Genomic DNA, 144179 nt, shown 5'->3' with positions numbered 1-144179 from the left:
AGAATATCTTTAGAAAGGGAATGTGTTGTGTTGGAATGTAGGAGAGCTGTTAATTATCCCTAGAATATCTTTAGAAAGGGAATGTGTTCTGTGGGAATGTAAGAGAGCTGTTAAATAGCCCTAGAATATGTTTGGAAAGGGAATGTGTTGTGTGGGAATTTAAGAGAGTTGTTAATTTTCCCAAGAATATCTTTAGAAAGGGAATGTGTTGTGTGGGAGTTTAAGAGAGTTGTTAATTGTCCCTAGAATATCTTTAGAATGGGAATGTGTCTTGTTGAAATTTAAGAGAGCTGTTGATTACCCCTAGAATGTCTTTAGAAAGGGAATGGGTTGTGTTGGAATTTAAGAGAGCTGTTGATTATCCCTGGAATATCGTTAAAGGGAATGTATTGTGTGGGAATTTAAGAGAGCTGTAAATTATCCCAAGAATATCTTTAGAAAGGGAATGTGTTGTGTTGGAATTTAAGAGAGCTGTTAATTATCCCTAGAATGTCTTTAAATGTGGGATGTGTTGTGTGGGAATTTTAGAGAGCTGTTAATTATCCTTAGATTATCTTAAGAAAAGCAATGGGTTGTGTTGGAATTTAAGAGAGCTCTTAATTATCCATGGAATATCTTTCGAAAGGGAATGTGTTGTGTTGGAATTTAAGAGAGCTGTTAATTATCCCTGGAATATCTTTAGAACGGGAATGTGTTGTGTTGGAATGTAGGAGAGCTGTTAATTATCCCTGCAATATCTTTAGAAAGGGAATGTGTTGTGTGGGAATGTAGGAGACCTGTTAATTACCCCTAGAATATCTTTAGAAAGGGAATGTGTTGTGTGGGAATGTAAGAGAGCTGTTAATTATCCTTAGAATATCTTTAGAAAAGCAATGTGTTGTGTTGGAATTTAAGAGAGCTGTTAATTATCCCTACAATATCTTTAGAAAGGGAATGGGTTGTGTTGGAATTTAAGAGAGCTGTTAATTACCCTAGAATATCTTTCGAAAGGGAATGTGTTGTGTTGGAATGTAGGAGAGCAGTTAATTATCCCTAGAATATCTTTAGAAAGGGAATGTGTTGTGTGGGAATGTAAGAGAGCTGTTAAATAGCCCTAGAATATCTTTAGAATGGGAATGTGTCGTGTTGGAATTTAAGAGAGCTGTTAATTATCCCTAGAATATCTTTAGAAAGGGAATGTGTTGTGTGGGAATTTAAGAGAGCTGTTAATTATCCTTAGAATATCTTTAGAAAGGGAATGTGTTGTGTTGGAATGTAGGAGAGCTGTTAATTATCCCTAGAATATCTTTAGAAATGGAATGTGTTGTGTGGGAATGTAAGAGAGCTGTTAAATAGCCCTAGAATATCTTTAGAATGGGAATGTGTCGTGTTGGAATTTAAGAGAGCTGTTAATTATCCCTAGAATATGTTTGGAAAGGGAATGTGTTGTGTGGGAATTTAAGAGAGTTGTTAATTTTCCCAAGAATATCTTTAGAAAGGGAATGTGTTGTGTGGGAATGTAAGAGAGCTGTTAAATAGCCCTAGAATATCTTTAGAATGGGAATGTGTCGTGTTGGAATTTAAGAGAGCTGTTAATTATCCCTAGAATATCTTTAGAAAGGGAATGTGTTGTGTGGGAATTTAAGAGAGCTGTTAATTATCCTTAGAATATCTTTAGAAAGGGAATGTGTTGTGTTGGAATGTAGGAGAGCTGTTAATTATCCCTAGAATATCTTTAGAAAGGGAATGTGTTGTGTGGGAATGTAAGAGAGCTGTTAAATAGCCCTAGAATATCTTTAGAATGGGAATGTGTCGTGTTGGAATTTAAGAGAGCTGTTAATTATCCCTAGAATATGTTTGGAAAGGGAATGTGTTGTGTGGGAATTTAAGAGAGTTGTTAATTTTCCCAAGAATATCTTTAGAAAGGGAATGTGTTGTGTGGGAGTTTAAGAGAGTTGTTAATTGTCCCTAGAATATCTTTAGAATGGGAATGTGTCTTGTTGGAATTTAAGAGAGCTGTTGATTACCCCTAGAATGTCTTTAGAAAGGGAATGGGTTGTGTTGGAATTTAAGAGAGCTGTTGATTATCCCTGGAATATCGTTAAAGGGAATGTATTGTGTGGGAATTTAAGAGAGCTGTAAATTATTCCAAGAATATCTTTAGAAAGGGAATGTGTTGTTTTGGAATTTAAGAGAGCTGTTAATTATCCCTAGAATATCTTTAAATGTGGGATGTGTTGTGTGGGAATTTTAGAGAGCTGTTAATTATCCTTAGAATATCTTAAGAAAAGCAATGGGTTGTGTTGGAATTTAAGAGAGCTCTTAATTATCCATGGAATATCTTTCGAAAGGGAATGTGTTGTGTTGGAATTTAAGAGAGCTGTTAATTATCCCTGGAATATCTTTAGAACGGGAATGTGTTGTGTTGGAATGTAGGAGAGCTGTTAATTATCCCTGCAATATCTTTAGAAAGGGAATGTGTTGTGTGGGAATGTAGGAGACCTGTTAATTACCCCTAGAATATCTTTAGAAAGGGAATGTGTTGTGTGGGAATGTAAGAGAGCTGTTAATTATCCTTAGAATATCTTTAGAAAAGCAATGTGTTGTGTTGGAATTTAAGAGAGCTGTTAATTATCCCTACAATATCTTTAGAAAGGGAATGTGTCGTGTTGGAATTTAAGAGAGCTGTTAATTATCCCTAGAATATCTTTAGAAAGGGAATGTGTTGTGTTGGAATTTAAGAGAGCTGTTAATTACCCTAGAATATCTTTCGAAAGGGAATGTGTTGTGTGGGAATTTAAGAGAGCTGTTAATTATCCTTAGAATATCTTTAGAAAGGGAATGTATTGTGTTGGAATGTACTAGAGCTGTTAATTATCCCTAGAATATCTTTAGAAAGGGAATGTGTTGTGTGGGAATGTAAGAGAGCTGTTAAATAGCCCTAGAATATCTTTACAATGGGAATGTGTCGTGTTGGAATTTAAGAGAGCTGTTAATTATCCCTAGAATATCTTTAGAAAGGGAATGGTGTTGTGTGGGAATTTAAGAGAGCTGTTAATTATCCTTAGAATATCTTTAGAAAGGGAATGTGTTGTGTTGGAATGTAGGAGAGCTGTTAATTATCCCTAGAATATCTTTAGAAAGGGAATGTGTTGTGTGGGAATGTAAGAGAGCTGTTAAATAGCCCTAGAATATCTTTATAATGGGAATGTGTCGTGTTGGAATTTAAGAGAGCTGTTAATTATCCCAAGAATATCTTTAGAAAGGGAATGTGTTGTGTTGGAATTTAAGAGAGCTGTTAATTATCCCTAGAATATCTTTAAATGTGGGATGTGTTGTGTGGGAATTTTAGAGAGCTGTTAATTATCCTTAGAATATCTTAAGAAAAGCAATGGGTTGTGTTGGAATTTAAGAGAGCTCTTAATTATCCATGGAATATCTTTCGAAAGGGAATGTGTTGTGTTGGAATTTAAGAGAGCTGTTAATTATCCCTGGAATATCTTTAGAACGGGAAGGTGTTGTGTTGGAATGTAGGAGAGCTGTTAATTATCCCTGCAATATCTTTAGAAAGGGAATGTGTTGTGTGGGAATGTAGGAGACCTGTTAATTACCCCTAGAATATCTTTAGAAAGGGAATGTGTTGTGTGGGAATGTAAGAGAGCTGTTAATTATCCTTAGAATATCTTTAGAAAAGCAATGTGTTGTGTTGGAATTTAAGAGAGCTGTTAATTATCCCTACAATATCTTTAGAAAGGGAATGTGTCGTGTTGGAATTTAAGAGAGCTGTTAATTATCCCTAGAATATCTTTAGAAAGGGAATGTGTTGTGTTGGAATTTAAGAGAGCTGTTAATTACCCTAGAATATCTTTCGAAAGGGAATGTGTTGTGTGGGAATTTAAGAGAGCTGTTAATTATCCTTAGAATATCTTTAGAAAGGGAATGTATTGTGTTGGAATGTACTAGAGCTGTTAATTATCCCTAGAATATCTTTAGAAAGGGAATGTGTTGTGTGGGAATGTAAGAGAGCTGTTAAATAGCCCTAGAATATCTTTACAATGGGAATGTGTCGTGTTGGAATTTAAGAGAGCTGTTAATTATCCCTAGAATATCTTTAGAAAGGGAATGGTGTTGTGTGGGAATTTAAGAGAGCTGTTAATTATCCTTAGAATATCTTTAGAAAGGGAATGTGTTGTGTTGGAATGTAGGAGAGCTGTTAATTATCCCTAGAATATCTTTAGAAAGGGAATGTGTTGTGTGGGAATGTAAGAGAGCTGTTAAATAGCCCTAGAATATCTTTATAATGGGAATGTGTCGTGTTGGAATTTAAGAGAGCTGTTAATTATCCCAAGAATATCTTTAGAAAGGGAATGTGTTGTGTTGGAATTTAAGAGAGCTGTTAATTATCCCTAGAATATCTTTAAATGTGGGATGTGTTGTGTGGGAATTTTAGAGAGATGTTAATTATCCTTAGAATATCTTAAGAAAAGCAATGGGATGTGTTGGAATTTAAGAGAGCTCTTAATTATCCATGGAATATCTTTCGAAAGGGAATGTGTTGTGTTGGAATTTAAGAGAGCTGTTAATTATCCCTGGAATATCTTTAGAACGGGAATGTGTTGTGTTGGAATGTAGGAGAGCTGTTAATTATCCCTGCAATATCTTTAGAAAGGGAATGTGTTGTGTGGGAATGTAGGAGACCTGTTAATTACCCCTAGAATATCTTTAGAAAGGGAATGTGTTGTGTGGGAATGTAAGAGAGCTGTTAATTATCCTTAGAATATCTTTAGAAAAGCAATGTGTTGTGTTGGAATTTAAGAGAGCTGTTAATTATCCCTACAATATCTTTAGAAAGGGAATGTGTTGTGTTGGAATTTAAGAGAGCTGTTAATTACCCTAGAATATCTTTCGAAAGGGAATGTGTTGTGTGGGAATTTAAGAGAGCTGTTAATTATCCTTAGAATATCTTTAGAAAGGGAATGTATTGTGTTGGAATGTACTAGAGCTGTTAATTATCCCTAGAATATCTTTAGAAAGGGAATGTGTTGTGTGGGAATGTAAGAGAGCTGTTAAATAGCCCTAGAATATCTTTACAATGGGAATGTGTCGTGTTGGAATTTAAGAGAGCTGTTAATTATCCCTAGAATATCTTTAGAAAGGGAATGTGTTGTGTGGGAATTTAAGAGAGCTGTTAATTATCCTTAGAATATCTTTAGAAAGGGAATGTGTTGTGTTGGAATGTAGGAGAGCTGTTAATTATCCCTAGAATATCTTTAGAAAGGGAATGTGTTGTGTGGGAATGTAAGAGAGCTGTTAAATAGCCCTAGAATATCTTTATAATGGGAATGTGTCGTGTTGGAATTTAAGAGAGCTGTTAATTATCCCAAGAATATCTTTAGAAAGGGAATGTGTTGTGTTGGAATTTAAGAGAGCTGTTAATTATCCCTAGAATATCTTTAAATGTGGGATGTGTTGTGTGGGAATTTTAGAGAGCTGTTAATTATCCTTAGAATATCTTAAGAAAAGCAATGGGTTGTGTTGGAATTTAAGAGAGCTCTTAATTATCCATGGAATATCTTTCGAAAGGGAATGTGTTGTGTTGGAATTTAAGAGAGCTGTTAATTATCCTTAGAATATCTTTAGAAAAGCAATGTGTTGTGTTGGAATTTAAGAGAGCTGTTAATTATCCCTACAATATCTTTAGAAAGGGAATGTGTCGTGTTGGAATTTAAGAGAGCTGTTAATTATCCCTAGAATATCTTTAGAAAGGGAATGTGTTGTGTTGGAATTTAAGAGAGCTGTTAATTACCCTAGAATATCTTTCGAAAGGGAATGTGTTGTGTGGGAATTTAAGAGAGCTGTTAATTATCCTTAGAATATCTTTAGAAAGGGAATGTATTGTGTTGGAATGTACTAGAGCTGTTAATTATCCCTAGAATATCTTTAGAAAGGGAATGTGTTGTGTGGGAATGTAAGAGAGCTGTTAAATAGCCCTAGAATATCTTTACAATGGGAATGTGTCGTGTTGGAATTTAAGAGAGCTGTTAATTATCCCTAGAATATCTTTAGAAAGGGAATGGTGTTGTGTGGGAATTTAAGAGAGCTGTTAATTATCCTTAGAATATCTTTAGAAAGGGAATGTGTTGTGTTGGAATGTAGGAGAGCTGTTAATTATCCCTAGAATATCTTTAGAAAGGGAATGTGTTGTGTGGGAATGTAAGAGAGCTGTTAAATAGCCCTAGAATATCTTTATAATGGGAATGTGTCGTGTTGGAATTTAAGAGAGCTGTTAATTATCCCAAGAATATCTTTAGAAAGGGAATGTGTTGTGTTGGAATTTAAGAGAGCTGTTAATTATCCCTAGAATATCTTTAAATGTGGGATGTGTTGTGTGGGAATTTTAGAGAGCTGTTAATTATCCTTAGAATATCTTAAGAAAAGCAATGGGATGTGTTGGAATTTAAGAGAGCTCTTAATTATCCATGGAATATCTTTCGAAAGGGAATGTGTTGTGTTGGAATTTAAGAGAGCTGTTAATTATCCCTGGAATATCTTTAGAACGGGAATGTGTTGTGTTGGAATGTAGGAGAGCTGTTAATTATCCCTGCAATATCTTTAGAAAGGGAATGTGTTGTGTGGGAATGTAGGAGACCTGTTAATTACCCCTAGAATATCTTTAGAAAGGGAATGTGTTGTGTGGGAATGTAAGAGAGCTGTTAATTATCCTTAGAATATCTTTAGAAAAGCAATGTGTTGTGTTGGAATTTAAGAGAGCTGTTAATTATCCCTACAATATCTTTAGAAAGGGAATGTGTTGTGTTGGAATTTAAGAGAGCTGTTAATTACCCTAGAATATCTTTCGAAAGGGAATGTGTTGTGTGGGAATTTAAGAGAGCTGTTAATTATCCTTAGAATATCTTTAGAAAGGGAATGTATTGTGTTGGAATGTACTAGAGCTGTTAATTATCCCTAGAATATCTTTAGAAAGGGAATGTGTTGTGTGGGAATGTAAGAGAGCTGTTAAATAGCCCTAGAATATCTTTACAATGGGAATGTGTCGTGTTGGAATTTAAGAGAGCTGTTAATTATCCCTAGAATATCTTTAGAAAGGGAATGTGTTGTGTGGGAATTTAAGAGAGCTGTTAATTATCCTTAGAATATCTTTAGAAAGGGAATGTGTTGTGTTGGAATGTAGGAGAGCTGTTAATTATCCCTAGAATATCTTTAGAAAGGGAATGTGTTGTGTGGGAATGTAAGAGAGCTGTTAAATAGCCCTAGAATATCTTTATAATGGGAATGTGTCGTGTTGGAATTTAAGAGAGCTGTTAATTATCCCAAGAATATCTTTAGAAAGGGAATGTGTTGTGTTGGAATTTAAGAGAGCTGTTAATTATCCCTAGAATATCTTTAAATGTGGGATGTGTTGTGTGGGAATTTTAGAGAGCTGTTAATTATCCTTAGAATATCTTAAGAAAAGCAATGGGTTGTGTTGGAATTTAAGAGAGCTCTTAATTATCCATGGAATATCTTTCGAAAGGGAATGTGTTGTGTTGGAATTTAAGAGAGCTGTTAATTATCCTTAGAATATCTTTAGAAAAGCAATGTGTCGTGTTGGAATTTAAGAGAGCTCTTAATTATCCCTAGCATATTTTTAGAAAGGGAATGTGTTGTGATGGAATTTAAGAGAGCTGTTAATTATCCCTACAATATCTTTAGAAAGGGAATTTGTTGTGTTGGAATTTAAAAGAGCTGTTAATTATCCCTAGAATATCTTTCGAAAGGGAATGTGTTGTGTTGGAATTTAAGAGAGATGTTGATTATCCCTGGAATATCGTTCGAAAGGGAATGTATTGTGTGGAAATTTAAGAGAGCTGTTAATTATCCCAAGAATATCTTTAAATGTGGGATGTGTTGTGTGGGAGTTTAAGAGAGCTGTTAATTATCCCTAGAATATTTTTAGAATGGGAATGTGTTGTGTGGGAATTTAAGACAGCTGTTAATTATCCCTGGAATATCTTTAGAAAGGGAATGTGTTGTGTGGGAATGTAGGAGACCTGTTAATTACCCCTAGAATATCTTTAGAAAGGGAATGTGTTGTGTGGGAATGTAAGAGAACTGTTAATTATCCCTTGAATATCTTTAGAAAATGATTGTGTTGTGTTGGAATTTAAGATTGCTGTTGATTATCCCTGGAATATCGTTAGAAAGGGAATGTGTTATGTGGGAATTTAAGAGAGCTGTTAATTATCCCAAGAATATCTTTAGAAAGGGAATGTGTTGTTTTGGAATTTAAGAGAGCTGTTAATTATCCCTACAATATCTTTAGAAAGGGAATGTGTTGTGTTGGAATTTAAGAGAGCTGGTAATTAACCTAGAATATCTTTCGAAAGGGAATGTGTTGTGTGGGAATTTAAGAGAGTTGTTAATTTTCCCAAGAATATCTTTAGAAAGGGAACGTGTTGTGTGGGAATTTAAGAGAGCTGTTAATTATCCCTTGAATATCTTTAGAAAATGATTGTGTTGTGTTGGAATTTAAGATAGCTGTTAATTACCCTAGAATATCTTTCGAAAGGGAATGTGTTGTGTTGGAATTTAAGAGAGCTGTTGATTATCCCTGGAATATCTTTAGAAAGGGAATGTGGTGTGTGGGAATTTAAGAGAGCTGTTAATTATCCCTAGAATATCTTTAGAAAGGGAATGTGATGTGTTGGAATTTAAGAGAGCTGTTAATTATCCCTGGAATATCTTTAGAAAGGGAATGTGTTTTGTTGAAATGTAGGAGAGCTGTTAATTATCCCTAGAATATCTTTAGAAAGGGAATGTGTTGTGTGGGAATGTAAGAGAGCTGTTAAATAGCCCTAGAATATCTTTAGAAAGGGAATGTGTTGTGTGGGAATTTAAGAGAGCTGTTAATTATCCCTACAATATCTTTAGAAGGGGAATGTGTTGTGTGGGATTATAAGAGAGCTGTTAATTATCCCTTGAATATCTTTAGAAAATGATTGTGTTGGAATTTAAGATAGCTGTTAATTACCCTAGAATATCTTTCGAAAGGGAATGTGTTGTGTTGGAATTTAAGAGAGCTGTTGATTATCCCTGGAATATCTTTAGAAAGGGAATGTGGTGTGTGGGAATTTAAGAGAGCTGTTAAATAGCCCTAGAATATCTTTAGAATGGGAATGTGTCGTGTTGGTATTTAAGAGAGCTGTTAATTATCCCTACAATATCTTTAGAAGGGGAATTTGTTGTGTGGGATTATAAGAGAGCTGTTAATTATCCCTTGAATATCTTTAGAAAAGGATTGTGTTGTGTTGGAATTTAAGATAGCTGTTAATTACCCTAGAATATCTTTCGAAAGGGAATGTGTTGTGTTGGAATTTAAGAGAGCTGTTGATTATCCCTGGAATATCGTTCGAAAGGGAATGTATTTTGTGGGAATTTAAGAGAGCTGTTAATTATCCCTAGAGTATCTTTAAATGTGGGATGTGTTGTGTGGGAGTTTAAGAGAGCTGTTAATTATCCCTAGAATATTTTTAGAATGGGAATGTGTTGTGTTGGAATTTAAGACAGCTGTTAATTATCCCTGGAATATCTTTAGAAAGGGAATGTGTTGTGTGGGAATGTAGGAGACCTGTTAATTACCCCTAGAATATCTTTAGAAAGGGAATGTGTTGTGTGGGAATGTAAGAGAGCTGTTAATTATCCTTAGAATATCTTTAGAAAAGCAATGTGTTGTGTTGGAATTTAAGAGAGCTGTTAATTATCCCTACAATATCTTTAGAAAGGGAATGTGTTGTGTTGGAATTTAAGAGAGCTGTTAATTACCCTAGAATATCTTTCGAAAGGGAATGTGTTGTGTGGGAATTTAAGAGAGCTGTTAATTATCCTTAGAATATCTTTAGAAAGGGAATGTATTGTGTTGGAATGTACTAGAGCTGTTAATTATCCCTAGAATATCTTTAGAAAGGGAATGTGTTGTGTGGGAATGTAAGAGAGCTGTTAAATAGCCCTAGAATATCTTTACAATGGGAATGTGTCGTGTTGGTATTTAAGAGAGCTGTTAATTATCCCTAGAATATCTTTAGAAAGGGAATGTGTTGTGTGGGAATTTAAGAGAGCTGTTAATTATCCTTAGAATATCTTTAGAAAGGGAATGTGTTGTGTTGGAATGTAGGAGAGCTGTTAATTATCCCTAGAATATCTTTAGAAAGGGAATGTGTTGTGTGGGAATGTAAGAGAGCTGTTAAATAGCCCTAGAATATCTTTATAATGGGAATGTGTCGTGTTGGAATTTAAGAGAGCTGTTAATTATCCCTAGAATATCTTTAGAAAGGGAATGTGTTGTGTGGGAATGTAAGAGAGCTGTTAAATAGCCCTAGAATATCTTTACAATGGGAATGTGTCGTGTTGGAATTTAAGAGAGCTGTTAATTATCCCTAGAATATCTTTAGAAAGGGAATGTGTTGTGTTGGAATGTAGGAGAGCTGTTAATTATCCCTAGAATATCTTTAGAAAGGGAATGTGTTGTGTGGGAATGTAAGAGAGCTGTTAAATAGCCCTAGAATATCTTTATAATGGGAATGTGTCGTGTTGGAATTTAAGAGAGCTGTTAATTATCCCAAGAATATCTTTAGAAAGGGAATGTGTTGTGTTGGAATTTAAGAGAGCTGTTAATTATCCCTAGAATATCTTTAAATGTGGGATGTGTTGTGTGGGAATTTTAGAGAGCTGTTAATTATCCTTAGAATATCTTAAGAAAAGCAATGGGTTGTGTTGGAATTTAAGAGAGCTCTTAATTATCCATGGAATATCTTTCGAAAGGGAATGTGTTGTGTTGGAATTTAAGAGAGCTGTTAATTGTCCCTAGAATATCTTTATAATGGGAATGTGTCTTGTTGGAATTTAAGAGAGCTGTTGATTACCCCTAGAATGTCTTTAGAAAGGGAATGGGTTGTGTTGGAATTTAAGAGAGCTGTTGATTATCCCTGGAATATCGTTAGAAAGGGAATGTATTGTGTGGGAATTTAAGAGAGCTGTAAATTATCCCAAGAATATCTTTAGAAAGGGAATGTGTTGTGTTGGAATTTAAGAGAGCTGTTAATTATCCCTAGAATATCTTTAAATGTGGGATGTTTTGTGTGGGAATTTTAGAGAGCTGTTAATTATCCTTAGAATATCTTTAGAAAAGCAATGTGTTGTGTTGGAATTTAAGAGAGCTCTTAATTATCCCTAGCATATTTTTAGAAAGGGAATGTGTTGTGTTGGAATTTAAGAGAGCTGTTAATTATCCCTACAATATCTTTCGAAATGGAATGTGTTGTGTTGGAATTTAAGAGAGCTGTTGATTATCCCTGGAATATCGTTCGAAAGGGAATGTATTGTGTGGGAATGTAGGAGACCTGTTAATTACTCCTAGAATATCTTTAGAAAGGGAATATGTTGTGTGGGAATGTAAGAGAGCTGTTAATTATCCCTTGAATATCTTTAGAAAATGATTGTGTTGTGTTGGAATTTAAGATAGCTGTTAATTACCCTAGAATATCTTTCGAAAGGGAATGTGTTGTGCTGGAATTTAAGATTGCTGTTGATTATCCCTGGAATATCGTTAGAAAGGGAATGTGTTATGTGGGAATTTAAGAGAGCTGTTAATTTTCCCAAGAATATCTTTAGAAAGGGAATGTGTTGTGTTGGAATTTAAGAGAGCTGTTAATTATCCCTACAATATCTTTAGAAAGGGAATGTGTTGTGTTGGAATTTAAGAGAGCTGGTAATTACCCTAGAATATCTTTCGAAAGGGAATGTGTTGTGTTGGAATTTAAGAGAGTTGTTGATTATCCCTGGAATATCTTTAGAAAGGGAATGTGGTGTGTGGGAATTTAAGAGAGCTGTTAATTATCCCTAGAATATCTTTAGAAAGGGAATGTGATGTGTTGGAATTTAAGAGAGCTGTTAATTATCCCTGGAATATCTTTAGAAAGGGAATGTGTTTTGTTGAAATGTAGGAGAGCTGTTAATTATCCCTAGAATATATTTAGAAAGGGAATGTGTTGTGTGGGAATTTAAGATAGCTCTTAATTATCCCTGGAATATCTTTAGAACGGGAATGTGTTGTGTTGGAATGTAGGAGAGCTGTTAATTATCCCTGGAAAATCTTTAGAAAGGGAATGTGTTGTGTGGGAATGTAGGAGACCTGTTAATTACCCCTAGAATATCTTTAGAAAGGGAATGTGTTGTGTGGGAATGTAAGAGAGCTGTTAATTATCCTTAGAATATCTTTGGAAAAGCAATGTGTTGTGTTGGAATTTAAGAGAGCTGTTAATTATCCCTACAATATCTTTAGAAAGGGAATGTGTTGTGTTGGAATTTAAGAGAGCTGTTAATTACCCTAGAATATCTTTCGAAAGGGAATGTGTTGTGTGGGAATTTAAGAGAGCTGTTAATTATCCTTAGAATATCTTTAGAAAGGGAATGTGTTGTGTTGGAATGTAGGAGAGCTGTTAATTATCCCTAGAATATCTTTAGAAAGGGAATGTGTTGTGTGGGAATGTAAGAGAGCTGTTAAATAGCCCTAGAATATCTTTAGAATGGGAATGTGTCTTGTTGGAATTTAAGAGAGCTGTTAATTATCCCTAGAATATCTTTAGAAAGGGAATGTGTTGTGTGGGAATTTAAGAGAGCTGTTAAATAGCCCTAGAATATCTTTAGAATGGGAATGTGTCTTGTTGGAATTTAAGAGAGCTGTTGATTACCCCTAGAATGTCTTTAGAAAGGGAATGGGTTGTGTTGGAATTTAAGAGAGCTGTTGATTATCCCTGGAATATCGTTAGAAAGGGAATGTATTGTGTGGGAATTTAAGAGAGCTGTAAATTATCCCAAGAATATCTTTAGAAAGGGAATGTGTTGTGTTGGAATTTAAGAGAGCTGTTAATTATCCCTAGAATATCTTTAAATGTGGGATGTGTTGTGTGGGAATTTTAGAGAGCTGTTAATTATCCTTAGAATATCTTACAAAAAGCAATGGGTTGTGTTGGAATTTAAGAGAGCCCTTAATTATCCCTAGCATATTTTTAGAAAGGGAATGTGTTGTGTTGGAATTTAAGAGAGCTGTTAATTATCCCTAGAATATCTTTAGAAAGGAAATGTGTTGTGTTGGAATTTAAGAGAGCTGTTAATTATCCCTAGAATATCTTTCGAAAGGGAATGTGTTGTGTTGGAATTTAAGAGAGCTGTTGATTATCCCTGGAATATCGTTCGAAAGGGAATGTATTGTGTGGGAATTTAAGAGAGCTGTTAATTATCCCAAGAATATCTTTAGAAAGGGAATGTGTTGTGTTGGAATTTAAGAGAGCTGTTAGTTATCCCTAGAATATCTTTAAATGTGGGATGTGTTGTGTGGGAATTTAAGAGAGCTGTTAATTATCCCTAGAATATCTTTAGAAAGGGAATGTGGTGTGTTGGAATTTAAGACAGCTGTTAATTATCCCTGGAATATCTTTAGAAAATGATTGTGTTGTGTTGGAATTTAAGAGAGCTGTTAATTATCCCTGGAATATCTTTAGAAAGCGAATGTGTTTTGTTGAAATGTAGGAGAGCTGTTAATTATCCCTAGAATATATTTAGAAAGGGAATGTGTTGTGTGGGAATTTAAGATAGCTCTTAATTATACCTGGAATATCTTTAGAACGGGAATGTGTTGTGTTGGAATGTAGGAGAGCTGTTAATTATCCCTGGAATATCTTTAGAAAGGGAATGTGTTGTGTGGGAATGTAGGAGACCTGTTAATTACCCCTAGAATATCTTTAGAAAGGGAATGTGTTGTGTGGGAATGTAAGAGAGCTGGTAATTTCCTTAGAATATCTTTAGAAAAGCAATGTGTTGTGTTGGAATTTAAGAGAGCTGTTAATTATCCCTACAATATCTTTAGAAAGGGAATGTGTTGTGTTGGAATTTAAGAGAGCTGTTAATTACCCTAGAATGTCTTTCGAAAGGGAATGTGTTGTGTGGGAATTTAAGAGAGCTGTTAAATAGCCCTAGAATATCTTTAGAATAGGAATGTGTCGTGTTGGAATTTAAGAGAGCTGTTAATTATCCCTAGAATATGTTTGGAAAGGGAATGTGTTGTGTGGGAATTTAAGAGAGTTGTTAATTTTCCCAAGAATATCTTTAGAAAGGGAATATGTTGTGTGGGAGTTTAAGAGAGTTGTTAATTGTCCCTAGAATATCTTTAGAATGGGAATGTGTCTTGTTGGAATTTAAGAGAGCTGTTGATTACCCCTAGAATGTCTTTAGAAAGGGACTGGGTTGTGTTGGAATTTAAGAGAGCTGTTGATTATCCCTGGAATATCGTTAGAAAGGGAATGTATTGTGTGGGAATTTAAGAGAGCTGTAAATTATCCCAAGAATATCTTTAGAAAGGGAATGTGTTGTTTTGGAATTTAAGAGAGCTGTTAATTATCCCTAGAATATCTTTAAATGTGGGATGTGTTGTGTGGGAATTTTAGAGAGCTGTTAATTATCCTTAGAATATCTTAAGAAAAGCAATGGGTTGTGTTGGAATTTAAGAGAGCTCTTAATTATCCATGGAATATCTTTCGAAAGGGAATGTGTTGTGTTGGAATTTAAGAGAGCTGTTAATTATCCTTAGAATATCTTTAGAAAAGCAATGTGTTGTGTTGGAATTTAAGAGAGCTCTTAATTATCCCTAGCATATTTTTAGAAAGGGAATGTGTTGTGTTGGAATTTAAGAGAGCTGTTAATTATCCCTACAATATCTTTAGAAAGGAAATGTGTTGTGTTGGAATTTAAGAGAGCTGTTGATTATCCCTGGAATATCGTTCGAAAGGGAATGTATTGTGTGGGAATTTAAGAGAGCTGTTAATTATCCCAAGAATATCTTTAGAAAGGGAATGTGTTGTGTTGGAATTTAAGAGAGCTGTTAGTTATCCCTAGAATATCTTTAAGTGTGGGAGTTTAAGAGAGCTGTTAATTATCCCTAGAATATTTTTAGAATGGGAATGTGTTGTGTGGGAATTTAAGAGAGCTGTTAATTATCCCTAGAATATCTTTAGAAAGGGAATGTGGTGTGTTGGAATTTAAGACAGCTGTTAATTATCCCTGGAATATCTTTAAAAAGGGAATGTGTTGTGTGGGAATGTAGGAGACCTGTTAATTACCCCTAGAATATCTTTAGAAAGGGAATGTGTTGTGTGGGAATGTAAGAGAGCTGTTAATTATCCTTTGAATATCTTTAGAAAATGATTGTGTTGTGTTGGAATTTAAGATAGCTGTTAATTACCCTAGAATATCTTTCGAAAGGGAATGTGTTGTGCTGGAATTTAAGATTGCTGTTGATTATCCCTGGAATATCGTTAGAAAGGGAATGTGTTATGTGGGAATTTAAGAGAGCTGTTAATTATCCCTACAATATCTTTAGAAAGGGAATGTGTTGTGTTGGAATTTAAGAGAGCTGGTAATAACCCTAGAATATCTTTCGAAAGGGAATGTGTTGTGTGGGAATTTAAGAGAGTTGTTAATTTTCCCAAGAATATCTTTAGAAAGGGAATGTGTTGTGTGGGAATTTAAGAGAGCTGTTAATTATCCCTTGAATATCTTTAGAAAATGATTGTGTTGTGTTGGAATTTAAGATAGCTGTTAATTACCCTAGAATATCTTTCGAAAGGGAATGTTTTGTGTTGGAATTCAAGAGAGCTGTTGATTATCCCTGGAATATCTTTAGAAAGGGAATGTGTTTTGTTGAAATGTAGGAGAGCTGTTAATTATCCCTAGAATATATTTAGAAAGGGAATGTGTTGTGTGGGAATTTAAGATAGCTGTTAATTATCCCTGGAATATCTTTAGAAAGGGAATGTGATGTGTTGGAATTTAAGAGAGCTGTTAATTATCCCTGGAATATCTTTAGAAAGGGAATGTGTTTTGTTGAAATGTAGGAGAGCTGTTAATTATCCCTAGAATATATTTAGAAAGGGAATTTGTTGTGTGGGAATTTAAGATAGCTGTTAATTATCCCTGGAATATCTTTAGAACGGGAATGTGTTGTGTTGGAATGTAGGAGAGCTGTTAATTATCCCTAGAATATCTTTAGAAAGGGAATGTGTTGTGTGGGAATGTAAGAGAGCTGTTAAATAGCCCTAGAATATCTTTAGAAAGGGAATGTGTTGTGTAGGATTATAAGAGAGCTGTTAATTATCCCTTGAATATCTTTAGAAAATGATTGTGTTGTGTTGGAATTTAAGATAGCTGTTAATTACCCTAGAATATCTTTCGAAAGGGAATGTGTTGTGTGGGAGTTTAAGAGAGCTGTTAATTATCCCTAGAATATCTTTAGAAAGGGAATGGGTTGTGTGGGAATTTAAGAGAGTTGTTAATTGTCCCTAGAATATCTTTAGAATGGGAATGTGTCTTGTTGGAATTTAAGAGAGCTGTTAATTACCCCTAGAATATCTTTAGAAAGGGAATGGGTTGTGTTGGAATTTAATACAGCTGTTGATTATCCCTCTAATATCGTTAGAAAGGGAATGTATTGTGTGGGAATTTAAGAGAGCTGTTAATTATCCCAAGAATATCTTTAGAAAAGGAATGTGTTGTGTTGGAATTTAAGAGAGCTGTTAATTATCCCTAGAATATCTTTAAATGTGGGATGTGTTGTGTGGGAGTTTAAGAGAGCTGTTAATTATCCCTAGAATATTTTTAGATTGGGAATGTGTTGTGTGGGAATTTTAGAGAGCTGTTAATTATCCTTAGAATATCTTTAGAAAAGCAATGTGTTGTGTTGGAATTTAAGACAGCTGTTAATTATCCCTGGAATATCTTTAGAAAGGGAATGTGTTGTGTGGGAATGTAGGAGACCTGTTAATTACCCCTAGAATATCTTTAGAAAGGGAATGTGTTGTGTGGGAATGTAAGAGAGCTGTTAATTATCCTTAGAATATCTTTAGAAAAGCAATGTGTTGTGTTGGAATTTAAGAGAGCTCTTAATTATCCCTGGAATATCTTTCGAAAGGGAATGTATTGTCTTGGAATTTAAGAGAGCTGTTATTTATCCCAAGAATATCTTTAGAAAGGGAATGTGTTGTGTTGGAATTTAAGAGAGCTGTTATTTATCCCAAGAATATCTTTAGAAAAGGAATGTGTTGTGTTGGAATTTAAGAGAGCTGTTAGTTATCCCTAGAATATCTTTAAATGTGGAATGTGTTGTGTGGGAATGTAGGAGACCTGTTAATTACCCCTAGAATATCTTTAGAAAGGGAATGTGTTGTGTGGGAATGTAAGAGAGCTGTTAATTATCCCTTGAATATCTTTAGAAAATGATTGTGTTGTGTTGGAATTTAAGAGAGCTCTTAATTATTCCTGGAATATCTTTCGAAAGGGAATGTATTGTGTGGGAATTTAAGAGAGCTGTTATTTATCCCAAGAATATCTTTAGAAAAGCAATGTGTTGTGTTGGAATTTAAGAGAGCTCTTAATTATCCCTGGAATATCTTTCGAAAGGGAATGTATTGTGTGGGAATTTAAGAGAGCTGTTATTTATCCCAAGAATATCTTTAGAAAGGGAATGTGTTGTGTTGGAATTTAAGAGAGCTGTTATTTATCCCAAGAATATCTTTAGAAAGGGAATGTGTTGTGTGGGAATTTAAGAGAGCTGTTAATTATCCCTTGAATATCTTTAGAAAATGATTGTGTTGTGTTGGAATTTAAGATAGCTGTTAATTACCCTAGAATATCTTTCGAAAGGGAATGTGTTGTGTTGTAATTTAAGAGAGCTGTTGATTATCCCTGGAATATCGTTAGAAAGGGAATGTGTTATGTGGGAATTTAAGAGAGCTGTTAATTATCCCAAGAATATCTTTAGAAAGTGAATGTGTTGTGTTGGAATTTAAGAGAGCTCTTAATTATCCATAGCATATTTTTAGAAAGGGAATGTGTTGTGTTGGAATTTAAGAGAGCTGTTAATTATCCCTACAATATCTTTAGAAAGGGAATGTGTTGTGTTGGAATTTAAGAGAGCTGGTAATTACCCTAGAATATATTTCGAAAGGGAATGTGTTGTGTGGGAATTTAAGAGAGCTGTTAATTATCCCTTGAAAATCTTTAGAAAGGGAATGTGTTGTGTTGGAATTTAAGAGAGCTGTTGATTATCCCTGGAATATCGTTAGAAAGGGAATGTGTTATGTGGGAATTTAAGAGAGCTGTTAATTATCCCAAGAATATCTTTAGAAAGGGAATGTGTTGTGTTGGAATTTAAGAGAGCTGTTAATTATCCCTATAATATCTTTAGAAAGGGATTGTGTTGTGTGGGAATTTAAGGGAGCTGTTAATTATCCCAAGAATATCTTTCGAAAGGGAATGTGTTGTGTTGGAATTTAAGAGAGCTGTTAATTATCCCTAGAATATTTTTAGAATGGGAATGTGTTGTGTGGGAATTTAAGAGAGCTGTTAATTATCCTTAGAATATCTTTAGAAAAGCAATGTGTTGTGTTGGAATTTAAGAGAGCTCTTAATTATCCCTAGCATATTTTTAGAAAGGGAATGTGTTGTGTTGGAATTTAAGAGAGTTGTTAATTATCCCTACAATATCTTTAGAAAGGGAATGTGTTGTGTTGGAATTTAAGAGAGCTGGTAATTACCCTAGAATATCTTTCGAAAGGGAATGTGTTGTGTGGGAATTTAAGAGAGTTGTTAATTTTCCCTAGAATATCTTTAGAAAGGGAATGTGTTGTGTTGGAATTTAAGAGAGCTGTTAATTATCCCAAGAATATCTTTAGAAAGGGAATGTGTTGTGTTGGAATTTAAGAGAGCTGTTAATTATCCCTAGAATATTTTTAGAACGGGAATGTGTTGTGTGGGAATTTAAGAGAGCTGTTAATAATGCTTAGAATATCTTTAGAAAAGCAATGTGTTGTGTTGGAATTTAAGAGAGCTCTTAATTATCCCTACTATATCTTTAGAAAGTGAATGTGTTGTGTTGGAATTTAAGAGAGCTGGTAATTACCCTAGAATATCTTTCGAAAGGGAATGTGTTGTGTGGGAATTTAAGAGAGTTGTTAATTTTCCCTAGAATATCTTTAGAGAGGGAATGTGTTGTGTTGGAATTTAAGAGAGCTGTTAATTATCCCAAGAATATCTTTCGAAAGGGAATGTGTTGTGTGGGAATTTAAGAGAGTTGTTAATTTTCCCAAGAATATCTTTAGAAAGGGAATGTGTTGTGTGGGAATTTAAGAGAGCTGTTAATTATCCCTTGAATATCTTTAGAATGGGAATGTGTCGTCTTGGAATTTAAGAGAGCTGTTAATTATCCCTGGAATATCTTTAGAAAGGGAATGTGTTTTGTTGAAATGTAGGAGAGCTGTTAATTATCCCTAGAATATATTTAGAAAGGGAATGTGTTGTGTGGGAATTTAAGATAGCTGTTAATTATCCTTAGAATATCTTTAGAAAGGGAATGTGTTGTGTTGGAATGTAAGAGAGCTGTTAATTATCCCTAGAATATCTTTAGAAAGGGAATGTGTTGTGTGGGAATGTAAGAGAGCTGTTAAATAGCCCTAGAATATCTTTAGAATGGGAATGTGTCGTCTTGGAATTTAAGAGAGCTGTTAATTATCCCTAGAATATGTTTGGATAGGGAATGTGTTGTGTGGGAATTTAAGAGAGTTGTTAATTTTCCCAAGAATATCTTTAGAAAGGGAATGTGTTGTGTTGGAATTTAAGAGAGCTGTTAGTTATCCCTAGAATATCTTTAAATGTGGAATGTGTTGTGTGGGAATGTAGGAGACCTGTTAATTACCCCTAGAATATCTTTAGAAAGGGAATGTGTTGTGTGGGTATGTAAGAGAGCTGTTAATTATCCCTTGAATATCTTTAGAAAATGATTGTGTTGTGTTGGAATTTAAGATAGCTGTTAATTACCCTAGAATATCTTTCGAAAGGGAATGTGATGTGCTGGAATTTAAGATTGCTGTTGATTATCCCTGGAATATCGTTAGAAAGGGAATGTGTTATGTGGGAATTTAAGAGAGCTGTTAATTATCCCAAGAATATCTTTAGAAAGGGAATGTGTTGTGTTGGAATTTAAGAGAGCTGTTGATTACCCCTAGAATGTCTTTAGAAAGGGAATGGGTTGTGTTGGAATTTAAGAGAGCTGTTGATTATCCCTGGAATATCGTTCGAAAGGGAATGTATTGTGTGGGAATTTAAGAGAGCTGTAAATTATCCCAAGAATATCTTTAGAAAGGGAATGTGTTGTGTTGGAATTTAAGAGAGCTGTTAATTATCATTAGAATATCTTTAGAAAAGCAATGTGTTGTGTTGGAATTTAAGAGAGCTCTTAATTATCCCTAGCATATTTTTAGAAAGGGAATGTGTTGTGTTGGAATTTAAGAGAGCTGTTAATTATCCCTAGAATATCTTTCGAAAGGGAATGTGTTGTGTTGGAATTTAAGAGAGCTGTTAGTTATCCCAAGAATATCTTTAGAAAGGGAATGTGTTGTGTTGGAATTTAAGAGAGCTGTTAATTATCCTTAGAATATCTTTAGAAAGGGAATGTGTTGTATGGGAATTTAAGAGAGCTGTTAGTTATCCCTAGAATATCTTTAAATGTGGGATGTGTTGTGTGGGAGTTTAAGAGAGCTGTTAATTATCCCTAGAATATTTTTAGAATGGGAATGTGTTGTGTGGGAATTTAAGAGAGCTGTTAATTATCCCTAGCATATTTTTAGAAAGGGAATGTGTTTTGTTGGAATTTAAGATAGCTGTTAATTACCCTAGAATATCTTTCGAAAGGGAATGTGTTGTGTTGGAATTTAAGAGAGCTGTTGATTATCCCTAGAATATCTTTAGAAAGGGAATGTGTTGTGTTGGAATTTAAGAGAGCTGTTAATTATCCTTAGAATATCTTTAGAAAGGGAATGTGTTGTATGGGAATTTAAGAGAGCTGTTAGTTATCCCAAGAATATCTTTAGAAAGGGAATGTGTTGTGTTGGAATTTAAGAGAGCTGTTAGTTATCCCTAGAATATCTTTAAATGTGGGATGTGTTGTGTGGGAGTTTAAGAGAGCTGTTAATTATCCCTAGAATATTTTTAGAATGGGAATGTGTTGTGTGGGAATTTAAGAGAGCTGTTAATTATCATTAGAATATCTTTAGAAAAGCAATGTGTTGTGTTGGAATTTAAGAGAGCTCTTAATTATCCCTAGCATATTTTTAGAAAGGGAATGTGTTTTGTTGGAATTTAAGATAGCTGTTAATTACCCTAGAATATCTTTCGAAAGGGAATGTGTTGTGTTGGAATTTAAGAGAGCTGTTGATTATCCCTAGAATATCTTTAGAAAGGGAATGTGTTGTGTTGGAATTTAAGAGAGCTCTTAATTATCCCTACTATATCTTTAGAAAGTGAATGTGTTGTGTTGGAATTTAAGAGAGCTGGTAATTACCCTAGAATATCTTTCGAAAGGGAATGTGTTGTGTGGGAATTTAAGAGAGTTGTTAATTTTCCCTAGAATATCTTTAGAGAGGGAATGTGTTGTGTTGGAATTTAAGAGAGCTGTTAATTATCCCAAGAATATCTTTCGAAAGGGAATGTGTTGTGTGGGAATTTAAGAGAGCTGTTAATTATCCCTTGAATATCTTTAGAAAGGGAATGTGTTTTGTTGAAATGTAGGAGAGCTGTTAATAATCCCTAGAATATATTTAGAAAGGGAATGTGTTGTGTGGGAATTTAAGATAGCTGTTAATTATCCTTAGAATATCTTTAGAAAGGGAATGTGTTGTGTTGGAATGTAAGAGAGCTGTTAATTATCCCTAGAATATCTTTAGAAAGGGAATGTGTTGTGTGGGAATGTAAGAGAGCTGTTAAATAGCCCTAGAATATCTTTAGAATGGGAATGTGTCGTCTTGGAATTTAAGAGAGCTGTTAATTATCCCTAGAATATGTTTGGAAAGGGAATGTGTTGTGTGGGAATTTAAGAGAGTTGTTAATTTTCCCAAGAATATCTTTAGAAAGGGAATGTGTTGTGTTGGAGTTTAAGAGAGCTGTTAATTATCCCTAGAATATCTTTAGAAAGGGAATGTGTTGTGTTGGAATTTAAGAGAGCTGTTATTTATCCCAAGAATATCTTTAGAAAGGGAATGTGTTGTGTTGGAATTTAAGAGAGCTGTTAGTTATCCCTAGAATATCTTTAAATGTGGAATGTGTTGTGTGGGAATGTAGGAGACCTGTTAATTACCCCTAGAATATCTTTAGAAAGGGAATGTGTTGTGTGGGAATGTAAGAGAGCTGTTAATTATCCCTTGAATATCTTTAGAAAATGATTGTGTTGTGTTGGAATTTAAGATAGCTGTTAATTACCCTAGAATATCTTTCGAAAGGGAATGTGATGTGCTGGAATTTAAGATTGCTGTTGATTATCCCTGGAATATCGTTAGAAAGGGAATGTGTTATGTGGGAATTTAAGAGAGCTGTTAATTATCCCAAGAATATCTTTAGAAAGGGAATGTGTTGTGTTGGAATTTAAGAGAGCTGTTGATTACCCCTAGAATGTCTTTAGAAAGGGAATGGGTTGTGTTGGAATTTAAGAGAGCTGTTGATTATCCCTGGAATATCGTTCGAAAGGGAATGTATTGTGTGGGAATTTAAGAGAGCTGTAAATTATCCCAAGAATATCTTTAGAAAGGGAATGTGTTGTGTTGGAATTTAAGAGAGCTGTTAATTATCATTAGAATATCTTTAGAAAAGCAATGTGTTGTGTTGGAATTTAAGAGAGCTCTTAATTATCCCTAGCATATTTTTAGAAAGGGAATGTGTTGTGTTGGAATTTAAGAGAGCTGTTAATTATCCCTAGAATATCTTTCGAAAGGGAATGTGTTGTGTTGGAATTTAAGAGAGCTGTTAGTTATCCCAAGAATATCTTTAGAAAGGGAATGTGTTGTGTTGGAATTTAAGAGAGCTGTTAGTTATCCCTAGAATATCTTTAAATGTGGGATGTGTTGTGTGGGAGTTTAAGAGAGCTGTTAATTATCCCTAGAATATTTTTAGAATGGGAATGTGTTGTGTGGGAATTTAAGAGAGCTGTTAATTATCATTAGAATATATTTAGAAAAGCAATGTGTTGTGTTGGAATTTAAGAGAGCTCTTAATTATCCCTAGCATATTTTTAGAAAGGGAATGTGTTTTGTTGGAATTTAAGATAGCTGTTAATTACCCTAGAATATCTTTCGAAAGGGAATGTGTTGTGTTGGAATTTAAGAGAGCTGTTGATTATCCCTAGAATATCTTTAGAAAGGGAATGTGTTGTGTTGGAATTTAAGAGAGCTGTTAATTATCCTTAGAATATCTTTAGAAAGGGAATGTGTTGTGTGGGAATTTAAGAGAGCTGTTAGTTATCCCAAGAATATCTTTAGAAAGGGAATGTGTTGTGTTGGAATTTAAGAGAGCTGTTAGTTATCCCTAGAATATCTTTAAATGTGGGATGTGTTGTGTGGGAGTTTAAGAGAGCTGTTAATTATCCCTAGAATATTTTTAGAATGGGAATGTGTTGTGTGGGAATTTAAGAGAGCTGTTAATTATCATTAGAATATCTTTAGAAAAGCAATGTGTTGTGTTGGAATTTAAGAGAGCTCTTAATTATCCCTAGCATATTTTTAGAAAGGGAATGTGTTTTGTTGGAATTTAAGATAGCTGTTAATTACCCTAGAATATCTTTCGAAAAGGAATGTGTTGTGTTGGAATTTAAGAGAGCTGTTGATTATCCCTAGAATATCTTTAGAAAGGGAATGTGTTGTGTTGGAATTTAAGAGAGCTGTTAATTATCCTTAGAATATCTTTAGAAAGTGAATGTGTTGTGTTGGAATTTAAGAGAGCTGGTAATTACCCTAGAATATCTTTCGAAAGGGAATGTGTTGTGTGGGAATTTAAGAGAGTTGTTAATTTTCCCTAGAATATCTTTAGAGAGGGAATGTGTTGTGTTGGAATTTAAGAGAGCTGTTAATTATCCCAAGAATATCTTTCGAAAGGGAATGTGTTGTGTGGGAATTTAAGAGAGTTGTTAATTTTCCCAAGAATATCTTTAGAAAGGGAATGTGTTGTGTGGGAATTTAAGAGAGCTGTTAATTATCCCTTGAATATCTTTAGAATGGGAATGTGTCGTCTTGGAATTTAAGAGAGCTGTTAATTATCCCTGGAATATCTTTAGAAAGGGAATGGGTTGTGTTGGAATTTAAGAGAGCTCTTAATTATCCCTAGCATATTTTTAGAAAGGGAATGTGTTTTGTTGGAATTTAAGATAGCTGTTAATTACCCTAGAATATCTTTCGAAAGGGAATGTGTTGTGTTGGAATTTAAGAGAGCTGTTGATTATCCCTAGAATATCTTTAGAAAGGGAATGTGTTGTGTTGGAATTTAAGAGAGCTGTTAATTATCCTTAGAATATCTTTAGAAAGTGAATGTGTTGTGTTGGAATTTAAGAGAGCTGGTAATTACCCTAGAATATCTTTCGAAAGGGAATGTGTTGTGTGGGAATTTAAGAGAGTTGTTAATTTTCCCTAGAATATCTTTAGAGAGGGAATGTGTTGTGTTGGAATTTAAGAGAGCTGTTAATTATCCCAAGAATATCTTTCGAAAGGGAATGTGTTGTGTGGGAATTTAAGAGAGTTGTTAATTTTCCCAAGAATATCTTTAGAAAGGGAATGTGTTGTGTGGGAATTTAAGAGAGCTGTTAATTATCCCTTGAATATCTTTAGAATGGGAATGTGTCGTCTTGGAATTTAAGAGAGCTGTTAATTATCCCTGGAATATCTTTAGAAAGGGAATGTGTTTTGTTGAAATGTAGGAGAGCTGTTAATTATCCCTAGAATATATTTAGAAAGGGAATGTGTTGTGTGGGAATTTAAGATAGCTGTTAATTATCCTTAGAATATCTTTAGAAAGGGAATGTGTTGTGTTGGAATGTAAGAGAGCTGTTAATTATCCCTAGAATATCTTTAGAAAGGGAATGTGTTGTGTGGGAATGTAAGAGAGCTGTTAAATAGCCCTAGAATATCTTTAGAATGGGAATGTGTCGTCTTGGAATTTAAGAGAGCTGTTAATTATCCCTAGAATATGTTTGGAAAGGGAATGTGTTGTGTGGGAATTTAAGAGAGTTGTTAATTTTCCCAAGAATATCTTTAGAAAGGGAATGTGTTGTCTTGGAGTTTAAGAGAGCTGTTAATTATCCCTAGAATATCTTTAGAAAGGGAATGTGTTGTGTTGGAATTTAAGAGAGCTGTTATTTATCCCAAGAATATCTTTAGAAAGGGAATGTGTTGTGTTGGAATTTAAGAGAGCTGTTAGTTATCCCTAGAATATCTTTAAATGTGGAATGTGTTGTGTGGGAATGTAGGAGACCTGTTAATTACCCCTAGAATATCTTTAGAAAGGGAATGTGTTGTGTGGGAATGTAAGAGAGCTGTTAATTATCCCTTGAATATCTTTAGAAAATGATTGTGTTGTGTTGGAATTTAAGATAGCTGTTAATTACCCTAGAATATCTTTCGAAAGGGAATGTGATGTGCTGGAATTTAAGATTGCTGTTGATTATCCCTGGAATATCGTTAGAAAGGGAATGTGTTATGTGGGAATTTAAGAGAGCTGTTAATTATCATTAGAATATCTTTAGAAAAGCAATGTGTTGTGTTGGAATTTAAGAGAGCTCTTAATTATCCCTAGCATATTTTTAGAAAGGGAATGTGTTTTGTTGGAATTTAAGATAGCTGTTAATTACCCTAGAATATCTTTCGAAAGGGAATGTGTTGTGTTGGAATTTAAGAGAGCTGTTAGTTATCCCTAGAATATCTTTAAATGTGGGATGTGTTGTATGGGAGTTTAAGAGAGCTGTTAATTATCCCTAGAATATTTTTAGAATGGGAATGTGTTGTGTGGGAATTTAAGAGAGCTGTTAATTATCATTAGAATATCTTTAGAAAAGCAATGTGTTGTGTTGGAATTTAAGAGAGCTCTTAATTATCCCTAGCATATTTTTAGAAAGGGAATGTGTTTTGTTGGAATTTAAGATAGCTGTTAATTACCCTAGAATATCTTTCGAAAGGGAATGTGTTGTGTTGGAATTTAAGAGAGCTGTTGATTATCCCTAGAATATCTTTAGAAAGGGAATGTGTTGTGTTGGAATTTAAGAGAGCTGTTTATTATCCTTAGAATATCTTTAGAAAGGGAATGTGTTGTGTGGGAATGTAGGAGAGCTGTTAATTATCCCTAGAATATCTTTAGAAAGGGAATGTGTTGTGTGGGAATGTAAGAGAGCTGTTAAATAGCCCTAGAATATCTTTAGAATTGGAATGTGTCGTGTTGGAATTTAAGAGAGCTGTTAATTATCCCTAGAATATCTTTCGAAAGGGAATGTGTTGTGTTGGAATTTAAGAGAGCTGTTAGTTATCCCAAGAATATCTTTAGAAAGGGAATGTGTTGTGTTGGAATTTAAGAGAGCTGTTAGTTATCCCTAGAATATCTTTAAATGTGGGATGTGTTGTGTGGGAGTTTAAGAGAGCTGTTAATTATCCCTAGAATATTTTTAGAAAGGGAATGTGTTGTGTGGGAATTTAAGAGAGTTGTTAATTTTCCCATGAATATCTTTAGAAAGGGAATGTGTTGTGTGGGAATTTAAGAGAGCTGTTAATTATCCCTTGAATATCTTTAGAAAATGATTGAGTTGTGTTGGAATTTAAGATAGCTGTTAATTACCCTAGAATATCTTTCGAAAGGGAATGTGTTGTGTTGTAATTTAAGAGAGCTGTTGATTATCCCTGGAATATCGTTAGAAAGGGAATGTGTTGTGTTGGAATTTAAGAGAGCTGTTGATTATCCCTGGAATATCGTTAGAAAGGGAATGTGTTATGTGGGAATTTAAGAGAGCTGTTAATTATCCCAAGAATATCTTTAGAAAGGGAATGTGTTGTGTTGGAATTTAAGAGAGCTGTTAATTATCCCTATAATATCTTTAGAAAGGAATTGTGTTGTGTGGGAATTTAAGGGAGCTGTTAATTATCCCAAGAATATCTTTCGAAAGGGAATGTGTTGTGTTGGAATTTAAGAGAGCTGTTAATTATCCCTAGATATTTTTAGAATGGGAATGTGTTGTGTGGGAATTTAAGAGAGCTGTTAATTATCCTTAGAATATCTTTAGAAAAGCAATGTGTTGTGTTGGAATTTAAGAGAGCTCTTAATTATCCCTAGCATATTTTTAGAAAGGGAATGTGTTGTGTTGGAATTTAAGAGAGTTGTTAATTATCCCTACAATATCTTTAGAAACGGAATGTGTTGTGTTGGAATTTAAGAGAGCTGGTAATTACCCTAGAATATCTTTCGAAAGGGAATGTGTTGTGTGGGAATTTAAGAGAGTTGTTAATTTTCCCTAGAATATCTTTAGAAAGGGAATGTGTTGTGTTGGAATTTAAGAGAGCTGTTAATTATCCCAAGAATATCTTTAGAAAGGGAATGTGTTGTGTTGGAATTTAAGAGAGCTGTTAATTATCCCTAGAATATTTTTAGAATGGGAATGTGTTGTGTGGGAATTTAAGAGAGCTGTTAATACTGCTTAGAATATCTTTAGAAAAGCAATGTGTTGTGTTGGAATTTAAGAGAGCTCTTAATTATCCCTAGCATATTTTTAGAAAGGGAATGTGTTGTGTTGGAATTTAAGAGAGCTGTTAATTATCCCTACTATATCTTTAGAAAGTGAATGTGTTGTGTGGGAATTTAAGAGAGCTCTTGATTATCCCTGGAATATCGTTAGAAAGGGAATGTGTTATGTGGGAATTTAAGAGAGCTGTTAATTATCATTAGAATATCTTTAGAAAAGCAATGTGTTGTGTTGGAATTTAAGAGAGCTCTTAATTATCCCTAGCATATTTTTAGAAAGGGAATGTGTTTTGTTGGAATTTAAGATAGCTGTTAATTACCCTAGAATATCTTTCGAAAGGGAATGTGTTGTGTTGGAATTTAAGAGAGCTGTTGATTATCCCTAGAATATCTTTAGAAAGGGAATGTGTTGTGTTGGAATTTAAGAGAGCTGTTAATTATCCTTAGAATATCTTTAGAAAGGGAATGTGTTGTGTGGGAATTTAAGAGAGCTGTTAGTTATCCCAAGAATATCTTTAGAAAGGGAATGTGTTGTGTTGGAATTTAAGAGAGCTGTTAGTTATCCCTAGAATATCTTTAAATGTGGGATGTGTTGTGTGGGAGTTTAAGAGAGCTGTTAATTATCCCTAGAATATTTTTAGAATGGGAATGTGTTGTGTGGGAATTTAAGAGAGCTGTTAATTATCATTAGAATATATTTAGAAAAGCAATGTGTTGTGTTGGAATTTAAGAGAGCTCTTAATTATCCCTAGCATATTTTTAGAAAGGGAATGTGTTTTGTTGGAATTTAAGATAGCTGTTAATTACCCTAGAATATCTTTCGAAAGGGAATGTGTTGTGTTGGAATTTAAGAGAGCTGTTGATTATCCCTAGAATATCTTTAGAAAGGGAATGTGTTGTGTTGGAATTTAAGAGAGCTGTTAATTATCCTTAGAATATCTTTAGAAAGGGAATGTGTTGTGTGGGAATTTAAGAGAGCTGTTAGTTATCCCAAGAATATCTTTAGAAAGGGAATGTGTTGTGTTGGAATTTAAGAGAGCTGTTAGTTATCCCTAGAATATCTTTAAATGTGGGATGTGTTGTGTGGGAGTTTAAGAGAGCTGTTAATTATCCCTAGAATATTTTTAGAATGGGAATGTGTTGTGTGGGAATTTAAGAGAGCTGTTAATTATCATTAGAATATCTTTAGAAAAGCAATGTGTTGTGTTGGAATTTAAGAGAGCTCTTAATTATCCCTAGCATATTTTTAGAAAGGGAATGTGTTTTGTTGGAATTTAAGATAGCTGTTAATTACCCTAGAATATCTTTCGAAAGGGAATGTGTTGTGTTGGAATTTAAGAGAGCTGTTGATTATCCCTAGAATATCTTTAGAAAGGGAATGTGTTGTGTTGGAATTTAAGAGAGCTGTTAATTATCCTTAGAATATCTTTAGAAAGTGAATGTGTTGTGTTGGAATTTAAGAGAGCTGGTAATTACCCTAGAATATCTTTCGAAAGGGAATGTGTTGTGTGGGAATTTAAGAGAGTTGTTAATTTTCCCTAGAATATCTTTAGAGAGGGAATGTGTTGTGTTGGAATTTAAGAGAGCTGTTAATTATCCCAAGAATATCTTTCGAAAGGGAATGTGTTGTGTGGGAATTTAAGAGAGTTGTTAATTTTCCCAAGAATATCTTTAGAAAGGGAATGTGTTGTGTGGGAATTTAAGAGAGCTGTTAATTATCCCTTGAATATCTTTAGAATGGGAATGTGTCGTCTTGGAATTTAAGAGAGCTGTTAATTATCCCTGGAATATCTTTAGAAAGGGAATGTGTTTTGTTGAAATGTAGGAGAGCTGTTAATTATCCCTAGAATATATTTAGAAAGGGAATGTGTTGTGTGGGAATTTAAGATAGCTGTTAATTATCCTTAGAATATCTTTAGAAAGGGAATGTGTTGTGTTGGAATGTAAGAGAGCTGTTAATTATCCCTAGAATATCTTTAGAAAGGGAATGTGTTGTGTGGGAATGTAAGAGAGCTGTTAAATAGCCCTAGAATATCTTTAGAATGGGAATGTGTCGTCTTGGAATTTAAGAGAGCTGTTAATTATCCCTAGAATATGTTTGGAAAGGGAATGTGTTGTGTGGGAATTTAAGAGAGTTGTTAATTTTCCCAAGAATATCTTTAGAAAGGGAATGTGTTGTCTTGGAGTTTAAGAGAGCTGTTAATTATCCCTAGAATATCTTTAGAAAGGGAATGTGTTGTGTTGGAATTTAAGAGAGCTGTTATTTATCCCAAGAATATCTTTAGAAAGGGAATGTGTTGTGTTGGAATTTAAGAGAGCTGTTAGTTATCCCTAGAATATCTTTAAATGTGGAATGTGTTGTGTGGGAATGTAGGAGACCTGTTAATTACCCCTAGAATATCTTTAGAAAGGGAATGTGTTGTGTGGGAATGTAAGAGAGCTGTTAATTATCCCTTGAATATCTTTAGAAAATGATTGTGTTGTGTTGGAATTTAAGATAGCTGTTAATTACCCTAGAATATCTTTCGAAAGGGAATGTGATGTGCTGGAATTTAAGATTGCTGTTGATTATCCCTGGAATATCGTTAGAAAGGGAATGTGTTATGTGGGAATTTAAGAGAGCTGTTAATTATCATTAGAATATCTTTAGAAAAGCAATGTGTTGTGTTGGAATTTAAGAGAGCTCTTAATTATCCCTAGCATATTTTTAGAAAGGGAATGTGTTTTGTTGGAATTTAAGATAGCTGTTAATTACCCTAGAATATCTTTCGAAAGGGAATGTGTTGTGTTGGAATTTAAGAGAGCTGTTGATTATCCCTAGAATATCTTTAGAAAGGGAATGTGTTGTGTTGGAATTTAAGAGAGCTGTTAATTATCCTTAGAATATCTTTAGAAAGGGAATGTGTTGTGTGGGAATTTAAGAGAGCTGTTAGTTATCCCAAGAATATCTTTAGAAAGGGAATGTGTTGTGTTGGAATTTAAGAGAGCTGTTAGTTATCCCTAGAATATCTTTAAATGTGGGATGTGTTGTATGGGAGTTTAAGAGAGCTGTTAATTATCCCTAGAATATTTTTAGAATGGGAATGTGTTGTGTGGGAATTTAAGAGAGCTGTTAATTATCATTAGAATATCTTTAGAAAAGCAATGTGTTGTGTTGGAATTTAAGAGAGCTCTTAATTATCCCTAGCATATTTTTAGAAAGGGAATGTGTTTTGTTGGAATTTAAGATAGCTGTTAATTACCCTAGAATATCTTTCGAAAGGGAATGTGTTGTGTTGGAATTTAAGAGAGCTGTTGATTATCCCTAGAATATCTTTAGAAAGGGAATGTGTTGTGTTGGAATTTAAGAGAGCTGTTTATTATCCTTAGAATATCTTTAGAAAGGGAATGTGTTGTGTGGGAATGTAGGAGAGCTGTTAATTATCCCTAGAATATCTTTAGAAAGCGAATGTGTTGTGTGGGAATGTAAGAGAGCTGTTAAATAGCCCTAGAATATCTTTAGAATTGGAATGTGTCGTGTTGGAATTTAAGAGAGCTGTTAATTATCCCTAGAATATCTTTCGAAAGGGAATGTGTTGTGTTGGAATTTAAGAGAGCTGTTAGTTATCCCAAGAATATCTTTAGAAAGGGAATGTGTTGTGTTGGAATTTAAGAGAGCTGTTGGTTATCCCTAGAATATCTTTAAATGTGGGATGTGTTGTGTGGGAGTTTAAGAGAGCTGTTAATTATCCCTAGAATATTTTTAGAAAGGGAATGTGTTGTGTGGGAATTTAAGAGAGTTGTTAATTTTCCCATGAATATCTTTAGAAAGGGAATGTGTTGTGTGGGAATTTAAGAGAGCTGTTAATTATCCCTTGAATATCTTTAGAAAATGATTGAGTTGTGTTGGAATTTAAGATAGCTGTTAATTACCCTAGAATATCTTTCGAAAGGGAATGTGTTGTGTTGTAATTTAAGAGAGCTGTTGATTATCCCTGGAATATCGTTAGAAAGGGAATGTGTTGTGTTGGAATTTAAGAGAGCTGTTGATTATCCCTGGAATATCGTTAGAAAGGGAATGTGTTATGTGGGAATTTAAGAGAGCTGTTAATTATCCCAAGAATATCTTTAGAAAGGGAATGTGTTGTGTTGGAATTTAAGAGAGCTGTTAATTATCCCTATAATATCTTTAGAAAGGAATTGTGTTGTGTGGGAATTTAAGGGAGCTGTTAATCATCCCAAGAATATCTTTCGAAAGGGAATGTGTTGTGTTGGAATTTAAGAGAGCTGTTAATTATCCCTAGATATTTTTAGAATGGGAATGTGTTGTGTGGGAATTTAAGAGAGCTGTTAATTATCCTTAGAATATCTTTAGAAAAGCAATGTGTTGTGTTGGAATTTAAGAGAGCTCTTAATTATCCCTAGCATATTTTTAGAAAGGGAATGTGTTGTGTTGGAATTTAAGAGAGTTGTTAATTATCCCTACAATATCTTTAGAAAGGGAATGTGTTGTGTTGGAATTTAAGAGAGCTGGTAATTACCCTAGAATATCTTTCGAAAGGGAATGTGTTGTGTGGGAATTTAAGAGAGTTGTTAATTTTCCCTAGAATATCTTTAGAAAGGGAATGTGTTGTGTTGGAATTTAAGAGAGCTGTTAATTATCCCAAGAATATCTTTAGAAAGGGAATGTGTTGTGTTGGAATTTAAGAGAGCTGTTAATTATCCCTAGAATATTTTTAGAATGGGAATGTGTTGTGTGGGAATTTAAGAGAGCTGTTAATACTGCTTAGAATATCTTTAGAAAAGCAATGTGTTGTGTTGGAATTTAAGAGAGCTCTTAATTATCCCTAGCATATTTTTAGAAAGGGAATGTGTTGTGTTGGAATTTAAGAGAGCTGTTAATTATCCCTACTATATCTTTAGAAAGTGAATGTGTTGTGTGGGAATTTAAGAGAGCTCTTGATTATCCCTGGAATATCGTTAGAAAGGGAATGTGTTATGTGGGAATTTAAGAGAGCTGGTAATTACCCTAGAATATCTTTCGAAAGGGAATGTGTTGTGTGGGAATTTAAGAGAGTTGTTAATTTTCCCTAGAATATCTTTAGAGAGGGAATGTGTTGTGTTGGAATTTAAGAGAGCTGTTAATTATCCCAATAATATCTTTCGAAAGGGAATGTGTTGTGTGGGAATTTAAGAGAGTTGTTAATTTTCCCAAGAATATCTTTAGAAAGGGAATGTGTTGTGTGGGAATTTAAGAGAGCTGTTAATTATCCCTTGAATATCTTTAGAATGGGAATGTGTCGTCTTGGAATTTAAGAGAGCTGTTAATTATCCCTGGAATATCTTTAGAAAGGGAATGTGTTTTGTTGAAATGTAGGAGAGCTGTTAATTATCCCTAGAATATATTTAGAAAGGGAATGTGTTGTGTGGGAATTTAAGATAGCTGTTAATTATCCTTAGAATATCTTTAGAAAGGGAATGTGTTGTGTTGGAATGTAGGAGAGCTGTTAATTATCCCTAGAATATCTTTAGAAAGGGAATGTGTTGTGTGGGAATGTAAAGAGGGCTGTTAAATAGCCCTAGAATATCTTTAGAATGGGAATGTGTCGTCTTGGAATTTAAGAGAGCTGTTAATTATCCCTAGAATATGTTTGGAAAGGGAATGTGTTGTGTGGGAATTTAAGAGAGCTGTTAATTATCCTTAGAATATCTTAAGAAAAGCAATGTGTTGTGTTGGAATTTAAGAGAGCTCTTAATTATCCATAGCATATTTTTAGAAAGGGAATGTGTTGTGTTGGAATTTAAGAGAGCTGTTAATTATTCCTACAATATCTTTAGAAAGGGAATGTGCTGTGTTGGAATTTAAGAGAGCTGTTAATTATCCCTATAATATCTTTAGAAAGGGAATGTGTTGTGTTGGAATTTAAGAGAGCTCTTGATTATCCCTGGAATATCGTTAGAAAGGGAATGTGTTATGTGGGAATTTAAGAGAGCTGTTAATTATCCCAAGAATATCTTTAGAAAGGGAATGTGTTGTGTTGGAATTTAAGAGAGCTGTTAATTATCCCTATAATATCTTTAGAAAGGGAATGTGTTGTGTGGGAATGTAAGAGAGCTGTTAAATAGCCCTAGAATATCTTTAGAATGGGAATGTGTCGTGTTGGAATTTAAGAGAGCTGTTAATTATCCCAAGAATATCTTTAGAAAGGGAATGTGTTGTGTTGGAATTTAAGAGAGCTGTTAATTATCCCTATAATATCTTTAGAAAGGGAATGTGTTGTGTGGGAATGTAAGAGAGCTGTTAAATAGCCCTAGAATATCTTTAGAATGGGAATGTGTCGTGTTGGAATTTAAGGGAGCTGTTAATTATCCCAAGAATATCTTTAGAAAGGGAATGTGTTGTGATGGAATTTAAGAGAGCTGTTAATTATCCCTAGAATATTTTTAGAATGGGAATGTGTTGTGTGGGAATTTAAGAGAGCTGTTAATTATCCTTAGAATATCTTTTGAAAAGCAATGTGTTGTGTTGGAATTTAAGAGAGCTCTTAATTATACATAGCATATTTTTAGAAAGGGAATTTGTTGTGTTGGAATTTAAGAGAGCTGTTAATTATCCCTACAATATCTTTAGAAAGGGAATGTGTTGTGTTGGAATTTAAGAGAGCTGGTAATTACCCTAGAATATATTTCGAAAGGGAATGTGTTGTGTGGGAATTTAAGAGAGCTGTTAATTATCCCTTGAATATCTTTAGAAAAGGAATGTGTTGTTTGGGAATTTAAGAGAGCTGTTGATTATCGCTGGAATATCGTTAGAAAGGGAATGTGTTGTGTTGGAATTTAAGAGAGCTGTTAATTATCCCTATAATATCTTTAGAAAGGGATTGTGTTGTGTGGGAATTTAAGGGAGCTGTTAATTATCCCAAGAATATCTTTAGAAAGGGAATGTGTTGTGTTGGAATTTAAGAGAGCTGTTAATTATCCCTAGAATATTTTTAGAATGGGAATGTGTTGTGTGGGAATTTAAGAGAGCTGTTAATTATCCTTAGAATATCTTTAGAAAAGCAATGTGTTGTGTTGGAATTTAAGAGGGCTCTTAATTATCCCTAGCATATTTTTAGAAAGGGAATGTGTTGTGTTGGAATTTAAGAGAGTTGTTAATTATCCCTACAATATCTTTAGAAAGGGAATGTGTTGTGTTGGAATTTAAGAGAGCTGGTAATTACCCTAGAATATCTTTCGAAAGGGAATGTGTTGTGTGGGAATTTAAGAGAGTTGTTAATTTTCCCTAGAATATCTTTAGAAAGGGAATGTGTTGTGTTGGAATTTAAGAGAGCTGTTAATTATCCCTAGAAAATCTTTAGAAAGGGAATGTGTTGTGTTGAAATGTAGGAGAGCTGTTAATTATCCCTAGAATATATTTAGAAAGGGAATGTGTTGTGTGGGAATTTAAGAGAGTTGTTAATTATCCCTAGAATATATTTAGAAAGGGAATGTGTTGTGTTGGAATTTAAGAGAGCTGTTAATTATCCTTAGAATATCTTAAGAAAAGCAATGTGTTGTGTTGGAATTTAAGAGAGCTCTTAATTATCCATAGCATATTTTTAGAAAGGGAATGTGTTGTGTTGGAATTTAAGAGAGCTGTTAATTATCCCTACAATATCTTTAGAAAGGGAATGTGCTGTGTTGGAATTTAAGAGAGCTGTTAATTATCCCTATAATATCTTTAGAAAGGGAATGTGTTGTGTTGGAATTTAAGAGAGCTCTTGATTATCCCTGGAATATCGTTAGAAAGGGAATGTGTTATGTGGGAATTTAAGAGAGCTGTTAATTATCCCAAGAATATCTTTAGAAAGGGAATGTGTTGTGTTGGAATTTAAGAGAGCTGTTAATTATCCCTATAATATCTTTAGAAAGGGAATGTGTTGTGTGGGAATGTAAGAGAGCTGTTAAATAGCCCTAGAATATCTTTAGAATGGGAATGTGTCGTGTTGGAATTTAAGAGAGCTGTTAATTATCCCTAGAATATGTTTGGAAAGGGAATGTGTTGTGTGGGAATTTAAGAGAGTTGTTAATTTTCCCAAGAATATCTTTAGAAAGGGAATGTGTTGTGTGGGAATTTAAGAGAGCTGTTAATTATCCCTTGAATATCTTTAGAAAAAGATTGTGTTGTGTTGGAATTTAAGATAGCTGTTAATTACCCTAGAATATCTTTCGAAAGGGAATGTGTTGTGTTGTAATTTAAGAGAGCTGTTGATTATCCCTGGAATATCGTTAGAAAGGGAATGTGTTATGTGGGAATTTAAGAGAGCTGTTAATTATCCCAAGAATATCTTTAGAAAGGGAATGTGTTGTGATGGAATTTAAGAGAGCTGTTAATTATCCCTAGAATATTTTTAGAATGGGAATGTGTTGTGTGGGAATTTAAGAGAGCTGTTAATTATCCTTAGAATATCTTTTGAAAAGCAATGTGTTGTGTTGGAATTTAAGAGAGCTCTTAATTATACATAGCATATTTTTAGAAAGGGAATTTGTTGTGTTGGAATTTAAGAGAGCTGTTAATTATCCCTACAATATCTTTAGAAAGGGAATGAGTTGTGTTGGAATTTAAGAGAGCTGTTAATTATCCCAAGAATATCTTTAGAAAGGGAATGTGTTGTGATGGAATTTAAGAGAGCTGTTAATTATCCCTAGAATATTTTTAGAATGGGAATGTGTTGTGTGGGAATTTAAGAGAGCTGTTAATTATCCTTAGAATATCTTTTGAAAAGCAATGTGTTGTGTTGGAATTTAAGAGAGCTCTTAATTATACATAGCATATTTTTAGAAAGGGAATTTGTTGTGTTGGAATTTAAGAGAGCTGTTAATTATCCCTACAATATCTTTAGAAAGGGAATGAGTTGTGTTGGAATTTAAGAGAGCTGGTAATTACCCTAGAATATATTTCGAAAGGGAATGTGTTGTGTGGGAATTTAAGAGAGCTGTTAATTATCCCTTGAATATCTTTAGAAAGGGAATGTGTTGTTTGGGAATTTAAGAGAGTTGTTAATTATCCCTAGAATATCTTTAGAAAGGGAATGTGTTGTGTTGGAATTTAAGAGAGCTGTTGATTATCGCTGGAATATCGTTAGAAAGGGAATGTGTTATGTGGGAATTTAAGAGAGCTGTTAATTATCCCAAGAATATCTTTAGAAAGGGAATGTGTTGTGTGGGAATTTAAGGGAGCTGTTAATTATCCCTACAATATCTTTAGAAAGGGAATGTGTTGTGTTGGAATTTAAGAGAGCTGTTAATTATCCCTAGAATATTTTTAGAATGGGAATGTGTTGTGTGGGAATTTAAGAGAGCTGTTAATTATCCTTAGAATATCTTTAGAAAAGCAATGTGTTGTGTTGGAATTTAAGAGGGCTCTTAATTATCCCTAGCATATTTTTAGAAAGGGAATGTGTTGTGTTGGAATTTAAGAGAGTTGTTAATTATCCCTACAATATCTTTAGAAAGGGAATGTGTTGTGTTGGAATTTAAGAGAGCTGGTAATTACCCTAGAATATCTTTCGAAAGGGAATGTGTTGTGTGGGAATTTAAGAGAGTTGTTAATTATCCCTAGAAAATCTTTAGAAAGGGAATGTGTTGTGTTGAAATGTAGGAGAGCTGTTAATTATCCCTAGAATATATTTAGAAAGGGAATGTGTTGTGTGGGAATTTAAGAGAGTTGTTAATTATCCCTAGAATATATTTAGAAAGGGAATGTGTTGTGTTGGAATTTAAGAGAGCTGTTAATTATCCCTAGAAAATCTTTAGAAAGGGAATGTGTTGTGTTGAAATTTAGGAGAGCTGTAAATTATCCCTAGAATATATTTAGAAAGGGAATGTGTTGTGTGGGAATTTAAGAGAGTTGTTAATTACCCCTAGAAAATCTTTAGAAAGGGAATGTGTTGTGTTGGAATTTAAGAGCGCTGTTAATTATCCCTAGAATATCTTTAGAAAGGGAATGTGATGTGTTGGAATTTAAGAGAGCTGTTAATTATCCCTGGAATATCTTTAGAAAGGGAATGTGTTGTGTTGAAATGTAGGAGAGCTGTTAATTATCCCTGGAATATGTTTAGAACGGGAATGTGTTGTGTAGGAATGTAGGAGAGCTGTTACTTATCCCTAGAATATCTTTAGAAAGGGAATGTGATGTGTTGGAATTTAAGAGAGCTGTTAATTATCCCTGGAGTATCTTTAGAAAGGGAATGTGTTGTGTTGAAATGTAGGAGAGCTGTTAATTATCCCTAGAATATATTTAGAAAGGGAATGTGTTGTGTGGGAATGTAAGAGAGCTGTTAAATAGCCCTAGAATATCTTTAGAATGGGAATGTGTCGTCTTGGAATTTAAGAGAGCTGTTAATTATCCCTAGAATATGTTTGGAAAGGGAATGTGTTGTGTGGGAATTTAAGAGAGTTGTTGATTATCCCTTGAATATCTTTAGAAAGGGAATGTGTTGTGTTGGAATTTAAGAGAGCTGTTAATTATCCCTATAATATCTTTAGAAAGGGATTGTGTTGTGTGGGAATTTAAGGGAGCTGTTAATTATCCCAAGAATATCTTTAGAAAGGGAATGTGTTGTGTTGGAATTTAAGAGAGCTGTTAATTATCCCTAGAATATTTTTAGAATGGGAATGTGTTGTGTGGGAATTTAAGAGAGCTGTTAATTATCCTTAGAATATCTTTAGAAAAGCAATGTGTTGTGTTGGAATTTAAGAGGGCTCTTAATTATCCCTAGCATATTTTTAGAAAGGGAATGTGTTGTGTTGGAATTTAAGAGAGTTGTTAATTATCCCTACAATATCTTTAGAAAGGGAATGTGTTGTGTTGGAATTTAAGAGAGCTGGTAATTACCCTAGAATATCTTTCGAAAGGGAATGTGTTGTGTGGGAATTTAAGAGAGTTGTTAATTTTCCCTAGAATATCTTTAGAAAGGGAATGTGTTGTGTTGGAATTTAAGAGAGCTGTTAATTATCCCTAGAAAATCTTTAGAAAGGGAATGTGTTGTGTTGAAATGTATGAGAGCTGTTAATTATCCCTAGAATATATTTAGAAAGGGAATGTGTTGTGTGGGAATTTAAGAGAGTTGTTAATTATCCCTAGAATATATTTAGAAAGGGAATGTGTTGTGTTGGAATTTAAGAGAGCTGTTAATTATCCTTAGAATATCTTAAGAAAAGCAATGTGTTGTGTTGGAATTTAAGAGAGCTCTTAATTATCCATAGCATATTTTTAGAAAGGGAATGTGTTGTGTTGGAATTTAAGAGAGCTGTTAATTATCCCTACAATATCTTTAGAAAGGGAATGTGCTGTGTTGGAATTTAAGAGAGCTGTTAATTATCCCTATAATATCTTTAGAAAGGGAATGTGTTGTGTTGGAATTTAAGAGAGCTCTTGATTATCCCTGGAATATCGTTAGAAAGGGAATGTGTTATGTGGGAATTTAAGAGAGCTGTTAATTATCCCAAGAATATCTTTAGAAAGGGAATGTGTTGTGTTGGAATTTAAGAGAGCTGTTAATTATCCCTATAATATCTTTAGAAAGGGAATGTGTTGTGTGGGAATGTAAGAGAGCTGTTAAATAGCCCTAGAATATCTTTAGAATGGGAATGTGTCGTGTTGGAATTTAAGAGAGCTGTTAATTATCCCTAGAATATGTTTGGAAAGGGAATGTGTTGTGTGGGAATTTAAGAGAGTTGTTAATTTTCCCAAGAATATCTTTAGAAAGGGAATGTGTTGTGTGGGAATTTAAGAGAGCTGTTAATTATCCCTTGAATATCTTTAGAAAAAGATTGTGTTGTGTTGGAATTTAAGATAGCTGTTAATTACCCTAGAATATCTTTCGAAAGGGAATGTGTTGTGTTGTAATTTAAGAGAGCTGTTGATTATCCCTGGAATATCGTTAGAAAGGGAATGTGTTATGTGGGAATTTAAGAGAGCTGTTAATTATCCCAAGAATATCTTTAGAAAGGGAATGTGTTGTGTTGGAATTTAAGAGAGCTGTTAATTATCCCTATAATATCTTTAGAAAGGGATTGTGTTGTGTGGGAATTTAAGGGAGCTGTTAATTATCCCAAGAATATCTTTAGAAAGGGAATGTGTTGTGATGGAATTTAAGAGAGCTGTTAATTATCCCTAGAATATTTTTAGAATGGGAATGTGTTGTGTGGGAATTTAAGAGAGCTGTTAATTATCCTTAGAATATCTTTTGAAAAGCAATGTGTTGTGTTGGAATTTAAGAGAGCTCTTAATTATACATAGCATATTTTTAGAAAGGGAATTTGTTGTGTTGGAATTTAAGAGAGCTGTTAATTATCCCTACAATATCTTTAGAAAGGGAATGTGTTGTGTTGGAATTTAAGAGAGCTGGTAATTACCCTAGAATATATTTCGAAAGGGAATGTGTTGTGTGGGAATTTAAGAGAGCTGTTAATTATCCCTTGAATATCTTTAGAAAGGGAATGTGTTGTTTGGGAATTTAAGAGAGTTGTTAATTATCCCTAGAATATCTTTAGAAAGGGAATGTGTTGTGTTGGAATTTAAGAGAGCTGTTGATTATCGCTGGAATATCGTTAGAAAGGGAATGTGTTATGTGGGAATTTAAGAGAGCTGTTAATTATCCCAAGAATATCTTTAGAAAGGGAATGTGTTGTGTTGGAGTTTAAGAGAGCTGTTAATTATCCCTATAATATCTTTAGAAAGGGATTGTGTTGTGTGGGAATTTAAGGGAGCTGTTAATTATCCCAAGAATATCTTTAGAAAGGGAATGTGTTGTGTTGGAATTTAAGAGAGCTGTTAATTATCCCTAGAATATTTTTAGAATGGGAATGTGTTGTGTGGGAATTTAAGAGAGCTGTTAATTATCCTTAGAATATCTTTAGAAAAGCAATGTGTTGTGTTGGAATTTAAGAGGGCTCTTAATTATCCCTAGAAAATCTTTAGAAAGGGAATGTGTTGTGTTGAAATTTAGGAGAGCTGTAAATTATCCCTAGAATATATTTAGAAAGGGAATGTGTTGTGTGGGAATTTAAGAGAGTTGTTAATTACCCCTAGAAAATCTTTAGAAAGGGAATGTGTTGTGTTGGAATTTTAAGAGAGCTGTTAATTATCCCTAGAATATCTTTAGAAAGGGAATGTGTTGTGTTGGAATTTAAGAGAGCTGTTAGTTATCCCTAGAATATCTTTACAAAGGGAATGTGTTGTGTTGGAATTTAAGAGCGCTGTTAATTATCCCTAGAATATCTTTAGAAAGGGAATGTGATGTGTTGGAATTTAAGAGAGCTGTTAATTATCCCTGGAATATCTTTAGAAAGGGAATGTGTTGTGTTGAAATGTAGGAGAGCTGTTAATTATCCCTGGAATATGTTTAGAACGGGAATGTGTTGTGTAGGAATGTAGGAGAGCTGTTAATTATCCCTAGAATATCTTTAGAAAGGGAATGTGATGTGTTGGAATTTAAGAGAGCTGTTAATTATCCCTGGAATATCTTTAGAAAGGGAATGTGTTGTGTTGAAATGTAGGAGAGCTGTTAATTATCCCTAGAATATATTTAGAAAGGGAATGTGTTGTGTGGGAATGTAAGAGAGCTGTTAAATAGCCCTAGAATATCTTTAGAATGGGAATGTGTCGTCTTGGAATTTAAGAGAGCTGTTAATTATCCCTAGAATATGTTTGGAAAGGGAATGTGTTGTGTGGGAATTTAAGAGAGTTGTTGATTATCCCTGGAATATCGTTAGAAAGGGAATGTATTGTGTGGGAATTTAAGAGAGCTGTTAATTATCCATGGAATATCTTTAGAAAGGGAATGTGTTGTGTGGGAGTTTAAGAGAGCTGTTAATTATCCCTAGAGTATCTTTCGAAAGGGAATGTGTTGTGTGGGAATTTAAGAGAGCTGTTAATTATCCCTAGTATATCTTTAGAAAAGCAATGTGTTGTGTTGGAATTTAAGAGAGCTGTTAATTATCCCTAGAATATCTTTAAATGTGGGATGTGTTGTGTGGGAGTTTAAGCGAGCTGTTAATTATCCCTAGAATATTTTTAGAAAGGGAATGTGTTGTGTTGGAATTTAAGAGAGCTGTTAATTATCCCTACAATATCTTTAGAAAGGGAATGTGTTGTGTTGGAATTTAAGAGAGCTGTTAATTACTCTAGAGTATCTTTCGAAAGGGAATGTGTTGTGTGGGAATTTAAGAGAGCTGTTAATTATCCTTAGAATATCTTTAGAAAGGGAATGTGTTGTGTTGGAATGTAGGAGAGCTGTTAATTATCCCTAGAATATCTTTAGAAAGGGAATGTGTTGTGTGGGAATGTAAGAGAGCTGTTAAATAGCCCTAGAATATCTTTAGAATGGGAATGTGTCGTGTTGGAATTTAAGAGAGCTCTTAATTATCCATAGCATATTTTTAGAAAGGGAATGTGTTGTGTTGGAATTTAAGAGAGCTGTTAATTATCCCTAAAATATCTTTAGAAAGGGAATGTGTTGTGTTGGAATTTAAGAGAGCTGTTAATTATCCCTATAATATCTTTAGAAAGGGATTGTGTTGTGTGGGAATTTAAGGGAGCTGTTAATTATCCCTACAATATCTTTAGAAAGGGAATGTGCTGTGTTGGAATTTAAGAGAGCTGTTAATTATCCCTATAATATCTTTAGAAAGGGAATGTGTTGTGTTGGAATTTAAGAGAGCTCTTGATTATCCCTGGAATATCGTTAGAAAGGGAATGTGTTATGTGGGAATTTAAGAGAGCTGTTAATTATCCCAAGAATATCTTTAGAAAGGGAATGTGTTGTGTTGGAATTTAAGAGAGCTGTTAATTATCCCTATAATATCTTTAGAAAGGGAATGTGTTGTGTGGGAATGTAAGAGAGCTGTTAAATAGCCCTAGAATATCTTTAGAATGGGAATGTGTCGTGTTGGAATTTAAGAGAGCTGTTAATTAACCCTAGAATATGTTTGGAAAGGGAATGTGTTGTGTGGGAATTTAAGAGAGTTGTTAATTTTCCCAAGAATATCTTTAGAAAGGGAATGTGTTGTGTGGGAATTTAAGAGAGCTGTTAATTATCCCTTGAATATCTTTAGAAAAAGATTGTGTTGTGTTGGAATTTAAGATAGCTGTTAATTACCCTAGAATATCTTTCGAAAGGGAATGTGTTGTGTTGTAATTTAAGAGAGCTGTTGATTATCCCTGGAATATCGTTAGAAAGGGAATGTGTTATGTGGGAATTTAAGAGAGCTGTTAATTATCCCAAGAATATCTTTAGAAAGGGAATGTGTTGTGTTGGAATTTAAGAGAGCTGTTAATTATCCCTATAATATCTTTAGAAAGGGATTGTGTTGTGTGGGAATTTAAGGGAGCTGTTAATTATCCCAAGAATATCTTTAGAAAGGGAATGTGTTGTGATGGAATTTAAGAGAGCTGTTAATTATCCCTAGAATATTTTTAGAATGGGAATGTGTTGTGTGGGAATTTAAGAGAGTTGTTAATTATCCTTAGAATATCTTTTGAAAAGCAATGTGTTGTGTTGGAATTTAAGAGAGCTCTTAATTATACATAGCATATTTTTAGAAAGGGAATTTGTTGTGTTGGAATTTAAGAGAGCTGTTAATTATCCCTACAATATCTTTAGAAAGGGAATGTGTTGTGTTGGAATTTAAGAGAGCTGGTAATTACCCTAGAATATATTTCGAAAGGGAATGTGTTGTGTGGGAATTTAAGAGAGCTGTTAATTATCCCTTGAATATCTTTAGAAAGGGAATGTGTTGTTTGGGAATTTAAGAGAGTTGTTAATTATCCCTAGAATATCTTTAGAAAGGGAATGTGTTGTGTTGGGATTTAAGAGAGCTGTTGATTATCGCTGGAATATCGTTAGAAAGGGAATGTGTTATGTGGGAATTTAAGAGAGCTGTTAATTATCCCAAGAATATATTTAGAAAGGGAATGTGTTGTGTTGGAGTTTAAGAGAGCTGTTAATTATCCCTATAATATCTTTAGAAAGGGATTGTGTTGTGTGGGAATTTAAGGGAGCTGTTAATTATCCCAAGAATATCTTTAGAAAGGGAATGTGTTGTGTTGGAATTTAAGAGAGCTGTTAATTATCCCTAGAATATTTTTAGAATGGGAATGTGTTGTGTGGGAATTTAAGAGAGCTGTTAATTATCCTTAGAATATCTTTAGAAAAGCAATGTGTTGTGTTGGATTTTTAGAGGGCTCTTAATTATCCCTAGCATATTTTTAGAAAGGGAATGTGTTGTGTTGGAATTTAAGAGAGTTGTTAATTATCCCTACAATATCTTTAGAAAGGGAATGTGTTGTGTTGGAATTTAAGAGAGCTGGTAATTACCCTAGAATATCTTTCGAAAGGGAATGTGTTGTGTGGGAATTTAAGAGAGTTGTTAATTATCCCTAGAAAATCTTTAGAAAGGGAATGTGTTGTGTTGAAATGTAGGAGAGCTGTTAATTATCCCTAGAATATATTTAGAAAGGGAATGTGTTGTGTGGGAATTTAAGAGAGTTGTTAATTATCCCTAGAATATATTTAGAAAGGGAATGTGTTGTGTTGGAATTTAAGAGAGCTGTTAATTATCCCTAGAAAATCTTTAGAAAGGGAATGTGTTGTGTTGAAATTTAGGAGAGCTGTAAATTATCCCTAGAATATATTTAGAAAGGGAATGTGTTGTGTGGGAATTTAAGAGAGTTGTTAATTACCCCTAGAAAATCTTTAGAAAGGGAATGTGTTGTGTTGGAATTTTAAGAGAGCTGTTAATTATCCCTAGAATATCTTTAGAAAGGGAATGTGTTGTGTTGGAATTTAAGAGAGCTGTTAGTTATCCCTAGAATATCTTTAGAAAGGGAATGTGATGTGTTGGAATTTAAGAGAGCTGTTAATTATCCCTGGAATATCTTTAGAAAGGGAATGTGTTGTGTTGAAATGTAGGAGAGCTGTTAATTATCCCTGGAATATGTTTAGAACGGGAATGTGTTGTGTAGGAATGTAGGAGAGCTGTTAATTATCCCTAGAATATCTTTAGAAAGGGAATGTGATGTGTTGGAATTTAAGAGAGCTGTTAATTATCCCTGGAATATCTTTAGAAAGGGAATGTGTTGTGTTGAAATGTAGGAGAGCTGTTAATTATCCCTAGAATATATTTAGAAAGGGAATGTGTTGTGTGGGAATGTAAGAGAGCTGTTAAATAGCCCTAGAATATCTTTAGAATGGGAATGTGTCGTCTTGGAATTTAAGAGAGCTGTTAATTATCCCTAGAATATGTTTGGAAAGGGAATGTGTTGTGTGGGAATTTAAGAGAGTTGTTGATTATCCCTGGAATATCGTTAGAAAGGGAATGTATTGTGTGGGAATTTAAGAGAGCTGTTAATTATCCATGGAATATCTTTAGAAAGGGAATGTGTTGTGTGGGAATTTAAGAGAGCTGTTAATTATCCCTAGTATATCTTTAGAAAAGCAATGTGTTGTGTTGGAATTTAAGAGAGCTGTTAATTATCCCTAGAATATCTTTAAATGTGGGATGTGTTGTGTGGGAGTTTAAGCGAGCTGTTAATTATCCCTAGAATATTTTTAGAAAGGGAATGTGTTGTGTTGGAATTTAAGAGAGCTGTTAATTATCCCTACAATATCTTTAGAAAGGGAATGTGTTGTGTTGGAATTTAAGAGAGCTGTTAATTACTCTAGAGTATCTTTCGAAAGGGAATGTGTTGTGTGGGAATTTAAGAGAGCTGTTAATTATCCTTAGAATATCTTTAGAAAGGGAATGTGTTGTGTTGGAATGTAGGAGAGCTGTTAATTATCCCTAGAATATCTTTAGAAAGGGAATGTGTTGTGTGGGAATGTAAGAGAGCTGTTAAATAGCCCTAGAATATCTTTAGAATGGGAATGTGTCGTGTTGGAATTTAAGAGAGCTCTTAATTATCCATAGCATATTTTTAGAAAGGGAATGTGTTGTGTTGGAATTTAAGAGAGCTGTTAATTATCCCTAAAATATCTTTAGAAAGGGAATGTGTTGTGTTGGAATTTAAGAGAGCTGTTAATTATCCCTATAATATCTTTAGAAAGGGATTGTGTTGTGTGGGAATTTAAGGGAGCTGTTAATTATCCCAAGAATATCTTTAGAAAGGGAATGTGTTGTGTTGGAATTTAAGAGAGCTGTTAATTATCCCTAGAATATTTTTAGAATGGGAATGTGTTGTGTGGGAATTTAAGAGAGCTGTTAATTATCCCTATAATATCTTTAGAAAGGGAATGTGTTGTGTGGGAATGTAAGAGAGCTGTTAAATAGCCCTAGAATATCTTTAGAATGGGAATGTGTCGTGTTGGAATTTAAGAGAGCTGTTAATTATCCCTAGAATATGTTTGGAAAGGGAATGTGTTGTGTGGGAATTTAAGAGAGTTGTTAATTTTCCCAAGAATATCTTTAGAAAGGGAATGTGTTGTGTGGGAATTTAAGAGAGCTGTTAATTATCCCTTGAATATCTTTAGAAAATGATTGTGTTGTGTTGGAATTTAAGATAGCTGTTAATTACCCTAGAATATCTTTCGAAAGGGAATGTGTTGTAATTTAAGAGAGCTGTTGATTATCCCTGGAATATCGTTAGAAAGGAAATGTGTTATGTGGGAATTTAAGAGAGCTGTTAATTATCCCAAGAATATCTTTAGAAAGGGAATGTGTTGTGTTGGAATTTAAGAGAGCTGTTAATTATCCCTATAATATCTTTAGAAAGGGATTGTGTTGTGTGGGATTTTAAGGGAGCTGTTAATTATCCCAAGAATATCTTTAGAAAGGGAATGTGTTGTGTTGGAATTTAAGAGAGCTGTTAATTATCCATAGCATATTTTTAGAAAGGGAATGTGTTGTGTTGGAAATTAAGAGAGCTGTTAATTATCCCTATAATATCTTTAGAAAGGGATTGTGTTGTGTGGGAATTTAAGGGAGCTGTTAATTATCCCAAGAATATCTTTAGAAAGGGAATGTGTTGTGTTGGAATTTAAGAGAGCTGTTAATTATCCCTAGAATATTTTTAGAATGGGAATGTGTTGTGTGGGAATTTAAGAGAGCTGTTAATTATCCTTAGAATATTTTTAGAATGGGAATGTGTTGTGTGGGAATTTAAGAGAGCTGTTAATTATCCCTATAATATCTTTAGAAAGGGAATGTGTTGTGTGGGAATGTAAGAGAGCTGTTAAATAGCCCTAGAATATCTTTAGAATGGGAATGTGTCGTGTTGGAATTTAAGAGAGCTGTTAATTATCCCTAGAATATGTTTGGAAAGGGAATGTGTTGTGTGGGAATTTAAGAGAGTTGTTAATTTTCCCAAGAATATCTTTAGAAAGGGAATGTGTTGTGTGGGAATTTAAGAGAGCTGTTAATTATCCCTTGAATATCTTTAGAAAATGATTGTGTTGTGTTGGAATTTAAGATAGCTGTTAATTACCCTAGAATATCTTTCGAAAGGGAATGTGTTGTGTTGTAATTTAAGAGAGCTGTTGATTATCCCTGGAATATCGTTAGAAAGGAAATGTGTTATGTGGGAATTTAAGAGAGCTGTTAATTATCCCAAGAATATCTTTAGAAAGGGAATGTGTTGTGTTGGAATTTAAGAGAGCTGTTAATTATCCCTATAATATCTTTAGAAAGGGATTGTGTTGTGTGGGATTTTAAGGGAGCTGTTAATTATCCCAAGAATATCTTTAGAAAGGGAATGTGTTGTGTTGGAATTTAAGAGAGCTGTTAATTATCCATAGCATATTTTTAGAAAGGGAATGTGTTGTGTTGGAATTTAAGAGAGCTGTTAATTATCCCTATAATATCTTTAGAAAGGGATTGTGTTGTGTGGGAATTTAAGGGAGCTGTTAATTATCCCAAGAATATCTTTAGAAAGGGAATGTGTTGTGTTGGAATTTAAGAGAGCTGTTAATTATCCCTAGAATATTTTTAGAATGGGAATGTGTTGTGTGGGAATTTAAGAGAGCTGTTAATTATCCTTAGAATATCTTTAGAAAAGCAATGTGTTGTGTTGGAATTTAAGAGAGCTCTTATTATCCATAGCATATTTTTAGAAAGGGAATGTGTTGTGTTGGAATTTAAGAGAGCTGTTAATTATCCCTACAATATCTTTAGAAAGGGAATGTGTTGTGTTGGAATTTAAGAGAGCTGTTAATTATCCCTATAATATCTTTAGAAAGGGATTGTGTTGTTTGGGAATTTAAGGGAGCTGTTAATTATCCCAAGAATATCTTTAGAAAGGGAATGTGTTGTGTTGGAATTTAAGAGAGCTGTTAATTATCCCTAGAATATTTTTAGAATGGGAATGTGTTGTATGGGAATTTAAGAGAGCTGTTAATTATCCTTAGAATATCTTTACAAAAGCAATGTGTTGTGTTGGAATTTAAGAGAGCTCTTAATTATCCATAGCATATTTTTAGAAAGGGAATGTGTTGTGTTGGAATTTAAGAGAGCTGTTAATTATCCCTACAATATCTTTAGAAAGGGAATGTGTTGTGTTGGAATTTAAGAGAGCTGTTAATTATCCCTATAATATCTTTAGAAAGGGAATGTGTTGTGTTGGAATTTAAGAGAGCTGTTGATTATCCCTGGAATATCGTTAGAAAGGGAATGTGTTGTGTGGGAATGTAAGAGAGCTGTTAAATAGCCCTAGAATATCTTTAGAATGGGAATTTGTCGTGTTGGAATTTAAGAGAGCTGTTAATTATCCCTATAATATGTTTGGAAAGGGAATGTGTTGTGTGGGAATTTAAGAGAGTTGTTAATTTTCCCAAGAATATCTTTAGAAAGGGAATGTGTTGTGTGGGAATTTAAGAGAGCTGTTAATTATCCCTTGAATATCTTTAGAAAATGATTGTGTTGTGTTGGAATTTAAGATAGCTGTTAATTACCCTAGAATATCTTTCGAAAGGGAATGTGTTGTGTTGTAATTTAAGAGAGCTGTTGATTATCCCTGGAATATCGTTAGAAAGGGAATGTGTTATGTGGGAATTTAAGAGAGCTGTTAATTATCCCAAGAATATCTTTAGAAAGGAAATGTGTTATGTGGGAATTTAAGAGAGCTGTTAATTATCCCAAGAATATCTTTAGAAAGGGAATGTGTTGTGTTTGAATTTAAGAGAGCTGTTAATTATCCCTATAATATCTTTAGAAAGGGATTGTGTTGTGTGGGATTTTAAGGGAGCTGTTAATTATCCCAAGAATATCTTTAGAAAGGGAATGTGTTGTGTTGGAATTTAAGAGAGCTGTTAATTATCCATAGCATATTTTTAGAAAGGGAATGTGTTGTGTTGGAATTTAAGAGAGCTGTTAATTATCCCTATAATATCTTTAGAAAGGGATTGTGTTGTGTGGGAATTTAAGGGAGCTGTTAATTATCCCAAGAATATCTTTAGAAAGGGAATGTGTTGTGTTGGAATTTAAGAGAGCTGTTAATTATCCCTAGAATATTTTTAGAATGGGAATGTGTTGTGTGGGAATTTAAGAGAGCTGTTAATTATCCTTAGAATATTTTTAGAATGGGAATGTGTTGTGTGGGAATTTAAGAGAGCTCTTAATTATCCATAGCATATTTTTAGAAAGGGAATGTGTTGTGTTGGAATTTAAGAGAGCTGTTAATTATCCCTACAATATCTTTAGAAAGGGAATGTGTTGTGTTGGAATTTAAGAGAGCTGTTAATTATCCCTAGAATATGTTTGGAAAGGGAATGTGTTGTGTGGGAATTTAAGAGAGTTGTTAATTTTCCCAAGAATATCTTTAGAAAGGGAATGTGTTGTGTGGGAATTTAAGAGAGCTGTTAATTATCCCTTGAATATCTTTAGAAAATGATTGTGTTGTGTTGGAATTTAAGATAGCTGTTAATTACCCTAGAATATCTTTCGAAAGGGAATGTGTTGTGTTGTAATTTAAGAGAGCTGTTGATTATCCCTGGAATATCGTTAGAAAGGAAATGTGTTATGTGGGAATTTAAGAGAGCTGTTAATTATCCCAAGAATATCTTTAGAAAGGGAATGTGTTGTGTTGGAATTTAAGAGAGCTGTTAATTATCCCTATAATATCTTTAGAAAGGGATTGTGTTGTGTGGGATTTTAAGGGAGCTGTTAATTATCCCAAGAATATCTTTAGAAAGGGAATGTGTTGTGTTGGAATTTAAGAGAGCTGTTAATTATCCATAGCATATTTTTAGAAAGGGAATGTGTTGTGTTGGAATTTAAGAGAGCTGTTAATTATCCCTATAATATCTTTAGAAAGGGATTGTGTTGTGTGGGAATTTAAGGGAGCTGTTAATTATCCCAAGAATATCTTTAGAAAGGGAATGTGTTGTGTTGGAATTTAAGAGAGCTGTTAATTATCCCTAGAATATTTTTAGAATGGGAATGTGTTGTGTGGGAATTTAAGAGAGCTGTTAATTATCCTTAGAATATCTTTAGAAAAGCAATGTGTTGTGTTGGAATTTAAGAGAGCTCTTATTATCCATAGCATATTTTTAGAAAGGGAATGTGTTGTGTTGGAATTTAAGAGAGCTGTTAATTATCCCTACAATATCTTTAGAAAGGGAATGTGTTGTGTTGGAATTTAAGAGAGCTGTTAATTATCCCTATAATATCTTTAGAAAGGGATTGTGTTGTTTGGGAATTTAAGGGAGCTGTTAATTATCCCAAGAATATCTTTAGAAAGGGAATGTGTTGTGTTGGAATTTAAGAGAGCTGTTAATTATCCCTAGAATATTTTTAGAATGGGAATGTGTTGTATGGGAATTTAAGAGAGCTGTTAATTATCCTTAGAATATCTTTACAAAAGCAATGTGTTGTGTTGGAATTTAAGAGAGCTCTTAATTATCCATAGCATATTTTTAGAAAGGGAATGTGTTGTGTTGGAATTTAAGAGAGCTGTTAATTATCCCTACAATATCTTTAGAAAGGGAATGTGTTGTGTTGGAATTTAAGAGAGCTGTTGATTATCCCTGGAATATCGTTAGAAAGGGAATGTGTTGTGTGGGAATGTAAGAGAGCTGTTAAATAGCCCTAGAATATCTTTAGAATGGGAATTTGTCGTGTTGGAATTTAAGAGAGCTGTTAATTATCCCTATAATATGTTTGGAAAGGGAATGTGTTGTGTGGGAATTTAAGAGAGTTGTTAATTTTCCCAAGAATATCTTTAGAAAGGGAATGTGTTGTGTGGGAATTTAAGAGAGCTGTTAATTATCCCTTGAATATCTTTAGAAAATGATTGTGTTGTGTTGGAATTTAAGATAGCTGTTAATTACCCTAGAATATCTTTCGAAAGGGAATGTGTTGTGTTGTAATTTAAGAGAGCTGTTGATTATCCCTGGAATATCGTTAGAAAGGGAATGTGTTATGTGGGAATTTAAGAGAGCTGTTAATTATCCCAAGAATATCTTTAGAAAGGGAATGTGTTGTGTTGGAATTTAAGAGAGCTGTTAATTATCCCTATAATATCTTTGGAAAGGGATTGTGTTGTGTGGGATTTTAAGGGAGCTGTTAATTATCCCAAGAATATCTTTAGAAAGGGAATGTGTTGTGTTGGAATTTAAGAGAGCTGTTAATTATCCCTAGAATATTTTTAGAATGGGAATGTGTTGTGTGGGAATTTAAGAGAGCTGTTAATTATCCCTATAATATCTTTAGAAAGGGAATGTGTTGTGTGGGAATGTAAGAGAGCTGTTAAATAGCCCTAGAATATCTTTAGAATGGGAATGTGTCGTGTTGGAATTTAAGAGAGCTGTTAATTATCCCTAGAATATGTTTGGAAAGGGAATGTGTTGTGTGGGAATTTAAGAGAGCTGTTAATTTTCCCTAGAATATCTTTAGAAAGGGAATGTGTTGTGTGGGAATTTAAGAGAGCTGTTAATTATCCCTTGAATATCTTTAGAAAATGATTGTGTTGTGTTGGAATTTAAGATAGCTGTTAATTACCCTAGAATATCTTTCGAAAGGGAATGTGTTGTGTTGTAATTTAAGAGAGCTGTTGATTATCCCTGGAATATCGTTAGAAAGGAAATGTGTTATGTGGGAATTTAAGAGAGCTGTTAATTATCCCAAGAATATCTTTAGAAAGGGAATGTGTTGTGTTGGAATTTAAGAGAGCTGTTAATTATCCCTATAATATCTTTAGAAAGGGATTGTGTTGTGTGGGATTTTAAGGGAGCTGTTAATTATCCCAAGAATATCTTTAGAAAGGGAATGTGTTGTGTTGGAATTTAAGAGAGCTGTTAATTATCCATAGCATATTTTTAGAAAGGGAATGTGTTGTGTTGGAATTTAAGAGAGCTGTTAATTATCCCTATAATATCTTTAGAAAGGGATTGTGTTGTGTGGGAATTTAAGGGAGCTGTTAATTATCCCAAGAATATCTTTAGAAAGGGAATGTGTTGTGTTGGAATTTAAGAGAGCTGTTAATTATCCCTAGAATATTTTTAGAATGGGAATGTGTTGTGTGGGAATTTAAGAGAGCTGTTAATTATCCTTAGAATATTTTTAGAATGGGAATGTGTTGTGTGGGAATTTAAGAGAGCTCTTAATTATCCATAGCATATTTTTAGAAAGGGAATGTGTTGTGTTGGAATTTAAGAGAGCTGTTAATTATCCCTACAATATCTTTAGAAAGGGAATGTGTTGTGTTGGAATTTAAGAGAGCTGTTAATTATCCCTATAATATCTTTAGAAAGGGAATGTGTTGTGTTGGAATTTAAGAGAGCTGTTAATTATCCCTAGAATATTTTTAGAATGGGAATGTGTTGTGTGGGAATTTAAGAGAGCTGTTAATTATCCCTATAATATCTTTAGAAAGGGAATGTGTTGTGTGGGAATGTAAGAGAGCTGTTAAATAGCCCTAGAATATCTTTAGAATGGGAATGTGTCGTGTTGGAATTTAAGAGAGCTGTTAATTATCCCTAGAATATGTTTGGAAAGGGAATGTGTTGTGTGGGAATTTAAGAGAGCTGTTAATTTTCCCAAGAATATCTTTAGAAAGGGAATGTGTTGTGTGGGAATTTAAGAGAGCTGTTAATTATCCCTTGAATATCTTTAGAAAATGATTGTGTTGTGTTGGAATTTAAGATAGCTGTTAATTACCCTAGAATATCTTTCGAAAGGGAATGTGTTGTGTTGTAATTTAAGAGAGCTGTTGATTATCCCTGGAATATCGTTAGAAAGGAAATGTGTTATGTGGGAATTTAAGAGAGCTGTTAATTATCCCAAGAATATCTTTAGAAAGGGAATGTGTTGTGTTGGAATTTAAGAGAGCTGTTAATTATCCCTATAATATCTTTAGAAAGGGATTGTGTTGTGTGGGATTTTAAGGGAGCTGTTAATTATCCCAAGAATATCTTTAGAAAGGGAATGTGTTGTGTTGGAATTTAAGAGAGCTGTTAATTATCCATAGCATATTTTTAGAAAGGGAATGTGTTGTGTTGGAATTTAAGAGAGCTGTTAATTATCCCTATAATATCTTTAGAAAGGGATTGTGTTGTGTGGGAATTTAAGGGAGCTGTTAATTATCCCAAGAATATCTTTAGAAAGGGAATGTGTTGTGTTGGAATTTAAGAGAGCTGTTAATTATCCCTAGAATATTTTTAGAATGGGAATGTGTTGTGTGGGAATTTAAGAGAGCTGTTAATTATCCTTAGAATATTTTTAGAATGGGAATGTGTTGTGTGGGAATTTAAGAGAGCTCTTAATTATCCATAGCATATTTTTAGAAAGGGAATGTGTTGTGTTGGAATTTAAGAGAGCTGTTAATTATCCCTACAATATCTTTAGAAAGGGAATGTGTTGTGTTGGAATTTAAGAGAGCTGTTAATTATCCCTATAATATCTTTAGAAAGGGAATGTGTTGTGTTGGAATTTAAGAGAGCTGTTGATTATCCCTGGAATATCGTTAGAAAGGGAATGTGTTATGTGGGAATTTAAGAGAGCTGTTAATTATCCCAAGAATATCTTTAGAAAGGGAATGTGTTGTGTTGGAATTTAAGAGAGCTGTTAATTATCCCTATAATATCTTTAGAAAGGGAATGTGTTGTGTGGGAATGTAAGAGAGCTGTTAAATAGCCCTAGAATATCTTTAGAATGGGAATTTGTCGTGTTGGAATTTAAGAGAGCTGTTAATTATCCCTAGAATATGTTTGGAAAGGGAATGTGTTGTGTGGGAATTTAAGAGAGTTGTTAATTTTCCCAAGAATATCTTTAGAAAGGGAATGTGTTGTGTGGGAATTTAAGAGAGCTGTTAATTATCCCTTGAATATCTTTAGAAAATGATTGTGTTGTGTTGGAATTTAAGATAGCTGTTAATTACCCTAGAATATCTTTCGAAAGGGAATGTGTTGTGTTGTAATTTAAGAGAGCTGTTGATTATCCCTGGAATATCGTTAGAAAGGGAATGTGTTATGTGGGAATTTAAGAGAGCTGTTAATTATCCCAAGAATATCTTTAGAAAGGGAATGTGTTGTGTTGGAATTTAAGAGAGCTGTTAATTATCCCTATAATATCTTTGGAAAGGGATTGTGTTGTGTGGGATTTTAAGGGAGCTGTTAATTATCCCTAGAATATTTTTAGAATGGGAATGTGTTGTGTGGGAATTTAAGAGAGCTGTTAATTATCCCTATAATATCTTTAGAAAGGGAATGTGTTGTGTGGGAATGTAAGAGAGCTGTTAAATAGCCCTAGAATATCTTTAGAATGGGAATGTGTCGTGTTGGAATTTAAGAGAGCTGTTAATTATCCCTAGAATATGTTTGGAAAGGGAATGTGTTGTGTGGGAATTTAAGAGAGCTGTTAATTTTCCCAAGAATATCTTTAGAAAGGGAATGTGTTGTGTGGGAATTTAAGAGAGCTGTTAATTATCCCTTGAATATCTTTAGAAAATGATTGTGTTGTGTTGGAATTTAAGATAGCTGTTAATTACCCTAGAATATCTTTCGAAAGGGAATGTGTTGTGTTGTAATTTAAGAGAGCTGTTGATTATCCCTGGAATATCGTTAGAAAGGAAATGTGTTATGTGGGAATTTAAGAGAGCTGTTAATTATCCCAAGAATATCTTTAGAAAGGGAATGTGTTGTGTTGGAATTTAAGAGAGCTGTTAATTATCCCTATAATATCTTTAGAAAGGGATTGTGTTGTGTGGGATTTTAAGGGAGCTGTTAATTATCCCAAGAATATCTTTAGAAAGGGAATGTGTTGTGTTGGAATTTAAGAGAGCTGTTAATTATCCATAGCATATTTTTAGAAAGGGAATGTGTTGTGTTGGAATTTAAGAGAGCTGTTAATTATCCCTATAATATCTTTAGAAAGGGATTGTGTTGTGTGTAAATTTAAGGGAGCTGTTAATTATCCCAAGAATATCTTTAGAAAGGGAATGTGTTGTGTTGGAATTTAAGAGAGCTGTTAATTATCCCTAGAATATTTTTAGAATGGGAATGTGTTGTGTGGGAATTTAAGAGAGCTGTTAATTATCCTTAGAATATTTTTAGAATGGGAATGTGTTGTGTGGGAATTTAAGAGAGCTTTTAATTATCCCTATAATATCTTTAGAAAGGGAATGTGTTGTGTGGGATTGTAAGAGAGCTGTTAAATAGCCCTAGAATATCTTTAGAATGGGAATGTGTCGTGTTGGAATTTAAGAGAGCTGTTAATTATCCCTAGAATATGTTTGGAAAGGGAATGTGTTGTGTGGGAATTTAAGAGAGTTGTTAATTTTCCCAAGAATATCTTTAGAAAGGGAATGTGTTGTGTGGGAATTTAAGAGAGCTGTTAATTATCCCTTGAATATCTTTAGAAAATGATTGTGTTGTGTTGGAATTTAAGATAGCTGTTAATTACCCTAGAATATCTTTCGAAAGGGAATGTGTTGTGTTGTAATTTAAGAGAGCTGTTGATTATCCCTGGAATATCGTTAGAAAGGAAATGTGTTATGTGGGAATTTAAGAGAGCTGTTAATTATCCCAAGAATATCTTTAGAAAGGGAATGTGTTGTGTTGGAATTTAAGAGAGCTGTTAATTATCCCTATAATATCTTTAGAAAGGGATTGTGTTGTGTGGGATTTTAAGGGAGCTGTTAATTATCCCAAGAATATCTTTAGAAAGGGAATGTGTTGTGTTGGAATTTAAGAGAGCTGTTAATTATCCATAGCATATTTTTAGAAAGGGAATGTGTTGTGTTGGAATTTAAGAGAGCTGTTAATTATCCCTATAATATCTTTAGAAAGGGATTGTGTTGTGTGGGAATTTAAGGGAGCTGTTAATTATCCCAAGAATATCTTTAGAAAGGGAATGTGTTGTGTTGGAATTTAAGAGAGCTGTTAATTATCCCTAGAATATTTTTAGAATGGGAATGTGTTGTGTGGGAATTTAAGAGAGCTGTTAATTATCCTTAGAATATCTTTAGAAAAGCAATGTGTTGTGTTGGAATTTAAGAGAGCTCTTATTATCCATAGCATATTTTTAGAAAGGGAATGTGTTGTGTTGGAATTTAAGAGAGCTGTTAATTATCCCTACAATATCTTTAGAAAGGGAATGTGTTGTGTTGGAATTTAAGAGAGCTGTTAATTATCCCTATAATATCTTTAGAAAGGGATTGTGTTGTTTGGGAATTTAAGGGAGCTGTTAATTATCCCAAGAATATCTTTAGAAAGGGAATGTGTTGTGTTGGAATTTAAGAGAGCTGTTAATTATCCCTAGAATATTTTTAGAATGGGAATGTGTTGTGTGGGAATTTAAGAGAGCTGTTAATTATCCTTAGAATATCTTTACAAAAGCAATGTGTTGTGTTGGAATTTAAGAGAGCTCTTAATTATCCATAGCATATTTTTAGAAAGGGAATGTGTTGTGTGGGAATTTAAGAGAGCTGTTAATTTTCCCAAGAATATCTTTAGAAAGGGAATGTGTTGTGTGGGAATTTAAGAGAGCTGTTAATTATCCCTTGAATATCTTTAGAAAATGATTGTGTTGTGTTGGAATTTAAGATAGCTGTTAATTACCCTAGAATATCTTTCGAAAGGGAATGTGTTGTGTTGTAATTTAAGAGAGCTGTTGATTATCCCTGGAATATCGTTAGAAAGGAAATGTGTTATGTGGGAATTTAAGAGAGCTGTTAATTATCCCAAGAATATCTTTAGAAAGGGAATGTGTTGTGTTGGAATTTAAGAGAGCTGTTAATTATCCCTATAATATCTTTAGAAAGGGATTGTGTTGTGTGGGATTTTAAGGGAGCTGTTAATTATCCCAAGAATATCTTTAGAAAGGGAATGTGTTGTGTTGGAATTTAAGAGAGCTGTTAATTATCCATAGCATATTTTTAGAAAGGGAATGTGTTGTGTTGGAATTTAAGAGAGCTGTTAATTATCCCTATAATATCTTTAGAAAGGGATTGTGTTGTGTGGGAATTTAAGGGAGCTGTTAATTATCCCAAGAATATCTTTAGAAAGGGAATGTGTTGTGTTGGAATTTAAGAGAGCTGTTAATTATCCCTAGAATATTTTTAGAATGGGAATGTGTTGTGTGGGAATTTAAGAGAGCTGTTAATTATCCTTAGAATATTTTTAGAATGGGAATGTGTTGTGTGGGAATTTAAGAGAGCTCTTAATTATCCATAGCATATTTTTAGAAAGGGAATGTGTTGTGTTGGAATTTAAGAGAGCTGTTAATTATCCCTACAATATCTTTAGAAAGGGAATGTGTTGTGTTGGAATTTAAGAGAGCTGTTAATTATCCCTATAATATCTTTAGAAAGGGAATGTGTTGTGTTGGAATTTAAGAGAGCTGTTGATTATCCCTGGAATATCGTTAGAAAGGGAATGTGTTATGTGGGAATTTAAGAGAGCTGTTAATTATCCCAAGAATATCTTTAGAAAGGGAATGTGTTGTGTTGGAATTTAAGAGAGCTGTTAATTATCCCTATAATATCTTTAGAAAGGGAATGTGTTGTGTGGGAATGTAAGAGAGCTGTTAAATAGCCCTAGAATATCTTTAGAATGGGAATTTGTCGTGTTGGAATTTAAGAGAGCTGTTAATTATCCCTAGAATATGTTTGGAAAGGGAATGTGTTGTGTGGGAATTTAAGAGAGTTGTTAATTTTCCCAAGAATATCTTTAGAAAGGGAATGTGTTGTGTGGGAATTTAAGAGAGCTGTTAATTATCCCTTGAATATCTTTAGAAAATGATTGTGTTGTGTTGGAATTTAAGATAGCTGTTAATTACCCTAGAATATCTTTCGAAAGGGAATGTGTTGTGTTGTAATTTAAGAGAGCTGTTGATTATCCCTGGAATATCGTTAGAAAGGGAATGTGTTATGTGGGAATTTAAGAGAGCTGTTAATTATCCCAAGAATATCTTTAGAAAGGGAATGTGTTGTGTTGGAATTTAAGAGAGCTGTTAATTATCCCTATAATATCTTTGGAAAGGGATTGTGTTGTGTGGGATTTTAAGGGAGCTGTTAATTATCCCTAGAATATTTTTAGAATGGGAATGTGTTGTGTGGGAATTTAAGAGAGCTGTTAATTATCCCTATAATATCTTTAGAAAGGGAATGTGTTGTGTGGGAATGTAAGAGAGCTGTTAAATAGCCCTAGAATATCTTTAGAATGGGAATGTGTCGTGTTGGAATTTAAGAGAGCTGTTAATTATCCCTAGAATATGTTTGGAAAGGGAATGTGTTGTGTGGGAATTTAAGAGAGCTGTTAATTTTCCCAAGAATATCTTTAGAAAGGGAATGTGTTGTGTGGGAATTTAAGAGAGCTGTTAATTATCCCTTGAATATCTTTAGAAAATGATTGTGTTGTGTTGGAATTTAAGATAGCTGTTAATTACCCTAGAATATCTTTCGAAAGGGAATGTGTTGTGTTGTAATTTAAGAGAGCTGTTGATTATCCCTGGAATATCGTTAGAAAGGAAATGTGTTATGTGGGAATTTAAGAGAGCTGTTAATTATCCCAAGAATATCTTTAGAAAGGGAATGTGTTGTGTTGGAATTTAAGAGAGCTGTTAATTATCCCTATAATATCTTTAGAAAGGGATTGTGTTGTGTGGGATTTTAAGGGAGCTGTTAATTATCCCAAGAATATCTTTAGAAAGGGAATGTGTTGTGTTGGAATTTAAGAGAGCTGTTAATTATCCATAGCATATTTTTAGAAAGGGAATGTGTTGTGTTGGAATTTAAGAGAGCTGTTAATTATCCCTATAATATCTTTAGAAAGGGATTGTGTTGTGTGGGAATTTAAGGGAGCTGTTAATTATCCCAAGAATATCTTTAGAAAGGGAATGTGTTGTGTTGGAATTTAAGAGAGCTGTTAATTATCCCTAGAATATTTTTAGAATGGGAATGTGTTGTGTGGGAATTTAAGAGAGCTGTTAATTATCCTTAGAATATTTTTAGAATGGGAATGTGTTGTGTGGGAATTTAAGAGAGCTTTTAATTATCCCTATAATATCTTTAGAAAGGGAATGTGTTGTGTGGGATTGTAAGAGAGCTGTTAAATAGCCCTAGAATATCTTTAGAATGGGAATGTGTCGTGTTGGAATTTAAGAGAGCTGTTAATTATCCCTAGAATATGTTTGGAAAGGGAATGTGTTGTGTGGGAATTTAAGAGAGTTGTTAATTTTCCCAAGAATATCTTTAGAAAGGGAATGTGTTGTGTGGGAATTTAAGAGAGCTGTTAATTATCCCAAGAATATCTTTAGAAAGGGAATGTGTTGTGTTGGAATTTAAGAGAGCTGTTAATTATCCCTAGAATATTTTTAGAATGGGAATGTGTTGTGTGGGAATTTAAGAGAGCTGTTAATTATCCTTAGAATATCTTTAGAAAAGCAATGTGTTGTGTTGGAATTTAAGAGAGCTCTTATTATCCATAGCATATTTTTAGAAAGGGAATGTGTTGTGTTGGAATTTAAGAGAGCTGTTAATTATCCCTACAATATCTTTAGAAAGGGAATGTGTTGTGTTGGAATTTAAGAGAGCTGTTAATTATCCCTATAATATCTTTAGAAAGGGATTGTGTTGTTTGGGAATTTAAGGGAGCTGTTAATTATCCCAAGAATATCTTTAGAAAGGGAATGTGTTGTGTTGGAATTTAAGAGAGCTGTTAATTATCCCTAGAATATTTTTAGAATGGGAATGTGTTGTGTGGGAATTTAAGAGAGCTGTTAATTATCCTTAGAATATCTTTACAAAAGCAATGTGTTGTGTTGGAATTTAAGAGAGCTCTTAATTATCCATAGCATATTTTTAGAAAGGGAATGTGTTGTGTTGGAATTTAAGAGAGCTGTTAATTATCCCTACAATATCTTTAGAAAGGGAATGTGTTGTGTTGGAATTTAAGAGAGCTGTTAATTATCCCTATAATATCTTTAGAAAGGGAATGTGTTGTGTTGGAATTTAAGAGAGCTGTTGATTATCCCTGGAATATCGTTAGAAAGGGAATGTGTTATGTGGGAATTTAAGAGAGCTGTTAATTATCCCAAGAATATCTTTAGAAAGGGAATGTGTTGTGTTGGAATTTAAGAGAGCTGTTAATTATCCCTATAATATCTTTAGAAAGGGAATGTGTTGTGTGGGAATGTAAGAGAGCTGTTAAATAGCCCTAGAATATCTTTAGAATGGGAATTTGTCGTGTTGGAATTTAAGAGAGCTGTTACTTATCCCTAGAATATGTTTGGAAAGGGAATGTGTTGTGTGGGAATTTAAGAGAGTTGTTAATTTTCCCAAGAATATCTTTAGAAAGGGAATGTGTTGTGTGGGAATTTAAGAGAGCTGTTAATTATCCCTTGAATATCTTTAGAAAATGATTGTGTTGTGTTGGAATTTAAGATAGCTGTTAATTACCCTAGAATATCTTTCGAAAGGGAATGTGTTGTGTTGTAATTTAAGAGAGCTGTTGATTATCCCTGGAAAATCGTTAGAAAGGGAATGTGTTATGTGGGAATTTAAGAGAGCTGTTAATTATCCCAAGAATATCTTTAGAAAGGGAATGTGTTGTGTTGGAATTTAAGAGAGCTGTTAATTATCCCTATAATATCTTTGGAAAGGGATTGTGTTGTGTGGGATTTTAAGGGAGCTGTTAATTATCCCAAGAATATCTTTAGAAAGGGAATGTGTTGTGTTGGAATTTAAGAGAGCTGTTAATTATCCATAGCATATTTTTAGAAAGGGAATGTGTTGTGTTGGAATTTAAGAGAGCTGTTAATTATCCCTACAATATCTTTAGAAAGGGAATGTGTTGTGTTGGAATTTAAGAGAGCTGGTAATTACCCTAGAATATATTTCGAAAGGGAATGTGTTGTGTGGGAATTTAAGAGAGCTGTTAATTATCCCTTGAATATCTTTAGAATGGGAATGTGTTGTGTGGGAATTTAAGAGAGTTGTTAATTATCCCTAGAATATCTTTAGAAAGGGAATGTGTTGTGTTGGAATTTAAGAGAGCTGTTGATTATCCCTGGAATATCGTTAGAAAGGGAATGTGTTATGTGGGAATTTAAGAGAGCTGTTAATTATCCCAAGAATATCTTTAGAAAGGGAATGTGTTGTGTTGGAATTTAAGAGAGCTGTTAATTATCCCTAGAATATTTTTAGAATGGGAATGTGTTGTGTGGGAATTTAAGAGAGCTGTAAATTATCCTTAGAATATCTTTACAAAAGCAATGTGTTGTGTTGGAATTTAAGAGAGCTCTTAATTATCCATAGCATATTTTTAGAAAGGGAATGTGTTGTGTTGGAATTTAAGAGAGTTGTTAATTATCCCTACAATATCTTTAGAAAGGGAATGTGTTGTGTTGGAATTTAAGAGAGCTGGTAATTACCCTAGAATATCTTTCGAAAGGGAATGTGTTGTGTGGGAATTTAAGAGAGTTGTTAATTTTCCCTAGAATATCTTTAGAAAGGGAATGTGTTGTGTTGGAATTTAAGAGAGCTGTTAATTATCCCAAGAATATCTTTAGAAAGGGAATGTGTTGTCTTGGAATTTAAGAGAGCTGTTAATTATCCCTAGAATATTTTTAGAATGGGAATGTGTTGTGTGGGAATTTAAGAGAGCTGTTAATAATGCTTAGAATATCTTTAGAAAAGCAATGTGTTGTGTTGGAATTTAAGAGAGCTCTTAATTATCCCTAGCATATTTTTAGAAAGGGAATGTGTTGTGTTGGAATTTAAGAGAGCTGTTAATTATCCCTACAATATCTTTAGAAAGTGAATGTGTTGTGTTGGAATTTAAGAGAGCTGGTAATTACCCTAGAATATCTTTCGAAAGGGAATGTGTTGTGTTGGAATTTAAGAGAGCTCTTAATTATCCATAGCATATTTTTAGAAAGGGAATGTGTTGTGTTGGAATTTAAGAGAGCTGTTAATTATCCCTACAATATCTTTAGAAAGGGAATGTGTTGTGTTGGAATTTAAGAGAGCTGTTAATTATCCCTATAATATCTTTAGAAAGGGATTGTGTTGTGTGGGAATTTAAGGGAGCTGTTAATTATCCCAAGAATATCTTTAGAAAGGGAATGTGTTGTGTTGGAATTTAAGAGAGCTGTTAATTATCCCTAGAATATTTTTAGAATGGGAATGTGTTGTGTGGGAATTTAAGAGAGCTGTTAATTATCCTTAGAATATCTTTACAAAAGCAATGTGTTGTGTTGGAATTTAAGAGAGCTGTTAATTATCCCTACAAAATCTTTAGAAAGGGAATGTGTTGTGTTGGAATTTAAGAGAGCTGTTAATTATCCCTATAATATCCTTAGAAAGGGAATGTGTTGTGTTGGAATTTAAGAGAGCTGTTGATTATCCCTGGAATATCGTAAGAAAGGGAATGTGTTATGTGGGAATTTAAGAGAGCTGTTAATTATCCCAAGAATATCTTTAGAAAGGGAATGTGTTGTGTTGGAATTTAAGAGAGCTGTTAATTATCCCTATAATATCTTTAGAAAGGGAATGTGTTGTGTGGGAATGTAAGAGAGCTGTTAAATAGCCCTAGAATATCTTTGGAATGTGTCGTGTTGGAATTTAAGAGAGCTGTTAATTATCCCTAGAATATGTTTGGAAAGGGAATGTGTTGTGTGGGAATTTAAGAGAGCTGTTAATTATCCCTTGAATATCTTTAGAAAATGATTGTGTTGTGTTGGAATTTAAGATAGCTGTTAATTACCCTAGAATATCTTTCGAAAGGGAATGTGTTGTGTTGTAATTTAAGAGAGCTGTTGATTATCCCTGGAATATCGTTAGAAAGGGAATGTGTTATGTGGGAATTTAAGAGAGCTGTTAATTATCCCAAGAATATCTTTAGAAAGGGAATGTGTTGTGTTGGAATTTAAGAGAGCTGTTAATTATCCCTATAATATCTTTAGAAAGGGATTGTGTTGTGTGGGAATTTAAGGGAGCTGTTAATTATCCCAAGAATATCTTTAGAAAGGGAATGTGTTGTGTTGGAATTTAAGAGAGCTGTTAATTATCCCTAGAATATTTTTAGAATGGGAATGTGTTGTGTGGGAATTTAAGAGAGCTGTTAATTATCCTTAGAATATCTTTAGAAAAGCAATGTGTTGTGTTGGAATTTAAGAGAGCTCTTAATTATCCCTAGCATATTTTTAGAAAGGGAATGTGTTGTGTTGGAATTTAAGAGAGCTGTTAATTATCCCTACAATATCTTTAGAAAGTGAATGTGTTGTGTTGGAATTTAAGAGAGCTGGTAATTCCCCTAGAATATCTTTCGAAAGGGAATGTGTTGTGTGGGAATTTAAGAGAGTTGTTAATTTTCCCTAGAATATCTTTAGAGAGGGAATGTGTTGTGTTGGAATTTAAGAGAGCTGTTAATTATCCCAAGAATATCTTTAGAAAGGGAATGTGTTGTGTTGGAATTTAAGAGAGCTGTTAATTATCCCTATAATATCTTTAGAAAGGGATTGTGTTGTGTGGGAATTTAAGGGAGCTGTTAATTATCCCAAGAATATTTTTAGAAAGGGAATGTATTGTGTGGGAATTTAAGAGAGCTGTTAATTATCCCTAGCATATTTTTAGAATGGGAATGTGTTGTGTGGGAATTTAAGAGAGCTGTTAATTATGCTTAGAATATCTTTAGAAAGGGAATGTGTTGTGTTGGAATGTTAAGAGAGCTGTTAATTATCCTTAAAATATCTTTAGAAAGGGAATGTGTTGTGTTGGAATTTAAGAGAGTTGTTAATTATCCCTACAATATCTTTAGAAAGGGAATGTGTTGTGTTGGAATTTAAGAGAGCTGGTAATTACCCTAGAATATCTTTCGAAAGGGAATGTGTTGTGTGGGAATTTAAGAGAGTTGTTAATTTTCCCTAGAATATCTTTAGAAAGGGAATGTGTTGTGTTGGAATTTAAGAGAGCTGTTAATTATCCCAAGAATATCTTTAGAAAGGGAATGTGTTGTCTTGGAATGTAAGAGAGCTCTTAATTATCCCTAGAATATTTTTTAGAATGGGAATGTGTTGTGTTGGAATTTAAGAGAGCTGTTAATAATGCTTAGAATATCTTTAGAAAAGCAATGTGTTGTGTTGGAATTTAAGAGAGCTCTTAATTATCCCTAGCATATCTTTAGAAAGTGAATGTGTTGTGTTGGAATTTAAGAGAGCTGGTAATTACCCTAGAATATCTTTCGAAAGGGAATGTGTTGTGTGGGAATTTAAGAGAGTTGTTAATTTTCCCTAGAATATCTTTAGAGAGGGAATGTGTTGTGTTGGAATTTAAGAGAGCTGTTAATTATCCCAAGAATATCTTTAGAAAGGGAATGTGTTGTGTTGGAATTTAAGAGAGCTGTTAATTATCCCTATAATATCTTTAGAAAGGGATTGTGTTGTGTGGGAATTTAAGGGAGCTGTTAATTATCCCAAGAATATCTTTAGAAAGGGAATGTGTTGTGTTGGAATTTAAGAGAGCTGTTAATTATCCCTAGAATATTTTTAGAATGGGAATGTGTTGTGTGGGAATTTAAGAGAGCTGTTAATTATGCTTAGAATATCTTTAGAAAGGGAATGTGTTGTGTTGGAATTTTAAGAGAGCTGTTAATTATCCCTAGAATATCTTTAGAAAGGGAATGTGTTGTGTTGGAATTTAAGAGAGCTGTTAGTTATCCCTAGAATATCTTTACAAAGGGAATGTGTTGTGTTGGAATTTAAGAGAGCTGGTAATTACCCTAGAATATCTTTCGAAAGGGAATGTGTTGTGTGGAAATTTAAGAGAGTTGTTAATTTTCCCTATAATATCTTTAGAAAGGGAATGTGTTGTGTGGGAATGTAAGAGAGCTGTTAAATAGCCCTAGAATATCTTTAGAATGGGAATTTGTCGTGTTGGAATTTAAGAGAGCTGTTAATTATCCCTAGAATATGTTTGGAAAGGGAATGTGTTATGTGGGAATTTAAGAGAGCTGTTAATTATCCCAAGAATATCTTTAGAAAGGGAATGTGTTGTGTTGGAATTTAAGAGAGCTGTTAATTATCCCTATAATATCTTTGGAAAGGGATTGTGTTGTGTGGGATTTTAAGGGAGCTGTTAATTATCCCAAGAATATCTTTAGAAAGGGAATGTGTTGTGTTGGAATTTAAGAGAGCTGTTAATTATCCATAGCATATTTTTAGAAAGGGAATGTGTTGTGTTGGAATTTAAGAGAGCTGTTAATTATCCCTACAATATCTTTAGAAAGGGAATGTGTTGTGTTGGAATTTAAGAGAGCTGGTAATTACCCTAGAATATATTTCGAAAGGGAATGTGTTGTGTGGGAATTTAAGAGAGCTGTTAATTATCCCTTGAATATCTTTAGAATGGGAATGTGTTGTGTGGGAATTTAAGAGAGTTGTTAATTATCCCTAGAATATCTTTAGAAAGGGAATGTGTTGTGTTGGAATTTAAGAGAGCTGTTGATTATCCCTGGAATATCGTTAGAAAGGGAATGTGTTATGTGGGAATTTAAGAGAGCTGTTAATTATCCCAAGAATATCTTTAGAAAGGGAATGTGTTGTGTTGGAATTTAAGAGAGCTGTTAATTATCCCTAGAATATTTTTAGAATGGGAATGTGTTGTGTGGGAATTTAAGAGAGCTGTTAATTATCCTTAGAATATCTTTACAAAAGCAATGTGTTGTGTTGGAATTTAAGAGAGCTCTTAATTATCCATAGCATATTTTTAGAAAGGGAATGTGTTGTGTTGGAATTTAAGAGAGCTGTTAATTATCCCTACAATATCTTTAGAAAGGAAATGTGTTGTGTTGGAATTTAAGAGAGCTGTTAATTATCCCTATAATATCTTTAGAAAGGGAATGTGTTGTGTTGGAATTTAAGAGAGCTGTTAATTATCCCTAGCATATTTTTAGAAAGGGAATGTGTTGTGTTGGAATTTAAGAGAGTTGTTAATTATCCCTACAATATCTTTAGAAAGGGAATGTGTTGTGTTGGAATTTAAGAGAGCTGGTAATTACCCTAGAATATCTTTCGAAAGGGAATGTGTTGTGTGGGAATTTAAGAGAGTTGTTAATTTTCCCTAGAATATCTTTAGAAAGGGAATGTGTTGTGTTGGAATTTAAGAGAGCTGTTAATTATCCCAAGAATATCTTTAGAAAGGGAATGTGTTGTCTTGGAATTTAAGAGAGCTGTTAATTATCCCTAGAATATTTTTAGAATGGGAATGTGTTGTGTGGGAATTTAAGAGAGCTGTTAATAATGCTTAGAATATCTTTAGAAAAGCAATGTGTTGTGTTGGAATTTAAGAGAGCTCTTAATTATCCCTAGCATATTTTTAGAAAGGGAATGTGTTGTGTTGGAATTTAAGAGAGCTGTTAATTATCCCTACAATATCTTTAGAAAGTGAATGTGTTGTGTTGGAATTTAAGAGAGCTGGTAATTACCCTAGAATATCTTTCGAAAGGGAATGTGTTGTGTTGGAATTTAAGAGAGCTCTTAATTATCCATAGCATATTTTTAGAAAGGGAATGTGTTGTGTTGGAATTTAAGAGAGCTGTTAATTATCCCTACAATATCTTTAGAAAGGGAATGTGTTGTGTTGGAATTTAAGAGAGCTGTTAATTATCCCTATAATATCTTTAGAAAGGGATTGTGTTGTGTGGGAATTTAAGGGAGCTGTTAATTATCCCAAGAATATCTTTAGAAAGGGAATGTGTTGTGTTGGAATTTAAGAGAGCTGTTAATTATCCCTAGAATATTTTTAGAATGGGAATGTGTTGTGTGGGAATTTAAGAGAGCTGTTAATTATCCTTAGAATATCTTTACAAAAGCAATGTGTTGTGTTGGAATTTAAGAGAGCTGTTAATTATCCCTACAAAATCTTTAGAAAGGGAATGTGTTGTGTTGGAATTTAAGAGAGCTGTTAATTATCCCTATAATATCCTTAGAAAGGGAATGTGTTGTGTTGGAATTTAAGAGAGCTGTTGATTATCCCTGGAATATCGTAAGAAAGGGAATGTGTTATGTGGGAATTTAAGAGAGCTGTTAATTATCCCAAGAATATCTTTAGAAAGGGAATGTGTTGTGTTGGAATTTAAGAGAGCTGTTAATTATCCCTATAATATCTTTAGAAAGGGAATGTGTTGTGTGGGAATGTAAGAGAGCTGTTAAATAGCCCTAGAATATCTTTGGAATGTGTCGTGTTGGAATTTAAGAGAGCTGTTAATTATCCCTAGAATATGTTTGGAAAGGGAATGTGTTGTGTGGGAATTTAAGAGAGCTGTTAATTATCCCTTGAATATCTTTAGAAAATGATTGTGTTGTGTTGGAATTTAAGATAGCTGTTAATTACCCTAGAATATCTTTCGAAAGGGAATGTGTTGTGTTGTAATTTAAGAGAGCTGTTGATTATCCCTGGAATATCGTTAGAAAGGGAATGTGTTATGTGGGAATTTAAGAGAGCTGTTAATTATCCCAAGAATATCTTTAGAAAGGGAATGTGTTGTGTTGGAATTTAAGAGAGCTGTTAATTATCCCTATAATATCTTTAGAAAGGGATTGTGTTGTGTGGGAATTTAAGGGAGCTGTTAATTATCCCAAGAATATCTTTAGAAAGGGAATGTGTTGTGTTGGAATTTAAGAGAGCTGTTAATTATCCCTAGAATATTTTTAGAATGGGAATGTGTTGTGTGGGAATTTAAGAGAGCTGTTAATTATCCTTAGAATATCTTTAGAAAAGCAATGTGTTGTGTTGGAATTTAAGAGAGCTCTTAATTATCCCTAGCATATTTTTAGAAAGGGAATGTGTTGTGTTGGAATTTAAGAGAGCTGTTAATTATCCCTACAATATCTTTAGAAAGTGAATGTGTTGTGTTGGAATTTAAGAGAGCTGGTAATTCCCCTATAATATCTTTCGAAAGGGAATGTGTTGTGTGGGAATTTAAGAGAGTTGTTAATTTTCCCTAGAATATCTTTAGAGAGGGAATGTGTTGTGTTGGAATTTAAGAGAGCTGTTAATTATCCCAAGAATATCTTTAGAAAGGGAATGTGTTGTGTTGGAATTTAAGAGAGCTGTTAATTATCCCTATAATATCTTTAGAAAGGGATTGTGTTGTGTGGGAATTTAAGGGAGCTGTTAATTATCCCAAGAATATTTTTAGAAAGGGAATGTATTGTGTGGGAATTTAAGAGAGCTGTTAATTATCCCTAGCATATTTTTAGAATGGGAATGTGTTGTGTGGGAATTTAAGAGAGCTGTTAATTATGCTTAGAATATCTTTAGAAAGGGAATGTGTTGTGTTGGAATGTTAAGAGAGCTGTTAATTATCCTTAAAATATCTTTAGAAAGGGAATGTGTTGTGTTGGAATTTAAGAGAGTTGTTAATTATCCCTACAATATCTTTAGAAAGGGAATGTGTTGTGTTGGAATTTAAGAGAGCTGGTAATTACCCTAGAATATCTTTCGAAAGGGAATGTGTTGTGTGGGAATTTAAGAGAGTTGTTAATTTTCCCTAGAATATCTTTAGAAAGGGAATGTGTTGTGTTGGAATTTAAGAGAGCTGTTAATTATCCCAAGAATATCTTTAGAAAGGGAATGTGTTGTCTTGGAATGTAAGAGAGCTCTTAATTATCCCTAGAATATTTTTTAGAATGGGAATGTGTTGTGTTGGAATTTAAGAGAGCTGTTAATAATGCTTAGAATATCTTTAGAAAAGCAATGTGTTGTGTTGGAATTTAAGAGAGCTCTTAATTATCCCTAGCATATCTTTAGAAAGTGAATGTGTTGTGTTGGAATTTAAGAGAGCTGGTAATTACCCTAGAATATCTTTCGAAAGGGAATGTGTTGTGTGGGAATTTAAGAGAGTTGTTAATTTTCCCTAGAATATCTTTAGAGAGGGAATGTGTTGTGTTGGAATTTAAGAGAGCTGTTAATTATCCCAAGAATATCTTTAGAAAGGGAATGTGTTGTGTTGGAATTTAAGAGAGCTGTTAATTATCCCTATAATATCTTTAGAAAGGGATTGTGTTGTGTGGGAATTTAAGGGAGCTGTTAATTATCCCAAGAATATCTTTAGAAAGGGAATGTGTTGTGTTGGAATTTAAGAGAGCTGTTAATTATCCCTAGAATATTTTTAGAATGGGAATGTGTTGTGTGGGAATTTAAGAGAGCTGTTAATTATGCTTAGAATATCTTTAGAAAGGGAATGTGTTGTGTTGGAATTTTAAGAGAGCTGTTAATTATCCCTAGAATATCTTTAGAAAGGGAATGTGTTGTGTTGGAATTTAAGAGAGCTGTTAGTTATCCCTAGAATATCTTTACAAAGGGAATGTGTTGTGTTGGAATTTAAGAGAGCTGGTAATTACCCTAGAATATCTTTCGAAAGGGAATGTGTTGTGTGGAAATTTAAGAGAGTTGTTAATTTTCCCTATAATATCTTTAGAAAGGGAATGTGTTGTGTGGGAATGTAAGAGAGCTGTTAAATAGCCCTAGAATATCTTTAGAATGGGAATTTGTCGTGTTGGAATTTAAGAGAGCTGTTAATTATCCCTAGAATATGTTTGGAAAGGGAATGTGTTGTGTGGGAATTTAAGAGAGTTGTTAATTTTCCCAAGAATATCTTTAGAAAGGGAATGTGTTGTGTGGGAATTTAAGAGAGCTGTTAATTATCCCTTGAATATCTTTAGAAAATGATTGTGTTGTGTTGGAATTTAAGATAGCTGTTAATTACCCTAGAATATCTTTCGAAAGGGAATGTGTTGTGTTGTAATTTAAGAGAGCTGTTGATTATCCCTGGAAAATCGTTAGAAAGGGAATGTGTTATGTGGGAATTTAAGAGAGCTGTTAATTATCCCAAGAATATCTTTAGAAAGGGAATGTGTTGTGTTGGAATTTAAGAGAGCTGTTAATTATCCCTATAATATCTTTGGAAAGGGATTGTGTTGTGTGGGATTTTAAGGGAGCTGTTAATTATCCCAAGAATATCTTTAGAAAGGGAATGTGTTGTGTTGGAATTTAAGAGAGCTGTTAATTATCCATAGCATATTTTTAGAAAGGGAATGTGTTGTGTTGGAATTTAAGAGAGCTGTTAATTATCCCTACAATATCTTTAGAAAGGGAATGTGTTGTGTTGGAATTTAAGAGAGCTGGTAATTACCCTAGAATATATTTCGAAAGGGAATGTGTTGTGTGGGAATTTAAGAGAGCTGTTAATTATCCCTTGAATATCTTTAGAATGGGAATGTGTTGTGTGGGAATTTAAGAGAGTTGTTAATTATCCCTAGAATATCTTTAGAAAGGGAATGTGTTGTGTTGGAATTTAAGAGAGCTGTTGATTATCCCTGGAATATCGTTAGAAAGGGAATGTGTTATGTGGGAATTTAAGAGAGCTGTTAATTATCCCAAGAATATCTTTAGAAAGGGAATGTGTTGTGTTGGAATTTAAGAGAGCTGTTAATTATCCCTAGAATATTTTTAGAATGGGAATGTGTTGTGTGGGAATTTAAGAGAGCTGTTAATTATCCTTAGAATATCTTTACAAAAGCAATGTGTTGTGTTGGAATTTAAGAGAGCTCTTAATTATCCATAGCATATTTTTAGAAAGGGAATGTGTTGTGTTGGAATTTAAGAGAGCTGTTAATTATCCCTACAATATCTTTAGAAAGGAAATGTGTTGTGTTGGAATTTAAGAGAGCTGTTAATTATCCCTATAATATCTTTAGAAAGGGAATGTGTTGTGTTGGAATTTAAGAGAGCTGTTAATTATCCCTAGCATATTTTTAGAAAGGGAATGTGTTGTGTTGGAATTTAAGAGAGTTGTTAATTATCCCTACAATATCTTTAGAAAGGGAATGTGTTGTGTTGGAATTTAAGAGAGCTGGTAATTACCCTAGAATATCTTTCGAAAGGGAATGTGTTGTGTGGGAATTTAAGAGAGTTGTTAATTTTCCCTAGAATATCTTTAGAAAGGGAATGTGTTGTGTTGGAATTTAAGAGAGCTGTTAATTATCCCAAGAATATCTTTAGAAAGGGAATGTGTTGTCTTGGAATTTAAGAGAGCTGTTAATTATCCCTAGAATATTTTTAGAATGGGAATGTGTTGTGTGGGAATTTAAGAGAGCTGTTAATAATGCTTAGAATATCTTTAGAAAAGCAATGTGTTGTGTTGGAATTTAAGAGAGCTCTTAATTATCCCTAGCATATTTTTAGAAAGGGAATGTGTTGTGTTGGAATTTAAGAGAGCTGTTAATTATCCCTACAATATCTTTAGAAAGTGAATGTGTTGTGTTGGAATTTAAGAGAGCTGGTAATTACCCTAGAATATCTTTCGAAAGGGAATGTGTTGTGTTGGAATTTAAGAGAGCTCTTAATTATCCATAGCATATTTTTAGAAAGGGAATGTGTTGTGTTGGAATTTAAGAGAGCTGTTAATTATCCCTACAATATCTTTAGAAAGGGAATGTGTTGTGTTGGAATTTAAGAGAGCTGTTAATTATCCCTATAATATCTTTAGAAAGGGATTGTGTTGTGTGGGAATTTAAGGGAGCTGTTAATTATCCCAAGAATATCTTTAGAAAGGGAATGTGTTGTGTTGGAATTTAAGAGAGCTGTTAATTATCCCTAGAATATTTTTAGAATGGGAATGTGTTGTGTGGGAATTTAAGAGAGCTGTTAATTATCCTTAGAATATCTTTACAAAAGCAATGTGTTGTGTTGGAATTTAAGAGAGCTGTTAATTATCCCTACAAAATCTTTAGAAAGGGAATGTGTTGTGTTGGAATTTAAGAGAGCTGTTAATTATCCCTATAATATCCTTAGAAAGGGAATGTGTTGTGTTGGAATTTAAGAGAGCTGTTGATTATCCCTGGAATATCGTAAGAAAGGGAATGTGTTATGTGGGAATTTAAGAGAGCTGTTAATTATCCCAAGAATATCTTTAGAAAGGGAATGTGTTGTGTTGGAATTTAAGAGAGCTGTTAATTATCCCTATAATATCTTTAGAAAGGGAATGTGTTGTGTGGGAATGTAAGAGAGCTGTTAAATAGCCCTAGAATATCTTTGGAATGTGTCGTGTTGGAATTTAAGAGAGCTGTTAATTATCCCTAGAATATGTTTGGAAAGGGAATGTGTTGTGTGGGAATTTAAGAGAGCTGTTAATTATCCCTTGAATATCTTTAGAAAATGATTGTGTTGTGTTGGAATTTAAGATAGCTGTTAATTACCCTAGAATATCTTTCGAAAGGGAATGTGTTGTGTTGTAATTTAAGAGAGCTGTTGATTATCCCTGGAATATCGTTAGAAAGGGAATGTGTTATGTGGGAATTTAAGAGAGCTGTTAATTATCCCAAGAATATCTTTAGAAAGGGAATGTGTTGTGTTGGAATTTAAGAGAGCTGTTAATTATCCCTATAATATCTTTAGAAAGGGATTGTGTTGTGTGGGAATTTAAGGGAGCTGTTAATTATCCCAAGAATATCTTTAGAAAGGGAATGTGTTGTGTTGGAATTTAAGAGAGCTGTTAATTATCCCTAGAATATTTTTAGAATGGGAATGTGTTGTGTGGGAATTTAAGAGAGCTGTTAATTATCCTTAGAATATCTTTAGAAAAGCAATGTGTTGTGTTGGAATTTAAGAGAGCTCTTAATTATCCCTAGCATATTTTTAGAAAGGGAATGTGTTGTGTTGGAATTTAAGAGAGCTGTTAATTATCCCTACAATATCTTTAGAAAGTGAATGTGTTGTGTTGGAATTTAAGAGAGCTGGTAATTACCCTAGAATATCTTTCGAAAGGGAATGTGTTGTGTGGGAATTTAAGAGAGTTGTTAATTTTCCCTAGAATATCTTTAGAGAGGGAATGTGTTGTGTTGGAATTTAAGAGAGCTGTTAATTATCCCAAGAATATCTTTAGAAAGGGAATGTGTTGTGTTGGAATTTAAGAGAGCTGTTAATTATCCCTATAATATCTTTAGAAAGGGATTGTGTTGTGTGGGAATTTAAGGGAGCTGTTAATTATCCCAAGAATATCTTTAGAAAGGGAATGTATTGTGTGGGAATTTAAGAGAGCTGTTAATTATCCCTAGAATATTTTTAGAATGGGAATGTGTTGTGTGGGAATTTAAGAGAGCTGTTAATTATGCTTAGAATATCTTTAGAAAGGGAATGTGTTGTGTTGGAATTTTAAGAGAGCTGTTAATTATCCTTAAAATATCTTTAGTAAGGGAATGTGTTGTGTTGGAATTTAAGAGAGTTGTTAATTATCCCTACAATATCTTTAGAAAGGGAATGTGTTGTGTTGGAATTTAAGAGAGCTGGTAATTACCCTAGAATATCTTTCGAAAGGGAATGTGTTGTGTGGGAATTTAAGAGAGTTGTTAATTTTCCCTAGAATATCTTTAGAAAGGGAATGTGTTGTGTTGGAATTTAAGAGAGCTGTTAATTATCCCAAGAATATCTTTAGAAAGGGAATGTGTTGTCTTGGAATGTAAGAGAGCTCTTAATTATCCCTAGAATATTTTTTAGAATGGGAATGTGTTGTGTTGGAATTTAAGAGAGCTGTTAATAATGCTTAGAATATCTTTAGAAAAGCAATGTGTTGTGTTGGAATTTAAGAGAGCTCTTAATTATCCCTAGCATATCTTTAGAAAGTGAATGTGTTGTGTTGGAATTTAAGAGAGCTGGTAATTACCCTAGAATATCTTTCGAAAGGGAATGTGTTGTGTGGGAATTTAAGAGAGTTGTTAATTTTCCCTAGAATATCTTTAGAGAGGGAATGTGTTGTGTTGGAATTTAAGAGAGCTGTTAATTATCCCAAGAATATCTTTAGAAAGGGAATGTGTTGTGTTGGAATTTAAGAGAGCTGTTAATTATCCCTATAATATCTTTAGAAAGGGATTGTGTTGTGTGGGAATTTAAGGGAGCTGTTAATTATCCCAAGAATATCTTTAGAAAGGGAATGTGTTGTGTTGGAATTTAAGAGAGCTGTTAATTATCCCTAGAATATTTTTAGAATGGGAATGTGTTGTGTGGGAATTTAAGAGAGCTGTTAATTATGCTTAGAATATCTTTAGAAAGGGAATGTGTTGTGTTGGAATTTTAAGAGAGCTGTTAATTATCCCTAGAATATCTTTAGAAAGGGAATGTGTTGTGTTGGAATTTAAGAGAGCTGTTAGTTATCCCTAGAATATCTTTACAAAGGGAATGTGTTGTGTTGGAATTTAAGAGAGCTGGTAATTACCCTAGAATATCTTTCGAAAGGGAATGTGTTGTGTGGAAATTTAAGAGAGTTGTTAATTTTCCCAAGAATATCTTTAGAAAAGCAATGTGTTGTGTTGGAATTTAAGAGAGCTCTTAATTATCCCTAGCATATTTTTAGAAAGGGAATGTGTTGTGTTGGAATTTAAGAGAGCTGTTAATTATCCCTACAATATCTTTAGAAAGGGAATGTGTTGTGTTGGAATTTAAGAGAGCTGGTAATTACCCTAGAATATCTTTCGAAAGGGAATGTGTTATGTGGGAATTTAAGAGAGTTGTTAATTTTCCCTAGCATATCTTTAGAAAGGGAATGTGTTGTGTTGGAATTTAAGAGCGCTGTTAATTATCCCTAGAATATCTTTAGAAAGGGAATGTGTTGTGTTGGAATTTAAGAGAGCTGTTAATTATCCCTAGAATATCTTTAGAAAAGCAATGTGTTGTGTTGGAATTTAAGAGAGCTCTTAATTATCCCTAGCATATTTTTAGAAAGGGAATGTGTTGTGTGGGAATTTAAGAGAGCTGTTAATTATCCCTATAATATCTTTAGAAAGGGATTGTGTTGTGTGGGAATTTAAGGGAGCTGTTAATTATCTCAAGAATATCTTTAGAAAGGGAATGTGTTGTGTTGGAATTTAAGAGAGCTGTTAATTATCCCTAGAATATTTTTAGAATGGGAATGTGTTGTGTGGGAATTTAAGAGAGCTGTTAATTATGCTTAGAATATCTTTAGAAAGGGAATGTGTTGTGTTGGAATTTTAAGAGAGCTGTTAATTATCCCTAGAATATCTTTAGAAAGGGAATGTGTTGTGTTGGAATTTAAGAGAGCTGTTAGTTATCCCTAGAATATCTTTACAAAGGGAATGTGTTGTGTTGGAATTTAAGACAGCTGGTAATTACCCTAGAATATCTTTCGAAAGGGAATGTGTTGTGTGGGAATTTAAGAGAGTTGTTAATTTTCCCAAGAATATCTTTAGAAAAGCAATGTGTTGTGTTGGAATTTAAGAGAGCTCTTAATTATCCCTAGCATATTTTTAGAAAGGGAATGTGTTGTGTTGGAATTTAAGAGAGCTGTTAATTATCCCTAGAATATCTTTAGAAAAGCAATGTGTTGTGTTGGAATTTAAGAGAGCTCTTAATTATCCCTAGCATATTTTTAGAAAGGGAATGTGTTGTGTTGGAATTTAAGAGAGCTGTTAATTATCCCTACAATATCTTTAGAAAGTGAATGTGTTGTGTTGGAATTTAAGAGAGCTGGTAATTACCCTAGAATATCTTTCGAAAGGGAATGTGTTGTGTGGGAATTTAAGAGAGTTGTTAATTTTCCCAAGAATATCTTTAGAAAGGGAATGTGATGTGTTGGAATTTAAGAGAGCTGTTAATTATCCCTGGAATATCTTTAGAAAGGGAATGTGTTGTGTTGAAATGTAGGAGAACTGTTAATTATCCCTAGAATATATTTAGAAAGGGAATGTGTTGTGTGGGAATTTTAAGAGAGTTGTTAATTACCCCTAGAAAATCTTTAGAAAGGGAATGTGTTGTGTTGGAATTTTAAGAGAGCTGTTAATTTTCCCTAGAATATCTTTAGAAAGGGAATGTGTTGTGTTGGAATTTAAGAGAGCTGTTAGTTATCCCTAGAATATCTTTACAAAGGGAATGTGTTGTGTTGGAATTTAAGAGCGCTGTTAATTATCCCTAGAATATCTTTAGAAAGGGAATGTGATGTGTTGGAATTTAAGAGAGCTGTTAATTATCCCTGGAATATCTTTAGAAAGGGAATGTGTTGTGTTGAAATGTAGGAGAGCTGTTAATTATCCCTAGAATATATTTAGAAAGGGAATGTGTTGTGTGGGAATTTAAGATAGCTGTTAATTATCCCTGGAATATGTTTAGAACGGGAATGTGTTGTGTTGGAATGTAGGAGAGCTGTTAATTATCCCTAGAATATCTTTAGAAAGGGAATGTGATGTGTTGGAATTTAAGAGAGCTGTTAATTATCCCTGGAATATCTTTAGAAAGGGAATGTGTTGTGTTGAAATGTAGGAGAGCTGTTAATTATCCCTAGAATATATTTAGAAAGGGAATGTGTTGTGTGGGAATTTAAGATAGCTGTTAATTATCCCTGGAATATCTTTAGAACGGGAATGTTTTGTGTTGGAATGTAGGAGACCTGTTAATTACCCCTAGAATATCTTTAGAAAGGGAATGTGTTGTGTGGGAATGTAAGAGAGTGTTAATTATCCCTAGAATATCTTTAGAATGGGAATGTGTTGTGTTGTTTTGGCACAAATTCACATCCTGTGCTGTTTTTCTGACCTAATGTTTGCGTATTTCTTCTTTTTAAACCTGGTGTTTGCGTGTCTCTGATCTGTTCCTGTGGTGTTTTTGTGTTGCAGACCTGCGAGAGATAGTGTTTGTGATCCAGAGCCAGAGTAACTCATTCCACGTGAGTCGGGCGGAGAGACAGAGAGCAGACCTGTTACAACAGACTCAGAGCCTCACACAGGTACCACCAGCGCCACCAATGCCTCTTAGAGTCGCACAACGTTTTACTATCCTGTATTTACATTCAAAATCCTATTTTCCCTGAACCCTAACCTTAACTCCTACCCTAATTGTAACCCTAACCTGGGACATGTCCCCATGAGGGACTATTCCTTGTTTTACTTTCATTGTGGGGACATTTGTGGCTTTCCGGTACCCACAATGATAGTAATTCACACACACACACACACACACACACACACACACACACACACACACACACACACACCCACACACACACACACACACGTTTTTAGAGAAACAACAGCATCCCTTAACTTCAACCATCTTCTCTAAGCAATATGGTTCATGGCCACAAATAGCTGTTATTTACCTACTTATTCCTCTTTGCTCCCTGTGGACCATATAGCCGTTACTCTTTTGGAATAATTTGTGTGGAAAACCATCAGTTTAGTGTAACCGTGTCAAGTTGAAATACCACCATTGGTATACCACCATTGAATTGCTTTTCGGTGAAGCTTCCAGCCAAAGTGTTTCAAAATGGTGGTCAAGTGTGTTTGTGAGACAGAGGATGCAAGATCAAATACCAGTGCAGGCTTGTGAGCGAGACAGCTAGACTTTTAAATGAATTAAATAAAGCCATTGAGAGTGGTTACATTTCTCCAGCCCCATCCCTTACCAAAACAGTTGCGGGGTGCCTGCTTTGTTGTTTTTTGAACTGCAGATTGTTCCTTTAACACTGTGTTATAAAACCTAATTAAGGAGTGGAGTTGATAAGTTCTGTACAGAATACCGTAGACAACCAATGAAATAAAGGATATGTCTTTTCACAACAAACATAATAAATGAAAGAGGCACCAGTGCAGCCCATGCTTTTTGCCACATGGTGTCAGCATTGCTTTTTATGTGAAGGAAACGATCATTGTCTCAGTTTGTATCCCCATCTGAGAGGTAGAGAAAACGAGGTACTGGTAGCATAGTGTATTGTCCAGTAGTGCAATGAAATAAAGTAGCTTTCATCTGGTCAGTCTGTCATGGAAAGAGCAGGTGTTCTTAATGTTTCGAACCAATCACGTGTTCTTAATGATCGTTTCGAACCAATCACTCCAATAGATCTGGCAGGCCTCCCTATAGGGGTTATACACTTAGTATACAAAACATTAAGAACACCTTTCCATGACATAGACTGACCAGGTGAATCCAGGTGAAAGCTAGGATCCCTTATTGATGTCTCTCGTTAAATCCCCTTCAATCAGTGTCGATGAAGGGAAGGAGACAGGTTAAATAATGATTTTTAAGCCTTGATACAAAAAACACATGGATTGTGTACAGTATTTGTGCCATTCAGAGGGTGAATTGGCAACAAAAAAATATTGAAATGCCTTTGAATGGAGTATGGTGGTAAGTGCAAGGCACAGCAGTTTGTGTCAAGAACTGCAGCGCTGCTGATTTTTCATGCTCAACAGTTTCAAATCAAATGTATTTATATAGCCTTTCGAACATCAGCTGATATCTCAAAGTGTTGTACAGAAACCCAGCCTAAAACCCCAAACAGCAAGCAATGCAGGTGTAGAAGCACGGTGGCTAGGAAAAACTCCCTAGAAAGGCCAAAACCTAGGAAGAAACCTAGAGAGGAACCAGGCTATGTGGGGTGGCCAGTCCTCTTCTGGCTGTGCCGGGTGGAGATTATAACAGAACATGGCCAAGATGTTCAAATGTTCATAAATGACCAGCATGGTCAAATAATAATAATCACAGGCAGAACAGTTGAAACTGGAGCAGCAGCACAGCCAGGTGGACTGGGGACAGCAAGGAGTCATCATGTCAGGTAGTCCTGAGGCATGGTCCTAGGGCTCAGGTCCTCCGAGAGAGAGAAAGAAAGAGAGAAAGAGAGAATTAGAGAGAGCATACTTAAATTCACACAGGACACCGAATAGGACAGGAGAAGTACTCCAGATATAACAAACTGACCCTAGCCCCCCGACACATAAACTACTGCAGCATAAATACTGGAGGCTGAGACAGGAGGGGTCAGGAGACACTGTGGCCCCATCCGAGGACACGCCCGGACAGGGCCAAACAGGAAGGATATAACCCCACCCACTTTGCCAAAGCACAGCCCCCACACCACTAGAGGGATATCTTCAACCACCAACTTACCATCCTGAGACAAGGCCGAGTATAGCCCACAAAGATCTCCGCCACGGCACAACCCAAGGGGGGGCGCCAACCCAGACAGGAAGATCACATCAGTGACTCAACCCACTCAAGTGACGCACTAGGGACGGTATGAAAGAGCCCTAGTAAGCCAGTGACTCAACCCCTGTAATAGGGTTAGAGGCAGAGAATCCCAGTGGAAAGAGGGGAACCGGCCAGACACAACTGTGGGAATCATTGGCGTCAACATGGGCCAGCATCCCTGTGGAATGCTTTCGACACCTTGTAGAGTCCGTAACCCCCCGACCAATTGAGGCTGGCTGTTCTGAGGGGAGGGGGGGGTGTTTGAACTGACTTGTTTCTTACTACCTGAGGTGAAAGTCAAGTTTAGACTGGTGAATATGCCATTATGTTGTTAGTGTGTATATGGGGCTTGACTGAGCTGCTGGCAAACCCCCGGCTGACTAATGTGGTTAACATACTGGACACAGACTAGGATTAGGGATTTACAGTCCAGTACTATGATGGTGTGATGCTAGGTATTTGTGGGGCATTGCTGTTGAGTAGCCTGAGTATTTAAATCAATCTGGAGAGAGGCTGTGTGTCTGTGTGTCTCTGTGTGTCTGTGAGCAGCATGGTCCCCCTTGGTTTCCAGTCTGCTGAGTGGAGTGGATGCAGTCATGAACCCTTGTTTTCCTCTCTGTGCGAGCCTACTTAGGCCACTACTGAATACATCACATGCCCTTCAACTCGGAATCAGAGAAGGTTTGATTGTAACCCAAGTTTCGTGTTTTCACGAAAGTGGCTAGGGCAGTCAAATACTTCAATACTTTGTGGCAATCTTTTGCACACCTGAGTACCTTTAGGCTACACACAGTTTGTTTGTTTTAAAATAACTATTCTATAGGTACTTAGTAGAGCTGGGCGATATGAACAAAAATCCATATTGTGATAAATTGCCTGAAATTGCGATAAAAGGATGACCCTTTAAACTACTACTAGTAGTGTGATGGTTGTAGCTGTCAATTGTCCATTTAACAATCGCCCATATTAGCAAACATTTCATTTCAAACTTCACATTTCTCTAGTATAGGCTACTTATTGTAATGAACAACATCAGCAAAATGCCTGCGATAAGTGATCGCTGTGGTCAGTGTCAAATGTTCGGTTTATCGTCCCAGCTCTAGTTCTTAGGCTTTGTTTCTGTGCCTCTGCTGTCTCCAACTAAACAAACACAATTTCTTCTAATAAAGATTTTTTGAGGACTGTCCTTCCTTAGGTTGTCTTTCCTCCTGCTGTAAACTAAAGACTCTTTGGTTACTCTGCTCTAAATTGAAGAGTTCCTTTCTTAGTTACTCTGCTCGAGATTACTGCTGTAAAGTAAAGACTACCTCTTAGGTTAATGTTTTAAAGTAAATACTATTTTAGTTAATCTGCTGTAAAGAAAATACTTCCTTGGGTTACTACTGTAAACACTTCCTTAGTTACTCTGCTCTGAAGTCAATACTTCTTTAGGTTACTGCTGTAAAGTAAAGATTTCCAGAGGTCCCACTGTTGGGCTTGACTTAAACACTCTTTCTCTTTTCAGACACCCCCTCCGGTCCTGCTCCTCCACAGTCTGACAGACAATGAGGGAGACTGGAGCATCCTTCCTGTGCTGCCTTAGTAAGTGCTTGGACCTGTCAGCTCTCAAAAGAGCAGCCATTACCCACATTCACAAAGACTTCCATCTTGTAATTCCCATCCATACAGTACAGTATGGATGTAACGATTCACCGATAAAGTTTAGCAAACATTTTTTGGACCTCAAATGACTTCCTACCTTCCGAAAATACCGCTCATATTTTGTGACAACTGCGTCCTCTCCTTCAGTGTTGAACTAAGAATGTAATTATGTTGATGGTTATTGAGTCATTTTGCATGCCGAACAACCCCGGGCAATATCAGTAGTCTATTCAAACTGCGCACTGTGTGCAGCAAAATGGCCTTCACAATATTAGGCTTTATTTGTTGAGTGACAACCAATGTAATTTGCTAGGTAATTTTATTCAAATGCATTTTTGAACATTGTGATTTACTGGAATATAAATAGCTTAAGCTACTGCCGGAGACAACTCAAGCATGCATGCACATGCAGCTTTCAAGACATGTTGGGCGAGCTTCACCATCCCTTCATCAAATCTAACATTGCCCCCCACCATAGACATACACGTCATTCATACATGCATGCAATCATGCACTCACTCACACACACCAGACAGAACCAGCTCATGAGCTCCATCAGCAGCAGGGCAACTCTAAAATGTCAACGTTGAGAACAGAGTGCCCCATGGTGGCGGTGGGGTGACGTCTTTGAAATCGTTTCAAATGAAAACGTGCAGTTCTTGTATCCTATAGGTGCTCGTATCTAGATACGTATAAAATCGCCTTGTAAGAAAAAGATGCACATCCCTACTATACAGCATGTGACTGTCTCCACCTGCTAGGGTCAGGCAAAAACATATAATCTCTGGCAAATAATCATGTAGCAATATTGGAGGTTACATGAAAGTATTATTGATTTAGTACAGCATGACCAATACACACAATACTTAATTCATTTGAATTTTAGAAGGTATTTCTCCTATTGTGTAACAGGATTAGCTACCATACTATGATAGTTACCTATAGCCGCCCGTCAACTTATGCCCTGTTCTGCCTTTTGCTAGCCTGGGTGTCAGTCTGTTTCTGCTCTCTTGCCAACTACTTATTGAATTCTCATGCCAAACAATGACAACAATGATGGAGAAGGCAAGAGCGTAATACCAATCTGGAACCAGGCTAGCCTATTTCCTACAATGAGGTCAAAACGAGAGGTCATGTCATGAATGTATCCACTGGTTCAATAAGCTGTGCAAAGGTGTGGTGACCCTGAGAGTATTTCTGCTTCCTCAGCTTATCCTTGTTGTTTGGGAAGAACTCATCCTGGTTGGTGTTTCTGGAAGAGGAGACTAACGTCAAGGTGACCAAACTGCTCCAGGCCCTCAGGAAGTTTGACAGGAGAAAAGTAAGTGACCCACAGACTTAGGATTGTAATAATAATATTTTTACACGGAGGGACCGCTCTGTACCAGTCTTTACTTACCGTATTCACAGTACTTCACTTCTCCTTAGCCAACGACATGGGAATTTCCCCACTGAGCACCAGCCTTCTGTCTCCGCAGCTGTAATAGTCAGTGGGTTGGACCTAGTCTTGGAAACCCACACCCTAGGCAACAGCAGTGACTAGGGTCTGGGAAATAAATGATGGACTGTCTTGGTAACTTCGAAAAGGAAAATAACTATTCTGGGTATAGTCCTCTTCAGCAGAATACCGGCTCTGAAATACTAACCCTGGTTATGGTAAAATTAAAGTGAGTATTGGACATCATTTTTCATTCCAACCTTAAGCATTGGGTTGGATCCTGTATCTGGGCCCATACAAACCTAGTTTCTAGAGAGATAGGTTGCTTCCGGCAATATACCAATGCTCCAGCTTAACACATCTGTAGAAGTTCCAGCACCAGTTGGGATAGAGTGGTCGGAAATAGGAATCGTGTTACCGATAACGTCGCTGCCGGATCCACTTGTTGCTCTAGCTCAGGGATGGGCAACTCCAGTCCTCGGGGAACCCAGCTAACACACTTGACTCCAATAATCAACTTCAGTTTAGAATGCAATTAATTGAATAAGCTGTGTTTGCTAAGGATGGAGAAAAAGTGTGACACCACTCTGGCATCCCAGGACCGGAGTTGCCCATCTCTGCTCTAGCTAAACGCAATTCCTGCCTGCATTTTAAGCTCTGCCTACCCAAACAAATTTTACGAAATGTTAGATAGAAGCCGACATCCTCCCCAAACCTTGTGCCGTTGCCTATCTCGGCCTGTCTAGGCCTGCAGTCCAACCAGCCTGTAAAGCAGGCTGTCTGTCAAACACAGTATGAGCTGTTTTAGCCTCCCGTCCTCCGGAGGCCTATTTTAATCTCTCACTCCAACAATAATAATAATGTTAACATTTTATCTTGACCGGCAGCACAGATGCATGCAGGGTTTATTAAGGTGTCATCATTTGGGGCGGCAGGTAGCTTAGTGGTTAGAGCATAGGGCCAGTAACCGAAAGGTTGCTAGATCGAATCGCCGTCGCTCTGCCCCTGAACAAGGCAGTTAACCCACTGTTCCGAGGCAGTCATTGTAAATAAGAATTTGTTCTTAACTGACTTGCCTGGTTAAATAAATAAGTATTTAAAAAAATATATATTTTATTTTTTTATTTTATCTACCATTTTACTTCTAGCTTGTCTCACTCTCTGAGGTTCAGGATCCAGGTGTTGCAGGTTGATTACCTAGTTGTTTTAAACCACGAGCACAGGATGCCAATATAAGGTTTTGTCCTCCATAGTGTTATTGAGTTAATATTAATTTTGTTTTAGAAAAGTGGATTCTGAGGATAAAACCAGATAATGACAGTTGAAAGAGGTATTGCTTCATTTTTTTTTGAAGCAACACCTGTCATCCTATTGACTGTAGAAAAGTGAATGCTTAAACTTTCTGGATTTTGTTACCATCAATAATTTGTGTAGGTTTTATCAGTTTCCAATTTACTTGGCTTTCCTACGGTCAAACATATATTTCTTGTTGTCTTGGGAGTTCAAAAATTATGTTTTTGTTGCTTATTTTTATGGATTGAAAGATTAGTTTTTTGATAAGCCTGGACAGTTGAAACAGGCTTTAAACCAAAGCACGGGATAGAGAACTCAAAGCCCAATATCATCCAACGGCCATCCTGATTAGTACATCCCGATACCGTCCAATGAACAACATCAAACTAATTACACCTCCCGGTGGTACACCAGACCTTCACCAAAAAATGGTTTTGTTCTTATTAACAGAGAACAGAGGTTCAAGCTATTCTTACTCTGAAAAACAATGCATAATAATTAAGTGAACCTTCCATCTGCTAGCCGGGACAGCCTGGAACCTGTAAGGGATTCCAATTCCAAGTGGGAAATAGAATTCATTATTATCTCATCATCCACACACAGCCCTGAGCTCTGTGCACAGCGCTATATCAGGGATGTGGGCTGTCGGAAAGGATGTAGGCTGTCTTATGACTCATTTTAATAAATCACTCTGTATGTGTGACTTCAATTTAGACTCAATTCGATTCAGTATTAACGCAGGGACCATCTTTACTATGGTCAAATAAAGTCCCAGAATAGTTTTGGGTACTTTAAAAACAGCTACTACTTTAATAACTGGTAGACTCCCCTCAGAGATATGCTTCCATTTATCCAAATAAAATAAGTGTATGCATGCAAGCAGTAGTTTGTTAACAAAGACATGAGTAAATTTGCTTGTCATGTCTAATTGGGAATCATGTTTGCTCTTTTTATAAAATTTCTTTCTGCAATGTTTCTAATGTTTATCACCTCAATGAATACAGCCCAGATGTGTGGCGCATTAGCAGCAATGTCACCATGATGCTGATGATGTCACATCCATCCCTCAGGAGTGGTTCCTGGGTAAACCTCTTCATGATGAGGAGTCGACCATCATCCACCACTACGCCTTTGCAGAGAACCCCTCCATCTTTAAATACCCAGACTTCTCTGCTGCCTGGGCCCTTAGCATCCCCCTGCTTGACAGGTCAGGTCCTAATCTATATCTACCTTGTTTAACTCTTGTTGTCTCCATCTACCTTTAAAGGTGCAATCTGTGATTTGTACATCCATTTATTTATTTTTTTACTTCTAAATTAATGAAAAAACTACTGTATTTCTTCTTGGAAAATATAACTTATGAATGCCTCGTGAGATTAGTTCAACTGTTTTATCTGATCAGAACCCAAAATATAAGCTGTTTCAAAAATTTAAAGTGGTGGTCCCATATTTCATGAGCTGAAATAAAAAAATCCCACAAATGTTCCATACGCACAAAAACGTATTTCTCTAAAATGTTGTGCACAAATTTGTTTATATCCTTCTTAGCGAGTATTTCTTCTTTGCCAAGATAATTCATCCAACTGACAGATGTGGCATATCAAGAAGCTGATTAAACAGCATGGTCATTACACAGTTGCACCTTGTGGGGACAATAAAAGGCCACTAAAATGTGCAGTTTGTCACACAACACAGTGCCACAGATGTCAAGTTTTGAGGTGAGGGAGCGAGCAATTGGCATGCTGACTGCAGCAATGTCCACCAGAGCTGTTGCCTGATAATTGGATGTTCATTCCAACGTTGTTTTAGAGAATTTGGCAGTGCGTCCAACAGGCCTCACAACCACAGACCACGTGTAACATCCGGCTTCTTCACCTTTGGGATAAAGTCCACCCAGACCCACCCATGGCTGCACCCCTACCCAGTCATGTGAAATCCATCGATTAGGGCCTAATGATTTTTATTTCAACTCAGTAAAATCTTTGAAATTGTTGCATGTTGCGTTGATATTTTTGGTCAGTATAAGTTGAAAAAAAACACTTTATAGCTTTAAAACCTAGTTAGAACTATCCGTTTGAACTGATGGATGCACCCATAGATCTATTTTCCCTATTGGTCTTTCGAAACCTGAATAGTGACATCTCAGCAATAATGTGCTCTACTGGACAATAACTTTTTTTTATACTGTTTATTTCAGTCTATCAATAATCATTGTTCAATTCTTAGTGGTCTAGGGAAATAAGAATATTTATAACTGCAAATTCTAATAGACAGGGATTTGATCTTGCAGGCTCGCAAGCAAAGTGAGAGATGACCCACTCAAGTCTGACTTCACTATCGATCTGAAGCATGAGGTAAGATTTATATCTGACCGCTTTATCACTGTGAGTTCTAATGGAAATGTGTATAAAGAGTAATTCAATCAAATGTAAAATATTGGAATATCGGCTACAGTTTGACGGCATGGAGTAAAGCAGATGTTTTTATCGCTTCATAATTTGTGTCACTAACCACGAATCCCTCCACAGTTTTTATGCACATATAAAACCCATATTTAAAAAATGATGGAAACAGGAAGTCTGGGTACAATTTTAGAAATGCAAACAGAACATTTTTTGTTCGACATGGTGGGATCTTTTTGTGTCTGTAAAATTAATTATGCGAGAAATGGAAGTGGAAATGTGTTAATGCGCAAATATTGATATAACCATCATATTGGGGGAAACAAATTGGAGTCCCACTATGTCTCGAGAAAGAATGCAGTTTATTAGGCTACAGATTAAATAAATTATGATGACGTTCAGAGTATGGTGTGAGTGCATAGTGATCTTGATGCTCCTTTCCCCAAAAAATTGAGGATCTCATTCTGGTGACATGATGATTATTGCTTGACTGCCGTTTGACAAATAAAAATATCCTCGCTCTTATCCATAATAATCTCATCATGTAACTAGCCTACCGGCATTGTATCTACAAGCTGTTGGTTAGAGCACACGTGCCAAGACCAGAGTGGGCACATTTGCTATTTAACACAACAGTTTGTGACAAAACTAGAGTTAGAGTTGAAAATGTGATGGAAACTCATATAACTTTAGATTTTTTTTTCGGGACATGAAAACTTAAGCGTTAAAAGTATTGTACATTTTCAGTGCACTACGTCATCACACACTGCTTTTTGCCCGCAACAAGTCCATTTGATGGAAGCACACCACTGGTGGGAAAATTTGCATATTTTATTTTTGCTGATTCTAGAATATTGTCATGAAAATCTGTTGAAAATTGGATTGAAACCTAGTTTATCTTCAATTTGTATTATCCTTCTCTGCTGTCCCCTGCCTTTTTCTGCTGCTGTTGACTGGAGAGCCAAGCAGATGCTAATCAAGTGAAGTATAATTTAATATAACCAGGTGTCAAAAACTCATTACATCTGACAATAGCCCAATAGAAGCAGCTTCCTCCTCATAAAGCCCCGGTGGCTGTCACATTGTTGTCTGAGGACACTCTGTCCCTGTGACTTTTTTTTAGCCCCATATCAGAGCATCTTCAGTCCTTTATTCAGGGGAGAAATAGAATTGCACTCACTGTATCCCTGTCTCTCTGTCTCAGCTGGGTTTTTCTCCCAACTGTCTGGACTCATATTGCCTGTCACATTTCTCTGACTCATGGATTTAGCCTCAGATATGAAAGACAGGGAAAGATAACACTTTACAATAAGGATATATTAACATTAGTTAATGCATTAGTTAACCTGAATAAATAATTCATTCATATATCTACTAAGCAATTATTCATGGTATGTATGTTTACTAAGCCATCAACAATCCATGAATTAATTATTTATCAAGCTTATAGTTCATGTTAGTTAATAGGTTAGACGTCAGTGAGGTATTTGACATTATTGATCATAGTCTGCTGATGGAAAAATTTACAGTTGAAGTCGGAAGTTTACATAGGCCTTAGCCAAATACATTTAAACTCAGTTTTTCACAATTACTGACATTTAATCCTAGGAAAAATTCCCTGTCTTAGGTCAGTTAGGATCACCACTTTATTTTAAGAATGTGAAATGTCAGTATAATAGTTGAGTGAACGATTTATTTCAGCTTTTATTTATTTCATCACATTCCCAGTGGGTCAGAAGTTTACATACACTCAGTTAGTATTTGGTAGCATTGCCTTTAAATTGTTTAACTTGGGTCAAACGTTTTTCCACAAGCTTCCCACAATAAGTTGGGTGAATTTTGGCTCATTCCTCCTGACAGAGCTGGAATAACTGAGGCAGGTTTCTAGGCCTCCTTGCTCGCACACGCTTTCTCAGTTCTGCCCATAAATTCTCTATAGGATTGAGGTCAGGGCTTTGTGATGGCCACTCCAATACCTTGACTTTGTTGTCCTTAAGCCATTTTGCCACAACTTTGGAAGTATGCTTGGGGTCATTGTCCATTTGGAAGACCCATTTGCAACAAGCTTTAACTTCCTGACTGATGTCTTGAGATGTTGCTTCAATAATAATTTTCCTTTCCTCATGATGCTATCTATTTTGTGAAGTGCACCCGTCCCTCCTGCAGCAAAGCACCCCCACAACATGATGCTGCCACCCCCCTGCTTCACAGTTGGGATGGTGTTCTTCAGCTAGCAAGCCTCCCCCTTTTTCTCCAAACATAGCGATGGTCATTATGGCCAAACAGTTCTATTTTTGTTTCATCAGACTAGAGGACATTTTTCCAAAAGTACGATCTTTGTCCCCATGTGCAGTTGCAAACCGTGTCTGGCTTTTTTATGGCGGTTTTGGAGCTGTGGCTTCTTCTTTGCTGAGAGGCCTTTCAGGTTATGTCAATATAGGACTCGCTTTACTGTGGATATAGATACTTTTGTACCTGTTTCCTCCAGCATCTTCACAAGGTCCTTTGCTGTTGTTCCGGGATTGATTTGCACTTTTCGCACCAAAGTACGTTCATCTCTAGGAGACAGAACGCGTCTCCTTCCTGAGCGGTATGACGTCTGCGTGGTCCCATTGTTACGGTTTTCTTCGGGTGAAGGAGAGTCGGACCAAAATGCAGCGTGGTATTCTTGATACATGTTTTAATAACGATGAAAAACGAACAATACAAAAACAACAAACGTAACGTGAAAACCTATACAGCCTATCTGGTGCAAACAAACACAGAGACAGGAACAATCACCCACCAAACACTTAAAGAATATGGCTGCCTAAATATGGTTCCCAATCAGAGACAACGATAAACACCTGCCTCTGATTGAGAACCACTCCAGACAGCCATAGACTATGCTAGAACACCCCACTAAGCCACAATCCCAATACCTACGAAAACCCCAAGACAAAACACACCACATAAATAAACCCATGTCACACCCTGGCCTGACCAAAATAATAAAGAAAACACAAAATATTAAGACCAGGGCGTGACAGAACCCCCCCCATCATGGCTGACTGACGGATCTAGCTGCTCTGGCTGCTCCATGCAGACTGGCAGCTCTGGCTGCTCCATGCAGACTGGCAGCTCTGGCTGCTCCATGCAGACTGGCAGCTCTGGCTGCTCCATGCAGACTGGCAGCTCTGGCTGCTCCATGCAGACTGACAGCTCTGGCTGCTCCATGCAGACTGGCAGCTCTGGCTGCGCTGAACAGGCAGGAGACTCCGGCAGCACTGTAGAGGAGGAAGGCTCTGGCAGCGCTAGATAGGCGGGAGACTCCGGCAGCGCTGGAGAGGAGGAAGGCTCTGGCAGCGCTGGACAGGCGAGGCGCACTGTAGGCCTGATGCGTGGTGCTGGCACTGGTGGTACTGGGCCGAGGACACGCACAGGAAGCTTGGTGCGGGGAGCTGCCACCGGAGGGCTGGTGTGTGGAGGTGGCACAGGATGGACCGGACCGTGAAGGCGTACTGGAGATCTTGAGAGCAGGGCTGGCACAGGACGTGCAAGGCTAGGGAGGTGCACAGGAGGCCTAGTGCACATTCTTCACCAGCCGACTAACACGCACCTAAGGACGAGTATGGAGCGCTGACCCAGGTGCCATCAAATCCCCGACACGCTCCGTCGGGCGAATTCCGTACCTAAAGCACCAACACAGCAACTCCCTCACAACTCTCTCCTCCAATTTCCCCATTAATTCCTTCACAGTCTCTGCTTCGCTCACCTCCAACACTGGCTCTGACTGGTCTCCTCCTTGGCTCCTCACGATAAACAGGGAGGGTTGGCTCAGGTCTGACTCCTGACTCTGCCACACTCTCCCTGAGCCCCCCACCAAGACATTTTTGGGGCTGACTCTCGGGCTTCCGTCCGTGCCACCGTGCTTGTCTCTCCAACTCCATTCTCCTATAACCCTCTTCGCACTGCTCCAGCGAATCCCAGGCGGGCTCCGGCACTCTCCCTGAGTCGACCGCCCACCTGTCAATTTCCTCCCAAGTCGTATGCTCCAGACTTCGTAGCTCCTGCTGCCGCTGCCTGTCACCACGCCGCTTGGTCCTGTTGTGGTGTGTGATTCTGTTACGGTTTTCTTCGGGTTTAGGAGAGTCGGACCAAAATGCAGCGTGGTATTCTTGACACATGTTGATACATGAGACAGGAACAATCACCCACGAAACACTCAAAGAATATGGCTGCCTAAATATGGTTCCCAATCAGAGACAACGATAAACACCTGCCTCTGATTGAGAACCACTCCAGACAGCCATAGGCTATGCTAGAACACCCCACTAAGCCACAGTCCCAATACCTACGAAAACCCCAAGACAAAACACACCACATAAATAAACCCATGTCACACCCTGGCCTGACCAAAATAATAAAGAAAACACAAAATACTAAGACCAGGGCGTGACACCCATGGTGTTTATACTTGCGTACTATTGTTTGTACAGATGAACGTGGTACCTTCAGGCTTTTGAAAATTGCTCCCAAGGATGTACCAGACTTGTGGAGGTCTACAATTTTTTTTCTGAGGTCTTGACTGATTTCTTTAGATTTTCCCATGATGTCAAGCCAAGAGGCACTGAGTTTGAAGGTAGGCCTTGAAATACATCTACAGGTACACCTCCAATTGACTGAAATGATGTCAATTAGCCTATCAGAAGCTTCTAAAGTCATGACATCATTTTCTGGAATTTTCCAAGCTGTTTAATTGAATGCACAGTCAACTTGTATGTATGTAAACTTCTGACCCACTGGATTCGTCATACAGTGAATTATAAGTGAAATACTCTGTCTGTTAACAATTGTTGGAATAATGACTTGTGTCATGCAAATTAGATGTCCTAACTGACTTGCGAAAACTTTAGTTTGTTAACAAGAAAATTGTGGAGTGGTTGAAAAATAAGTTTTAAAGACTCCAACCTAAGTGTATGTAAACTTCAGACTACAACTGTATGTGTTATGGCAGTACACCCCCTGCTATATTGTGGATAAAGAGTTACCTGTAACAGAACACAGAGGGTGTTCTTTAACAGTGGGGACTGTGAAGTGGCACATACACAGGCACAGACACACATGTACATATGGATGTTGTATTGTAAATATGTGGTAGTGGAGTAGTGGCCCGAGGGAACATACTAAATGTATTGGGTAAAGTGTTATGAAATATAATGTAATGTAATATTTTTTGTTATATATACAGTGGGGCAAAAAAGTATTTAGTCAGCCATCAATTGTGCAAGTTATTCCACTTAAAAAGATGAGAGAGGCCTATAATTTTCATCATAGGTACACTTCAACTATGACAAACAAAATGAGAAAAAAATTCCAGAAAATCACATTGTAGGAATTTCAATTAATTGATTTGCAAATTATGGTGGAAAATAAGTATTTGGTCACCTACAAACAAGCAAGATTTCTGGCTCTCACAGACCTGTAACTTCTTCTTTAAGAGGCTCCTCCTCCACTCGTTACCTGTATTAATGGCACCTGTTTGAACTTGTTATCAGTATAAAAGACACCTGTCCACAACAATCTGCAATAGGTAAGCAGCTTGGTTTGAAGAAATCAACTGTGGGAGCAATTATTAGGAAATGGAAGACATACAAGACCACTGATAATCTCCCTCAATCTGGGGCTCTACGCAAGACCCGTGGGGTCAAAATGATCACAAGAACGGTGAGCAAAAATCCCAGAACCATACGGGGGGACCTAATGAATGACCTGCAGAGAGCTGGGACCAAAGTAACAAAGCCTACCATCAGTAACACACTACGCCGCCAGGGACTCAAATCCTGCAGTGCCAGACGTGTCCCCCTGCTTAAGCCAGTACATGTCCAGGCCCGTCTGAAGTTTGCTAGAGAGCATTTGGATGATCCAGAAGAAGATTGGGAGAATGTCATATGGTCAGATGAAACCAAAATATAACTTTTTGGTAAAAACTCAACTCGTCGTGTTTGGAGGACAAAGAATGGTGTGTTCCATCCAAAGAACACTATGCCTACTGTGAAGCATGGGGGTGGAAACATCATGCTTTGAGACTGTTTTTCTGAAAAGGGACCAGGACGACTGATCTGTGTAAAGGAAAGAATGAATGGGGCCATGTATCGTGAGATTTTGAGTTTAAACCTCCTTCCATCAGCAAGACCATTGAAGATGAAACATGGCTGGGTCTTTCAGCATGACAAAGATCCCAAACACACCGCCCGAGCAACGAAGGAGTGGCTTCGTAAGAAGCATTTCAAGGTCCTGGAGTGGCCTAGCCAGTCTCCAGATCTCAACCCCATAGAAAATCTTTGGAGGGAGTTGAAAGTCCGTGTTGCCCAGCAACAGCCCCAAACATCACTGCTCTAGAGGAGATCTGCATGGAGGAATGGGCCAAAATACCAGCAACAGTGTGTGAAAACCTTGTGAAGACTTACAGAAAACGTTTGACCTTTGTCATTGCCAACAAAGGGTATATAACAAAGTATTGAGATAAACTTTTGTTATTGACCAAATACTTAATTTCCACCATATTTTGCAAATAAATTCATTAAAATGCTACGATGAGATTTTCTGGATTTTTTTTCTCATTTTGTCTGTCATAGTTGAAGTGTACCTATGATGAAAATTACAGGCCTCTCTCATCTTTTTAAGTGGGAGAACTTGCACAATTGTAACTGCCCCATTGTAACTGCCCTAATGTTGCTGGACCCCAAAGAAGAGTAGCTGATACCTTGGCAGCAATGGGGATCCTTAATAAGTACAAATACAAAAATAAGTCCCTGCGTCTAAACCATTCATTAACAAATGGTCTGTTAGGACAGTTTCATGTCAGTAAAGGGGTAATAATGAATATTGATGGTATGTTAAGGGTTTATTATTAATACATTATTTGTAGTGATGGTAGTTCATGTTATTGAGAGATGATCTTTATTGTTTAAAAATAGCTTGTGTGTGCTATAAGTATTATTTTGTTATTAATGTATAATAGCTAAGTTTCTTTGACTTATTCTAACTTTGGTACAAATCGCACATTTACCAGTGGCTAACTGATGTGCCATGACAACTTGTTAATCATTAGCGAACTAACTGCATCAAAAAATGTAATAATACATTAGAGTATGTCATTTATCTTTAATTTCAAAAGCAGAATTATCAACATCACAGTTTCATCACAAGCTTTTCTAACATTAGCTAACTTGAAAGATTAGCCTACCAAAACAGTAGCTAGCTAACAGCAGATAATGACTTGGTATAAATGTCTGCATTGAACTTCATTTTGGTAGCCAAATGTTTGCCGTTTGTTGTAAATACTGCTGTCACAGTGTTTTGAAATGTTAGACATGGCATGCTAGCTAATCATTAGCTTGGTGGCTAGCTTCTTTTTTTGTGATTACAGGTTTTATTTGTCATTATGGTGAGCTGCAGTGATTTACAAATCTTGGTTTGATATTGAAGTATGTTGCCATTTCATTGGTTTTTGCTATCTTCTTCTGAGTAATTCCATGAACTGTCATTGTGTCCTTATCATCCATTGTGTTCTGTGTACATACCTAGATTGCAGTGTTACTGTAATTCCAAAAGTGTACATTCAGATTTTATTTTATTTTGTATATATGTTGTCCCCTGGAGGTGGAGGTGAAGTAGCTGTGTAATTTCGTAGCCTACATTTTTCTGGAACAGAGAGAGGCAAACACGAACTCACTGGGCACGTCGAACCGGCGCTTCTCACTTGCAGCTTTCATCTCCAGACAGTCCTTTCCTACTCCAGTGTTATTGGGCTCGTAAGTGTTGCGGTTAGTGTAATAAAATCTGTATCAATCTGACCACATCCATGTTCCCTCCTTGACTGCATCAAAACCTCCATCCCAGGTCCTAGGTAGCTGGCCAGTGGTATCCTGTATCAGTGCTTGCATGGACTGTTACTTTAAAAAGCTCTGCACGGATGCTCGGTTTCCACTAAGTGCTAAACAGTTTTGCTCCAAATTGGCCCATGAACACTGAATGCTGACAAACTTGAAACAGCGTGATCCATAGGTTTTCATCAAGGATTCTGCCACCACTATGCTTCACCATAGGGATTGTGCCAGGTTTTTTCCAGACGTGACGCTTGACATTCAGGCCAAAGAGTTCAATCTTGGTTTCATCAGCCCCCACTACTCTAATTATATTGGTAACCAGTTAATAATAGCAATAAGGCACCTTGGGGGTTTGTGGTATGTGACCAATATACAACGGCTAAGGGCTGTATCCAGCACTCCGCTTTGCGTCGTGCCTAAGAACAGCCCTTAGCTGCGGTATATTGGCCACATACCACACCCCCTCGGCCTTATTGTTTAAATCGAGTATTGAGTGAATTTCATTATCTACCTCTTCGAGGTCACTGTAGTTATGAACTCTCTCCTCTTCCATTTCACCGCAATACCGTCCTGTTTCAATACACGGGCAATATCCCTGATCTTACCTGTGCACCTAGGGGGCGGCAGGTAGCCTAGGAGTTAGAGCGTTGGACTAGCAACCGGACGGTTGCAAAATCGAATCCCCGAGCTGACAAGGTAAACATCTGTCGTTCTGCCCTTGAGCAAGGCAGTTAACCCACTGTTCCTAGGCCGTCATTGAAAATAAGAATTTGTTCTTAACTGACTTGCCTAGTTAAATGAAGGTTTTAAAAAAACTCCTGCTTTTAAGTAGGGTGTACATAACATACACTATGGACACCCCTTCATATTGGTGCATTTGGCTATTACAGCCACACCCATTGATGACAGGTGTACAAAATTGAGCACATAGCCATGCAATGTCTATAGACAAACATTGTCAGTAGAATGGCTCATACTGAAGAGCTCAGTGACTTTCAACCTCCACCATCAGAGGATACCACCGTTCCAACAAGTCCGTTTTTCACATTTCTGCCCTGCTAGAGCTGCCCTGGTCAACTGCAAGTGCTGTTATGTCTATGCACAACAATGTCTCAGCCGCAAAGTGGTAGGCCATCAAGCTCACAGAACGTCAAGTGCTGAAGCATGTAGTGCGTAAAAATTGTCTGTCCTCGGTTGCAACACTCAGTACCGAGTTCCAAACTGCCTCTAGAAGCAATGTCAGCACAATAACTGTTTGTCAGGAGCTTCATGAAATGGGTTTCCATGACCAAACTGCCGCACACAAGTCTAAGATAATTATGGCAATGCCAAGTGTTGGCTGGAGTGGTGTAAAGCTCGCCACCATTGGACTCTGGAGCATTGGAAATGCATTTTCCGGAGTAATACATCACTATCTGGCAGTCCGACGGATGAATCTGGGTTTGTTGGATGCCAGGAGAACGCTACCTGCCTGAATGCATAGTGCCAACTGTAAACTTTGGTGGAGGAAGAATGATGGTCAGGGGCTGTTTTTCATGGTTTGGGCTAGGCCCCTTAGTTCCAGTGAAGGGAAATCTTAACATTACAACATACACTGATATTCTAGACTGTCCTTCCAACTTTGTGGCAACAGTGTGGGGAAAGCCCTTTCCTGTTTCAGCATGACAATGCCCCCGTGCACAAAGTGAGGTCCATACAGAAATGGTTTGTCGAGATCGGTGTGGAAGAACTTGACTGGCAGAACTTGACTGGCTTGCACAACCCCATCGAGCATCTTTGGGATGAATTGGAACTCGAACTGCGAGGCCTAATCGCCCAACATCAGTGTCCGACATCAACGCTCTTGTGACTGAATGAAAACAAGTCCCCTCAGCAATGTTCCAACATCTAGTGGAAAACCTTCCCAGAAGAGTGAAGGCTGTTATAGCAGCAAAGGTTCGACGAGCAGTTGCCCTCATACTTATGGCCATGTAGAGTATCTCTCACGCAACAATTTGTTCCTAATCAAACAAAAGTTTGTCAATAATTATTTAGGTTCATGATTAATCTCCTCCACCCATTTTTTTTTCATATTGCATCGTCAGTTGTTTTTTAAAGCATCTATGTCTACCTTAATTTGGTTTTCGTATGTATGTTCACAGTCAGACTGTTGGAAAAGGTCAGACATTTCGGATGCCCAGGCTTTCCCGTATGGAGAGGACCCATTGAAAACTTTTGCTGGCTATTCTGGCAATTGGCATATCCAACAGTCGATTCCAAAGTCTCACCATGCATGCCTTCCATCTCAGCTCACAGGGTTCCCAGCACAGGTCCCCACTAATTCCCAGTGTAGGTGCAAACTTGTGGACACACAAAAAATTACGTACTGCTTTATTTCTGCTATATTTCTATAAAACCTGTATTCCTATGGAAGGCCGGGCAACGGTGGATGACCGTTACCTAAATAACGTATAACTCATACCTTATTGACCGTTGAAAAGGATTTAGTGGAATTCACAGGGAGGGGAGGGTTGGGGAATTTCTCTCAAACCTCCAAATTAAAATGGTTTTATTACTTGATTATTAATTATGATAATGATGCCGATATGTCTGTTTATGTATATATTTCACTTTATTATTAGAACATTCAAATGTGCAGCAGTAAGTCAACAGTTTATACAATGACATAACGTGATAGTTCAGCAATTTTTGCATACTTAGATATTTGCTTCCTTACCTTGAAAGGACTCAGAGTGACTTCTAGTGTCCTGCTAGGTGACCTAAACTGGGACATGCCTCTTAAGGATCCGTCCCTTTAAAAAAAAAATGTCACCTAAAATTACATACCCAAATGTAACTGCCTGTAGCTCAGGACCTGAAGCAAGGATATGCATATTCTTGATACCATTTGAAAGGAAATACTTAGAAGTTGGTGGAAATGTGAAATAAATGTAGGAGAATATAACACATTAGATCTGGTAAAAGATAATACAAAGAAAAAAAACGTTTTTTTTTATACAATCATCTTTGAAATGCAAGAGAAAGGCCATAATGTATTATTCAAGCCCAGTCGCGATTTTGGCCACAAGATGGCAAGAGTGTATTTTAAAGTTTTAGACTGATCCAAAGAACCATTGCATTTCTGTTCAACATTTTGTATCAAGACTGCCCAAATGTGCCTAATTGGTTTATTAACTTCTTGCGTCGAGCCATCCCGGATCCGGGATCGTGACTACAGCCTCAAGCTCATTACCATAACGCAACGTTAACTATTCATGAAAATCGCAAATTAAATGAAATCAATATGCTAGCTCTCAAGCTTAGCCTTTTGTTAACAACACTGTCATCTCAGATTTTCACAATATGCTTCTCAACCATAGCAAAACAAGCATTTGTGTAACAGTATTGATAGCTAGCGTAGCATTTAGCGTTAGCATTCAGCAGGCAACATTTTCACAAAAACCAGAAAAGCATTCAAATAAAATAATTTACCTTTGAAGAACTTTGGATGTTTTCAATGAGGAGACTCTCAGTTAGATAGCAAATGTTCAGTTTTTCCTGAAAGATTATTTGTTTAGGACAAATCGCTCCGTTTTCTGCGTCACGTTTAGCTACGAAAAAAACCTGTATCCAGGATTGTGTAAATCTATCCGCAAGCTCATTAGCATAACGCAACGTTAACTATTCATGAAAATCGCAAATTAAATGAAATAAATCTATTTGCTCTCAAGCTTAGCCTTTTGTTAACAACACTGTCATCTCAGATTTTCAAAATATGCTTTTGAACCATAGCTAAACAAGCATTTGTGTAACAGTATTGATAGCCTAGCATAGGATTATCCCTGGCATTCAGCATGCAACATTTTCACAAAAAACAGAAAAGCATTCAAATAAAATAATTTACCTTTGAAGAACTTCAGATGTTTTCAATGAGGAGACTCTCAGTTAGATAGCAAATGTTCAGTTTTTACAAAAATATTATTTGTGTTGACAAATCGCTCCGTTTTCTTCATCACGTTTGGGTAATAAAAAAAATAAATAAATAATAATAATAAATAAAATTAAGTCATTAAAACGTGAACTTTTTTCCAAATTAACTCCATAATATCGACAGAAACATGGCAAACGATGTTTAGAATCATTCCTCAAGGTGTTTTTCACATATCTATCGATGATAAATCCTTCATGGCAGTTGACTTTCTCTTCTGAAGAAATGGAACGCGCATGGACCTAGAGATTACGCAATAATTTCAACACAGGACACCTGGCGGACACCTGGTAAATGTAGTCTCTTATGGTCAATCTTCCAATGATATGCCTACAAATACGTCACAATGCTGCAGACACCTTGGAGAAACGACAGAAAAGGCAGGCTCATTCCTGACGCATTCACAGCCATATAAGGAGACATTGGAACACAGCGCCTTCAGAATCTGGGGCATTTCCTGTATGAAACTTAATCTTGGTTTCGCCTGTAGCATTAGTTCTGGGGCACTCACAGATAATATCTTTGCAGTTTTGGAAACGTCAGAGTTTTTTCTTTCCAAAGCTGTCAATTACATGCATAGTCGAGCATCTTTTCGTGACAAAATATCTTGTTTAAAACGGGAACGTTTTTTATCCAAAAATTAAAAGAGCGCCCCCTATCTCGAAGAAGTTAATAACTTTTCAAATTCATAATTGTGCACTCTCCTCAAATAATAGCATGGTGTTATTTTACTGTAATAGCTACTGTAAATTGGACAGTGCAGTTAGATTAACAAGAATTTAAGCTTTCTGCCCATGTTACTTACAACCTCATGCTAATCACATTAGCCTAGCTTAGCTTAATCGTCCTGATCCTGTAGTGGTTAAAGGGTGAGATAAAGCTGATCATAACTGTTATAGCCCAATTTCTATCTTGCCCTGTTTATCAAGTGTTGGAAAAACTTGACAATAATCAACGAGCTTTGTTGATGTCTATAGTATTCTCTCTGGTATGCAATCTGGTTTCTGCTCAAGTTATGTCACTGCAACCTTAATGATGCCACCACTGCTTTTGACTCTAAGCAATGTTGTGCTGCTATTTTCATAGACTGTACACTGTCCTTCTCTCAGCTCATATCGAAAGCTGCAGTCTAAGGTTAAATCTAGACATGGTTTTCTCTATCGTAATCACTACTCTTTCACCCCAGCTGCCAAAATGACCCTGATTAAGATGACCATTTTACCCGTGCTAGATTACAAAGATTTATGCTTATTTATAAAAATCCTCTTAGACCTCACTTCCCCTATCTGAGATGCCTACTGCAACCCTCATCTTCCACAGCACCCATTCTGCCAGTCACATTCTGTTGAAGGTCCCCAAAGCATACACATCCCTGGGTCACTCCTCTTTTTATTTTGCTACAGCTAGTGACTGGACCGAGCTGCAAAAACCACTAAAACTGGACAGTTTTATCTCCATCTCTACATTCCAAGACTCAATCATGTAACTTGTTCTTAATTGACTTGCCTTGTTAAATAAAGGTTAAATTAAATAGAAAATGACTGCAATCCACACCTTTTTGTTTTAGTTTTTTGTTAAATTAGCAACTGCCAACATCTAGTAACATTATCATTTTAGACCAATGCACAGTCATATCCAAAATGATTGGCACCCTTGAAAAAGATAAGCAAAAAAATGTATTTAAAAAATGTAGCTATATCATATGCAGTTCATCTCATTCCAAAATCATGGTCATTAATATGGAGTTTTTTCCCCTTTACTGCTATAACAGCCTCCACTCCTTCTGGTAAGGCTTTTCACTAGATGTTGGAACATTGCTGCGGGGACTTTCTTTCACAAGCGCATTAGTGAGGTTGGGCACTGATGTTGGGCGATTAGGCCTGACTCCCAGTCGGCGTTCTAATTCTTCCCGACGGTGTTCGATGGGGTTGAGGTCAGGGCTCTGTGCAGGCCAGTCAAGGTCTTCCACACCGATCATGACAAACCATTTCTGAATGGACCTCGCTTTATGCACGGGGGCATTGTCATGCTGAAACAGGAAAGGGCCTTCCCCAAACTGTTACCATAAAGTTGGAAGCACAGAATCGTCTAGAATGTCATTATATGCTGTAGCGTGAAGATTTCCCTTCACTGGAACTAAGGGGCCCAAACCATGAAAAACAGCCCCAGACCACTATTCCTCCTCCTCCAAACTTTACAATTTGCACAATACATTCAGGCAGGTATTGTTCTCCTGGCACCCGCCAAACCCAGATTTGTCCGTCGGACTGCCAGATGGATAGGCGTTATTCATCACTCCAGAGAAAAGGTTTCCCCTGCTCCAGAGTCCAATGGTGGCGAGCTTTACACCAATCCAACCGACGCTGGCATTGCGCATGGTGATCTTAGGCTTTTGTGCGGCTTCTCGGCCCTGGAGAAGCCGCACACAAGTTCTTGTGCTGACGTTGCTTCCAGAGGCAGTTTGGAACTCAGTAGTGAGTGTTGCAACGGAGGACAGACACATTTTACTCGTTCTGTTAGCTTGTGTGGCCTACCACTTCCCTGCTGAGCTGTTGTTGCTCCTAGATATTTCCACTTCACAATAACAGCACTTACAGTTGACCTGGGCAGCTCTAACAGGGCAGAAATTTGACAAACAGACTTGTTGGAAAGGTGGTGTCCCATGACGTTGCCACGTTGAAACTCATTGAGCTCTTCAGTACAGCCATTCTACTGTCAATATTTGTCTGTGGAGATTGCATGGCCGTGTACTCAATTTTATGTACCTGTCAGCAACTGGTGTGGCTGAAATAGATGAATTCACTAGTTTGAAGGGGTGTCCATATGCTATTGTATATACTGTAGTTACCAAAACTACAAAATAGCAAAATGAGATACAATAACTATCTAAGATACTCAAGTGAGAGAGTGGTGTGGAGCCATTCACTCTTTCCTTCCTCTAACAACTCGGCAGAAACGTATTTGTTTCGGCGACGGTCTTAGTTTTGCTGACGAGACCACCACTGACACGACCGCCGCTTACAGATGCCGCTGAGAAACCAGGGGAGACTAAACTAATTGTTAATTGCTTAGTAGAGGTGAAGAGAACACTTTTCTGTACTAATTGCTGATTGCCTAGGAGAGGAGAAACCACTCCCACTCCAATACAGCCACTGATTACCAAAACAAGTTACAAATTGCCCTGCCCCTTGATCCTGGTTGATGTGTCAACAACTATCTGCAGTCAGCAGTTCACACACCAACTAGGCTACTGGGAAGACAGGCAGGACTTAAAGTAGATGGCCCTAGCTAGCAAAAAGACAGTAATAGACAATATATCAAGACAAATAATATACTTATCACACCTGGCGATATCAGGAGTTCTCTAGATCTAAAAACTACCATGAAGTCTGAAAGACAGACTGAGTGGGTGGGGAGCTAGTAGGCCAAGTAGGTGGGGTGGTCACCTTGACTGACGGTTCTTTGAAAACGCTTATGTCAAGCAACATGAATGTGGTGTTGCAGTGAGATTATCTCCAGAAAATTTGCTGCTACACAATGCAAATCAAACAACATTGAAATTGCATGCAACATCCAATCCTATCATCCATCACATCATGGTTTCATAATTATTCTTTTTTTTATCCAACTGTTTGGTTATTGTAACAGCATCAATATAGACAAAATGTTAGCTGTATAATTAAGCTAGCTAGCTAGTTCATCATGGACAATTTCAGTTGAAAATGTACAGCTTGAGGTCTGGGTACTTTTCATTAAATATACTGTGTATGTTGACTGCCAGACAATGTTAATATATTATGACTATCAACGTTGTCAAGAAGTTTGTATGAATCTTATGTTTGATGTGTCTCTTGATGTAATGACATGACAACTGCGTTGGAGTTTTGGGAAGCCCTTCCCTCGCTTTTGTTCTATGTTGGCTGTAGACCTAGCTAACCAGTTACTAGCTAACACCAGACACAGAAAAAAGCTAAAACCTTTGCCTTAGGGGAAACCTGTAATTATATTTGCTGACACGCTGCAGAAATGGACACCAGTTTACTAGCTACTTAGCTATTTTGAGGTCGACTGATTAATAGGAATGGCCGATTAGGGCAGATTTCAAGTTTTCATAACAATCGGAAATCGGTATTTTTGGAAACTTTATCAATGTAGAAGAAAATAAAAAAATGTCCTACTTTGGTCATCCTACTTTGATCTGGTTTCATCCAAATATCATCAAATTTCATGAAAAACATGATTTGGGTTGTTTAGGACCTCTTTAATCTCAATTTAAATAACTGTATTGTGGCCATTCATGGCTTCCTGTTTCACTGGGGCATTAAAAAAGAGGTAACACGCATGTCAAATCCAAATAACTCACAAATGATAAGATTGAAATGGCTTTTGACTTTCATAAATCAGGCAATGGGTATGTAAAAACAACTGAAAACGAAATATACCACTTACCACTATTAGGGCAACAATTAAGAAGTTTTAAACCACTGGAACCATGCTAAACTTGCTAAACACACAGAGAAGATGTTCGGGAGGCAAAGAAAAGTCCTAGGGCCATAGTTGGAGAATTACAGAACTTGGAGATGTTTTGCTTCCACTGGTTCTGGGGCCCTTTCTGAAGTCAATGGCATTATGAACTAGTACGACATTTTAGCCAAAAACCCGGTTGCCTCTGCCAGGAGGTTGAAACTTGGCATCAAGTGGATCTTCCAGCAAGACAATGACCCCAGGCACACATCAAAATCCACACAGAAATGTTTAATTGACCACAAAATAAACATTTTGCAATGGCCATCGGTCTCCGGACATGAACTCCATTGAAAACCTGAAAACAAGGGTGCCAATAATTTTGACATTTTTTAAAATTTATTTTACAACTTGTTGAACAATATCTTTTTCTCAGAGCAATTTGTATTGCTCTGAGTGAAATGCTTTGGTTTGGCTGGCGCCTAACTGAACGAGTGTGCTCGCATACTCCTTTAAAATACTTAAGCTAGAAAAACAAGAAAAAGCAGCGATAGTACTGTTTGTACACGATGAGACGCCATAGCCACTTCCTCAAAAAAGTTTGAATTATTCTAAGATAACTCAAGAAATCTGTCATCATTTTGTCGTTTTTGTTGAGTAGATCTTAAGATGTTTGGTGCTAAGATGTTTGGTGCAGTGTTTCTCAAGTCAAAACATGTGCATGAAAACGATTGGTCTCTCGTTGAATGACAACAAACATTTAATAGAAGAATCCCTACTGTTGACAAATTTCCGACGAAGGGGCATAGACTTCAACTACCGATTTCGGCTTGCCTCAAAAAAAATGTGTTTGCATGAGCAGCTGAAAAAAACAGTAACAGTATCTTCCCATGTTGTTGCAGGTAGCTCTGTATATCTGGGAGAATGGCCAAGGGCCTCGTCTGACGGCAGTCCCAGAGCTGTGTACTGAGCCAGAACACTCTCCCACTGCCCAACACTGTGCTACCACCCTCAGCAGTCCTGCTCCCCTGTGTGTAGGTACCAAGTTGTGCATACTGTACATCACAGGTCCATTATTGACCACAGATCTGGGTTGAATAGTTTTTTTTTCTTACTTGGTGCACTTGATTGGGGTTTAACCGGCATTGCACCAATGGAATAGTCACAAAGGGGCAGATACATGCTTTTGGCCCAAATCTGCAACACCCCCCTGGTCTCACACAGGAACGATGATTATGTCACTCTTTATGCATGCAAACTATCAGAGAGTTGGAGAGGAATCTCAGGATTACTTCATTGTCCAAATCCTCTTTTTCCCTCAAGCGTTATTTTAGAGAACCCTCAAATCTTCTTCCAGTACTTTACATTCCTGGATGAGACACTCTTCAGCAGGAAATTCCATGCTGGATTTCTGTTTCACAGCGTCGGGCAGCTGGCGTCCTCAAGAGCCGTGTTGGTATCAAACCTTGTACCGCTTTTCGGGATTCATGTGTAACAAATAAATGAGAATTACAACCCTTGATGACTCCATCTTAACTTCATTGTTTCCTATAAGGTTATTCAAGCAATAGTAAAATAGACTACAGACAAGTGTTCCCTCATTCAGGGGCAGCGATCTCTCTGTCCTTCTCGTGATCCCAATCACACGTAGGACTATTGATAAATTATAAACTTCTTAGTGTTTACATAGCCCATTTAAGTATTTTTACTGAGAGTAATCAAGCCTCACCAGAAAGTCATAACAGAGGTCAGAGGTCATTCAACCCCATTAACTGAGTGTTTTTTCCCTGTATCTCAGACATTACTTAAAAATATTTCAAACATTTTGTGTATCAGGTTTACATTGGATTTTTCCTTACATTTCTTAACAAGAGAATGTGTGCAACCACATTTCTGACAATAGATACTTTCATTTGTGTGCCCTTTAAGGTGCATCATTTCTAAACTGTGAAAAAACAATTAAAACCAAAATAACAAGACCCCACACAATAAACCAGTATAAACACCACTAACAAATATTCATAGCAGGTAAAAACAAATAAAATGGTTAGGCCTTACTTAATTTGGGAGTTCCCTTAACAACTCAATCTGGGTAGCTTCATACTAACTCCCAAGGCACCTGCCTCGGAAAGCATTTGACATTATTAACATGATAAAAAATGACATGACATTCCATCAGTCCTGGAAGAAAGAAAATAAACATGTACTTAGTTTGCACATCATCAGTCCAAAAAATTCTTAATCTTAATTGAGTTCACTGCATCTTGGGCAGGAAGTCTTAAGCCATGCCTACACAGAATTATACTTCAGACACATCAGATGATATGGTGTCCCATTAAGCGGAATAGGCACCTTCTAAAGATAACCATCCCAGAGCCCCTTTCTTGTAATCTTATCATTTTTACCTGTTGCATTGACATATGTTCTGTACGGACAGTCCCTGAGACCTAAACTAGTCATAATATGAAACCTGTTGTTTAACAACTCTACTAGGTCCTTCAAAAAGTTTGTGCTGGCTTATCAGCTCAATATTCAGTACAAAATGTTTTATTTGAATCTACTTCAAATCTGGACACAGTTCCACGTATTGGAAACAAATAGTTTTAGATGACATTACATTTGTTCTACCCAAACTATAGAATTAAGTAATAATAATTGGAACTTGTCAAAAACGTATCTTATTCAATTCTTCATACCTCTGTCCCACAATTCCCAACTGTGTCCCATAGTCTGTTTGAGTTCAGTTAGCACTTGCTGCTATCTATTGTTCCACAGGAAACGTATCTCTAACCCAAACACCAGATGTCAGCCCCAATGCTCAATCCCTCTGTTCGTAATGTGACCTCATATTGAGTGCTATCACTTTGTTACTTTCACGAGTCTCCATATCTGTTTCCCTCAACTAGGATTCTCTTCTTCCCAATAGGAAGACGTTCTTAATATCTACTGCTAATATACTTGGATCACTCTCAAACAATGTTCTGCTTTTCCCCCTATTGCAAGGTTTAAAATCAAAACAAAACAAACATGATAACTTTCTCCATATTAGAAGGCATTGTTTAAAATTTTGTCTACCCTAACTATGTCACTCTATATTTATTTCAAATTTCTGTTGGATATTCACTTTCTGCTTCACACTTATTAAATGTCTATTATTTTAAGATTAACATCTGCCCTGACTTTATGAAATACATCTGCCAATTCAGAAGGGAAGAGATACACTTTGGAGGGAGCTTCCTTTTTCAGCTCTCGAGACAAGAATCTCTTTCTGGGATCAACTTTCACTATAACTGGGCTGGCACTGTCTATCAGTCCCCTATAGATGGTGTGCTCTGTCCATACTAAGTCTCTACCTAGCAAGTTAAACTCGATTAATCATTATACATTCATACATTGTTACTTTTTCAAATCTAGTAACCCATTATGCTACTAATTTCTCTGTGACTGTGCAAGTTGTATGTTATTATTTCTATTATTACTTCATGAAAACTCTAATAACCCATGATACCCTTCATACAGTTGAAGTCGGAAGTTTACACACACCTTAGCCAACTACATTTAAACTCACATTTTTCACAATTCCTGACATTTAATTCCAGTAAACATTCCCTGTCTTAGGTCAGTTAGGATCACCACTTTTATTTTAAGAATGTGAAATGTCAGAATAGTAGTAGAGAGAATTATTTATTTCAGCTTCTATTTCTTTCATCACATTCCTAGTGGGTCAGAAGTTTACATGCACTCAATTAGTATTTGGTAGCATTGCCTTTAAATTGTTTAACTTGGGTCAAACGTTTCTGGTAGCCTTCAACAAGCTTCCCATAATAAGGTGGGAAAATGTTGTCCCATTCCTCCTGACAGAGCTGATGTTACTGAGTCAGGTTTGTAGGCCTCCTTGCTCGCACATGCTTTTTCATTTCTGCAGACAAATTTTCTATAGGATTGAGGTCAGGGCTTTGTGATGGCCACTCCAATACCTTGACTTTGTTGTCCTTAAGCCATTCTGCCACAACTTTGGAAGTATGCTTGGGGTCATTGTCCATTTGGAAGACCCATTTGCAACAAGCTTTAACTTCCTGACTGATGTCTTGAGATGTTGCTTCAATATATCCACATAATTTAATTTATATTTTTGTTTCATCAGACCAGAGGACATTTCTCCAAAAAGTACGATCTTTGTCCCTATGTGCAGTTGCAAACTGTAGTTTGGCTTTTTTGTGGTGGTTTTGGAGCAGTGGCTTCTTCCTTGCTGAGCGGCCTTTCAGGCTATGTCGATATAAGACTCGTTTTTACTGTGGATTTAGGTACTTTTGTACCTGTTTCCTCCAGCATCTTCACAAGGTCTTTTGCTGTTGTTCTGGGATTGATCACCAAAGTACGTTCATCTATAGTAGACAGAACGCGTCTCCTTCCTGAGCGGTATGACGACTGCATGGTCCCATGGTGTTTATACTGGCATACTATTGTTTGTACAGATGAATGTACCTTCAGGCGTTTGGAAATTGTTCCCAAGGATGAACCAGACTTCAAATCCAAAGAAAAACCATCCAGAATTTGTTTTATTTTTTTAGAGACCATCCTTTTAATAATGCAAGAGAAAGGTCAGCTCCCTTGATGCAATTCCTATGGCTTCCACAGGGTGCCAGCAGTCTATGTTCATGCTTGTAACTTCAAAAACGAATAAGAAATAACAGTTTTTGTAGAAGGACACAGTCTTTGTTTGCACGCGCCATGAAGACATTACGCACCTGCTAAAATTGATTTCATATTGAACATACTTCTTTCCGAAATAAATATTATAGTTTGATTACCTTTTAGGGTATCTGAGGAGTAAATTGAAATGTATTTTGACTTGTTGAAAGAAAGGATTATTGTTTGAACGAATGGATTACTCAAATCGATGGCGCAAACTAAACAGACTATTTGGGATATAAAGAAGGATTTTATCTAACAAAACAACATTACATGTTATAGCTGGGACCCTTTGGATGACAAATCAGAGGATGATTTTCAAAATGTAAGTGAATATTTAGTATTTGTATGTGAATGTATGAAACCTGTGCCAGTGGAAAAATATTTTGATGTGGGGCGCCATCATCAAACAATCGCATGGCATGTTTTTGCTCTAATAGTTACTGTAAATCAACAGTTAGATTAACAAGAATTTAAGCTTGCAGCCGATATAATATGTACTTAACTGTTTAAAATCTATAATATTTATGATTATTTATTTGAATTAGAAAACACTCTAAAGTTTCCAAAACTGTAAAAATGTTGTTTGTGAGTATAACAGAACTGAAATTGCAGGCGAAAGCCTGAGGAAAATCCAATCAGGAAGTGCCTCTTATTTTGAAACCTCTGTTCCTCAGCATGCCTATCCTCCATTTAAAGGGATATCAACCAGATTCCTTTTTCTATGGCTTCCCTGAGGTGTCAACAGTCTTTAGACATAGTTTCATGCTTTTATTTTAAAAAATGAGCGTGAAGGATCACATTGTGTAAGTGGATAGGTGGGGGCTCTCAGAGTGAGTTTTGCGCAACTGAGTAAAGCGGGCCATTGTTTCTCCCGCTGTTATTGAAAAAGCTACACACTATGTTGATATATTATTGAATATATATTTTAAAAACAACTTGAGGACTGATTATAAAAAACGTTTGACATGTTTCTGTGGACATTATGGATATTATTTGGAATACATTTGGAATACATTGTCTGCGTTGTCGTGACCGCTCTTTCCTGTGGATTTCTGAACATAACGCGACAAACAAACGTCGGTATTTGGGGTATAAAAATAATCTTTATGGAACAAAAGGAACGTTTTGTTGTGTACCTGGGAGTCTTGTGAGTGAAAACATCCGAAGATCATCAAAGGTAAACAATTTTTTTGATTGCTTTTCTGTTTCGTGACCTAGCTACTTAATTTAATGCTTAGTGTACATAATGTTATGTTATGCTATCGATAAACTTACACAAACGCTTGGTTTGCTTTCGCTGTAAAGCATCATTTCAAAATCTGGGACGACAGGTGGATTAACAAAAGGCTAAACTATGTTTTGCAATATCGCACTTGTGATTTCATGAATATTAATAATTTTTAGTAATATTATTTGACTGTGGCACTATGCTATTCAGCGGTTGCTGATGACAATTATCCCGGTACCGGGATGGGTAGCGTCAAGATTAAGGAGATTTATTTTTAACAAGTAATTTGTGGAGTGGTTGAAAAACGAGTTTTAATGACTCCAACCTAAGTGTATGTAAACTTCCGACTTCAACTGTATGTTACTTTATCTCTAGTAACCCATTATACTTCCTTAACACTAGTGTTCTCTAGTAACAGCATATTCTGGAATAGTACTTTCTCCTTTCATATCTCCGCATACATAATAATGTTATAACATCAAACTCCACTGATGAGTCATGTTACCCTCTGAGACATGTTATTTTCTTTACTAATGAGACATGTTATCCTCGATTGAGATCTTGAGAAATGTTATACCTGTTACTCTAGACCCTGATCTCTCTTGACAAATATTTCAAGGACAGCTTTTTTCCATGTTTGTAACATTGCAAAAATCTGAAACTTTTTGTCCCAAAATTATGCAGAAAGTCTAATCCATGCTTTTGTCACTTCTAGATTCGACTACTGCAATGCTCTACTCTCTGCCTCTGACCCTAGTAGTGCTAAACCCAGCTGCTAGAATCCTGACTAGAACCCACACATGTTATCATATTACTCCAGTGCTAGCTAGTAGACTCTCTTAAGGCTAGGGCTAATTTCAAGGTTTTACTGCTAACCTACAAAGCGTTACATGGTCTTGCTCCCACCTATCCTTCCGATTTGGTCCTGCCGTACATACTTACAAGTCCGCTATGGTCACAAGACGCAGGCCTCCTCCTTATTGTCCCTAGAATTTCTAATCAAACAGCTGGATGCAGGGCTTTCTCCCATAGAGCTCCATTTTTATGGAACGATCTGTCTGTCCATGTGAGAGATGCGGACTCGGTCTCAACCTTTAAGTCTTTACTGAAGACTCATCTCTTCAGTAGGTCCTATGATTGAGTGTAGTCTGGCCCAGTGTAGTCTGGCCCTACTCCACCGCTTGTGCGGTGGAGTAGCTCTTCGTGGGCTATACTCAGCCTACTCATGGTAGTAAGTTGGTGGTCTGTTGATATCCCTCTAGTGGTGTGGGGGCTGTGAATGGCAAAGTGGGTGGGGTTATAACCTGCCTGTTTGGCCCTGTCCGGGGGTATCATCGGACGGGGCCACAGTGTCCCCCAACCCACCCCTGTCTCAGTCTCCAGTATCTATGCTGCAATAGTCTATGTGTCTAGGCTAGGGTCAGTCTGTTATATCTGGTGAAATTCTCCTGACTTATCTGGTGTCCTGTGTGAATTTAAGTATGCTCCTTCTAATTCTCCCTCTCTCCCTCCCTTCCCAGAGGACCTGAGCCCTAGGATCATGCCTCGGGACTACCTGGCCTGATGACTCCTGGCTGTTCCCAGTCCACCTGGTGGTGCTGCTGCTCCAGTTTCAACTGTTCTGCTTGCGACTAGGGAGCCCTGACCTGTTTACAAGATGTGCTACCTATCCAGGATCTGCTGTTTTTGACTCTCTCTCTCTCTCTCTCTGCCGCACCAGCTTTCTCGACCTCTGAATGCTCGGCTATGAAAAATTAACTGACATTTACTCCTGAAGCACTGACCTGTTGCACCCTCTACAACCACTGTGATTATTATCCTGCTGGTCATCTATGAACATTTGAACATCAAGTAGAAATATCTGGCCTTAATGGCTATGTACTCTTAAAATCTCCACCCGGCACAGCCAGAAGAGGACTGGCCACCCCTCAGAGCCTGGTTCCCCTCTAGGTTCCTTCCTAGGTTCCTGCCTTTCTAGAGAGTTTTTTTTCTAGCCACTGTGCTTCTACATCTGTATTGCTTTCTGTTTAAGGTTTTAGGCTGGGTTTCTCTATAGCACTTTGTGACATCTGCTGATGTAAAAAGGGCTTTATGAATAAATGTGGTTGATTGATTAATAGATCCGATGTGCGGTAGTGGACTTAGGTATTTACATCCACACCCCCCATGTGCATCTTCAACAATTCCTAAATACCTACAATATTAATAACACTTGTGCTATTATCAGTGGTTCAGACCACGTAGACATTTCTGTCATTACGTCCTATGCATCTTCAATGATTCTCTTTCTGCTTCATCCTATACATATAAAACACCCTGTGCTCAATGACTCTCGTGCTAGTAGTCCCAGACCACGATGGGCGATGGTGGACTGAATCCCTAGATAACCGTAGTTAGCGTTATAGATTGAAAAACTTACATAGAACTGGTTGTGGTATTCTTTCACACAGCTCTCATTCACTCAGTACTTAATAGCTCAATTTCATTCCTCTAATTATCCAAATTTCAAGCCACTTATTATCCAAATTTCAATCAATCAGCTTATCCAAATATCATCCTCTTGTTATCCAAATTTCAATCGGCTTAACATGTCCTTTCCACTCTCACACAACTTTCACATCCTCATTTACTCCCAAACACACTCGGTAATCTCCCTTATTACCCATTTGCACCAAATATATCTTTCACAAACAATTAGAAGTGGCCGAAAACCACTTACACACTTCTTCTATAAATGCCTACAGACAGCTGTCAGCGGGGCTTTCCATGGTACCGTTACGCCCTTGCTCTAGTCTTCTCATAAGACTAGTGAATAGCCTTTCTCTCTATAAGACTATGGGTACCTTATTATGCGTTATTCGCCTTAATTTTATTGGTTTTATTATTCTAATTTTTTTACACAAATTAATTTATATTGACTTCATAAATTCGAAGATATTCCCTCAATTGTTCGCGGATGATGTGTCTCCTCCTGGGCAGCTCACAGTAAGGGTCTGGTCTGGGCGGGTCTCGTCCTCTTTTGGTCAGATGGGAATTTCCCTCGCGCTTCATAAAATAGGCCTCACAGATCCCCACTGGAAAGCTCTGCAGGCAGAATCAATCATCCTGTTCTTTGACGCCAAATGTTTGTGGAAATTCTACACAGGGACGTTCAAAGTCAATCTTCAATGAATCATTGTTTATTAACAGTGTGGCGTACAGCAGGTCAGCCACCAGGGGGAGACTCGTCGAGGCCTGTTGACAGACGGAGTATACATCACTAGGCGATGGCTCCATCTGCTGGACATGCCAGGTCTTGACGGGCTCTCCGCCGAGGACTAATTGGGGCTGATTGGGAAGTTGGTGAGTAATCCAGGGCTGATTGCTCACCAGCTGTACAAGCCCCATAAAGCTGCCAGAAGGGCAGCACACAGGGGAGGCCTGGGGGGAAGTAAGGTGACTTCCGTGTAGTTGGAGATGGTGCCTGAGCTAAGACGGGGGAGTTTGAGTTTGTATGCCCGACAGGATACAGCAAGACCCGGAGCCCAGAAGACGGTATCCTGGGGAGGGTCTCACGGGGGAGACCTATCCATTTCTTTTGATTTGTTATTTAATAAACAACCTTGAAACCGAGCTAATCATACTCTGTCCGTGTCCGATCTGTGTAAACGTCTTGACCCAACCCCATGGTCTGCCACAACAGGTAACTGGAGAGATCCCAACAAACTTGATGCAACATAGTGCGCATCTGTCAGGAGCTCTTCCGGGGCAGTCCCGTTAGCTTTCTTATATACTGCAGACACATTATACGTTATTCATAATTAATTCATCATTAACGTTTGCTTCAATCATGTGACCAACCAATACTGGTTCATGCATGTGACAGACGAGGCCTCTTCTCTTAAAACTGAGATATCTTTCATTCTCAAAACAATGGTCTGGGCGTACTGCCAAATTGCAGACACTGATAGTGAGGATTCATTCACTCAGTCTCTAGCATGAACACAGAAATTGGTTATTAGAAAAGCACGAACATACAATTTTCATCACATACTCTTTCTCCTCTCTCATTCCCCTTAGGGAGAGAGATCCAGGGCTATTTTGGCTCTCTCCATTTAGTCTTTCTTCTACCCTTCCTCCCTCATTTTAATTTAATTTAAATTACACATTTTTATTTAATTACATTTTAATTACATTTTCGACATTTAGCAGATGCTCTTATCCAGAGCGACTTACAAGTGCATACATTTCCATAATTTTTTCATACTCCCTCCTACCCTTACTCCCCCTCTCATTTCTACCTATCCTGGCTTGTTCCTTTTCTCTCTTCTATCTTTCCTCCCTCCCCATCTCATCTCTGATTATGCTGGCTCTCTCCTTTTAGTCTCCCTCCTACCCTTTCCCCATGTCATCTTCCCGCTAACCTGGTTGTTGCCAGAGCTCTAATATGCCGAGAAGATAGTGATAACACATTGGGTGTGTCCCAAATTCCACCCTATTCCCTACTGGCCCTGGTCAAAAGTAGTGCACTACATAGGAAATAGTGTGCCATTTGAGATGCAGACATAAAGCAGAAGGCCTTGAGCCTCACAGAGAGAGAGCCACAGACAGACAGGCAGGAGACCTGAGCACTTAAAGATGGCCAATTCACATTTCACTCTCAACTAAAAACCTAATAATACCGCATGTGTTATCTTGAGGCGATATTGAAATATTCACGAGGACAATTCAACACGGGGCAGGGAATTTGAAAAATTCACCATCTCAATAGTGCTTCAACAATGATAACAGCTCCCCTCTTAGTATGTATGTTCTTCCTGACCACGTGACCTGACCAGGAAAAACTCCCTAAAATATGTCAATTTTTTCATGTTTTTTTTTACAGGGGGAGCCTGTAAAGAAGGAAGACATCTTTGTCGCTGTGAAAACTTGTAAGAAGTTTCACACTGAGAGGGGTGAGTCAGATCTTTGAAGCTCATCTGAAGCTCTGGGGTGGTTAAACTCAGACATGGTCCATAATGTTCGTAAAATATTCATGTCAACATTTTCTCTATTCTTCTAAAAGAGTGTATTTTTAGCCTTTTGAGATGTGTGCCTGGTAAAGTGCTAACTCTGTCAGGTCTGGTTTAACTCTCAGCACAAACTTGCTTTGACTTGGCTGTTTGAATTTCGGAAGCATCATGAAAATTCTACATCAGCTCCAGCTGACATGTCGGTCACAGCTAATTGTTCTGATTATAATAATGAAATAATAATGTTCATTTCAAAAGGTTCTGTAAAAGACAAGTTATATGTTTTTAACATTCATAATTAGTAATGCTGCACGTTTTCTGTGTACAGAAGCCTGATTCTTCTTACTATGGTAGTGTGGACGTGTTGAGCTGTATTGTTTTACCTGTCGTCCTGTTGTCCTGCCCCAGTCCCAGTGGTGAAGAAGACGTGGGAGAGAGAGGCATTTCTGTTGGAGTATTACAGTGACCACACTGACCCTTCCATACCTACCATCGACCTAGGAGTCCCCAACACAGAGAGAGGTGAGTTAGTCCAGGGCCTGTATCCATAAAATGTCTCAGAGTTGGAGTGTTAATCTAGGATCACTTTTGCCTGATTTAGATATGAATAAATATTAAGATTACATGGACAGGGAGGACCTGATCGTAGATCAGCACACTTAATCTGAAACACAATGTGAATACAGGCCCTGCTTCCATCCACATATCCACTCTAGTCAGGACCTGTTGCAATTGAGACAATTTGATGCAATTTCAAAAGCACAGTTGAAAAGTTCATAGTTGATTTTGTTCAAAGATAAAGATCGCTAAATAATGTGTATGAAGCGAAGATCTAAGATGATTCACCTCTTATTTTGAGATGACATTATGTCGCATGCTAGCAGATGTGTAGATTCAGCTATATGCCCAAGTGAATTGAATAGATAAGGACTGAGTTATTTCCTGATTTGATTCAGTCTGACAAACTCTGGCAGATGGCGAGTCTGATGGCGAGTCTGATGCTACAGGCATGTTATACCATTCAACACATTATATTTTGTTGTTTTTGTTATTATTTAATCAAGCATAATTTGGCTTCCTGTCCGATCCTGCTCTCATAACATTTGGGATGCAACAGAGGGCTGTGGGAACATTTTGTGCCTCTGTTTTGCCACTGCTTTTTCATGAGGTTGTTAATTGGGTGTCTTGTCTGTTGAGATGCGTAATCTGCGCATTTACTAAAATGTCAGCTCTCATCTCTTCCACGGTTCCCAATGTCAAACGAAGAAGGCCGGATTGTTTGTTTTTTCATGATTGTGACCTGGGTCATTTTAATTCAGGACTCTTGTGACAGACTACATTCATTGAAGTGTAAGAGACAGTAACAATGTCAGCATGACTTCAGGTAGTTAATAATGTTGAATATGCCCACAGTAGCAGGAATTTGAATATGGTGGCTCGATTAGATGTTGTGTGATTTGACAGATTTAGTCTTATCAGGTGGAAATGCCCAACTTTTAGGATGGTTTTGGAATGAATATGGAAACCTCTGATTCAACCAGTACCACTGCTCTGCGAGTAAATTACCTTTATTTACTTGAGTTTTATAGAAGAGTTCAAGAAAGCTCTGAATAGGCTTATTAACTATCAACTTTGCTCTCTTCTGATTTTATCTTAATTATGACAACTTCACCTATCAATTCTCCAGTGGGAAAGGGGCAGAGGAAGGGAATGGTGTGTAATGGAATGCTTGTGCTGTAATATGCAGTAAATCAGTGTATCTGGAACAGACGAAGCCAACACTCTGTCTTTCACGCACAATCCCACAGAGCCGGGGCTGTGCAATCGCCCTAATTATCATTATTCAATGGCACACTAAATTAAACATTTTAAAAACCTTGGTTGGCCTTGGCGTAGCGCTGCATGGAAAGCTCATTCACCACTCTGTCATCGTTCCAAATGGCACCCTATTCCCTGCATAGTGCACTACTTTTGACCGGACACTTATTTTATTTGTCTACATTCAACTGGTAAAAGTTGATTGTCAAATGATTAAGAGAAAAAAATCCCTATTAGGGTGTGGTGCCTGACCTTAAAAGGGGCAGCTCCCTATTTTAATGTTGAGGTCTATTTAACAGACTGTTAAATTATGTTAAAACAGCCATCACTAACACATTAGAGGCTGCTGCCCTATATACATATACTTGGAATTGCTGGTCACTTTAATAATGGAACACTAGTCACTTTAATAATGTTTACATATTTTGCATTACTCATCTCATATGTATATACTGTATTCTATCCTATTCTACTGTATCTACAGTTGAAATCGGAAGTTTACATACACTTAGGTTGGAGACATTAAAACTTGTTTTCCAACCATTCCACAAATTTCTTGTTAACAAACTATAGTTTTGGCAAGTCGGTTAGGACATCTACTTGGTGCATGACACAAGTAATTTTTCCAACAGTTGTTTACAGACAGATTATTTCACTTATAATTCACTGTATCACAATTCCAGTGGGTCAGAAAGTTACATACACTAAGTTGACTGTGCCTTTAAACATCTTGGAAAATTCCAGAAAATGATGGCATGGCTTTAGAAGCTTCTGATAGGCTAATTGACATAATTTGAGTCAATTGGAGGTGTACCTGTGGATGTATTTCAAGGTCTACTTTCAAACTCAGTGTCTCTTTGCTTGACATCATGGGAAAATCAAAGAAATCAGCCAAGACCTCATAAAACAATGTGTAGACCTCCACAAGTCTGGTTCATCCTTGGGAGCAATTTCCAAATGCCTGAAGGTACCACGTTCATCTGTACAAACAATAGTACGCAAGTATAAACACCATGGGACCACACAGCCCTCATACCGCTCCGGAAGGAGAGGATTCTGTCTTCTAGAGATGAACGTACTTTGGTGTAAAAAGTGCAAATCGATCCCAGAACAACAGCAAAGGACCTTGTGAAGATGCTGGAGGAAACAGGTACAAAAGTATCTATATCCACAGTAAAACGAGTCCTATATCGACATAGCCTGAAAGGCCGATCTGCAAGGAAGCAGCCACTGCTCAAAAACCGTCGTAAAAAAGCCAGACTGCGGTTTGCAACTGCAAATGGGGACAAAGATCGTACTTTTTTGAGAAATGTCCTCTGGTATGATGAAACAAAAATAGAACTGTTTGGCTATAATGAACATTGTTATGTTTGGAGAAAACGGGGGAGGCTTGCAAGACGAAGAACACCATCCCAAACGTGAAGCACTGGGTGTGGGGGTGCTTTGCTGCAACTTTTTGTGGGAAGCTTGTTGAAGGCTACCCAAAACGTTTGACCCAAGTTAAACAATTTAAAGGCAATGCTACCAAATACTAATTGAGTGTATGTAAACTTCTGACCCACTGGGAATGTGATGAAAGAAATAAAAGCTGAAATAAATCATTCTCTCTACTATTATTCTGACATTTGAGATTCTGACAGATTTAATTGTAAAATGACTTTGTATGATCTGAGTCTCATTTATGAGTTTCTCTTATTTTAACTGCAAAAGTCATGTCATCACCCGATCAGCTACAGTGAGTTCTCCTACCATTACCTCCTACCATTACATTTGTTAATATCCTTTGCTAGTTAGTGAGCTATTAGCCCAGTTATAGATAATTGTATAGTCAGCAATAGAGGAGTGATTGCTTCCTACAAGAGCACAAAACGTGTACATTTCTAAACATCTTTGAACGCTATATATTTTTTTGGTCTGAAGAGGCAGTGCTGTATTTTGAGACTGCCTTGAATAAGCTAAGTAGAGGGTAGCATCATTTTTCTGATTTTCTGTAAAAATGGAATGGGAATAATAATGGGTTTTATTTTGTAAAGTGTTTTTTTTTTTAAAGGTCAAAGGAAGGCCTACATTGAACACCACACATTGGCTGCTACTGTAGGCAGAATGATAAAACAGCTATTTCCATGTTAAAATGTTACGGGATGCATTTTCTCCATTGTTTTTGATGGTAGGCCACTTTGGTAGGCCTACATTCTGATCAAATAGCCACAGTAGTCTACGTGGCCACTGTTAAAACTGTAACTTTAAGTGGGTACAGCCTCAGTGATCACAGTCATTTCTTTCTAATGAGGGCTTTGTGTTGGACCCTATTTCTTCCTAGTTAAGAAATAAGAGGTAGCCCTACTGAACCTGTTTGACAGACAGAATTATAGTCTACTATCCATAGATTTTCTCAGCCATTTCCTTCAGTCACCATGCCCTCCTTAAAAAACAAGTTGTTTTTTCTCTGTGCATACCTAGTAGTGGGGTAGGCTAAATAAATACAACAGAATAGGGATAAAGGAAGCGAAATATGCTGTGTAGATCATGCCCAGAGCTCATGGTTGGGCCGTAGCAAAATTAGAGCTGGGCCAACACTCCCAACTTTTTTTTCAATTCTCTCAGCACTCCAGCCAAATTACACATGCGTGGCTCCTCACTTAAACTCAAGTCACATGCTCTGGTGTTGTATTCAAAAATATTATTCTCGTCTCCACTCATGTAAAATGATGTAAAATTACATGAAATGTGTTTATCAAAGGCTATTTTGTCTCGGATCCCCAAATACGATGATAGATTCAAGCAATGCTTTTATTACACTGAACAAAAAAGTTAAAGATTTTACTGCATTACAGTTCAATAAAGGAAATCAGTCAATTGAAATCAATTTATTATGGCCTAATCTATGGATTTCACATGATTGGGAATACAGATCATTTAACATGATCAGAAAATCAGTCAGTATCTGCTGTGAGCACCATTTGCCTCATGCAGCACGACATATCTTCTTCACATACAGTTTATCAGGGTGTTGATTGTGGCCTGTTGTCACGTTCTGACCTTTATTTCCTTGGTTTTGTATTTATTTAGTATGGTCAGGGCGTGAGTTGGGTGGGCAGTCTATGTTTGTTTTTCTATGATTTGGGTATTTCTATGTTTCGGCCTAGTATGGTTCTCAATCAGAGGCAGGTGTCATTAGTTGTCTCTGATTGAGAATCATACTTAGGTAGCCTGGGTTTCACTGTGTGTTTGTGGGTGATTGTTCCTGTCTCTGTGTTTTGCACCAGATAGGGCTGTTTTGGGTTTTCACGTTTCTTGTTTTTGTTAGTTTGTTAATGTGAAGTGATTTATTAAAACATGAGTCAAAATAACCACGCTGCGCTTTGGTCCGCCTCTCGTTCAGATAAAGAAAACCATTACAGAATCACCCACCACAACAGGACCAAGCGGCGTGGTAACGGGCAACGGCAAAAGCAGCAGCAGGAGAAGCAACAGCGGCGCAAAGAGGAATGGACTTGGGACGATGTGTTGGATGGCAAGGGTTGCTACACATGGGGGGAGATCCTGGCGGGAAAGGATCGCCTTCCATGGGAACAGGTGGAGGCAGCGAGGAGAGCAGAGGCAGCCAGAGAGAGGAGCCGGCGATATGAGGGAACACGGTTGGCAAGGAAGCCTGGAAGTCAGCCCCAAAAATTTCTTGGGGGGGGCTAACAGGGAGTATTGCTATGCCAGGTAGGAGACCTGCGCAAACACCCTGTGCTTACCGGGGGGCTAGAGAGACCGGGCAGGCACCGTGTTATGCTATGGTGCGCACGGTGTCTCCAGTGCGGGTGCATAGCCCGGTGCGTATCGGCCGGGCTAGAGTGAGCGTCGAGCCAAGTGCCATGAAGCCGGCTCTACGCATCTGGTCCCCAGTGCGTCTACTTGGGCCGGCTTACATGGCACCAGCCTTGCGCGCGGTGTCTCCGGTTCGCCTGCATAGCCCAGTGCGGGCTATTCCACCTTGCCGCACTGGCAGGGCGACCGGGAACATTCAACCGGGTAAGGTTGGGCAGGCTCGGTGCTCAAGAGCTCCAGTGCGCCTGCACGGTCCGGTCTTTCCAGTACCACCTCCACACCCCAGCCCTCCGGTAGCAGCTCCCCGCACCAGGCTTCCTGTGCGTGACCTCGGCCCAGTACCACCAGTGCCAGCTCCACGCATCAGTCCTACAGTGACCCTCGCTTGTCCAGCGCTGCCGGAGTCTCCCTCCTCTCCAGCGCCGCCTGAGCCACCCGTCTGCCCAGCGCCGCCAGTGCCGCCCGTCTGCCCAGCGCCGCCAGTGCCGCCCATCTGCCCAGCGCCGCCAGTGCCGCCCATCTGCCCAGCGCCACCAGTGCCGCCAGTCTGCCCAGCGCCGCCAGTGCCGCCCGTCTGCCCAGCGCCGCCAGTGCCGCCCGTCTGCCAGGAGCCGCCAGTGCCGCCCGTCTGCCAGGAGCCGCCAGTGCCGCCCGTCAGCCAGGGGCCGCCAGTGCCGCCCGTCAGCCAGGGGCCGCCAGTGCCGCCCGTCAGCCAGGGGCCGCCAGTGCCGCCCGTCAGCCAGGGGCCGCCAGTGCCGCCCGTCAGCCAGGGGCCGCCAGTGCCGCCCGTCAGCCAGGGGCCGTCAGCCAGGGGCCGCCAGTGCCGCCCGTCAGCCAGGGGCCGCCAGTGCCGCCCGTCAGCCAGGGGCCGCCAGTGCCGCCCGTCAGCCAGGGGCCGCCAGTGCCGCCAGTCAGCCAGGGGCCGCCAGTCAGCCAGGGGCCGCCAGTGCCGCCAGTCAGCCAGGGGCCGCCAGTCAGCCAGGGGCCGCCAGTGCCGCCAGTCAGCCAGGGGCCGCCAGTGCCGCCAGTCAACCAGACTCTTCCAGTGCCGCCAGTCAGCCAGACTCTTCCAGATCTGCCAGTCTACCAGACTCTTCCAGTCAACCAGACCCTTCCAGATCTGCCAGTCAACCAGACCCTTCCAGATCTGCCAGTAAACCAGACTCTTCCAGATCTGCCAGTCAACCAGACTCTTCCAGATCTGCCAGTCAACCAGACTCTTCCAGATCTGCCAGTCAACCAGACTCTTCCAGATCTGCCAGTCAACCAGACTCTTCCAGATCTGCCAGTCTACCAGACTCTTCCAGATCTGCCAGTCTACCAGACTCTTCCAGATCTGCCAGTCAACCAGACTCTTCCAGATCTGCCAGTCAGCCAGGGCCGCCAGTCAGCCCGGGGCCGCCGCCCCTCTGTCCCGAGCCGCCGCCCCTCTGTCCCGAGCCGCCGCCCCTCTGTCCCGGGGGTTACTGTCACGTTCTGACCTTTATTTCCTTGGTTTTGTATTTATTTAGTATGGTCAGGGCGTGAGTTGGGTGGGCAGTCTATGTTTGTTTTTCTATGATTTGGGTATTTCTATGTTTCGGCCTAGTATGGTTCTCAATCAGAGGCAGGTGTCATTAGTTGTCTCTGATTGAGAATCATACTTAGGTAGCCTGGGTTTCACTGTGTGTTTGTGGGTGATTGTTCCTGTCTCTGTGTTTTGCACCAGATAGGGCTGTTTTGGGTTTTCACGTTTCTTGTTTTTGTTAGTTTGTTAATGTGAAGTGATTTATTAAAACATGAGTCAAAATAACCACGCTGCGCTTTGGTCCGCCTCTCGTTCAGATGAAGAAAACCATTACACCTGTGGAATGTTGTCCCACTCCTCTTCGCTGTGCGAAGATGCTGGATATTGGCGGGAACTGGAACATGCTGTTGTACATGTCAATCCAGAGCATCTGGAACATGCTCAATGGGTTACATGTCTGGTGAGTATGGTATCAGCAAACAGCTCGCCCACACGACACCATACACGCTGTCACACGAATCAGGCCTTCATGGTCGAATTGCTGCAAAAAAAACACTACTAAAGGACACCAATAGGAAGAAGAGACTTGCTTGGGCCAAGAAACACGAGCAATGGACATTAGACCGGTGGAAATCTGTCCTTTGGTCTGATGAGTCCAAATTTGAGATTTTTGTTTCCAACCGCAGTGTCTTTGTGAAACGCATAGTAGGTGATCGGATGATCTCTACATGTGTGGTTCCCACCGTGACATGGAGGAGGAGGTGTGATGGTGTGGGGGTGCTTTGCTGGTGACACTATCTGTGATTTATTTAGAATTCAAGGCACACTTAACCAGCATGGCAACCACAGCATTCTGAAGTGATACGCCATCCTATCTAGTTTGCACTTAGTGACCCAAAACAAACCTTCAGGCTGTGTAAGTGCTATTTAACCAAGAAAGAGAGTGATGGTGCTGCATCAGATGACTTGGCCTCCACAATCACCCTACCTCAACCCAACTGAGATGATTTGGGATGAGTTGTATTGCAGAGTGAAGGAAAAGCAGCCAACAAGCACTCAGCATATGTAGGAACTCATGCAAGACTGTTGGAAAAGCAATCCTCCCGAAGAAAATGTAATGAGTGTGCAAAGCTGTCATCAAGGCAAAGGGTTTGAAGAATCTAAAATATAAAATGTGTTTTGATTTGTTCAACACTTTTTTGGTTACTCATCATTCCATATGTGTTATTTCATAGTGTTGATGTCTTCACTATTATTCTACAATGTAGAAAATAGTAAAAATAAAGAAAAACCCTTGAATGAGTAGGTGTGTCCAAACTTTTGACTTGTACTGTATCTACAGTAATGAAATTGCATTCTATTGGTGCATCCTACTTATTAGTCAACCAAAGACAGATCGGCTCTTGTTGTCAAATTGACTGGGCCTGAGCCGCACGCCAACCGAATCAGTTAGCTTACGGAGAAGTTCAAATTGACTGGGCCTGAGCAGCACGATAACCGAATGTTAGCTTACGGAGACGCTCAAGTTGACTGGACCTAAGACTAACGCTAACCGATTGTGGCACAATCCATTAGCATGCAGTACTCAGGAAGTGTAAAGTGGATGTTGTTCCCACTGTGACAATTAAAACCTATCTGAACCAAAAGATGTGGATAGATGGCAGCATTTTGCGCAAAACTGAAAATGTGAATCACCACATGTTGGTAAAGCATTCTTCCTGAAGCTTCTTGAGAAAATGCCAAGAGTGTGCAAAGCTGTCATTAAGACTAAGGGTGGCTACTTTGAAGAATCTGAAATATAAAAGGTATTTTGATTTGTTTAACACCTTTTTGGTTACTACGTGATTCCATATGTGTTATGTTATAGTTTTGAGGTCTTAACTATTATTCTACAATGTAGAAAATATTAAAAATAAAGAAAAACCCTTGAATGAGTACGTGTGTTAAAACTTTTGGCTGGTACTATATATTTATACTCTTTTTTGTGTATATTATTGTGTACTGTTATATATTTCTGCACTGTTTGAGTTAGGAACACAAGCATTTTGTGACACCCGCAATAGCATCTGCTAAATATGTGTATCCGACCAATAACATTTGATTTGATTTATACAAATTTGACTGGAGATTTGCTGGCCACAAAAATATTACATTTATGTCCTTTAAAGTTAACTTTAAAACTTAAACATTTCACTATGCCGTCAAGAGGTGTGGGGGCACTAAAATATTTTTCCAGAGAGGTGGTTTGAAAGCCCTGATACATCCGACGAATGTCAGAGCCGTTGTAGTACGATTCATTCTTAGTCCTGTGATGATGCTTTGCCTGTCTGAGGGTTCTTCGGAGGACAAAGCGTGATTTCTTATCAGCGTCTGGATTATTATCCCGCTCCTTGAAAGCGGCAGCTCTAGCCTTTAGCTCGGTGCGGATGTTGCCTGTAATCCATGGCTGCTGGTTGGGATATGTACGTACGGTCACTGTGGGGACGACGTCATCAATGCACTTAATGATGAAGCCGGTGACTGAGGTGGTATACTCCTCAATTCTTATTTTATTTGACCTTTATTTAATTAGGCAAGTCAGTTAAGAACAAATTCTTATTTTCAATGACTGCCTAGGAACAGTGGGTTAACTGCCTTGTTCAGGGGCAGAACGACAGATTTTTTATCTTGTCAGCTCAGGGATTCGATCTTGAAACCTTTCGATCCACCTTTTCAATAATAAGTCTCTCACTGTTGCCGCTTGTTATAGACCCCCTCAGCCCCCAGCTGTGGCCTGGACACCATATCTGAATTGATATCTTCAGAGTTCTGTAACGATTTTCTTCTTCCTCTGACGAGGAGTATGAAATATCGGACCAATGCGCAGCGTGGTAAGTGTCCATAATATATTTATTAATAAACTGAACACAGAATACAAAAGAACAAGAGAAATAAATGAAAACCGAAACAGTTCTCTACGGTAAAACACAGACACAGAAAACAACTACCCACAACCCATAGTGGGAAAACAGGCTGCCTAAGTATGGTTCTCAATCAGAGACAACAAATGACAGCTGCCTCTGATTGGGAACCATACCAGGCCAAAACCAGAAATACAAAACATAGAATACAAAACATAGAATGCCCACCCCTACTCACGCCCTGACCAAACTAAAACAGAGACATAAAAAAGGAACTAAGGTCAGGACGTGACAAGTTCGTACTGTTAGGTGACCTAAACTGGGCTATGCTTAACACCCCGGCCATCCTACAATCTAAGCTAGATGACCTCAATTATCAAGGAACTTACCAGGTAGAACCCTAACTCTGTAACTATGGGCACCCTCTTAGATATCATCCTGACCAACTTGCCCTCTAAACACACCTCTACTGTCTTCAACCAGGATCTCAGCGATCACTGCCTCATTGCCTGCGTGCATAATGGGTCCACAGTCAAACGACCACCCCTCACCACTGTCAAACGCTCCCTAAAACACTTCAGCGAGCAGGCCTTTCTAATCGACCTGGCCCGGGTATCCTGGAAGGATATGGACCTCATCCCGTCAGTAGAGGATGCCTGGTTGTCTTTAAAAGTGTTTTCCTCACCACCTTAAATAAGCATGCCAAAAAATGTAGAACTAAGAACAGATATTGCCCACTCCAGACTTGACTGCCCTTGACCAGCACAAAAACATCCTGTGGCGTTCTGCATTAGCATCGAATAGCCCCCGCAATATACAACTTTTCAGGGAAGTCAGGAACTAATATACTCAGTCAGTTAGGAAAGCTAAGGCTAGCTTTTTCAAACAGAAATTTGCATCCTGTAGCACTAATTCCAAAACGTTCTGGGACACTGTAAAGTCCATGGAGAATAAGAGCACCTTCTCCCAGCTGCCCACTGCACTGAGGCTAGGAAACACTGTCACCACCTATAACGAACGATAATCGATCATTTCAATAAGCATTTTTCTATGACTGGCATGCTTTCCACCTGGCTGCCCTGCCCTGCCCTGGCCAACATCTCAGCACCCCCCGCAGCAACTCGCCCAAGCCTCCCCCTGCTTCTCCTTCACCCAAATCCAGACTGCTGATGTTTTGAAAGAGCTGCAAAATCTGGATCCCTACAAATCAGCTGGGCTGGACCATCTGGACCCTACCTTTCTAAAATGATCAGCCAAAATTGTTGCAACCCCCATTACTAGCCTATTCAACCTATCTTTCTTACCATCTGAGATACCGAAAGATTGGAAAGCTGCCGCAGTCATCCCCCTCTTCAAAGGGGGAGACACTCTAGACCCAAACTGTTATAGACCTATATCCATACTGCCCTGCCTTTCTAAAATGTTTGAAAGCCAAGTTAACAAACAGATCACCAACCATTTCGAATCCCACCATACCTTCTCCACTATGCAATCTGGTTTCCGAGCTGGTCATGGGTGCATCTCAGGCACGCTCAAGGTCCTAAACGATATCATAACCGCCATCGATAAAAGACAGGACTGTGCAGCCGTCTTCAACGTCCTGCCCGAGGCTTTCGACTCTGTCTATCACTGCATTCTTATCGGCAGACTCAATAGCCTTGGCTCAAATGACTGCCTCGCCTGGTTCACTAACTACTTCTCAGATAGAGTTCAGTGTGTCGAATCGGAGGCCTTTTGTCCGGACCCCTGGCAGTCTCTATGGGGTGCCACAGGGTTCAATTCCCGGGCCGACTCTTTTCTCTGTATATATCAATGATGTCACTCTTGCTGCTGGTGATTCTCTGATCCACCTCTACGCTGACGACATCGTTCTGTATACATCTGGCCTTTCTTTGGACACTGTGCTAACAAATCTCCAAACGAGCTTCAACGCCATACAACACTCCTTCTGTGGCTTCCAACTGCTTTTAAATGCTAGTAAAACTAAGTGCATGCTCTTCAACCAATTGCTCTAAAACCGATTGCTGCCCGTACCCTCCTGCCCAACTAACATCACTACTCTGGACGGTTCTGACTTAGAATATGTGGACAACTACAAATACCTACGTATCTGGTTAGACTGTAAACTCTCCTTCCAGACTCACATTAAGCATTTCAAATCCAAAATTAAATCTAGAATCGGCTTCCTATTTCGCAACAAAGCCTCCGTCACTCATGCTGCCAAACATACCCCCGTAAAACTGACTATCCTACCGATCCTTGGCTTTGGCGATGTCATTTACAAAATAGCCCCCAACACTCTACTCAGCAAACTGGATGTAGTCTATCACAGTGCCATCCGTTTTGTCACCAAAGCCCCATATACTACCCACCACTGCGACCTGTATGCTCTTGTTGGCTGGCCCTCACTACATATTCGTCGCCAAACCCACTGGCTACAGGTCATCTATAAGTCTTTGCTAGGTAAAGCCCTACCTTATCTCAGCTCACTGGTCACCATAGCAACACCCACCCGTAGCACGCTCTCCAGCAGGTATATTGCACTGGTCATCCCCAAATCCAACACACCCTTTGGCCACCTTTCCTTCCAGTTCTCTGCTGCCAATGACTGGAATTAATTGCAAAAATCACTGAAGCTGAAGAGTTATATCTCCCTCTCTAAATTTAAGCATCAGCTGTCAGAAAAGCTTACCGATGGCTGTGTACAAGTACAGTGAATCTGTAAATAGCACACCCAACTACCCCATCCCCATATTGTTACTTATCCTCTTGCTCTTTTGCACCCCAGTATCTCTACTTGCACATCATCATCTGCACAACTATCACTTTAGTATTAATGCTAAATTGTAATTATTTCGCCTCTATGGCCTTACCTCCCTACTCTTCTACATTTGCACACATAGATGTTTCTATTGTGTTGTTGACTGTACATTTGTTTATGTGTAACTCTGTTGTTGTTTTTGTCGCACCGCTTTGCTTTATCTTGGCCAGGTTGCAGTTGTAAATGAGAACTTCTTCTCAACTGGCCTACCTGGTTAAATAAAGGTGAAATAAAAAATAAATAAATAAAAAAGCTATATCCCACAGTCAACCCTAATCCTAACTCGGGATCCAAGTGCACAATTATTTTTAGTTCTAGTTCTAGAGTGAGGATTCTAGAGCTCAAGTTAAGATCTGGACCTTTAATGTCCTGTCAAATGATGGGCAACCTTACATCCTAGAGTTACAGAAATGGTACTCTGTGTGTTTTGTTCTGCAGGTCATTGTGGGAAGACGTTTGCCATCTTGGAGAGGTATGTCAGCGATGCAGTGCCAAAGACGAGATGGCTTCTGGTGGTGGATGATGACACACTCATCAGGTAAAGCTCTCAGTACACATGCACACAGCCAGACTCACACAGACAGACAGACAGACAGACAGACAGACAGACAGACAGACAGACAGACAGAAACAAACAAACAAACAAATAAACAAACAAACAAAAAGCCACAATGGCTGAGTGATAGTACCTCCTCAGTCCAACATGTGTGTGTGTACACTTATGCCAAAACCCCTGATGCAGTGAAAAAGCTGTCAAATAAGAAAGTAAAAAAGTTCAAAGAACTCGTGTCGGGACTGCCTCCTGAGGGCAAAGTCAGCAAACGTATTATATTTTATTTAGTGTGGAAGTTACTGGATGTAGAGAGCAGCGGTGTCAGAATTGGGAGGTTTTGATGAGGAATATCCTACCAGTGTACAGGTGTGTGTAAGTTGTTTGTGTGTGCACACCTGTGTGAAGAGAGAATATGTGTGTGTGTGTGTGTGTGTGTGTGTGTGTCTGCGTGCACACGTGTGTTTGTTTGCATTCGGTGTGTGTTTGTTTGTACATGCATGTCTACCCTCCCCAGCCTGCCCAGACTGCAGATGCTGCTGAGCTGTTATGACCCCTCTGAACCGGTGTGTCTAGGGGAGAGGTACGGCTACGGGCTGGGCCAGGGAGGCTACAGCTACATCACCGGAGGAGGGGGGTGAGTCACAACATCTGCATCCAAAATGGCACCCTATTCCCTTCAGCGTACACTACTTTTGATGGCCCTGGTCAAAAGTAGTGTATTATGTAAGGGATAAGGGTGCCTTTTGGGACTAAGCTAACATCTGACACAGACATTTTGGATTCAGAAATTGATGTTAATTGAGACAGAGGCCATACTTTTAGAGCAGTGGTTCCTAACTCCGGTCCTCGAGTACCTCCAACGAGAGGTCTTCAGATCCGAAATTCCGAGACCCGAGCGGGTCTGGGTCCTAAATTGTCCCTTTTGTCTCGGATCACGTGCGCCTGCTGCTGAGGAGAGAGAGAGAGGGCGAGTGAGAGGGGCCTCGGCCTATAGGCTACTCTTGATAGCGCAGATGGAGGCCTTTTTCATTGACGTAAAACTAAAGTTAGAGGAGAAAGAGTACAGTGAAAACTAGTCGACAAGTGGATTGTCCTCTGTGGGTACAAGTTGTAATATTGTAGTGAACAAAGGTGACAAGAACATTGGTGCGGCCAAATGGACTATGTGCAACTCGCTATTCAGGTTTGATACAATTTTGTATTTATCATTATTATTATTATTGTGTATCATTATTATTATTGTAGGCATATTTAAAAATCTAAACCATTTCTTTAAATATGTTGTGTTTAGATTCCTTTTGTTGAGGCATTTTCATTGGATAAGTTGTTCGAACTGTCTTTTTTATTTTGTGCTCCGGGTTTGTGCTTTAGTTTAAGATAGGTTACAAGTAGGCCTGTTGTAAAATAAATATTATTTGTCTATAGAGCTCGCCAGCTTGTTGTCCGAAAAACCGGAAATTAGTTACCTCTGGTTTGTTCAACCATTCCTAAGGGGGAAATTAATGGGAAAGGAATTGGAAAAATTATATCATATAAGATCTCTTAAGCCTGTGTTTACCACAGACCTTATTTTCTGCATTTCCAAAACTTCCAATCATTTTCCCATAAGCTGTGTCCAACGAACCATGGCGGAGTTGGTGCCTACAAGAAGACGCCATTACTATTGCTCTCTATCGCTGCCATTTGTCGGGTAGGACGACAGTAGGCACCTGCCTTTGTTGGTTATTGCTGCAATATAAGCCTCATAAAAACTTTTGTGAAGGTTTAAACCTTCAAAACTATTTTTCCTTCTATTGAGCCATTTTATTTGGCCAAGTTAAGTTCCAACTAAAATGTTGTTTGCCACAATATAATATAATTACTGGTAGGGCTACTACTGTATATCTACTCGCACTCAAACCATGAAAAGGAAAAAACTAAGAGGGCGTCAGCCGTATTATTAGGTTTTTACGCCCAGCTGCCTCGTCAGGCTGCCAACTGGATCATCGGGCTCCCACGCCTCAGCTGGATCTGCAGGCTCCCATGCCTCTGCCGGTTCGTCGGGATTTTACTCCCAGCCGGAGCACCCGTGCCTCGGCCGGGCCTTCAGGCTCGCCCAGGTGGGACGCAGGGTGGCACCCCTAAAGGGGAGGTACTGTCACGCCTTCTCCCGCTCCCCCTCCCTGGCGCTCAAAGGCACCAGGCTCCCCAGCATTACGTACTACTGCAACAATCATTACACACACCTGCCTTTCCCCCGTCATGCGCATCAACGATTATTGGACTCTGTGTCATTACCTGGACATTGTGTCATTACCTCCGCTATCTGTTCCCAAGCTCTGTTCCCAGCTTCAGGATAAATGTTTGTTTATCTTTACATACCCGGTTCTGACACTGTCTCTGTCCTGTTTGATGTCTGTTCCTTATTAAATGTTCAACTCCCCGTACCTGCTTCTCATCTCCAGCGTCGGTTCTTACTATAACTAAAGAAATCTGCAACTCATTTTGACATTTTTGGTGTCCTTTAGTGGTGGTTTCTTTGCAGCAATTCGACCACGAAGGCCTGATTCACGCTGTCTCCTCTGAACAGCTGATGGTGAGATGTGTCTGTTACTTAAAATCTGAGGTGCAATCTGAGGTGCAGTTAATTGCCGATTTCTGAGGCTGGCAACGCTAATGAACTGATCCTCTGCAGCAGAGGTAATTCTGGGTCATTCCTGTGGTGGTCCTCACGAAAGCCCGTAACTTCATCAGCGCTTGATGGTTGTTGCGACTGCACTTGAAGAAACTTTCAAAGTTCTTGACTGAGCTTCATGTAATCCTGTCTAACGCGTTTAAAAATATATATACAGTGGGGAAAAAAAGTATTTAGTCAGCCACCAATTGTGCAAGTTCTCCCACTTAAAAAGATGAAAGAGGCCTGTAATTTTCATCATATGTACATTTCAACTATGACAGACAAAATGAGAAAAAAAAATCCAGAAAATCACATTGTAGGATTTTTAAATGAATTTATTTGCAAATTATGGTGGAAAATAAGTATTTGGTCACCTACAAACAAGCAATATTTCTGGCTCTCACAGACCTGTAACTTCTTCTTTAAGAGGCTCCTCTGTCCTCCACTCATGGCACCTGTATTAATGGCACCTGTTTGAACTTGTTATCAGTATAAAAGACACCTGTCCACAACCTCAAACAGTCACACTCCAAACTCCACTATGGCCAAGACCAAAGAGCTGTCAAAGGACACCAGAAACAAAATGGTAGACCTGCACCAGGCTGGGAAGACTGAATCTGCAATAGGTAAGCAGCTTGGTTTGAAGAAATCAACTGTGGGAGCAAATATTCGGAAATGGAAGACATACAAGACCACTGATAATCTCCCTCGATCTGGGGCTCCACGCAAGATCTCACCCCGTGGGGTCAAAATGATCACAAGAACGGTGAGCAAAAATCCCTGAACCACACGGGACGACCTAGTGAATGACATGCAGAGAGCTGGGACCAAAGTAACAAAGCCTACCATCAGTAACACACTACGCCGCCAGGGACTCAAATCCTGCAGTGCCACGTGTCCCCCTGCTTAAGCCAGTACATGTCCAGGCCCGTCTGAAGTTTGCTGGAGAGCATTTGGATGATCCAGAAGAAGATTGGGAGAATGTCATATGGTCAGATGAAACCAAAATATAACTTTTTGGTAAAAACTCAACTCATCGTGGTTGGAGGACAAAGAATACTGAGTTGCATCCAAAGAACACCATACCTACTGTGAAGCATGGGGGTGGAAACATCATGCTTTGGGGCTGTTTTTCTGCAAAGGGACCAGGACGACTGATCCGTGTAAAGGAAAGAATGAATGGGGCCATGTATTGTGAGATTTTGAGTGAAAATCTCCTTCCATCAGCAAGGGCATTGAAGATGAAACGTGGCTGGGTCTTTCAGTATGACTATGATCCCAAATACACCGCCCGGGCAATGAAGGAGTGGCTTCGTAAGAAGCATTTCAAGGTCCTGGAGTGGCCTAGCCAGTCTCCAGATCTCAACCCCATAGAAAATCTTTGGAAGGAGTTGAAAGTCTGTGTTGCCCAGCAACAGCCCCAAAACATCACTGCTCTAGAGGAGATCTGCATGGAAGAATGGGCCAAAATACCAGCAACAGTGTGTGAAAACCTTGTGAAGACTTACAGAAAACATTTGACCTCTGTCATTGCCAACAAAGGGTATATAACAAAGTATTGAGATAAACTTTTGTTATAGACCAAATACTTATTTTTCACCATAATTTGCAAATAAATTCATTTAAAAATCCTACAATGAGATTTTTTTCTCATTTTGTCTGTCATAGTTGAAGTGTACCTATGATGAAAATTACAGGCCTCTCATCTTTTTAAGTGGGAGAACTTGCACAATTGGTGGCTGAATAAAGACTTTTTTGCCCCACTGTACACTTAGGTTGGAGTCATTAAAATTTGTTTTTCACCCACGACACTAATTTCTTGTTAACAAACTATAATTTGGGCAAGTTGGTTAGGACATCTACATTGTGCATGACACAGGTATTTTTTTCCAACAATTGTTTACAGACAGATCATTTCACTTATAATTCACTGTATCACAATTCCAGTGGGTCAGAAGTTTACATGCACTAAGTTGGTTGTGCCTTTAAACAGCTTGGAAAATTCCAGAAAATGAGGTCATGGATTTATAAGCTTCTGATAGGCTAATTGACATCATTTGAGTCAATTGGAGGTATACCTGTTGAGGTATTTCCAAACCTGCCTTCAAACTCAGTGCCTCTTTGCTTGACATCATAGGAAAATCCAAAGAAATCCGCCAAGACCTCAGAAAAAAAATTGTAGACCTCCACAAGTCTGGTTCATCATTGGGAGCAATTTCCAAACGCCTGAAGGTACCACATACATCTGTACAAACAATAGTACGCAAGTATAAACACCATGGAACCACGCAGCCATCATACCGCTCAGGAAGGAGACACATTCTGTCTCCTAGAGATGAACATACTTTTTTGATCAATCCCAGAACAACAGCAAAGGCCCTTGTGAAGATGCTGGAGGAAACAGGTACAAAAGTATCTATATCCACAGTAAAACAAGTCCTATATTGACATAACCTGAAAGGCCGCTCAGCAAGGAAAAGGCCACTGCTCCAAAACCGCCATTAAAAAGCCAGACTACGGTTTGCAACTGCACATGGGGACAAATATCATACTTTTTAGAGAAATGTCATCTGGTCTGAGGACAAAATAGAACTGTTTGGCCATAACGACTATTGTTCTGTTTGGAGGAAAAGGGGTAAGCTTGCAAGCTGAAGAACACCATCCCAACCGTGAAGCACTGGGATGGCAGCATCATGTTGTGGGGGTGGTTTGCTACAGGAGGGCTGGTGCACGTCACAAAATAGATGGCATCATGAGGAAAGGAAAATTATGTGGATATATTGAAGCAACATCAAGACATAAGTCTTGGTCGCAAAAGCTTGGTCGCAAATGGGTCTTCCAAATGGACAATGTCCTCAAGCATTCTTCCAAAGTTGTGTCAAAATGGCTTAAGGACAACAAAGTCAAGGTATTGGGGTGGCCATCACAAAGCCCTGACCTCAAACCTATAGAACATTTGTCGGCAGAACTGAAAAAGCGTGTGCGAGCAAGGTCTGTCATGAGGAATGGGCCAAAATTCACCCAACCTATTGTGGGAAGCTTGTGGAAGGCTACCCAAAATGTTTAACCCAAGTTAAACAATTTAAAGGCATTGCTACCAAATACTAATTGAATGTATGTAAACTTCTGACCCACTGGGCCAGCCAGCTGACATTAGCTAACAGCACACTTTAACTTGAAATGAAAACGACTTAAGTCGTCACGGATGCCATGGTTACCCTTAGTTTGAAGATGTAATCCAGATACAGGTGTTTTCTCCATCTCCTTAACTATCATACTCTAATTACACCGATATTTTAAGAACGTGAAATGTCAGAAAAATAGTAGAGAGAATGATTTATTTCAGTTTTTATTTCTTTCATCACATTGAAATAAATCATTCTCTCTACTATTATTCTGACATTTCACGTTCTTAAAATAAAGTGATGATCCTAACGGACGTAAAACAGGGAATATTTACTAGGATTAAATGTCAGGAATTGTGAAAACTGAGTTTAAACGTATTTGGCTAAGGTGTAAGTAAACTTGTAAACTTCCGACTTCAACTGTGTAAGTCTTGCTCTCCACTTTCTGGAGGACCGAGTTTTGAAATCGGTGTAATTAGAGTATGATAGTTAAGGAGATGGAGAAAACACCTGTATCTGGATTACATCTTCAAACTAAGGGTAACCATGGCATCCGTGACAGGGAGAAGCATCCAACCATGATGTATATGGGTAAGGTACTCTATCTTACTACATTGTCAGATATTATACATGTCTTAAGTCGTTTTCATTTCAAGTTAAAGTGTGCTGTTAGCTAATGTTAGCTGGCTGGCTTGCTTGCTATCGTTATTTGTATGATCTTATTATTCGTATCTCAGAGCCATTTTCTTGCCTAGTTATAGCCGAATGTTATCTAGCTAACACTGAACATGGTTGGTTAGCTAACTGCTGATTCATGCAGGGTAGTAATGTCATGAGTTGAGATGATGGTTCATTGTTTACCTACTGTAGCTAGCTACATGTCTTAATAACCTGTTGCGACTCTAGGGGCAGTATTTTTATTTTTGGAAAAAAAACTTTCCCGTTTTAAGCGGGATATTTTGTCAGGACAAGATGCTAGAATATGCATATAATTGACAGCTTTGGATAGAAAACACTCTAACGTTTCAAAAACTGTAAAGATATTGTCTGTGAGTATAACAGAACTGATGTTGCAGGCGAAAGCCTGAGAAAAATCCAACCCGGAAGTGCCTCATATTTTGAAAGCGCTGCGTTCCAATGAGTCCCTATTGAGCTGTGAATGTCCTATCAACAAGCTTACACTTTCTACGTATTCCCCAAGGTGTCTACAGCATTGTGATGTAGTTTTACACATTTATGTTGAAGAATAGCCGTAGGCGGCTACATTGCGTAAGTGGTCACATGATGGCAGCCAGGGTGACTCTCGCGTAAAATACAGAGGTAGCCATTACTCCAATCGGTCCTACTGAAAAACAAATTGTCCCGACGGATATATTATCGAATAGATATTAGAAAAACACCTTGAGGATTGATTATAAACAACGTTTGCCATGTTTCTGTCAATATTTTTTGTGACTGCAATTTCCGGGCGATTTCTCAGCCAAACGTGAAGAACAAACGGAGCTATTTCGCCTACAAAAATAATATTTTGGGAAAAAATGTACTTTGGCTATCTACCTGGGAGTCTCGCGAGTGAAAACATCCGAAGCTCATCAAAGGTAAACAATTGAATTTTATTGCTTTTCTGATTTCCGTGACCAAGTTACCTGCTGCTAGCTGGACAAAATGCTATGCTAGGCTATCGATAAACTTACACAAATGCTTGTCTAGCTTTGGCTGTAAAGCATATTTTGAAAATCTGAGATGACAGGATGATTAACAAAAGGCTAAGCTGTGTCTCAATATATTTCATTTGTGATTTTCATGAATAGGAATATTTTCTGGGGATATTTATGTCCGTTGCGTTATGCTAATTAGTTTCAGGCGATGATTACGCTCCCGCATGGGAGTCACAAGATTAACAAAATACTTCAATATGCAAAAAACCATATTGGGTGTGTTCGTAAATAGAGTCTGGCCATCTACTCCAATTTCAGAGCACTCTCGTCTGTGTGCCAGAGCGAAGAGTAACTGATGAATTTGTGAACGCTCAACACCCGTTGAATATTGCTGGTGTCTGTAAAAGTCCCAAAAAAGTGTAATTAACTTGTTGCCAGCAGCAGTTACAGTTACCAACACTCTGCATAACATGAAAACAACCTAACCAGCTCTGCTAGGGTGAGTAAAATGGTCAGAGTGGGGTGTTCTCTCATTTGTGTCTGGAATGCAACCCTACTCATCGGCCAGAGTGTCCAGTGTGCACTCTGAACACTCTGAGAGCGAAACACTCTGAATTTACGAACTGACAATCTGTCAGCACAGTTACAGTCACCAACACTCTGGATAAGATAAAAACAACCTAACCAGCTCTGCTAGGGCGAGTAATGTTCAGTGAGCTGTTCTCTCATTTGTGTCTGGAAGTAGCTAGCAAGTTAGCCAGTTAACTTGGGTGCTTGACTGCTGTTGTTAGTACAGAACGCTTGGACCAACCCTTTGAAGAGATGGGTCGGGCTAAAGCTTAAGATGGTGTGAATGATGCTGAATGGGTGTAGACAAAGAAGAGCTCTCCAGTTGGTACCAAAACATTCAAAGGCCATTTTCTCAAAAGTGAGATTACAAGTTGATCAACTTTCAAAGCAGAACTACTTTCCCATTGTTCCTCAAATGCAGTGCATGATATATATATAGCTCTCCGTCTCTGCTTTTATCCAATGTAAAATACACCATTTCAACATTTTCTACATAAGATTGGATCAAGGCGGTCGGTCACATATGGACTTGGTCTTTTACTAAATAAGGCTATCTTCTGTATATCAACCCTACCTTGTCAAAACACAACTGATTGGCTCAAATGCATTAAGAAGGAAAGAAACTCCACAAATGAACTTTTAACGAGGAACATCTGTTAATTGAAATGCATTCCAGGTGACTACCTCATGAAGCTAGTTGAGAGAATACCAAGAGTGTGCAAAACTGTCATCAAGGCAAAGGGTGGCTACTTTGAAAAATCTAAAATATATTGTAACGACCCTGGGTTTATAAGCGCGGAAATCGACTCTGCCGCTTGAGCATGCTTTTGCGGCACAGTGGATAAATCAAATCAAATTTATTTGTCACATACACATGGTTAGCAGATGTTAATGCGAGTGTAGCGAAATGCTTGTGCTTCTAGTTCCGACAATGCAGTAATAACCAACGAGTAATCTAACCTAACAATTCCAAAACTACTACCTTATACACACAAGTGTAAAGGGATAAAGAATATGTACATAAAGATATATGAATGAGTGATGGTACAGAACGGCATAGGCAAGATGCAGTAGATGGTATTGAGTACAGTATATACATATGAGATGAGTAATGTAGGGTATGTAAACAAAGTGGCATAGTTTAAAGTGGCTAGTGATACATGTATTGCATAAAGATGCAGTAGATGATATAGAGTACAGTATATACATATACATATGAGATGTGTAATGTAGGATATGTAAACATTATATTAAGTAGCATTGTTTAAAGTGGCTAGTGATATATTTTACATCAATTTCCATAAATTCCCATTATTAAAGTGGCTGGAGTTGAGTCAGTGTGTTGGCAGCAGCCACTCAATGTTAGTGGTGGCTGTTTAACAGTCTGATGGCCTTGAGATAGAAGCTGTTTTTCAGCTTCAGACCTCGGGCTAGAAGGTCGAGGGTTCGAGACCTGCTCCCTACCTGTTTCATTACAATATTTTGATTTGTTTAACACTTTTTTGGGGTTACTACATGATTCCATATGTGTTATTTCATGGTTTTGATGTCTTCACTATTATTATTAATGTAGAAAATAGTACAAATAAAGGAAAAACTCTGCAATGAGTAGGTGTGTCCAAACTTTTAACTGGTACTGTATGTACGAAATGTTTCAAATGGGAAGCATGCGGACGCCTTAAGACCGATGTCGCTTTTATCTTTTTTCAGACGATTTTGTCGTACATTAATGATTTCACTTGTCTGAATCGAATATTCCCATTTCTTATCAAGAGGGGAAAAGGAAATATTCCGGAACTTTAGGCTACACATTTGATATTTGAAACAAAATCGTGATTGTGTTGTATTTCGAACAAACAATATTGTATTCTAATATTGTGAGGATAGTGGAGAATATATACGTATTTAAGTTATTAGTTGAACAACGTGATAAGACTCAATAGTGAACCTTTATAATTTAGTACAGGGCTACTGTACAAAATAGTCATTCGGCCAGTAGGCCTACTGTGGCATATTGTAGCCTACTTTATTGAAGAAACAATGTCTGAATATGAAAGAAATGTAGTAAGGAGAGTAATTTCGTGTTATTTGGAAGTCGTTATCCAAAGAAACAGATGCAAAGTGTTTTGTTTTATAATTATATTTACAGTTTCTATCACAGTCATTGCTGCAATCAATATCACTTTAATTGACAATGTGGTAGGCTAATTATTTAAAAGTTGTTTTTTAATAACTTTTTCAGTTATTGACATGGGTTACATTTCCAGTTTAATCATGTTATTTCAGTTGTAATATGTCACATTCTTCCATTTATCTTTTTCATATTTCGATTTCATTGTTCTTAGTAGGATGTTTTTTCATTGGGGCGGAAGTAGTGAAGGTAGACAATGACCATTTCTGCTGTCTAGTATTCAGCAGGTTTGACACAATAACAGCGTCAGATCAGCCGGTCTAGTAGTTTTATTGTGCAGTTTTTTTTGTTTGTTATTTTAGCTCGGAGCTACGTGTAATCTCCCCTTTAGTAGCGTGTCAATAAATCCAGCGGCAACCTGCAGGTAATCTGCAGGTTCCGCGTCTTCGTTGCAATCAGGCCATTCGTTCATAAATATTTGTGGGATCTGTATGTGTACTGTACATGTGAAATTACCAGACTACCATGTGAAGGGTCGCTCTTCACTGGAAATATTCAACATAAACCTTTAAAGTCCTACTCCAGTCTCCTTTTCAACTCCTTTATCACCTAGTTCTTAACAAAAGGCACATCCACGTGGCCTCTGACAAGGCACAAATGGGGGTGTTTTTTTTTCCCTCTTTTGTTCTCTAATGCTCCTATTTTGTTCCTCAAGCAAGGGGGAGGCCTATGACACCAGACCTTTAATGGCCTACTCCATGAATTTTACACTTGTGTCTAAAAAAACACAATTTTGCTCAAAACATATTTGTTTACCTGTGTGTACATTACTATATTTATACATGTGGTATTGTTTTTCAACCAAAAACAAATAGCTGGAATGCGTCTGAGTTGTCAATCCACCTTGTTTTCCCTTAATTGTGTTGGTCAGAGTACTGATGTTGATGTGTGTGTTAATAATGATAATAATAATAATGTATTGGATTCTCCACCCAGGTGCTCAATCATTTTCTGTGCCAGAATGATCAACACACACAAACTAATGTGTGTTGGGGTGTGTGTGTGTTGTGTCCTGTCAGGATGGTGTTCAGTAGGACCGCGGTGGTGAGGCTCCTGGCCAGTGACTGCAAGTGTTACCGTGATGACGCCCCTGATGACATGGTGCTGGGGATGTGTCTCAACGCTCTGGGGCTTCCTGTCACACATAGCTCCCTCTTCCACCAGGTAAAACACTGAACTTACCCATTATTACCCTTATGCCAGGAACCCACAGTTTGGAATTTTATTGGCACGATTCATGTCACATACTATTTTCATGATTGTTCATTCATCATCGTATATGAAAGATGGGAGCTCTAGAGTCGCTCAGTGTGGCAAGGTCAACAATAGCCGATTTACTGCACTTGTGATTTCCTGACAACACCAAGTCTTCCCAAACAAAAGTCTAGCATGTCAGAATTGTCTGTGCTGTGTGAACCCTGCTACAAAGGAGATTCCACGCCAATAGGAACGCTGTATGCTGGCATGTGCTGTAGAAAAGATGAAGCAATTGGGATATCTTTCTACACTGTATGTTATCTAACATTTTCTACACCCTACATGACAATTTCTAAGTATCCGATTTGATTAACCATATTGTAGGCCTACTAGAACACAGATGATTGCACATTTGACAAATAAGCACTTTCTGCTATGTTCTATTTTGAAAAGACATTCAAATCAAAAGAAATGTAACTTAATTTATACAAGTGGTAAGTGAGAACACCCTTCAGATAGCAAATCCTAAAGATGTATCAGCTGTTATGTCGTACAGTGGAGCACATCCACTGCACAACATAGCAAAGAAGTTTGGATGATCAAAACTGCACTGTGGGAGAGAGCCGTTACCTTATAAATGTTTATCCATTGTCCTTACCTAATACCAACTACAGTTGCGCACAAGTACTACATAGAGCCATGACTACATGGAACTCTATTCCACATCAGGTAACTGATGCAAGCAGTAACATTTTAAAAACAGATAGAAATATACCTTATGGAACAGTGGGGACTGTGAAGCAACACAAACATAGGCACATGCATACTCACACATGATATGTGGAAGTGGTGGAGTAGGGGCCTGAGGGCACACAGTGTGTTGTGAATGTATTGTAATGTTTTAAATGTTTGCTGGACCCCAGGGAGAGTAGCTGCTGCCTTGCCCATTACCCTTATCTAATAAGTTATCTTAGACCTAATATTCTTTACCCAAAATGTAAAAACAAATCACAGTACGTCAATTTTACAGTTCAACAAAGGTTGTTGTAGCAAGGCTCAGGTAACAAAGACACTAGTCTTTGGCATCCAATAGCCAATATCCCTTCTTAGTTTCCTCCTCACTTTCTCCTCATCCCCTGGGGGACTGGTTGTCTCTGTACCAGTGTATTTAATAACCCTGTTTAAGAGAAGCAATTACAGCAGTCTCCAGTGCAGTCTCCTGTGGCTGACAGAAATGGAAGGTGTTGAAAGGAATTGTTCACTCAAATTACAAAATGGCATATTGGTTTTCTTGCCCTGTAAGCGGTCTGTGGACAAGGTAAGGGAGGCCGGTATAATAATTGTTATGTCCCTCCAGGCTCGACCTGAAGACTACTCCAGAGACTTCCTTGCCCACCAGGTGCCCATCTCCTTCCACAAACACTGGAACATCGACCCCGTCGCCGTCTTCAACAGGTGGCTAAAGGACGAGTCGAGGTCAACAAGCCCACGCGGACTAAACAAGAGCACCAAGGAAGAGTTATAGTCACTCAGACACGATCAGTCTTGTGTGTGTGTGTGTGGAGTCATGGACAAACAAATTGTCTGCATGTTTCCTCCGTCGGTGTAAACGTTTTCTATATTGTGAATCTTGCGTAGATATAATTTGGAGGGTTCATGCAAGTCTCTGTCCATGACTGTGTGTTTGGGAACTTATTCATGACGGAGGCCAGGCACGGTAGAACAGCCCACTACTATGGACTTTCAAAGGTAATTTACGCATGGGCCAACATGCTCAACATTTACCATGAATGCGATCTCCGCGAACTTCGGGGAAAACGCCTTTAGAAGACACATTGTCGGCTGTCTAGCGCGCAGTATTGTATTGAATCCCGGCCACAGTTTCAATAGATTTGCATGTTGAGGTTGTCAGTGTGTTCGGCTCTTGTCTGTGTATATTTATAATATATAATCAATTTCTTGCCAAATTGAACAATGAAACTCATTTTTTTCTTAAGGACATATTTCAACATTATTGCTATATGCTGTACAATGTGTACTATTTTTATAAAAACGTGTTTGCGGTGTCTTAATGGAGTTTTATTTCTGCCATTTGGTTTCAGGGTTAATTCACTACTACTAATTCTGACTGTAAATATCACACACAAAACAAATACTGTTTATTGGATTTTAAATAGAATCTTAGAGAAATGTCTCAAGATGTTTTGTCCATCATGACACACTAGCTTTCCTCATTACTTCGTGAATGATCAGTTTTAACTTTTGTAACTTTATTTATGGAAAGCTTATCAGTACAGACACAGCATTGGGGCGGCAGGGTAGCCTAGTGGTTAGAGCGTTGGACTAGTAACCGGAAGGTTGCAAGTTCAAACCCCCGAGCTGACAAGGTACAAATCTGTCGTTCTGCCCCTGAACACTGTTCCTAGGCCGTCATTGAAAATAATAATTTGTTCTTAACTGACTTGCCTAGTTAAATAAAGGTAAATAAATAAATGGGGACAGGGATGTGGTTAAATTAATGTCTGCAGGTTTTTGTTTTTTCCTTATAAATTAAGCTCTAGACAACCAGGTGTGGGGACCTTACTAATTAGTGAACTTAATTTATCAATCAAGTACAAGGGAGGAGGGGAAACCAGCAGACAATCAGCCCACCATGGAATGAGTTTGATACCTGCTTTATATGGTGTAAAGTCAAGTTTGTGTCATTCACCAAGAATGGAGTGTCCTCTTATTATGGGTCCCCATTAGCTGCCTAGGCAGCAGCTACTCTTCCTGCAGGTCCGGCAAAATTAAGGTAGTTATACATTTTTAAAAACATTACAATACATTCATAACAGATTTCACAACACACTGTGTGTGCCCTCAGGCCTATACTCCACGACCACATATCTACAACACAAAATCCGTGTGTGTCATGTGGCAGACCACGGGGTTGGGTCAAAACATTTACACAGGTCAGACGCAGAGTAGGATTAGCTCAGTTTCAAAGATGTTTATTAAAATAATAGTCCAAAAGAAAAGGATAGGTCTCCCCCAAGAGACCCTCTCTGGGATACCGTCTACTGGGCTCCGGGTCTTGCTGTATCCTGTGGGAATCAAAACTGAACTCACTCCTGTTACCTCTGCAACCGTCCCCAGCTATACGGGAGTCCTTTCCTCCCCCAGTCTCTCTCTTGTGTGCTGCCCTTCTGGCAGCTTTATGGGACTTGTACAGCTGGTGAGCTATCAGCCCTTGATTACTCACCAACTCCCAATCAACCCCAATTAGTCCTGACCGTCCAGCAGATGGAGCCATCGCCTCGTGATGTATACTCCGTCTGTCACCAGGCCTCGACGAGTCTCCCCCTGGTGGCTGACCTGCTGTATGCCACAGTTATATGTGTGTATGCATGTGTCTGTGTTTGTGTTGCTTCACAGTCCCTGCTGTTCCATAAGGTGTATTTTTCTCTCTTTTTTCTCTCTCAGATTTTACTGCTTGCATCAGTTACCTGATGTGGAATAGCTCTATGTAGTGCTGTGTGCCCCCCATAGTCTGTTCTGGACTTGGGGATTGTGAAGAGACCTCTGGTGGCATGTCTTGTGGGGTATGCATGGGTGTCTGAGCTGTGTGCTAGTCGTTTAAACAGACAGCTCTGTGCTTTCAACATGTCAATAGCTCTCACAAATACATTGCTAAATTTCCACATTATTTATTACAAGATATAGTTGAGGTTTGTGGTTCAGTGAATGATTTGTCCCAAATGCAATGCTTTTCGTTTTTTTTTTAAATATTTAGGACTAACTTATTCCTTGCCACCCATTCTAAAACTAACCGCAGCTCTTTAAGTGTTGCAGTCATTTCAGTCACTGTAGTAGCTGACGTCTATAGGGTGAGTCATCCGCATACATAGACAGCCAGTGGCAAGTCGTTAGTAAAGATTATAAAAGTAAGGAATTCCTTATTCTACCTTGAATCTAAGGAAGTCTCAGATTTTGCTCACCTGAAGTAGAGTATATTGTGATAAATTGCAGGCCACACTATTTGCCTAGAGAGTTCTCAGCTATACTTTTCGTGGCTGTTTATTTACCACAACAAACAGATGCTGGCACTAAGACTGCACTCAGTCAGCTGTATAAGGAAATAAGCAAACAGGAAACCACTCACCAAGAGGCGGCTCTCCTAGTGGCCGGAGACTTTAATGCAGTGAAACTTAAATCAGTTCTACCAAATCTCTATCAACGTGTTAAATGTGCAACCAGAGGAGAAAAATTCTACATCACCCTTACTCCACACACAGACACGTACAAAGTTCTCCCTCGCCCTCCATTTGGTAAATCCGACCACAACTCTATCCACCTGATTCCTATTTGGAAGCAAACATTAAAGCAGGAAGCACCAGTGACTCAGTCTATAAAAAAGTGGTCAGATGAAGCAGATGCTAAACTACAGAACTGTTTTGCATGTTCCGGGTTTCTTCCGATGACATAGAGGAATACACCACATCAATCACTGGCTTTATCAATAAGTGCATCGAGGACGTCGTCCCCACAGTGACTGTATGTACATTCCCCAACCAGAAGCCATGAATCCCAGGCAGCATTCGGCACTGAGCTAAAGGGTAGAGCTGCCACTTTCAAGGTGCGGGACTCTAACCCGAAAGCTTACAAGAAATCCCGCTATGCCCTGCAACAAACCATCAAACAGGCAAAGCGTCAGTACAGGGCTAAGATTGAATCCTACTACACCGTCTCCGACGCTCGTCGGATATGGCAGGGCTTGCAAACTATTACAGACTACAAGGGGAAGCACAGCTGCGAGCTGCCCAGTGACACAAGCCTACCAGACGAGCTAAATCACTTCTATGCTCGCTTCGAGGCAAGCAACACTGAGGCATGCATGAGAGCATCAGCTGATCCGGACGACAGTGTGATCACGCTCTCCTTAGCCAACGTGAGTAAGACCTTTAAACAGGTCAACATACACAAGGCTGCGGGGCCAGACGGATTACCAGGACGTGTGCTCCAGGCATCTGCTGACCAACTGGCCAACTGGCAGGTGTCTTTACTGACATTTTCTGTAATACCGACATGTTTCAAGTAGACCGCCATAGTCGATGTGCCCAAGAACACAAAGGCAACCTGCCAAAATGACTACAGACCCATAGCACTCACGTCCGTAGCCATGAAGTGCTTTAAAAGGCTCGTCATGCCTCACATCAACAACAACATCCCAGAAACCCTAGACCCACTCCAATTTGCATACCGCCCAAACAGATCCACAGATGATGCAATCTCTATTGCACTCCACATTGCCCTTTCCCACCTGGACAAAAGGAACACCTATGTGAGAATGCTATTCATTGATTACAGCTCAGCGTTCAACACCATAGTTCCCTCAAAGCTCATCACTAAGCTAAGGATCCTGGGACTAAACACCTCCCTCTGCAATTGTATCCTGGACTTCCTGACGGGCCGCCCCCAGGTGGTGAGGGTAGGTAGCAACACATCTGCCACACTTATTCTCAACACTGGATCTCCCCAGGGGTGCGTGTTCAGTCCCCTCCTGTACTCCCTGTTCACCCACGACTGCATGGCCAGGCATGACTCCAACACCATCATTAAGTTTGCAGACGACACAACAGTGATCACCGAGACAACCTATAGGGAGGACAGAGACCTGGCCGAGTGGTGGCAGAATAACAACCTATCCCTCAATGTAACCAAGACAAAGGAGATGATTGTGGACTACAGGAAAAGGAGCGCTGAGCACGCCCCCATTCTCATCAACGGGGCTGAAGTGGAGCATGTTGAGAGCTTCAAGTTCCTTGGTGTCCACATCAACAACAACCTAGAATAGTCCAGACACACCAAGACAGTCGTGAAGAGGGCACGACAAGCCTATTCCCCCTCAGGAGACTGTAAAGATTTGGCATAGGTCTTGAGATCCTCAAAAGGTTCTACAGCTGCAACATCAAGAGCATCCTGACTGGTTGCATCACTGCCTGGTACGGCAATTGCTCGGCCTCTGACCGCAAGGCACTACAGAGGGTAGTGCGTACGGCCCAGTACATCACTGGGGCAAAGCTGCCTGCCATCCAGGACCTCTACACCAGGCGGTGTCAAAAAAGGCCCTAAAAATTGTCAAAGACCCCAGCCACCCCAGTCATAGACTGTTCTCTCTACTACCGCATGGAAAGCGGTACCAGAGTGCCAAGTCTAGGACAAAAAGGCTTCTCAACAGTTTTTACACCCAAGCCATAAGACTCCTAAACCGGTAATCAAATCATATGGCTACCCAAACTATTTGCATTGTGTGCCCCCCCAACCCCTCTTTTACACTGCTGCTACTCTCTGTTTAT

General features: G+C 37.7%; 1 protein-coding gene across 1 annotated transcript; it reads left to right on the top strand.

Annotated features, from left to right (window-relative positions):
- The first annotated feature begins 76552 nt into the window (after nt 1-76552).
- LOC139386427 (beta 3-glucosyltransferase a) lies at nt 76553-139978 on the top strand. Its single transcript, XM_071132018.1, has 13 exons — nt 76553-76562; nt 76690-76799; nt 80544-80620; nt 81890-82001; nt 84482-84618; nt 85702-85765; nt 103018-103149; nt 112903-112972; nt 113438-113551; nt 126330-126429; nt 126959-127078; nt 137664-137808; nt 139199-139978. The coding sequence occupies exons 1-13, from the start codon at nt 76553-76555 to the stop codon at nt 139364-139366; spliced, it is 1359 nt and encodes a 452-aa protein (XP_070988119.1). The 3' UTR covers nt 139367-139978.
- The last annotated feature ends 4201 nt before the right edge of the window (nt 139979-144179 follow it).

The sequence above is a fragment of the Oncorhynchus clarkii genome, chromosome 27 (assembly GCF_045791955.1).
Source record: "Oncorhynchus clarkii lewisi isolate Uvic-CL-2024 chromosome 27, UVic_Ocla_1.0, whole genome shotgun sequence".
Classification (NCBI taxonomy): domain Eukaryota; kingdom Metazoa; phylum Chordata; class Actinopteri; order Salmoniformes; family Salmonidae; genus Oncorhynchus; species Oncorhynchus clarkii.
The sequence above is the reverse complement of the archived record's forward strand: the minus strand, read 5'-3'. Positions and strand labels throughout refer to the sequence as shown.

Excerpts from the sequence above, each read along its gene's own strand:
- LOC139386427 (XM_071132018.1), top strand. Across the intron at positions 126,430-126,958 it reads GATGATGACACACTCATCAG|CCTGCCCAGACTGCAGATGC; the intron begins GTAAAGCTCTCA and ends TACCCTCCCCAG. Across the intron at positions 137,809-139,198 it reads ATAGCTCCCTCTTCCACCAG|GCTCGACCTGAAGACTACTC; the intron begins GTAAAACACTGA and ends ATGTCCCTCCAG.